Below are 141,819 nucleotides of genomic sequence, written 5' to 3'. Positions count from 1 at the left end.
GGCAGAACCCATTTCATAACGCTCATTGCTCAGGGCTGAGAGAAAGCAGCACTGCCTGCAGGGCTGGGGCATCACAGAGCACACAGAACAGGGGAGCACGGACCCATCAGAGCCCCTGTCACCACCAAGGCCACCAGCAGAGCTGGGCTGCTTCCTCTCCAGGGCTGGAGCACTGCCACAGAGCCAGTGGCAGGTTCAGGCTCCTGGCATTGAGGTTGCCAAGGAAGCAAAGTCACAGCGTCTCCTCCACGACATCTGCATTGTCTCATAAGGCATCAAATGTGTCAAGGACATTCCTCCCCTGGGCCATCGTCTAGATTGGTGGCATGTTTGACTTGCATGCTAGTGAAGGTGAGAAGCTCTGTGCTGTGAGCTCAGTGCCACAGCAGTGAAGAATGATTTTGCTCTTGGGTTTGAGTTTTACAATGTCAGAAAGGCCCACACTTTGTGTCTGAGCACAGACCTCTACATCCTCCTTCGTGTGCCTAAAGGATTGTCAGCCTCAGGCTGTGAATTCAGGCCAGGGGGTTTGGCAGGGCCCTGCAGCAGCCTTCCATAACACCTTGCTCTCAGCCCATCTTCCTCAGCTGCATGGCTCCAGGGAGGTGATGGGGGCACAGTACCTGCCTGCAGCATGGTGCCAACAATTCTAAAGTTATCCCTTTTTTACCTGATTATCCTCCTGTCCTTCCCTGGCCACCCTTCTACAGCAGAGGCTGTAGTGGGACTGTGGATGCACAGGTTTATCCAGGGACTGTGAAATCAGAGGGATGAAAGGGAGCAGCTCCCACAGCTCCCGACAGGTGAGGAAGGGGGCAATGAGTCAGGCAGGAGCACTGATCCACGTCCTGCACAGTGAAGCTGCTGTACAGCACATCAGGGGCTTTTTGGAGAGAGAGGCCAAGCCCTGGCTGGCAGAGTTACATCCAGACAGTAGCAGTGATGAATGGATGTGATTCGTGTAGCAAATGTGCTCCCGTGATGGAAATCACTTTGCTGGAGGATTGATGATGCTCAGCATGGGTCAGTTCATCTCTCCCAGTTCCCTGTCCTAGATCCTGCCAGACACAGAGACCACAGCTCACCCTCCACCAGCCCCGAGCATGGCTCATGCTGTAGGAGTGACTCCAGGCATCTGCAGGGGATTGGCTTTTTGGATGGAAGATTTTCCAGATCCATTTTTTGGGAGCTTGGGCAGCACAGCTGAAAACAGCTTTGCAGCCCCAACTGAAAGCTGCCCAGGGCTGCAGGGCGCATGCAGAGACACAGGCTATGCAGTCTGGGGAAGACAAGCAGATTTTGAGGGATCAAAGTGGTCTAAAAGAGGGGGTTTCTCACTTTGGCCTGCAAATAAGAGTGGAAGTTGCAATAAGGCAAATCTTTGCTGGGAAACAGTAGTAGGAATGAAAGCTGGAGACTTCTGTGCTACCAAGTGAGAAGGTGTTTGGGACCCCAGGGATCAGATGTTCCTTTTAAAATATTTCATCCTGCATCAGGCTGCACTCAAGAAATGGTGTGAGAACAGTGGTATCACCTGGGGATGGGACTGCAGCTCCCCAGGAGTAAATGGTTAAACCCAAGCAATTTTGTAACTTTCTTTTCCCAGTTTCAGGACCATCTTAGAGAACCTCTGGGGATAACAGAAGGAATTTTTCCTGCTCATTGGAAGCACCATTGCCATGTGATGCAGGCCAGCTGGGGAGAACTGTGGAGCTGCATGTGGTGGAAGAACAATGCCAGCCTGCCTCTGGGATTGGGGCTGCTGCAGCTTTCTCTCCTGTTGTATTTCAAGAAGGTTTTAGTAACTCTTGGGACATCTTAAAACAGATTGTCTGATTCTTGGCAGTATATTTTGAGTGCCCAATTAGTTTCATGGCACAGAAGCATTTGTGGACCATGATGTTTCTATGTCAACATGTGCTTGAGGAGGTTTGTTTTTTTTTTTTCACCAGAAGTGGCAGGTGTTAGAATCCAGTTCAGAGCTCTCTCCACATCATTATTTTTAGAAAAGGATTTTTTTTAATAAGACATGTTGATATGTTTTCTCTATATGGGATTAAAAGCACTTCAGGCTCATGCACGGAATTTTGCTATATAAATCTGTGGGAGTGCAGATTTCCTCCACTCTTGTCCACTCTTGTTATATTGCCTTTGTGAAATGGGAATAATAAACCTTGTCTGCCTCCTGAAGGGGCAGAGAATTAACTCTTTGAAGTTTGTAAGACCATATAAATGCCTTCCTATTATTGAACTTACTGCTGCTCGGGGCTTTTAAACAGCTGCCACATTTCACTTCAGAGGAGGTCGCCTTGAACTGGTAGGGGAAGTGAACACAGTATATCAGGGTGTTATGCTGAAAAAAAAACTTTGGGATCTGTTAGATTGAAAGGCCCTATATAAATATGAGTTATGTGTAGAAATAGACTTTATAACCCTATCATTCTCCTCTGGTGTACCTCTTAATCTACAGGTTTCACTATCTTTTATGAACACTTAACAAGACCTATATTAAGCTCCAAGCCTCTTCAGAGCACATATTTTACACAGAGTCAATGCAGAGGGGACAGACCCATTTTTTTGCCCAGCTTACACAGCAGGTCAGTGACAGACCCGCCTGGCCTGCTCTGGTAATTAGTAATTCATAATGACCTGCTGCACAGAAAATGCTGAGAGAAATAAAGGAGCTTCAGGAAAAGATGGCCCCTAACGCTGTCATGTTTTGAAAGATTCACGGCCTTTTCCTCTCCTTTCAGCTTTTCTAGGAATAGCTGAAGACTGATGGTCTTGTTTAACAAAGGTAGGCTCCTGTTAAGTGGTTTTGGATTACAGGCTCAAGGGCCAGTCCCTGAGCCTGGTGTCCCTGTGTTTGATCTGCATACACCCATTCCCATTCTGTTCAAGAATGCTGGGACAAAATAATAAGTAAAAGCTTGTGATCCTCCCAATTAATGCTGTTCTGGAGACACAATGGGGAAACTGAGGCAATTCCAGACCGTTCTGTATTGCGAGTGCCAGAGTTTGGATTGATAGAAGATGTAGGAGAATGACACGTAAGCATTTATTGAAGAAAGATGCATGAGGATTTCACTGCTCTTATTTATTTTATAATATGCATTTCTTGCTTTATGTCTTCAAAGTACTCAATGAGCGTTAGCTAATTAATCTTTCTAATGTGGCCTGTAAAACTGGTAAATATTATTCTTGTTCTAGAGCCAGAGAAGTGGAAACAAGAAGGCACAGTGGCTCCACTGAGCTCACCCAGAAAATTGGTGTTAAGGGCAGAAGTGAAGGCTCCTGACTGTTGATTGCTGTCATCATCTGTGCTGCCATGGGTGTGCCTGTGTAGCACCTTTTCCAGAGGAAATAACAGCACAGGCCTCATTTGTCAGCATTGAGATGTGTTGAGGTGCAGCATGAATTCTGACTGCCAGCCCTGTCAGCCACTTTCGCTTCACCAAGCATGGGCTTGCTAGAACATGGTCCCACTGTGCATTAGATGCTCAGCACCCTGTGCTCAGTTGCATTTACAGGTGCTATGTGAGTTAGAAATTAAATACTGGGAGACAGCCCCTTCTTTTACAGCCACTTTATTTATAGCTGCCAAGTAAATCGGTTTTAGAAAAGGCATCTGAATTTAGGATGTTTCTTTCCACCAAACCATGGAAATTCCCAGGCAGGTGAACTGTGAAGCATGAGGGTACCCTGGATGTGAAACATAAACCAGTTTCCTATACCTGTTCTCAGTTTGAGCTAAAGTTTCCCTATTAAAAATAAACAGCCAGCACTATGGATGGAAATTATTTGCCTTTTTTTGGGTAGCATAAGTCTTACCCCCCCAAAAAAAAAAAAAAGCTAATCCTAAGAGCTTCATACCATTTCTCCCAGTTTGATGATCAAAGGTGCTTTTTGCTCTTTCTGCTGCCCCTGTTGTTTGACACGGGGAAGATTCAGCAAACAGGGAGCCCAGGCAGCGGGGCAGGGGAGAGGATTAAACTGCAGGAACGAGGCACAGACGGTACCTGGAGGTGACACATTCTGTACTGAACATTTCATTAGCTCCCACGAGGCTGACGCCTGTTCATTAGCCACAGACATCCCAGCCCAATTGCCCATGCAGCTCTGCAAGGGATCCCATCACTTTATCCCAGCGGTGCCGCATACAAAGCAGGAGGCTCCAGATTTCCAGCCAGCTTCCTCAGTAGGAGATGTAATTAGGGACCCTGCTCCATCAATATTTCACCACATCTGCTCCCGATCTTGCTGTGGGATGTTTCTCTGTAGCTCGTGTGCTGCTTAAACTTATCTCCTTGACAACTCTTTAGTTTAAACAAAGATTATTTTGGAACAGGAGCTGTCACAAAACCCGGCAGCTCCGGGAAGTTTTCTTGTTAAAATATGTTGGCTCGGCAGCACCATCTTCCGTCCTGCCCTTCAAACAGCCCGGGATGTCACCCTGCGAGCGGGAGCGTGTGCCTCGGCTAGCTGGGGGCGAGGAACTCTTTGAATGAGTTCATGTTTTCCGTGCTGGGATCGGAGCCATAAAGCAGCGATGGCACAGCAGATGGGAAGCCCGAGTCCAGCTCTGCAGGGACCGGCCAGCCCTGGAATCCACAGGCAGATCTCTCCCAGTGAATACTTTCCCGGTGAGGCACTCTGGTGGTTGTTCTCCTGCTCGGGAGATTTACCAAGGGCTTCGAGGGAGCAGAGCTCGGTGCTGGCACAATCTGCCTCGCAGCTCGCCCAGCCACGCTTCCCCTGGATTTTCGCTGCTGGGTTTGCCCGGCTTTGAGGTCATGACATTGTTTTTGCCAGAGAAGTTGCTTGATGGTTGCTCGTTGCTTGTGAATGCCAGGTCCCACTCAGCAAAGCCCAGGGAGATCCAGGGACAGGAGAGGACTCAAAGGAGCCAAGGCAGACAGTGAAGAATCACCAGAAATCGGGAATTACAGAAAGAGCTGCTCCTTGTCCCATTCCTGCGCAGCACATTGGGATTCAGGCAGAGATTTGTGGCATGAAGGTTAAATTAGGAGGGCAGCTACAGTCATTTCTCATATGTTCCAGCTGGCTGCTGTCTCCTCTCAGCATCCTGCACACATACTCCAGGCTGGCAGCTCACTTTACCTCCAAAACCAGCTCTGCTTCTTCATCCCACCACTCAGGCAACACCCATGTATATCTCTATGGTGTGTACAGGAGAAGGAGAGACAATATCTCTATTTACCTTTTACTTTAGGGTATTGTTGCAGGCCCTAAGTAATTAATATCTGAGCCGCTCAGATCCTCGTGTGACAATCATCACACAAGAGAAAAGCATTCTTATGAAAAACACAACAAAGCCCTTAAATCACACAGCAGCTCCCTTGTAAGAGACACTCTGTGGCAGGATTGTGCAGCACAGCAATCAGTCTCGCTTTCATATACAGATCAGGGGAATGTAAGAAATACTTGGAGAGGAGCCACAGCTTTCACAGCAGCTGCTGCTACGTTTTTGTCAGATTAAGTTCATTTCAATTATAGAAAGGCTTGTGATCACCTGCTAGGAGGAGGGTTTCAGCCATTCAGGAGGCTGAGGGTGTGTATACAGCTATATTTAAATGGCAAATGTGCAGCACACTCTGGTACCATCCCATTTGCAGAGCACTCTGCAATCCCCTAATTAAGTGTTTAACTATAGATTCCTTCTTCCTTTACAGTGTGATATGAGTGGATTTTTAAAGTGGATTTAAAGGAAGTGAGGAGAGGGACTAAAATGGACATCATGCTGTGCATCCCTTTGTGCTGCTGCATTGCCCAGGCTATGACAGGACAGGGCTAACCACCATTGCTTTTGGTGCTGCTGCAACCCTTCACTTCTTATAAGGCAGCCATGGAATGTTCTGTCTCAGTCTAAGCCCACAGACACAGAGCAAACACTCAAAATGACAAAATTTTGCACAGACATTGATAGACAAGATGCTGAGAAACCCATGTGGAAGCCTGGAGGGAGAAGAGGAGGGGATTGGAAGCTAGGACAGAAAATGGATATACAAGAAGTGGTCTCTGGTGAGAGGATATGCAGTTTGACACAGCCCTTCTGCCAACCACTGACCCCAAAGGGCTCTTCCACAATGTAAGTGGGCTAAAGCAGCCAGAGCCTCATGGGTGCAGTGTGAAAGGGAAGAGGCTTACAGGGATTGTTCCAGGCTAAAGTGTGTTTTGCACAGTCCTTCCAGCCTGTACCATTTTCCTCCTTACTCCAAACCAGGTGCAGCCACAGACCTCTGCAGCTCCTGAAGTTTAATCACATTAAGACTTTGCCCTTCTGGGCCCTTATGTGTAGGAGGTTTGCAGAGTTAGCAGCAGATGGTCCCACAAGAAATTCTGGTATCCCTGTGTGACTGCAGAAGGCAGCAGAGAGGGAGAGGGGCACCCATTCACCTCCCACTCCCCATCAGGTGGCTCTGAGGGATGTCACCTTGCAGAGCTGGCCAGCAAGGTCACCACGGATGCTCCCCCTTCTTACTGTGTCTGTCTTGTCATCATCAGACCCCATGATCACCGTGAAAGTATCAAAAAAGGGACAGGAAGAAAGAGGCCAAAGGATTTGACCACTCAGGCAGAAGGCAAACCTTTCAGAGTGACAACAACTGTGGGAAGTGACTTCTGGTGAGGAGGTCTGGCACCTCACAGCACTGCTGGCAGGCAAGTCATAGCTCCATTTGACTTGAGAAGTAATGTGGTTTGATTGTCCTTTCAAAAATAAATTAGGAAATGGCTAATACCAATTTTTAACAAGTGTCAGAACAACAGGAACTTCCTAGCATTTTCCAAAATGATGCCAGAAGGTTGCTCTCAAAGGAATTAATTTTGTCTAATTAAATATCTTCACAGAGCTCTCCAAGTATCAAACCACAACATCAACATACAGCACTCTGCAGAGTAATTGGAGTTAAACATGGAATTGGCATCCTGTGCTGAAGTGTCAACAGATGGAGCGGGTGGTCATGATGGAGGAGTGGGATGACAAACCTCCCTTTCCACTTCTGCCCCAAGTGACACACTCCATCCCCCATCTCAGCTCACCCATCTGTTGAATCCATGGAAAACCTCCTACAGCACGGATTTACCCAGAGGGCAGGCTAGCTATGGTCACGGAGCAGGCCTTGAGGGGGCTGAGAGCTTTGGATTATTTGGATGAGGTTCAGATGAGTGGGGGTAGAAGCCCTGGTGGTATCTGGGGGATTGCATCTCACTCTGCACTACAGCAGTGGGACCCTCACTGTTTGCACCCCCTGAGCATTCAGACCTGCTCAAGGACTCTCAAATCTCTGTGTTTTGTTGTACATTGCAGCAGAGACAGCCCCGAGGCTTGAGCTGCATCCTGGAGGCAGAGGGCTGCTGCCAGCTTTGTCCTGGAGCACCCTCTTCTTGGATTGCTGATTCACACCAAAAATCAACCAATTTTTCTTCCAGCCTAATTCAGTTACTGTCACTGGCTCCTTCTTTTCCTTATTAATGTCCCTAGGAAGTGAAAACTTTGTGTTACAAAGAGCTTTGTTGCTACCCCCAAGTTGCTGTTCTGAACTCCTCCTCTTTATCGAGGAGTATTTACAGCCATGGCCATGTTTTGGCAGGCACAAGGGGTTTCTGACACTTGGAAAAGAGAGCTCTTTAAAATGTTCCATTCGTCAACACCTCCTGTTTTATAAAAACAGGATTATTAATTAAAAAACAGGTCAAATGAAAAGAAAAAAAAGTGAGAAATAGCAAGGTCTTCAGAGGAGTATAAATAGCCAGTCGAGATTGCTGGTGCAGCCTGGTATAACACAGCCATTCCATGCAGGCTTAATTATTTCTCCAGATGCTCTGAAATCCCACTCGCTTTTCTACCTGTTACGAGCATGTACCCTATATATAGGAGACATTTGTACACAGTGCAAACTCTGGATGAGATTGGACGTGGATGCTCCTGGAAAATCCTCCCTGCATCAGCTGCAGTTTGCAGTGCAAACCTGGTGCCTCAGCACTGCACGGGGTCACCTGCCTGCAGACAGGAGCATCTCACCTGCTTAAAACTGTCAGATTACTGATCCCTTGCAGCAGACAATATGATTATTCCAGGGTATTTTGGCTTTTTTGTGAAGTAACAGGCTCTCAGATAAATTGTTTGCATGTTGGATGATTTCTGTTGACAAGGATAGCCTTTCTGCAGTAGGAAAAAAAATCACAAAAATGACCTTTTCTCTTGTAAATAATACAGAAGGTGAACAAAATTATCAGTGCTGTGTGTCTATGTCCATTTAAATGTTTCTATTTATGGCATCTCCCATTGCCACGGGCCTGATCCCTGTAAATGGTGGGTAATAGAATGTCTCCCATGGGTGGACAGGGGCTAAAGAGAATTTTCAGCAGGAGAGGGAGCTCTCTCTGCACCGACTGCTGGGGAACCAACGCTTGCTGCAGGCATTAAAAATGCCAGGGAAAAGCTGTGCTCACCATTTTGTCCTTGTGTTCTTTCATATGCTTGCAGGAATTTCACAGGCTGTTTAACTGCAGTGATTTGGGGTTATATATCTAGTGACACTCTATAAATCTAATAGTAAAATGAGCTTCTATGTGGGGTGTGCTTTCATTTGGTCCAAGAAGAAATAACACACCCGCTTAAACACAACAGCTTTTGGAGGAGCTTGGCATCCTTTGAGGGAGAGCACACTTGTTACATCCCATAGGGAGCTGCAGGTGGGAAAATTTCCTTTATTTCAAGAAGTTTACAGAATGCTGAAAGCTGTGCAAGATAGAGCCACGGTGATACCGAATTTCCTATTTAAAAAATTTGATCAGATGAAAGTATTGTTGTCCTTCTGAGGGAGGGGGAAGGGGAAGGGGAAGGGGAAGGGGAAGGGGAAGGGGAAGGGGAAGGGGAAGGGGAAGGGGAAGGGGAAGGGGATATGCGTGCCACCTGGCATCCCTCTCTGCTGGCCAGGGAGGTAGGAATTAGATAAATAGCTCGATAGATAGCTGGATAGATATCTGGAGAGAGAGAGAGAGAGAGAGAGAGAGAGAGATGGATGGATAGATAGACAGACAGATAGATAGATAGAGAGAGAGAGAGAGAGATGGATAGATAGATAGATAGATAGATAGATAGATAGATAGATAGATAGATAGATACATGGATAGATAGATAGATAGATAGATAGATAGATAGATAGATAGATAGATAGATAGATAGATAGATAGATGGATGGGTAGATGGATAGATGGATAGATGGATGGATAGGTGGATAGGTGGATAGGTGGATAGGTGGATGGATAGAGGGATAGATGGATAGAGGGATAGATGGATAGAGGGATAGATGGATAGATAGATAGATAGATAGATAGATAGATAGATAGATAGATAGATAGATAGATAGATAGATAGATAGATAGATAGATAGATAGATAGATAGATAGATAGATAGATAGATAGACAGACAGACCCTTCCGCCCTTGAGCTCTCTGGGGCCGGAGCTCGCAGACACAGCTCCCGGGCTGGCCCGGCCCCTGTCCGGTCCCGGGCTCCGGCGGTCCCGGGGCGAGCGGGGTGTTCGGTTCCGCTGCCCGGCCCGGCCCGGTGCCGCCGCGCGGGGGCAGCAGCCGCCGGTTCCAGCGGGACCGCGGCGAGAGCGGCGCCGCATCCCGGGAATGCCGCGCCTCCCGCGGAGCTGCCCCTGCTCTGAATCGCGGAATCGCCGATGGTTTGCCTTGCAAGGAAGCTGTCATGGGCTGGGACACCTTCAGCTACACCAGGTTGTTCAAAACCCCATCCAACCTGGCCTTTAATGTTTCCAGGGATGGGGCACGCACCACCTCTACGGGCAACCTGTGCCAGTTTCTCCACACTCGTTATAAAAAAAAACAAAACCCTTCCTTATATCTTATGTAAATCGACCTTCCTATGGTTGGAAACAATTCCCCCTCGTCCTACCCCGGCAGGCCCTGCTAAAGGCTGGTTCCCATCTTTCTTGTGAGCCTCTCTAGGTGCTGGAAGGGGCTCTAAAGTCTCCCTGAAGCCTCCTCCGGGCTGAACATCCCCAGCTCTCTCTCCTGTCACCAGAGCAGAAGTACTTCAGCCCTGTCAGCATCTCTGCCGCCTCCTGTGGACTTGCCCCAACCGCTCCATGTCCTTCCTGAGCTGGAGGCTCTGCAGATGGGGTTTCACCAGAGAGGAAGAGAGGGGCAGAATCCCCTCCTGCCCTGCTGCTCAAGCTCCTCTGGATGCAGATCAGGATATCTCTGGCTTTATGGGCTGCCAGCACAAGTGGCTGGGTCATGTCCAGCCTCTCATGTCCAGTCTCACACCCAGCAGCATCCCCAAGCCCTTCTCGGCAGAGCTGCTCTCCATAAATCCCAGAGAGGAGCATTTTTATCCTCCCCCCAATGTGCTCCGTGAGGACCCTTGGCTGTGCTTTGCTGGGAATGGGCGTGGGTGTGAGTGGGATTTAGCTCCAGTCACTGATAAGGGCAATGCCATGCAACTGGCAGAGTGTTAAAGTGGATTAGGGTTTCATTTAGGGTCATTAGAGTGGATTAGGGTTTGATTTAGGGGTGTTAAAATTGATTAGGGCTTGATATAGCAGGCCCGAGATTTAAGGACTTCATGCTGCTCCTGCTGGGTGGTAAAATAGGGCTCTCCTACCTTTGTCCTCTGGGATCCCAAAAAGGATCTGTGGGAGCTTAGTTATAATTTCTCTCATATTTTTCCTTTATTTCATCCTGAATATTTAATTTGAATATCTGATGTAGTTCAAGTCTCCTGGCTGTTAACACACTGAATAAGGCAGATTTTAGTAGCACTTTCATTACTTTATTTTTCTTGTGGACTTTTTTTTTTTTTTTTTTTTTTTTTTTCAGTAGTAAAGCCTCATTTCCAATTTACTGCTGTGGTCAAAGCAGTACATGGCAAAGATGTGTTTCCTCTTCACACTTGGTGTTGGTTTTGGCTGGGTTTCAGGTCTGACCCCTCCCTGTATACCACATGTTAATGTCCTGTTGTGGTTGGTGCAGGGCAGAATACATCACCAGACAAGCAGATCTTATTTTTTTTCCTTTTTAAGGAGAAAATCCTTGAAAAAAATCCTTATCCTTGGCTCAGAACAGGAGGGATTTGAGTCTACTTGATTTGATTAAGAAAACATTTTTCATTTTCTGTTGTTCCTTCTCTGTTGGGATATTCTCAAACACCAGGAAATTGCACAATCCAAATGACTGCTTAACTCAAAATTGCAACAACTTGGAATTGCAACAGCCTTTGGAGTGAGCTCATGCCTGACTGCTGAAACAGAATATTCACTGATAAAATATTTATGTGTTTAAAGAAGAAAGCCGACAATACATACCTTAAAGCCATGACTTAAATTTCAATCTCATAAACAGATGGGGAAAACCATAGGGTTTGTTTTGTTTCTCAGCGTAGCAGAGCCATATTTACCTCTTAGCTTTGGGCACAAAGTTCATGGCAGAGAAATGGCATTTCAGGATTGATTTAATCTTTCTGTATTTCATAGTTACTTCCCTGAGGCACACAGAGGGCCTCAGCATTTCACAGTGAAAACAGAGCTGAGTTGTGGACCTGCCTGTGCAAATCTCCCCAGCCAGCAGATAAAGGTTTAGGGGCTGGAGCAGTCCAAGACACAGCTAGAAGAAGGAAAGGGGGCCAGTTCTTTAATGGAAACTCTGACTGAAGCTGGAACAGCTGGGATGAAAACTGATGCAACTCTCCCAGGAGGTCACTGGTCTCATTAGGTACATATTTAACAGGAATAAATTCCAGCGCTGAGCCAAACCACAGCATCAGAGGTGAAATCAAAGTCCCCAGGGAAACCCAGTGTCCTCTGAGCACTACTTTAATCTCTTACCCACCTTTGGTATTGACATACATTTCTCCACAAAAAGGTTTTTGTTTACTTGGGATAATGTATCATTCTTCCCTGGGGAGCTGGAATTTTAGCTAGGTGCAAGTCATAGCAAAGCTTTGCCAAATGCCCTGTGCACTGCAGCAGGTGGCACAGGGAAAACTGCAGTTCCTGGTTGGAAAAGGACAAGCCGTGGTGCTGGCAGTCACCAGCACAGCCATGCTGACAGCAGGGTAAGACTGGGGTACCCATGTCTGACCCAGCCTGCTGGGGGCCTGAGGTGGAGCACAGCAGCCAAAATACCATTTTCCTCTTTCAAGTGTTCTCAGGGATGCCAGTCTGGCATCATGTGTGTCCTGCAGTGGCATGTGCACCCATTAGCATATTCCTACAGAATTAATCATACAAATGGGACGTGATTCTCCATGAGCAGGAAGTAAAGCCTCATTTCCTGTAAATCTGTGTCCTGTATTACTAGGCTCCACTGTGAAAAGCATCCCTCCCACAGCAAGCAGAGTGTGTGGTGTGATGACACGCACACTAATGAGCAGGCTGAAAGGCCCCAGAGCAGGATAGCAGATGGCCACACTCACAGGCTTCCCACCCCGACTGTCTGGAGGTCAAGTGGGAGAAGGAGGTTTTAGGAGACACACAAACTTCTCTTTAGTTCTAAACCCCATCTTTCAGGGGCAGCTGGGTGTGGCATTGGAGTTTAAAGTGTTTTAGCAGGCGCTGTCAGCACAGCATTCCCTTCCTGGGCAAGCAGGATGGCAGGGCTGGGCTGGAGTGGCTGTTGTCCCACCTGACTCCACAAAACCTCTACCTCTTGCATCTCCCAAGCATCCTCAGCAAGTCTGGAGCTGCAGATGTTGTCACACCAGAACAAGCTCCTGTGTGCTGGAGCCTGACCTGTTTCCAGGCTTTGCCTTTTCTGGGGTAACACAGGAATACATGCTGAGCTTAGAAAATGTGTAAATATTGAAACCAGAAGTGAGGTAACTTCTTTGTAAGAGTGATAGAGTTGGTAGGCTTCCTCTTAAAGGTCGTCTTCCTGCAGTTCCTCTGCCATCTCTGGTGGCAGTGCAGACAAGGCCATGGACTCTTTTCACCTGCTGATTTCATGGCGCAGATGCTGTGTGCTGCGTGCTGGATTCAGAGAGACAAACTTCCCCAAGTCCTCGGTGCTGCTGGCTACAAGCATCTTGCACTCCTCTGTCTCAGTCCCCTATCTCTACTCTGTGTGTGCTGGCTCTTGTGCTTGTGGAACTGATCCAGCTGAAAAGTCAAGAAAAAAGGAAAAGGATGGAGTTTGATCCTGGATGAATCCATCAGTCTGGCTGACGGTATGGCCACTCGATAGCAAGTGTCTCCACTAGAGAAGGGGCTGCTTTGTCCTTGAGCAGCAGCTGATCTAGAAGCCAGTTATTGAAAAACATGATTATGAGCACTCCTGCCTCCCCCTTTAGCCCCATCTGCTGTGTCCCAATCTAGGAGTGCCCCTGCTCTGCTGTTGGGTGGTTTCGGCCAGGGCTGAGCTGGCTGGAAGCTCCTGGTGAGTCGTCAGCTAAATTAATTCCTGTCCCGTCACCCTGGGTGGCTGTGTGTCACCAAGGGTGGTGAGAAGGACATCCGTCTCTTTCCTTAACACTACAATGGATTTGTGCCCAATTAAAATTACTATTAACTGTGGCCTTCATTAGTAGGACTGACAATGGAAACTTTTAATGAAGTGTTTGGCTTTCAAAGAGGCGGAGGAGGGAAAGGATCACTTCTCCATTTACCACGGATAAATTACAAAAAAAAAAAAACCAACCTAAAATAAATTCCCCATGAGTAATTTAAGTGCAATACAGCTGGATTTTAAAATTCATGATTTAGGCGTGGGAGGGAGAAAATAAATTTTAAATCCCTGCTTTCTCCGCCCAGCCAGATACGTTTAGCAAGGATCAGGTTAAAGTGGTGACTGCTTTTCTTGTTGGCTGGAGTGTTTCTGCCAGAACTGGATTTTTATGTCCCACTTATAAGGGGGCTGGAGCAGGGGAAAGTGCTGTAATGGAAGTGCTGACATCACTTCAGCACAGGGCAGCCCTGCTAATGGTGCTCACAGAGCTGGAGGAGCTCACTTGGCAGCTCATACACGGCTAAGCCTGACAGAAAGGCTCTTCGAAAATAACTTACTACTCCAAAAATAAACTCAAGAAGTCCAACCTTCTTTACACTGAACGGGTGGCAAAATTGCTCTCAGCTTTATGGGAGTCCCAGGACATTGTCCAGGGCTTCCCCAGGCAGCGCTGCTTTGGATAGGGTTAATAGCTTGAGGTGTGGTGGGAACTGTTGGGTGTGATTTGATAACACTCTGCATCTAAAATAGGAGGCAGGAAAAAACAGCTAAGCTGGAATAGCCCGGGCCTTGCTGAGGGTGGAGGCCAAGTAGGGTGCAAGGGTAAAGGTGTCTTATCTATGCTGTGTCCTTCTGTCCCCAAAGAGAGCTGCTGGCCACCAAAGGTCCTCCCAGCCCCACAGCCCACCCATCCAGGACTGTCCCAGGCTGCTGTGGTTCCACTCTTGGCTTCCTCATATATTTTTCCTGACTGTGATCCCTTTTGTTGGTGTGGAGTGTAAATCTGTTCTCAGGGAGGAGGAACAAAGGCTGGGTGCTTTAATGAAGCCCACTGTGGGCTGTGAGGAGTTTCTGGTGCTGTGGGCTTCGGGGAGTTTCTGGTGATGTTTTCAGAGGAGCTGCCTTTCTCTTTCCTCCCGTTGGAATGCACGTTGTGCCACAAACCACAGGGCAGAGCAAACCCACTGCAGGTGTGGGCAGGAACCACCCTGCTCCACACAGCACAGACCCAGGAGAGCTGGGCTACAGAAAAAAAAGCTGCTGTTTAACACCATGTGAAAGTGCTTCAGCTGGGGACATCATCATTTATCTGATTTTTCAGGAAAGCAAGTCCAAAACTGACTTTAAAGCAGTCAGCTGTTTGCAGAGGGGAGATCTGTGCAAAAATCAGGAAGTTCTCAGGGTTGCTGAAGAAGAAACACTCATTCAAACCACAGAATCTAAAGGGAAATTTAAGGGAGCCTGGGCCTTTTAACAATAAATTGTTCTTTTTACATAATGAGTGTTTAGCAGGGATGTGACACTTCACCAGCAGCACTCAGAGCACTGGGAATGCAAGGGATGTTCAGGAGATGGGAGAGCACTGGGGCTACCACAAGAGCTGGGAAAATGAATTGAAAATGTGTATTTCAAGCAACCGTCTATAGTTTGGAAAAGTGATGAGGTTACTTGAAAAGCAGGCTGTGAAGAGATGTTTTAAACTCAAACCATGTTAAGGTGAAGAGCCCCAAGGCAGGGTTGTGCTTAGCAAGGCCACGGCACGGTGCAGCACATTGTTCACTGCCTTGTCCTCCCTTTCTGTGGAAAATGTGTTTATTTAGTGGTGGCCAGTGCTGAGTTTACCCACTGTGCTGTGACAACAGTGTCCACTGTATGGAAACCCAGGCTGAATTAGCAAACCTAACAAAGCTGGGGCATCTTTGCATTCTCTCCCTTGTCTGTGTTGACTGAGATGAAACCCCTTTTGCTTTCTTTGTTTCAGAGCACAGCCTTGGAAATGCAGCCGAAAATTCCCTCAGTTCCCTCCAGCCAAGTAGAGGCTGCCACAGGGGCAGGTCCATGCCTGCCCACGGGTCCTCTATGCCTCTGTGCAAGATGTCTTTATGTAACCCCAGCCCCCGAGCAAGATTAGCTTTCACCGAAGCACAGGTTTGCAGCTATTCCAGGGAGGCTCTGCAGGAAGCCTTGTGTGCTGCTGGAGGGTTTTATTTCACTTCTCTGTACAGCTTGTAAAAAGCTTCTTGGAAACCAGATCTTTGCATTTTACTTTGAGTTCACTTATCTGCCAAAAGCTGTTTCAAGTTACTCTTTCCGAACCATATTAAATTAATCCTTAGGTAAGAAGGAAACAGCAACAAGTACTGTGCATCTTTGTTGAGAACTCACCGCTTCTAATTACGTTTCCCTCTTATAAGGTTTAATATCTAGGACTACAAAATGAGGTCAACCTCTATTAAACATAATGACTTTCCCTGTGGAGCTTGCAATGAAAACAGCTTCACAACAAAGGTTTCTATTTAAGAGAGAGGAAGTTTCTATTACAAAGTAGTTCCCTAACTTGGTGTAGGGGCTTTGTTTTCATTTGCTGGCTACAACAGAGTGAAAAAAGATTTGGGTTGAGGCTTTAACCAGTGCTTATCTGAGAAAAAACAGGCGAGTTAACACATGAAGATAGGGAAGAACAAAAGCGCTGTTGCTGCTGCAGGAGCTGACCTAGCACCAGTCTGGCATGCAGCATTTGTGATCCTGAGCCTCACCAGGGCCACCAGGAGCTGCATGCAGTGAGCAAAAAGGTAAAAGCAAGAGCAGCAGGTCTGTGTTTCTCTTTTTGCTGCAGGCTGGATACAGCTCCCCATAGGTATCCCAAGAACAGGCAGTGTGGTCTGCTCCTGCGGGAGACAAAATGAAACTTGTAAGGGATACAGCAGCTACTTTTGAAGAGTGGGAAGAGCATCGTTTGGTGCTGTGCTGTCCTGCTGAGCAGCTCCTGTGTGCTCCGGGGGCAGATCCTGCCCTGCCCAGCCAGTAAGTCCGCACAGCTCTGATTTTCAGAGGTGCAGTGGCTCGAACTGGCTGTTTGGTGCTCCTGTAGCCATTTGTGAGGCTTTTTTTCTCGGTATTGAAAACTAGGTAAGCACAGCACTGTCTTATTAACTAAATTCTTTTTTACACCAGAAATTGAGGCAAACATGGCCATATTTTTTTTTTTTAATTGCTGTTATCCTGATAGCAGCTTAATCCAGTGCCAAAGTTTGTTATTTCTTTAAGGGTATTTTTTTTCTTCTTCCTGCAGCCTTGCAGGCAGGAATGTGCCAGGCAGTTGTTAAAACACTGCTCCTGCCAAGCGCAGGAGGGTTATTTTGGCATCATCCCGAACGAGCCGCGCCGCGCTAAGGAGAACATCTCGAGAACGGCAGCCCGCGGTTGTTCAGCTCCGGCCGATCCGCTCCCCCTTCCCTCGCAGCTCAGCTCGCTGCTTTCCGCTCCCGATCCCCGCAGCCGCCTGGAATAGCCCGCAAAGGAGATTTCATTGTATTAATGCCCCGGCGCGGTGACGCACTGCAGGAAACGCGGGCTGACCCTGAGGCGCGCTGGGAAGCGGGACGCGGAGCAGCCTTCTCCGCCAGCGGCGGTGCTCGCCCTTTAAGAAAAAGCCTGCAGTAATTTTCCATTAGCCTGCACGGTGCTGTCTACGTGGCAAGAATTGTTTGTGGAGGCTGGAGCATCGCGGGTGAGGCGCAAGCCCCAATCCGGCTGCGTTGCCTGGCTACGGGCTCGGCATGCCGGCGGCACGCCAGGCTCCTGGGAAGCACCTTTGTTCCCGAGAAGGGATTTGAGTTGTGTTTTCATGCCCAAAGCTGGGCACAAATGCTGCTTTTCTCAAGCAGCCTGGCAGAACTGGGCTTTGCAAACGGCACGAGCCGGCCAAAATGCACAGTAGTAATAATAATAATAATAATAATAATAATAATAATAAGCATGGAGTCCATCTCTTGTGGTGGTTTCTCTTCCTTTGCACAAGGAAATGTCTTGTAATGAGCTCGTGATGTTTGTTTGCTGTTGCTCTGATCATAACAGTCACTTAATCAAGGTGGAAGCACTGTCAGCAAAGTCCTCTCCCGCTCTTGTTCTTTCCATCTAATAAACCAGATGGATCACTGTTGTTCTGCAACTTGATGAGCAGGTTATTATGTGTTTTTTAATGTAAGCTCTGGAGTCCTGACAGGAGAGTAGTCTGAAATGCCTAAAATATTTCAAATGCCGCCAGCAGAACCTGCAGCAGCAGGAGGAACAGGTCTGTGTGCTGTCCCTGCTTGCTGGGGCTTAGCTTTAAGCATGGCAGCAGCCTCAGTGCAACAGGCGTTTCCATGATGTCTGAGCATGGCTTCAACTCCAGGATACCTTATTTCACCTGTGTGAGGCTTGATACTCGTAATTAACAAGAGTTCTGTGTTCCTGCTAGCAAACCTGTGTTCCAAGGTCTCTCCCAGCATCAGGAGACAAACTACATTGGTAGATGTCACACAAACAAGTGTGCCATCCCACAAGTCCCCCCCAGTTAAGTAATGCTGCTGCTTGCCTTCTGCAGCAGCTCCAGGAACCCTCAGCAGCTGCTCCCCAGGAGGAATGAATGAAGATGACTTTGGTGTGTCTGTCTACCACTGGAAACCTGAGAATTAAAATATTTGGTATAAAGTGGAGCATGCTGAGCATCAGCCTTAATTCTGCTTCATGGAGTATGTAGCCAGAGGGGAATTTTGTGCTAGCATTCTGCATCCTGCATTGCACAGATGAACAAACCTCACCCAACAGAGCCCTGGCTCAGCTGCACAGGGGACCACCTACACAGCCCCACTCCTTGGGGAGCTCCACTTGGATTATGGCTTTGAGGCATCTCTCCTGGGCACAGGCAAAGCCCTCCCTGCAGCTCTGTCACCCTGACATGTGTGTCTCCTAACCACAACCTCTCTGAGGCTTACAGTTGAGATGTTGGTTTCCTGCAGTTTCTCTTGCAAATCAGCAATGTTCTCTGCTTTCTGAGCTCTGTTTTGGTCGTGTTTCCTCACACCCAGCCTTTCTACCACCTCCTCTTCATCCCTGCTGCTGAGGGCTCTGTTGCTACCACCCAGCAGCTCAGTTGATGCCCCAACCATCTGGGGACCTGCACAACGTTCCCCACTCCAGGAGAGGCACGCAGGAAGGGTGGAGCAGGCCATGTTCAGCAGCTTGGCTGCATGCCATCCATCACCTGGAATATGCTTGTCCTTCATTAGTGAAGTGTCCCTTGTCTGATGGGAATGACTGAGCAGACATTTGGGAGGGTGAGTTTCCACATCCCTAGGTCAAATTTTACCATGCAGGTAACTTGATGGTTAGAAACAGCACCTTATTCATGTTACACACTGCTTGGCTCTCTGCTCAGTGAACTTTTGGACTTGTTTTATCTGTCCTTGGATTGGTTTTTATTTGTTTGTTTGGATTTTAAAAGTAAACTACTGCCTCTTAGTATTAAAAAACATATCTAAGAAAAGATGGGTTTCGCTTTTAAAACTAGTTGTTAGTAGTAGCCCTTTTCCTTTTCAGTTTCCAGAAGTGACAAGCAGTACTTGGGAATTCTTTATTTTTTTTTAAGAAGGCTTATAAACACAGAGCTTTGCAAAAGAAAATCATCTGCCCTGTCTGCTATAACACACCACCACAGCCACCTTTGCTTGGGATTTGCTCCACACAGGAAAATGTGGAGGATCCTGACTGCCAGAGGAGGGTTTGTCTCCTTTGTTTGTGCAGTTAGGAATGAGGTTGAGTCACTGCCTTCTTTGAGGAATGAAACCTTCCATCCCAACCCCTTATGCCTTTGTTTGCTTTTAGAACTGCAGTGCTGTTGAAGGTAATTCACGCTCCTGTGGCTTCTCTGGGGCTCAGGTTTAACATCTGGTTTCACGTTTTGTATTCCCTTCTTAAAAGCACAGAAAGGGGACTACAACTTACCACGTGTGGTCCAAAATCCAGAGGATCCTGAAGACCTTGGGAGATCAGAGCAGGCAAACACCCAGCCGGTCCCCAGTGAGCAAGGCTGGTTTTCAGCACCACCAATGCAGCAGGATGTGGCTCTTGAACAGCAACGTCCCTAATTAAAAGAAGCAATTTTCAATGACAAAATTAGAACAGTCTTTGAGGTCATTTTGTTTCAGGAAGGCAAGAAAAGCAGAGAAAGAAAAAATGTGCTAGAAAGACATAAAACCCAGAGCACAGTTTTCTAACTTTTCTAGCTTTTAGCGATTTAAGCTTAGGGACCTGTGGCCATTTTGTGAATAAATTATCTGATTTCAAAGGTTTTTAAATGCCTTAAATGATATTCCTACTTTAGAAAATGAAGTACTTACTTTATGGAAATGCTTAAGTATCAGTTTCAGTTCTTTCTTTTATGTTTTGCAGATAAAAAAAAATATAAAAGATTTCATACATAATTGTGCCATTTTCCTTGACTGCAATTCGACATCTAAACCTGATCTTTTTTCTATATATAATAGATGGTTTCATTCTTGGGTTGTTTTTTCTTTTGGAGGTTTTTGGGTTTTTTTGGTTTTTTTTTACACTGTAAGTCTGCAAGTTATTCCCAAAAGCCTAGTATTTATATTTATTCCATAGCAAGCATGTGACTAGTGTGACTGCATAATTATATCAAAATGAATTTGAATTCCTTTTGTTGCAAAATGTTCCAGGGCTACAGATACGTTTTGAATGCGTAATAAGCTCCGGGTATTGAGATTACAAGAGAAACTATCTGCAAAATCCTACGGATTAAGGTCATGCATGAGATATTTAATTCTCCCTCCTGTGAGGTTTGATTGCAAGATAGTGTGCTCCCACTGACTTCTTAAAATGAGACAGCTTGAAAAATTGAGTAGATTCTGTCAAATTTGCTTCGCTGCTAGTGGAACTGGAGGTGTTGAAGAAATGAGGAACTGTGAGGAAAGGAAGAAGCAGAGACCAGGAGGGTCAAAATCCCTGCTGGTTCACAGCTTGGAAGTGAGGAAAGACACCAAGATGACTCTTTTTTTCTGCCACAATTTGATCTACTATAGAATTCTCTTTACAAGAAGGGGCAGCTCTTCCCTCTGTTGCTGTGACTGCAGCAGTGTCTCAAGGCTGCGGTGAACCAAGGTTCTGTTGTGTCAGGCCAAAGGATGTGTCCTTGAGGGTAAAGGATGCAAAGTGCGGATAGGAGAAATGCCAGGAGCAGAATGAAGGGCATGGGGGAAGCACCTCGGTCCTGTGGAAATTCAGTAGTATCTTTTCCCCTACCCCAAATGTATGTGTGTTCAGTCAATACACCACAGAGACTTGATGGAAAGTAAAACTGGGTAAAACTCTCTGGGAGACAGCCAGTCCCCAAGACCATTGCTCTCCTCCACATTTGCCAGGACGTGGATTCAGTGAATTCTTTTTTTTTATAGGGGTGGCTATTCTGTTGTTTTTGCAAATTTTTTTTGTTTGTTTTTTTGTTTTTCTCTCCATAAACTACTGAAAATCATCTGATGGTAATAACTTCTAATAACTGATTATGCCATACAAATGGGGAGTATCCTTACAGAGAACAAACCACCATGGATTTAAGTTAAATATGGATCAGCTGCATGGAGTCCCTCTCCAAAAAAGGTATGGGTGGATGCAACTATTTCACCCTGTTGCAGACATGATTAGTCACTCGTGTCCTTCAAGCCGTCTGTAACTAGGGCACCGCTGCTGCCTCTCTGCCAGTCCCAAGGGACCTGGGTGGTGTTTGTGCAAACGCGATTGGGCTGAGGAAGGGGTGGAGAAATGCAGCTCTCAGCCCGGGATATATTTAGTGAATGCAGCTGTGGGAGGCAGCACGAACAAGAGAGCTTTTGTATTGCCTGTGCTCTGACAGCTCACATGCCTAAGTAGTCTGCTAGTTTCTTACCCATATGTTTCCTCCTCTGGTCCCCAATGTTTTTAATTGAATGTAAAGTTATACTTTAGTCAGACTCCTTCCTAGAGCTTAAAAGTGAGATGTGTTAGAGTGTCAGCCTTGGTACAGCACTTCAGACAGGGCAACCTGCAACTTTCACAGGCACTGGACTTTCTCCATGGCAACTAGGAAAATTTGACTTCATCTTTTAGGGAAGGTAGTGATGTTTGAATATGCTTTTCATGTGCACTGCAGAGCTTGCTTGGGGTGGGAGCAGACCTGCAGTGCTGCTGCAGCCCCTCCCAGGCAAGCAAAATCTGCTTCTTGTCAGGGCTGCTGAGCTGGGGTGCAGAGCCTGCTTTTGGCACCCTGGGCGCTTCACTGAGCTGTACAAACTCCTGGCATCCCTGGGAGTCTGATCCAATATTCGCTGGTACGTCATGGGATAAAAAAGGGGGACAAAAATAGGTTTACTGACCCGCTGGGTCAAGCGGGAGCAGGTTACGGTTGCTGTGCATTAGGACTAATTTGTCTGTGCTCTCTGGCAATGTTCAGACTTGCCCCCAGAGAAAAAGATTGAGGCTGAGAATTCCTTGTGCGTCTTCTTCCCTGGCTTCTTCAGTGGCACACAAAAAGCGACGAACTGGCCTGCCTCAGGCTTTAAAGGAACTTTTTTTTTGGTCTTGTTCTGATGTGGTTAAGGGGTTGAAATAACAAGACTGTTGCAGGTAGTGCTGTCTGGATGATGGAGACATCACATTTAAGAGAGAGACACTTTGTCATTGCTTTCCTAGAGCTTGTCCCACCTTACGGTGTTTTTCCACCCACAGCAGCATTGCTGGGAGATGTTGCAGTGACACTCCATTCTTTGGCAGAGCAGCACTCTGACCCTTCCCAGCCTGCCATGGACAGCATGGATTTGCTGTTCCTGTGGCAGGGACGTGATATCCGTATCGGAAATGCACCTCCTGTGGGTGGCTTTTATCGTTCCACCACAGGCCAGCACTGATCCTGAAACACTTCCAGCTTCTATTAAAACTGTTTAGTGTATGTGTGCAGGATGTAGCTGTAAGCTGTGATATAAGGGAGTTTTAGTGGTCAGTTTGTCTATCAAAAGTATTCATTATTAAATTTCAGGGGGAAAAAATGCATCTATGAAAAAATCTGTACGAACACGATGCCCTGGGAGCACACACCGTCTTTTCTGTCTCGAATCCCGTGGACTGTGTGGCTGGGACTGGCTTTGTTTCTGCAGTTAAATGGTTAACTGGAGCACTAATTGGCTCTGAGCGCTCCAGCCCTTTGCTACAGATTATTGGCATGCTGGTAGGAGCAGCTCCCTTCCTTCCCTTCCCCCTTCATTATAAAAACATGTACTGTAGAGAAACCAAATACCACATGGCGTCCTGCGCCGAGCCCATCACCGCTCCCGCTCCGTGTTCAGCACAAAAAGTCCTTTTATATTTGGGAAGCGGAGGGAGAAAATTCTGGAAAGGCAAGATCGTGGCGATAGCGGCTGAATCGGCACATTTATGTACAGGGTGCAGGGGCTGGAGCCCACAGCCCCACACACCCACGCCTGCGTGGGGAGCAGTCCCGGGGGGCTCCCAAAGCGGAGGGGAAAGGCCGGTTTATGAAGGAGAACTCTTCCCTGTCAGGTTTTGGCTTTGCGGAGGGCTCTCGGGAGGTACCGACAGGCTGGATGTGAGGAGAGAAAAATAAAAGCTTTGCGGGGAAAAACAAACAAACAAAAAAGAAGTTGCATTTGTGTTTTGCCGAGGAGCCGTGGGCGTTTTAAGGCAGCTGTCTGCAGAGGCAGGCGCCATTTCGTGAGGCGGCATTAATGCAGCAGGAGGAGACATGTTGTGTTCGTGCCGTTTGGATTTCAAGGTTTTTCTCCTTGGTTTGAAGCAAGAGGCTTACTCATTCTGCCTTCCCTCTTGTTCAGTCTAAAGGCTTTCATTTTTTTAAACTTGAAGGAAAAATGTAATGACAAGCAGGGAAAACCAGGGAAAAGGGGAAAAGTTCTCCTGAGGGTATCACAGTGTGCGAGCAAAATCAAGTCTCTCTCCAGGAGATAAAAAAATCTTAGGGGTGTACATGGTTCCAAAAATGCCACGAAGGGTGTAGGGAGGATAAGCAGGATGACAGCGTGGCTTGTACACCCAGCCCAGGTGTGCAGGGAAAATGTGGTGTGTTTTAAATAGAGGATTTTTTTTTCTGCTACAGAAAAAGGTCTGACTGGTCTGTGCACACACGAAACCGGCCTTTTGTGATTTACACGAGCTGACTTGACTTCCAGGTGTTAAGATACTAGTTTTGATCTGAAAGCCCAGACTATTGCTAGTGCTGCAGAGCTGCTCTTTTTGATCAAAGGAGGAAATAGGGATCGTGGCAGGAGTGAGCTCAGGTTGGTGCCCTTCAGTGCAGAACTCCAGGAGAAAGCTTCAGCATTTTCATTAAGGGCCTTTGGTGTGGGAGTTGACTTTTTACCACTCTGGGACCTTTCACTTGCAAAATGCATTATAAGGCTCATTTGTTTAACAAGTCTCTGGGAGCTGGAAGAAGGAGAATTAATGCTGGCATTTGGGAATACAACTGATAGTGCTGCATTTGATTTTGGTTTCATGTCATTATTTTCTGGTTTCAGAGTCAGGAAAAGCTGCTCATTTATTTTTCATGTAGCTATATTTTTTTTCCTGGCTTCTTAAGGAGACAGAGCTCATGAAATTGTGCTGTTAAAGGCCTGGATCTTTTGATCTGATGTTCAGTTTCTGAACAAATTTCTGTTCTAGAGGTTCTGCACTTGGGGGAAGGCTGCACGTTATAGAGAGGAATCAGTACATCTGCTAAAGGAAGAACTACAAAATGAGTGCAGAGGGTCTCTGTTCCCTTTCCTTGCTGACCCATCAGTGAGCATCTCGTTGCCAGCTGACCTGTCTGTAACGTAGCTCAGAAATGTTGCAGCCTCTGTGGGAATATGATGTGGGATTGGGAATGCTGCAGCAGTGCAGCACACTTGGGTGTTGGGCTGCTGATTCCCAGGAAGGCAACCGTCATTATTTCAGCTGCTCACAAAAGACTTGAAAACTTCCAGCCACAGTATTCAAATCCCAACTAGGTTTGCAGGGAGTATTAGTCATATTTAAGACTCCTCCATGTTATGTGCAGCTGCATTTTGCAAGGTCTTTGATCTCCTCTCTCTGGGTCTAAAGGTTCCTTTTCAAGCTTGTCACCTGCAAAGATTTCTTCGAGATGGTGATTTCTTTATTACAGAAAAGTCTCTTTGCCACCTCACGACCATTATTTTCTTGACTGCCCTTTTTTACTCTGCTAAGGTTATGTTCCGTCTTGCAGTTCAGACATAACCTGGGTGCAGTGCACTGATCACCAGCAATAAATGTAGTGAAGAGCTCTAGTGTGACATTCGTGCATATCCTTGGTTTGTCTAAGACTGTGCATTATAATGATAATATAAAGCATAAAATAGTTTCCATATATAAAAATCACTTTTCCAGCACCTATGTATGTGCCTTTTGGAACCTATTAATTAGGTTATGTTTTTTCCTACACTTAATTCCACATTATTAACAGGATTTAAGTAGACTTCAATATTCCATTTTTGTTTACAATTTTCATTCTGTTCAGAGTGTATATATATATATGTATATACAAGAAGATAATCCTTTATTAATCTTTTGAGCAGAACAGTTTTCGTTTGTGCAGCAAAAGTCCTGTGCCTGAATGTTCATTATCAGCACCTGATATGCTAGCCTGGAGCACAATAGCCTAATAATTGGAGTTTAAGCAGGGAAAAAAAAGCTAGTTATTAAAGTCACAGTGTTTCATTTTTGTGCATGTTACAATTGTAAATTATTCAAGCATTTGCCTTTAGCTCCTACACGTACGAACTTATTCTCCCCACACACTTCTTTTCCCTGAAGTGCTCTAAGGTTTCCTTTGTCTTACACCCTAGGTTAGAGTAGTCAAATGTACTGTTTTAATACCAGTAGCATGTGTGGCTTGTTACAAGAAAATCTGAGATAGTTTCTCAGTTAAAAGCATTTTATTTTGACCTATTTGCATCTACTTCTGTCTAACATTTGGTCTCTTCATAGTCAATATTCTATTTTATGGAAAGGTTTTAAAGGCATACTGAAGGAGAAGAATAAGAGGTGAAATACCTAACACAATTTATATTCTTTCTTCTGCCATTATTAACAAAAAATATGAAAGAAAAAGAAGTGTTGGGGAAAATTAAAGGAATGGTGATGCAATTATATCTGTATTTGCGAAGCTACAACTTACTCTTGCTTGCTCTTACTCTTGAAATTTAGACCTCTGCTTTAGGTTTTCTTTCCCTTCTACAGTCTGGATTAGTTAATTTCAGTTGCATTTTCCAAGTACTACCATACATGTTCATCCCTAGATTCACTTCATGTGCTTCCAAATCCTTAGGACAACATTTGGTTTAGACACCAAGAAAACACTGGAGTGGTTCCACAAGCCTAAATGTAATCACTTAGCTCTGAATTAAAGGCATAGGCACACAACTTAAGTCTCAAGTGTTTGGAGTAAGAAGAAGAGATCAAAATCTCAGCTTTTGTCATTAAAGGAAGTATTTCTACACTTATAACACATTTGTAGAGAGAGGTGATAGATTCTGGTTAGATGCATGGTTAAATCTTGAAGAAAATAAATCTTGTTTTGGGCACATAGAACCTTGTTAGGATCTTCCTCTGGGTGAAATGGCAATGAAGGTGGTAGTCAGATTTTTCAGGTGATCAAGCACAGTGCATGTCTCAGCCAAGATGTCTTGTGTTTGCTCTGCTACTTTAATTGCACAAAAAGCCATTGACCTAATTTTGTGACAGTTTTGTTCCAACAGTGTTTTCTAGGGCTGCTGATGTTTAGTCACAGTTCACCACCTAATACAAAACTTCGACTATTAAAAATAAGTGCACTGTGAATGGTTTTAAGCTGAGACAGGATTTTCACTCTTAAGGGCTTTGTCAGAGGGGGAGTATTTGTTTCAGCATGAAAATGTCTTGTCTGCAACAGTTAAAGCTGGTAATTCTGGAGTGTGCCTGACGTGCCCAGAGCTGCTCTAGTCCCTGGGCTGATGAGTTGGGTAAAGCTCTGGCAGGAACCAGTTTATAATGAATTGACTGTAAGAAGAAAATATAAAAGCTCATGGGAAATATCAGCCTGACACAGGAGCTGTTTCTATTCAGGTGACATTCTAATCCAAGTGTGTCTGTGCATCGCTACAGCAAAAATTGATTGGACTCCACATCTAGCAAGTATTGACAAATATGAAGAAGTTTGTTTTGAGCTACTACATAAGGGGTCTTTTATATATGTGGTGCATTACAACAGGGTGATTCAGTGCTTTGTCAGACTGTCTGTGAAATAAAAAAAAGTATATGCTTGTAAGATTTCAGAAAAAAAAGGTACAGTTTCTTTTCCCTGCATGTGGCAATTTACTGAATAATGCATCATTTTGTCAACTTTTATATAGCAATCAATAAATGCCCTACAGTGCTACCTGGACACTGGAGACGAGAATGAAGATCGTTATGGAAACAGGCTTGAAACTTGCTTGTAATAAAAATCCTAGTTCTATATTTGTGGGTTTGGAGGCCTGGCCTGTTTTTCTTTTCATTCTAGAGTAGCTATAATTTATCTTGTTCAATCTGAGTGAAATTCCTCATGTTTGCAAGGCCGGTATGAAACCCTTTACCTCCAAAACTCCAAGGAGATTTACCAAGAAAATATAGTTGTTGTTATAATCACTATCATAACTTTCCAAAGCCTTCACTAGGACTCAAATGGAGAGTGAGGAAAAATAAAAATTGGAGCTTATAGTTGGAAATACTTTTTTTTTGTCCTCGATTTTGATGTGTAAACACATATTTTTACTAAGCCTGTTTTCCCTTTGCTGATCATATTCCTCAAACACTTAAGCAATCAAGCTTTACTGGCTTTTGTTTACAGGAAATAAATTTCAAGGATGGTCAGGTAAAAGCCTTTGGAAAATGAGCTTTAAATCTGCATAAGGAAGTAATCATGCTAGAATTTCAAATTATCTAAACTTACACAAAAAAAAAAGCCACTGTCTGTATCTTCTAAAAATATAATTTTGCAGCTACATTTAAAATACAGATATTCTAAAGATTTGTGTTAAAAGTTATAAAATGCTTCATGTAACAATTCCATAACATATTGGAAAATGGGAGAACAGTATCTCTTTTGAAATATAAGATGGGATTAGGCTCCCTTAATGGTGCTGATGTTTTGGGGTCTTTTTTTTTGAACAAACTCTTGATAAAACAATGACCAAAACACTCCCTCTGCAGACTCCATTTCCAGCAGCAATGGTGAGATAGAGAACACTGCTTGTAGCTTCTACTTTTTAAAGTGATTTTAAACCCTGTCACCATGTCTAATCCTTGTATGGTTGCAGTCCTGCAAGTTTCCAGGCAGGGAACTTGATCAGTGCAGAGCAGTTCAGTTCAAGTGTGTGAGCAAGGTCACAGCACCTGCCCTGGTGTGCTCTACCTCTGGCATTACAGTCCCTGGGAAGGAGCACATTAGTTTCTTCTTTGCTTTCAAAGGTGATGTCAGCAGTAAGCAAAGTTGCATCATGATTTTTTCATGTAAGGAGATATGTAATACCTTGTTAACGCTTTTATAAATTCCAGTGTCTAAGCAGAGACAGGTAAAATGGTCAGTATTTTTCTACCATGTCCCAGTCCTCTTATAAAGGTTTTCCAAGCCAAGCAGAATAGTTTGTTACGTAAAAGGTGACCTTGAGAAAAGAGAACATTGCATACAAGAAGCAGGGGCTAAAAAGGGGGTTGAAGAAACAGATTTGTTGTTCCAAGCTCCGTTGGTTTACTTTAAGAAGCAATTAAACATATTATTATCCAATCAGCCACGTTAAAGTTTGAGACAGTCTAGTTTTAAACTGTCATAAGATTTCACCAAAATAAGGATTACTGTTTCTTTCTGACTTCCCTTATACTTCTAAGGCTGCCATTTAAGGCAATATATGTGTGTTAGACATTGGCCAAATACAGCATAAATACCTTGACCGAGATGGTCCTTATTCTTACATCCAGTTCAGGTGACAATAAGGGTTAGTTTGGAGATGATCTGTAATAGAAACAAAGAGCTTCAAACCTCCTTAAAAAGAGTGGATTTGATTTCCCAAGAAAAATGTGTGTATATTCCCTAGTGGAGTTAATATAAAGCTTAATAATTAATCCTCTCAGTAGAAAATAGTTGCTGGTCTGTTATTTGCTTTATTGTATACAGGAACTCATGCAAAACTGAAACAGCGAGGTGTGTCCTTGTTAAGGAGCTTTTAGATCTAAAATGTGAGCTCAGGCCACAAGATCACGTGTACAGCAACAGTACTGACTCTTTGATACATTGTGACCACCAAGTTAAAAATTTGCTTAGGAGAGACCATTAAATCCCACAAAATATGCTGAATCTATTTCTGACTTCCATTTTGTCTTTAGATTTTTTATTAATAACTTACTTTTCTTTGAAAGCAGGAATCTTGCTTAAAATTGCTTAATTTTGAATATATTGAAAAAAACACTGAGGTTTGGCTTAGACTGAAAGATATTTTTCTTTACCATATGTTTATAACACTGATAAGAATTTGTTTCTACCTATTCATGGTAAAAAATCTTTTCCTTGCTGCTCACAAGGTTCATCATTCTATATATGAGCCCTATAAAAATGCCAGCAAACCCCCCATATTAATATAATCTCAGTTTTTTGTGTTAAAGCCCAGGAATAAAAAGGGCCTAGGTAAAAGTTCTCTTTATGTGTGTCAATGTGTTTGCAATTATTCATTACAGGCTGGAGCAAAAGTCTGGATTTCGGTTCCAGTTCCAGTCTTGGAGCAGAATGAACAGCACCAGTTTGTTGCTAGAACTGAGTTTTATCCTTGCTGCTGCTGGGTTTATTGCTTATCTTGTGACAGTAGCAAAAAGCTTTAGCTGAGATCAGGATACCATAATCATCTTCATCAGTCACACAGGGAATGTGGTTCCATGCTTAGAAGGTGACTTTGTATCTACCTGAGCAGTTACTGTGATTTTAATAGTGAATTACTGAAGCAGGAAACAGAAGGGGGGGCAGGGAAGCAGATTGTTCGATCTACATGTTCCAGGTTACATACAAAATCTGAACATAAAGCTCCTGCTTGATTCAGGACAAAGTGACAACTTCTATAAACACCCAGTTCACAGGAAGTGAAATGCCTCCCACAAACAGCTCACTGTGCTCAAAGGGCATTCTATATCCAGTTTGCACAGTCTCTGTCCAAGTAATCCAAACTATTCTGTTTGGCCTAAGGCCTAGGAAACTGGCATTGATTTCTTCTGAAAAGTGAGATTTTTGGTTGAAGAAAAGTTTGGTGACATCTCTCAGTCTTGTTCAGACTCCTGTTTTCTACTTCAAAGGCACCTACAATACTTCACCATTTTGTCCAATATTTGCCTTTCCATTATATTTGTGTCTCCAAAGATCTGTGAGCTATGCTGTATAACAAAGAGTAAACTGCTTCACCAACCTTTTGGTGTTCTCTGGTACAGAGAGCAGTTTGGGACACGTGGGGAAGGGACACTGCCCTGTGGGATCGCAGTGTGCCTTTGCATGTTGTCCCTAAGGGATAATAACATGGGGCTGCGGGAAGGACGAAAGGTCCTAGAAGAAAATAAGAGTACCAAAAAGTCAGGTTCTGTGCCTCCATCTGAAATTCCAGCCACAGATGCAATCTCAGAAAATAGTTCCCAAATTAGTAATGGAAACATTAACTTGTGTCATTATTTTCAGACGTGTGGTTCATAAAACATGGCTGAAGTGCTTGGTCTAATGATACACAAAGGAAGAGAGTGTGTCATCTGAAAGAGAAGGAATGAACTTTACAGAGAGAATTGCAGTGCAGAAATGCTGAATTTAAGAGGAAAATCATGGGGTAGCTACAGAGGCAATAGGAATGAGAATTTTGTTCTGTTTCATTAGGAAGAAGAATGCAAACAGCCTGTTCCTGGTAAGGAACAGCAACACTGTGTGAGGGGAGCTATGGCTCTGCAGACAGTGACTGTACTTGTGTTCACTTCCATGCAACTCATTCAGGGGCAAGGAATGGAGGAGATCATGGATACATGTGTAAGGTTTTTTGGAGCTGCTTCAGGTCTTGGTGCCCAGGAAGCAAAAGAGCAGTGCTGCACATATTTAATGAAGATATTAGACTTTGAGTAATTTTTTGGTGACACATAGCAGCAGTAGAGTGAGGGACTTCCAAAAACATTTGTCTATAAATGTACATAGGGGTTTTTTGTTTTTGGGGGGTTTTTTTGTTTGATTGGTTTTTTTTTTGTTTTGTTTTGTTTTGTGTTTTTTTTTTGTTTTGTTTTGTTTTTTTATTGTTTGTTTTTTTTTGTTTGTTTTTTTTGTTTTTTTGTTTTTTTTGTTTTTTTGTTTTCTAAGAGGAACAGTCTATTACACTAGACAGTCTGGTATAGTTAGAGAAAATCAGATAACAGTCTGAGCACACAGTTTAGATCTTGTTCAGGTACAATCTTAAGCTCTCCTGGTTAGAATCACACTACTCTTACAAGGCACAATTATGTCTAGAATCCCTGATCTCTTTTCTCCCTGTCGTGTTGTTATTGCAAGTGGCCACACATATGTTCTTAGAGAAATGTATTTGTGTTTTGGGAAGAAACAAGAGAAAGGCTGGAAATTGTACATGGAATTTCTAATCTTGGTCCTTGCTGTGAAGTTTCACCATGCAGGATCAGCTGAAAATGCTGACATAAGGAGAAGTGCTGTTGCTGCACCCTGCTTTCATCTGGATCCTGCCTCATCCTTCCCCCTGTTTCACTGCTGGTGGTTTTCCAAGGAGAATAGCATCTGGGTTCTGTACATACAGGCACCTTTAGATACAGTTATAAGTGAGCAGTTCCAAGGAGAGCAAGAGGATTGGCCTGTGCAAGATTCTAAATGGGAATGAAGTTGCAGAACAGGCTTTCTGCTATCCATAGTCTCTGTAGACCAGAACTTCAACAATTCTTCTTGTGAGAGGGAAAAGAAGGGCCCCTTTTCAGTGAGAAGCTGCATCAGCTCTTTTGGACCACCACTGACTCCCTGACTGGAGGTTCCTGTGCTGTGGTACCTTTATGTGGGTCACCACCATCCCTTCTGTGAAGATGTAACACCTTATCCCACTGTCTACAAGTTGTAGATATCCCCTGCTATCCTATACACGAGGTCAGCTTTTCTCAGTATTTTGAAAGGAAATAGATCTCTTGGCTCAAAATCATAGGGATTGATTCTTTTCAGCTAGTCACTTCCTTGTGGTTTTTCCAGGACTTAGCTCAGGAGAAAGCTGCCAAAGTCCAACTGCGTGATCTCAAATGCCACACTGGATCCTGAGGCCTTCCATAATCATATTGTTAGTTTAATTGTATCATAATTACCCAGGTTCATTAATATGAAAAAGGAAGACTTAGACAATTTCTTTCTGCTTTTAATGGAGTCACCTGGGCAAATGAAAGAAGGGGAAAGGTGCTCGTATCATTCAAAATGACTGCTGAAGTGTATAAATATTAGTTCTGTCATGTTTGCTGTGTGTGCTTCTTGCAGAGGAGCACCATAACTGGGGCTGGGGACAGGATTCATGGCAGTGACCAGGAGTATGAGGTTTCCATCTTGCTGATATCTGAAGTGGTTTCCATGGCTGTAGTCAAAATAAGAGACAGTGCCCTGGTAGGCTGGCACACCAGACAGCTTCTGTGGTGCTGGCTAAAAAAAGCAGGATATCTAGTTTTATTTGTGCGTCTGTGCTGTTTCTCAGCAGCAGTAACGGGGGATTGATGTGGCAGACAGGCAGGTGACTGCCTTGTGCTGGCTCTCTGCTCCAGCCGGGCTCGGGGGCTGAGGGTGCACAACAGAGGTGTGCATCCCATCAGAATAGAGAGGTTCGTGGCCCCACTCCTCCCTGGGGACCCTGGCGGGTGAGCTGTCCCTGTGCTTATGTCAAGGGCTGATAACAGAGGTGGTGTTTGTGGAATGGCGGCAGACGGGGCCGTGAGATGCGGGCTGACAGCAGCCAACTCAGGAGGCTGAACCCTGCTATGTGTCAGTGCGGGCAGGCGGAGGTATGAGGAGATGTCTGGAGTCTGGCAGAGCTCGGGCCGAGCGGGGTCAGAGCTGCGCTGGGGCAGGACAGGTGGGATGGCCCGGCCAGGTGGGGCTGCGAGGGGGCGGTGGCCGCCCCTGCTCCCGCTCCCGCCTCCCCCTGAGGGGCGGCTGCTGCGGCCGGCGCGCGAGGAGGCGGCGGGAGCCAATGGGGGGCGGCTGAGGCTGGCAGCGCGGGCCAATGGGAGGCCGCGGCGGCGGAGCGCGCGGGGCCCGGGCGGGGGGAGGCCAATAGGGAGCGGCGCGCGGCGCGCGCGCAGCCCAGGGAGGGGAGGGGCGGGGCGCGCGCGCGGTGCCGCCCCTTCCCCGCCGCAGTGAGGAGCGACCGGGCGGCCATGTTGTGCGGGGGGAGGGGAGCAAGGAGTTGAGAGGAGACGGCGGAGGCTCCCTCACACACACGGCACAAGATGGCCGGGGAGCAGCCGCGGCTCCCGCCCGTCTCCCGGCGCTGTCCCCGCCGCTCGCACCGGGGACGCCCGGCGAGCGCCCTCGGTTCCGCTCCCGGGCGCCAAATCGGGCCCGGCGCTCTGTGGGCTCCGGGACTTCGCAGGGCGGGGAGCTGGGCTGCCGAGCGGGGCTGCCGACGGTCGGGCAGCAATGGCGCCGGGCTGCGGAGCGCTGCCCGTGCCGCTCCCTCGCCGGGCGGGCGCGGGGCCGCCCTTGACCGCGGGCAGGGAGAGCCGGGAGCAGCGCCCCGTCCTCGGGGCCCCGAGTGTCTGTCAGCGAGCTGCTCTTCGCCGGGTAAGTGCCGGAGTCTCCGGGCTCCTCATTGTCCTTTGTCCTTGGGAGGAAAAACAAAATGTCCTTGGAGCCGGGAGGGGGAGGGGGCGCTGCCTCCCCCTGCCCCCCGCTTCCCCCCCCCGTCGGTCGTTGAGGGGACCTGCGGGTACCTTCGGGGACCCCCACCCGTGCCCGAGACCGGGCTGGGCTGAGGGGGAGCGGCGGGACAAGGGGAGCCCCGGTGACCCGGGGCGGCTGCGGGCGCTCCCTTCTCTCTCCTGCAGCACCCGACGGGTTCCGCCCGCCCGGTCCCCGATGCAGCCCCGGGGGGAGCAGTGGCGGGTTTTGGCTCCCCTGTGCAGCACCGAGCACAGGGGGGGCTGCGGACCGGTTCCCCCAGCGCAGCCTGCAAGGGGGGTATCTGCAAACCAGTTCGGAACTCCAATGCAGCAGTGCAGGGAGGGGGAGAGGTGAAGGCTGTAAGACGGCATCACCGAAATGTTTAGCCCCGTGTCTGTGTAGAAGAGCGTTTCTTGCCCGTCGCTGGTCGCATGGGGATATGTTTTCGTAGTTTCTAAGAACAAAGACGCCATGTCCTTTTCTCTTAAAAATAAAACTTGGAGTGTATTTTTTTTTTTTGAGGGGTGTTGGCTTTTAACTCTTTGTAAACCAGTAAGAGAGAAACAGGCTGCGGATGAGACAGATTGGTACTTTATGAAACAATAGAGAGAAATCGACTTCACTGGAGAAACAGCAATTCAGGTGCAGAAGTTTAAAAGAAAACTCTCACGAATTACGTGCAAATTTGATTTTGCAATTAAAACGGCAACGTAGAAACTTAAAAGCTTGAGAAAAACAAAGCTCGATCATGCCAACTCTACAGTTTAAAGTTGGCAAAATACTACAGTTGTGATTTAGACGACACTACAAAAAGAGAGTTACTTAAATACGAATTACACAATAAAGAAACGGATGAGTTTGTGTCTGACATGGAAAGCTTTTAAAAAACATTTAATGGGTATCAGGTTTGTTTTTATTATTCAGTTTATAGGTTTTTCAGAGACCTGACTGTTACTTCTCTTTATGAAACATTTTAGTCGTCGTTTCGGTGTTCTGATAATTTAGAAGTTGTACAACACCTATTGCAAGACTTCTAAAAATGCAACTTTAAATGCAATGGCTGACGTTTGTTTTGGGTTGGCTCGCGTTCAGCAATTACCAATTTAAGGGTAAAATTCCAATTCTTAATGTATAAAATATCTCTGTGGCAGAGCAAGAGGTAAATACTAAAAATTGAGGTTATAATTGAAGGTTGCGTATAGCCGTATTTGTTGGATTTTAATGGTGTACGCTTGTTCAAGGTTATAAAACTCTGTGCAGATTTTAAATACTGCAGTTGGAGGTAAATCTACATTTTTCCGTACTTCCTCTGCAAATAATCTGTCATTGCACCAATCGAAGTTACCCTTTTTTGGAAATAGAAATACAAGTTTCAGAAAGCGTTGGACTCCTGTCACCTTTATGCAGAGTGTTCGGTGTCTTTATTTTAGATTTGGATTATGGTGGTTTTATAACCTCAGCAACAGTTCTGCAGCGCAGATCAGGTTCTGGCATACACACTTTGCCCTAAAGAAAGTTCTAGCTTTAGGTGGGTGTCTGCTGGATTTGTCTGAAGTATATTAGAGGATAATTTTTAAATACTTTTGACTGGTTTCTTTCAACAGTTGAAAATAAAATAGCAGGTAATTGTCCAGAAAATAAATTACTTGTAATTCATAATGTACATATTTAATAGTTCTACGGCGTTTGTTTTATATTTAGGGTGTAGGGGTTTGAGTTTATGCATCTTTTAATCCTGAATTAAAATGTTTTTCAAAATCGTGTACTTACAGAATGATTCTATACTTCTAGAGTGTGAAGTAGTGCTGGTGATAAATATAATTGCTGTAAAATAAAATGTTATGGCTTTGGTTTGTTAAAGGCAAGAAAAGTTGGCTAGAGGTAGTGCAAATATGGTGTTCCTTGTGTTAAAAGAGCATAGTTGGAGATCTTATTAAAGGTTAAAGAAGCTGAAGGCTTTAAAACTGTATTCTAAAGGGCAAAGAGATGAAGTAACTTAGGACTTCAAATTCAGAGAAGCTGATGACAGAAGCCATTTTAAAATAACCTTGCCATCAGTAGAGGTTTTATTTAATTTTGCGTAGCCTACTTCTAAAGAGTTTAATGTGAAAAAAAGGTAAAAGGGCTGAGGGATATTGTGTGATAAATTACTCAATAAAAAAATTTTTAAATTAGCATTTTAGCTTTAAGTCTCTCAAAATTAAAGTAAGGGCAGACAGAAGAGCAGACTGCAGTTATTCATGAAAAACACAAATCATGCGTGTTGTATGTCAGTCACTCATCTCCAGTAGGTTTTTCTTCAGCCAGGAATGTGCAGCCACTCATACTTGTATTTTTAGAGTTCAGTTTGAAAGATAGTTACTGTGATCATAAGTTTTTCCCGACTTAATAATTATCTAAAGACTCACAGATTTCAGGCATATGACTTATGCTGTTTTTCTAAAGCAAAATACTGAAAATTTCCATACTTTGTTTTTTCAGGTAGAATTTTATGAACAGAACCTTATTTCCTGACTGGCTTCCAGAGGATTCGTTCATGCCTTATTTTTTCTTAGGTAAGATCGTTATACCTTGTGCTAATACTTAGTTCATTTCCTTGTTATTTTTGTGAAACTGGAATTTGCCTTTTTGCTACTGTGCAGATGGGATAAAAAAATCTCATTTTTATATGGAAGGGACACATTTTATAAATTGTCTGCACTTCTAAAAAGCTTTACTTTGCAATTACAGGTAGACTGCCTTCAGATAATATGTTTATGTGCTGCTTGAGTATAAATTTCAGTTTACTAAGGCTATTTGATAAGTGGATTGTTTATTTTTATAATATTTGGATACAAATGTATATGCATTGTGTTTGGTGAAAAAGGACAGTATTTGCATATAAACTGAAGTTCTGTGTGTCCCGTTTTACCAGTGAAAACCTGCATTAAACTTTGAAAATCATTTAGTTTTTTTCTTAAGGAGTTTGTACCATTAATGTTTGGGGAAATCGTAGAATTTTTATATCAAAGTAGTAGCCCAAGACTTCAGGGATTCTTAAAGAAGGACATTTTGGGGCCTGTTTCTTGGTTTTGGGGACTCGGAGGCTAATGCTTAACAATAGAATATTGGTTTTGTACTGTTGGTAAAACTTTCATTTGTTCAAAGATATTTCCTGTACGTGTTTTTAGAAAGTTTGTCATTGTAGAATGTTTGGACTTCAAGAGCTTATCTGTACCTTGTTTTCAGACAAACCTGGTTTTGTTGTTTTTTTCCTTTAAGGGCTATCACTGGATATTGTTTTTCCCAAGATTCAGATGACTAGCTGGGCAAAAGACCTTGAGCAAAATTCTGTACTGTGTGTGCCAGGTATGTTACACTGTGTTGTGGGGTTTTGTTTCTTTTGTGTTTTTTGTTCTTCATTTATCCTGGAAACAATTTTTATTTTTTTCAAAATAAACATTAAACATTTAAGTTCCAGTATTTTACCTTGTTGAATTTATTTTCTTTCGAGGTTAGTTCATTTGGGAATTGTTAGTATGTACGTACTACAGTAACGTTAATGTCTCCTGTACCTTTGAAGACTTTCATGGTCGCTCACAAGTACAACCTTTTAGCAATCTGCAGTGCCCATGTTGACATGCGGTGAAGCCAAAGGATTGTCATCTCCTAAAGGATATTGTCCAATCAAACTTCAGGAATGCTTTTTTTCTTAGTTCAAGGTATTGATTCGTTAGCAAGGGACACGCATTAGCTGTTTCTTTTCAAGAAATTGTTTATACAATAAACTTAAAAATTCTGGTTTTGGTGTAAGTTTCATTCAAAAAGCCTAAAGTGGTACCCAGTTGTTACGAGGTATCTTGCTCTCCTCCTTGCAGTGTAAGTAAAGCAGCTTTTTAATGTTTATTTTTTAATTTTACACTTCAGATTCTGCATTTAGGATCAGAGTAACATGTTGCTTTTGAGCTTTCACCACTCTCATTGAAAGTGGGGGATCCTGTTTGCCTGTCTTAACTGGTTCCTTTTCACAGCTTCCCAGTGCTCATGTACTTCAGTGTATCCTCAGGACCTCAGCGCGTAAAGCATCTTCTTGAGGATGCACGTATCAGGATTCCCAAAAACACTTTTGATGATTTGCTTTCTAAAGTTGCATAATTCATCCTGATAACCAAAGAATCCAGTTGTGAACCCCCACCTAAGTGCAGCTGGGGTTTTTTTACCAGGCTTGGATGAAGCCTCAGTCTGTTCATAGAAAAGAGATTGTACAGTTTTCCATGTGCTTTACAAAATGTCTCTTCAGGTTATAATAAACTTTTATCTGCAGTGAGTCACTGTTGATGTGCAAGGTAGAGTTCAAATTATATTTATAGATATTGGACATGTGCCACCATCATGGATGTCCTGCAGCAAACACAGCTAACGACCAAGGTGATATGACAGTATGTTCCTGCAACTTCATCGTGTGACTGTGTGATGGGAACTGTGAGAACTAGAACTTCGTGTCAGAAATGATCTCATATCTTAGGAACAACAGGGCATATCTAAAATCCCACATAAGTTTTCAATTCAGAGGGTCAAAAATCACAGATGCTGCAGAGTCTATTACGATGAGGGCAAGACCAGCCTGGGTCACACAAGTCTGATAATAGTGGTGGGATTGAACCTGTCAGACTTGATTTATATTCCTGATACTAAATTCTGAAGTGTCTGAATCTGCAAGTTGTAGCCGACCTGCTCTTTAAAAAAATGTAGAAATGTAAAAATTAAAAAACACAGTGCTCAAGAGCAGATCTTGGCTGACCTGAGCATTTTATGATAACTATGAAATTGAGCACTTTGATCTTAACAGTCTTGCATCTTTCCAGTATTGTCCTGATGCTGATTGTGCTGAATAGACATTACAATAAAAGCAGCTTTAACTGCCCCTTTTGTGAGCTCTTCGGAGCTGCCTTTTCTTGGCAGAACAACTTGTTTTCATCTAACAGTGGCTTCACCTCTAGTTCAAGTAGACCTCAGTGGGTTGGATGCACACTACTGGCACTTGAGGGAAGTTCCAAGTTCATGCTTATGCTGCAGTGTGCTTGTGAGAGTTGAGAGGGGTCAGGAGAATCTCTCAGTTTGAGTGCAGACCTCTTCAGCAGAGGAAGCTGCTCCTCTGTGGGGATACAAACCCCTGTTAAGTGTTCTCATAGATAGGTTTTGGTAGCATTGACAGCATACATGGAAGAGCATTGGTGTGGTGATAGACATCATCTTTGCCAAAACACTTTGTTAATTAAATAATGAACACAGGAGAAAGATGTGATATTGGGTGATAGCTTTTGGATGTCTGATCTCCCCTCTTGCTGTAGAAGGAGATGCACTGTGTGATGGGTAGTGCCAATCTTTGGGGGAAGGAGCCATTGACCCATGATGCCGGGCGTGGTTTGTGTGGCATAGGCTGTACTGCACTTCATGGGTCTGTAATTTTAAAACAAAAATAGGCCCTAGCTATTAGATTACCTAAAAAAGTAAATTCATATTCATTTTTAAGTAGAGGATTTTTTTAATCACCCAGGCTACAACAATTACAGTAAGTAGTCTGATTAAAAGATTGTGACATTAGATACAGGAAATACAGCTGTTAACATGAAAGGTTAATTTTTTCAGCCAAGACTTGTATTTCCAAGCTCTGTTTTCTGGCTCATGGCATAAACCTGCAGCTTTGGTGATTTATTCTGTAGTTTAAGAGTGAATGTGTTTTGGATGTTAAAATTAAAAACTCAGAATACAGGGATGTATTCTATAATAGTGAAAAAATAACTCATGTGAACGAAATGTAATATATTATCAACATCCTCGTGTTGTTTTTACAAAACTCATTGTTTGGTTCACCCACTCTCTTCCATGAAGAGAAGTGTCTACTACTGTGTGATGCCACTCGGACAAACAAAAGATTCCTTTTGCTCAAGTGTGGTGAGGTCAGAGAAAACTCTGGTGGAGTCTTCATAACGTTGTCATTAGAGGAAGGTGCTTTGTAGTAACAGCCATATTAAATACCCTTATTAAAGTTTCTGTCAGACTACCACAGCTGTGTGCTTGCTCTAGAACTAAAGAAAACAACAACCAACTTGAAAGCAATGATGGATGTGTAGCTGTGCCATGAATTATTAAAAATGGCTGAGAGCTGGAAACTGAGAGTCTTCCAGTCATTAATTTTACCTGTCTTCATGTATTAGATTGGCGTTTCTAAGTGGCCTTTTTTGAGTGAAATGATTCAAAGGGCCCGAGTGTAACTCTTGTTGCCTTGGTTCATTTCTCGTGCCTTGGATGACTGGTGGATGCCCAATGGCTGATCAGAGTCCAGCAGCCATCTTGTGTTTCTTCTGAAATGGTGGATGGGCACTTCGCAGAAGTTCTGTGCTTCCATTTCATTGCAGCTGCTTTTGCACATTCAAATACATTTTTAAACCTCTAAATTTCACACGCATTAGGATATTCTATGTGCTTCTGCCAGTCTACTGCTATTTTTTTGTCATTTCCCCTTTTAAAGGCTTTTTCCATAGTAAGAGTTTCAAGTAAATTACATCAACAAAGAAATTACAACCTGTTCATCCCGTCTTTCTTTCTACACATCTGAGTGGCTGTCAAATGGAAAGGATTTAGAGTATTGCACGTTGTGCTGTCACTAGATAGGTTCATTAATTTTTATGTATTTGAGGCTATATTTCAATGTAAGGAGATTCTTAGAGATTACAAGAGATGTGATTTGTTTGTATGTCAGGAGGATAAACTTGAATGTCTTATTTCATGTAGTTGAAATTTACAGTAAAAAAGGGGGTTCATGAGTTGTTTTAGGTCTGTAATCTTGTTACTTTTGCTTAAGGTAACTGTGAATAAGAATTTAATGATACAGCATTTTTCAAAGTCAGATTTCCACATTTGGACCTTGCCTATACATGAGTAACTTTGAGACAGAGTGGATAATTTGTTCCACATAAATGTGTTACATAATGGCCCTGCATCTAGCTGATACCTCGTCTCAATAAAAAGAGCTTTTTATTTTCTATTGTGAAGGGCACGTCAGTTTGCTTAAGCATGCTTCCACTTGATGCGTGACTGATCTTTTTCAAAAACTTAAAAGAATATATTATTTGTTGTTTTTTCTCAATGCATTTGTGGACTGGGTCTGAATTTCTTGAGTTGTTTGCAAGTTCTTTAATAACAGGTCCCTTAGTGATACTTCAGTTTATTAAAATAAAAATAACTTGTGTAGCACATGCTGTGAGCTGGTAATGCTTGGGTGTTGTTTGTTTTGTTGGGGGTTTTTTTGTATGAGTGTTTTTGTAATGAAAGCGCATGCTTGGTCTTGCAGACCTTAAGGTCTAGATTTCTTCTATTTTTTAATTTATTTTAATTCAAGTGTTTTAATATCCCATTTTCCCTACAGATTTGTTGAGGAATTGATTTACTCACTGTAAGCAAAATAGCTGCTCTTGGTTGAAGCACTGGTAAGTTGTTATTCCTAATAACATTTACTTTTTAGCTTTAAAAAAACCCCAGCAAGCACACATGGCTATAAGGTTTAAGTAGTGAAGGCTTTGGCTGAGTACATTCTGCAGTTCCTCAGTGTGTGGCCATGTGTGCATGTGCGTTTCAGAAAAGCTCTGGGGAAGTGAGCAGTGCTTGGATAGTGCTCTCTCCCAGTCTGGCTGCAGAACAGCTTTCACATCTGATTGTAGTTCTGATGGCTTGCGTGATTGGACTCCAGATTTCACTGAGAACTTCTATATTGTAGTTTTGCTTGTTCAGAAGGGTTTTTGGTATGTAGATGTCTGTCTCCAGAGAGGTACTACACACCATTTGGATAACAAATGGTATGAGAAGTGTAGCAGGAAGAACTTGGCGTACAAGCATCTTGTGTTGTCCTTATGCTTCTCAGGATCATTGGGAGCCTTTGAGCAGGCAGTTACTGTCTCCTGTTCTGCAATTGTTCTGTTTCTGTTCTTCATTCATAATGCTCTAGCTTTGCACAAAATTATAAATGCCAGTACAATTTCCTGTAATTTTTTTTAAATTAAACTCCTAGATGATAGACTTGAAATCATTCCTCATATAGTCAAAACAAAAAATTGGCAGGCTTGAGTAGGTAAATTAATTCAGTTCTGTACTGGATGAATATCGGGACAGAATTCTTTCCCATTTCCTTAACTAAAAGGAACTTGGTCTTGACCTTTTGTCGTCTCTGGCACATTGTGACTTTCTTGGGAGTTGCCTGTAGAAAGACACAAGTCCTTTTTTCTTCCTCTCTGCTTAAAATTCAGACTCCTTGATTCTGCATATTTAATTGGGGCATCCACTGCATTTTGTGTACACAGATTAACTTCTTTTTGTGGGAAGCTCTATTCCTGCAGCACTGTGCTTTGGAATATATGCTTTTCTTTAGGCGACAGTTTCTTTTAGTCTGACATGCTTACCTAAGTGAGCAAGGCCTTCCTTAGGCTTCACATATGTTGGGAAAATGTTCCAAAATGCAAATGCACTCATTTTACTGGCCAGATGACAGTGAATTTTAGCTGTCCCGTGGCTGTGTTTGTTAACAGAGCCATCCAGCAGCCACTGCCTTCTGCATTGCCTCAGGTGCTGGGAGAGAAGCTGGTTTTGGACTCCAGAGTGCTGGGCTTCTCTTCCACTCCATGATGTGGAGACTAATGTCGAGCCCTTCTGAAAAGGATTATGTGAGGGTAAGGTGCAAACCTTGCCAGGATGTGTTAGTCTGGCCTGCTGCTGCTTCTGGGTCCATTTCATTTTGGACCAATTTTATCGCTTGAGTTTTCAGTCCTGAAGCAAAAGTTGAAAAAGATTACCAAAGACTTCATGGATTTCGAGGAATTAAGTTTTTAATGTGTGTACACAAACTTAGTTTTGATAAGTATTTAATCTCTTCTACTACTGTGATTTGTAAGTTTTACTACTTTTCTTTCAGAAGTCTTAAGCTGTTTTTCCCACTGCAGGTGTGTGGAACAGCATATTTCTTGGTATGTTTCTTCTCCAGCTATTCCTCCAAGCTCTTCCTATGCTATCCATTGATGCCTTCCTAGCCTAAATCACCTGCTAGAATCTCTAAACATGTGACTTATGTGCCATTTTAATATTAATCTTCATGTGAATCCTACATCTTTCTGTGTGTTTTTGTTTTTTTGTTGGGTTATAAATTGGCTATTGTCAGATCTGGCTCTTTGAGTAGAACTTGGGCTTTTCATTTACACGCTGAATAATTCTTCCATCTTTTTCTGGTTTACAGTCCTTACATAAGGAAGAGGTGAATGTGAAACCCTTAAATTACTTAATTGAAATAGTTGTCTATGAAAGAAGCTGCTTCAAAAAGCAGTTGTGAAAGCATTCAAATGGGTGGATCTTGAAAGATTTGGTGTTGCATTCTCTGGTTAACATGGTGTTTATTTGAAGCACCGATTTTTAACTCTCTTTTTTAAGAGAAGAGAGAAAATACTCAAAACCACCAGGGGATTTATTAAAGTTGGCATACTTTGATTAATGCAATAAAATTTAGTGTTTAAAAATAATCACAAAAGAGTGCATTTGTGAATAAAGCCACATCTTATCTGGAATTAACCTTGAAATCTGACAAACAGCCTTTCTTACCTAAGAATACCCAAACCTACATGGGTTGTGCTTTTACTGCTCTGCTTAAGGAATGTCTAATGGTGATAAAAGCAGATTTAGGGCTGTCCAGAGCACTTAGTTCCTGCTAAAGATGGTAGAGAATAACATAATGGTCTTAGCTGCCAATTAAGAACACTTCTTTCCTCTGGTGTAAAAGTTGCCAGGGATGTCGTTGAGAATAAAACTTTGCTTTAATGAACTTAGGAGTGTAAAACTTGAGGTTTGGTTTGCTCAGAACCTCATTCTGTCCATTCAGTTCCCTCTGTTGAAGTGAATTCCCTTTCCCAAGTAGGTCACTTTGTTTAAAAGTTTAAGCCTCAGATTTTGTTCTGGAATAGTTTGTAAATGTATTGGTGTCTTATCTATCCATAGATGTTGTACGTGTTGGGCTTCAGTCTCACATGTTAGGGAATGCAGGATTACAGTGGACCTGAAATGGCTGAAGCCATGGGTTTGGCCATAAGGAATGCCTCTTACTGCTGTATTCTTTTAATACAGCAACAAATAATTGCAAAAACTGAAAATAAAAACTTAGTAAACTCAGATGTTTTGTAATTGTTGCCTTGAATCTTTAGGCAGATTGGGAATGGATGGCATGGAGTGTCAACATGTTACCAGTGGCTTGAAGGAAATTTTGTCAGTATTACGGCACTACCCAAGTGTCTGATTTATGTGACCAAAATACAGTGCTTGGAAACGAAACCAAGAACTAGTAAATAACAAAAGCTTGAATAATGGGTGGATGCCTAATTCATTTTACAGAAGGAATGGTAGACTCATGTCATCTAGAAAAAAAAATGGGATTTTCAGTATCTACCTCAAGTGCAGGAACACTGCATATTTCTTCATGGAGGAGTGTATTTTTGTAACATTATTCAAATGTATTAGTAAAATGTGCCTTAATTCATAAGTAAACAAATACTGTGAAATCTTTTAAACCAAATGTAAATTTCACAAGTGTAGAGGCTGCTATTAATATTTTGGCTATTCCTGTGGCATCTTTTTGATGTATAATAACTTGGAGAACAAGAATGTGTTCTTAATTATAATACCTCATCAGTTCTGTTTACTGCTAATTATTTTACCAGATTTAGAGAAGAGGGTAAGATGAACGTCATGAGGTTACTTGCAAAGTTCTTGGTCCAACCCAACGTAGGTGAACCTAGCAGGGAAATAGCCCTGAAATTGCTTTTGGCAGGTCCTGTGAGTGTCTGAGGCAGAGGGCTGACCCAAGTGGAAAGAGCGTTTGAAGGGTGACTCATATATGTAACTAAATTACCTTTTTTAGAGGTGGGGAAAGTTGATGTCAGTAATTGGATTTCTATATGTTAAGCTTATTAAAAATAACTAAAAATTATTTTGATGGTCTTATTTATGGGGTTTCCACTTTATGCATATTAGTACTTCTGAGTGTTTGATTGTGACAATAATGGACAACTTTGTGGTGGTTCTTTTCATGTTTTGATACTTCAGTCCAGGCATTACCATGAAAAAATACTCAAAATTTTAATTTATCTTCAAATGCCTAAATAGATTTGAAATGAGTTTAGTGGGAGCTGGGGAAAAAAAACCCCAAACCTAAAGCAGCCTCAAAACAGCTTAGTGTGAGGGAAAAACACCTTTGGAGATATTTAATACATTGTCTTAACTGAAGATGAGTTGACTGTTTGAAATTGAGCATTTCTTTAAACTTGAAAGTTGTCTTTCTGAAAACGTGGATGTCCTGGGGTTGAATACTCGTGCAGCTATGCACGTTTCACAGTGCAAAGTGAAATTACCAGATCCCATATTCCACTTCTATGTGCAGTACTTACACATTGTATTTTAAACAAGGAATTCTATAGAACAGCATAAAACAGGACACACGCGTACTTGAGAAAGTCAGACTGGGGCTTGTTGCACTGCTTCCAGTGCTCTTTGCTTTGCTGTAACTGATTATTTTGAGATGAGACTGGGGAAGCTGGGATGCTGAAGCAGAGACCACTAGATGGCCCCACTGGTTTTTGTGGGTAATTTTGGCATCCCTTGTCAGAATCTGCCCAGGGTTATCAGGGGAGCAGAGTGGTGGTGAAGTTGGCTTTCAGACTAAAATGAGATTAAACCTATACATATTCAGAAATAATAAATTGATGTTGGGGTGCAGATACTCAAAATCATGAAGACCTTTTAAAACCCTTTTTGCATGTCAGCCCTATGGTCAGCATTGGTTTCAAAATGATGTTCTTAACACTTAGTAACTTCCTGTACCTAAGTTTTGCATGTGAGGAGGAGCAAAGTTTTACTTGAAGTAAATTGAGCTTATATTTCTTGGAAGAAGATAGGAAGATGGGAACATTGGGTTTGTATTTATCCATGTGGAATATTGTTTGCTCTGTTTGGTTTGTCACTCACCTGTGGGCATGATTGCTGTTCCATGATGAGTACAGTTGGAATATGGCTCAGGAGCCTTGCTGAAGGCAGCTAGTGTGACTTGTGACCATTTTCATCTCATTTCTGATGTGTCCTTCCCCACCAGTAACTAAACCAGTCATGCCATTTGCTTGTGTGTTTGCTGTTGCACTGTACATCTTTCATGAGCTGGAAAACTGGGTTAAGATGGTGGAATGTCTTGTATCCAGTCACCATCTGTCTATAAGAAACCAGTTATCATTGGTTTTGATGCACCTGTGTCTTTGAAGAAAGGAGCTTGAGCAGCACTTAAAAATTTTGGCTTGTTACAAGAACCTTGGTGTTCTACTAAGCAGTGGCAGCTTCAGGGGATGGGCCAATGAAAATGGTTGCAAGAGCAAATTTCTTAGATTTCCCACCACAGATTTTTCTAGTGGTTTAACACTGTGAAGAAATTTCAGATGGAATTCAGGGATCCTGAAAGGATTCTTGGACTTCTAATAATTTCTCCCATTTTTTAATATTTTGATTAAACTTTCTATTTTTGATTCTTTACTTGATTATTTGACATTATCGCTGATAAAAGTAGATATTGTGGACTGTGTAGCATGGAATGAAGCATCAGTTACATGTTTAAATTATCTTCAAGGTACAGTAGTTGAATGTCTTAGTTTAAAAGCAATGATGTGTATTCCAACAGCATTTTTCTTCTAATTTTTCATAAAGAATCCATTCAGATGAAGAGTGTCAAAAGGAGTCTACGAGTGAGACACCAGGATGGCAGTTCCACTGGGGATTGAGAGGTTGAGGAGTGGACTAAGGCATGAGTGCTGGGATGTCTGTCCAAGGAAAGGATGTTAAAACGTGGACTCTCATGTTATTGAACCAGAGAAGATCTGGGTTGTGATCATCCCATCAAAATGGACTTTGCATTTGAATTAATCAGTGACTGTCCAATGATGGTCTGTCTGAGGACTGGGTGGCTAAATTTTTTTTGGGTTGTGTTTGCATGACAAATTAATTTGGTAAAAGATCTGTTGCTACCCCTTTAGAGAAAATGTAATTTATAAAGTGACTTAAAATAAAAGGTTTTGATTTATTTCACACTTTGTGTTTGTCCTTTCTGGTTGAATATCTTTTATTGTGTTGATATTGAAGTGGGTTACATTTTTGGTTGTTATTAAACTGAGAAATACTTCAGCTAAGTACTGACGGCAAGGTAAAATTTGTGCTATACTTGATATTAAATGTGGTTTTCATTTGCAAATTATGTTCACTTTGCCATGACTTCCAATGATTTTTTATTCACTGGCTTGTTCATTCAGGTGCTTAATAGGGGTTTTCAGTACTTGGCCTATTGTCAGGGCACTGCTGCTGAACTTTGAAGTTTTTTTAAGATGGAATTGATACCAATTGAAGGCTGAGAAAATAAGACAATAAAGGAGTACTTGAATGTTTTGTGTAAGTTTTTTAGGTATGTTCTTGGGTTGTGTGTGGGTACAGAAACTTTTCAACAGATTTCCTGGACTACAGACTTCCTGAACAGTCTCTTTGGTCTTAAAATTGTTCCGTGCAAGTGTCCAGTCTGCTTCACTGCTCTTGCATGTAGCCTTAGTGTCACGATACTGTGCCATGTGTTTAGTGAGAAAAAAACTGAGTTATTTTTGATATTGCTATAGATGACATATTAACCTTTGCAAATGAATTTTAAAATGGTTCTAACATTCGAAGTCATGATTTCCTTACAAGTTTCTAGTGGGTCTAATAATTTAACTGTAGGCATTTCTTTTCTGTGTTTCACCTGAAACTCAAAGTTGTCTTTGTTTGATGTTGGTGGGCTATGATGATAAATCTGGTGCTGAGATAATATTGAAATTATCTTTGAAAACCCAAACAAAATCCTGTTCATTGTGTGTGTTGAACCATTTGCCTTGCTCAGACCTATTTGGAAATACCCATTTTTGCCATGATGAGCTGCTCATACCTGTTCCATCCAGCCATTTTGGTGGTAAATGCTTGCCCTAGTTTGGTTTTGCCGTGTGTTTTTTTTATGGTGGAATTGAATACTGGGACCAACCTGAAGGATTTCTCATTCAAATGAGTGGATTTCCTTAGTGTTTCAAAAAAAATGCTTGGAATGGTCTTGCATTGTGGTTTAGCTCTTGCAGTCGAGGTGCAAGGAGTCTTCTGTGGATAACTGGTGAAGTGGAACTCTTTTAAATGGCTTGTGGCATTGGAGAGTTCCTGATGAAAACCCCTTTGGAAAGAGGATAGATGGTTGTAGGAGATAATGGCAGGTGTGTGGAGAAGTTTAAGGGGATGGTGTTGGTTCTACTGGTTGAAGCCAATGGTTTTGGGCTGTTGGGATGCTGTGCCATGGATGTTCCCATAGAACCCCAAACTAGCCCATTGCCCCTTTGTCCTCCAGTGGTCCCCCAGTGGCTGATGGCTCTGTCTTGCGGTGCTTATGAATATGCAGGATGTCCTTGTGCTTTAAGGGGTTGATTTTGGTCGTGAAAGACAACTGGTAGTCAGAATCAAGCGGTCAGGGGATCACCTGGATCACCTCCATTCCCTTGGTGATAAATCCTCTCAGTTCCAGGATGTTGTGTTGAAGGTGTCCAGTGATTGATTTGCAGTTCTGCAGCTTGGCTATTGTGCAGCTTTAAAATTAATTTGTTGTGTTAAAATCTGTTAATGACCATGAATGGGTTAAGAAAGTGCATTAGAAATAAGCAATTTGATGGTGTTGGAGTGACTTGACCGTAGTGCCTTGGTGTGTAGCTGATGGAAATGGTTTGGCTGTTGGATTGGAGTTGTTGGGGAAACCACTAGGGAGGCGCTGTGGAGCTGCAGGGCAATCTCAGCCCTCTGGGGTTGGCTTGGGAGCGGGTGATGCTCCTGTCCCCCCCTGCCAGTGCCAGCACTGGGGGGCAAAGGGGAGAGCTGTTGTCTGGGAATTCTGCCACCGAACTGGGGGGAAGCTGCCCCTTGGGTGGGGTGAGCCCCAGGGTGGGCTATTGCTGCCTGCATGGCTGTGAGCTCCACTGCCATGCCTTCAAAATGGCTTGTAACAGCACCACTTCCTGTCCAGGGAGGAAGTAATTTTAGCCCAGGCACTGAAATATTTAGCAAATCTTTAAAACAAAAGGCACAAATTCCATTTCTTTCTGGCTTCCAAAGGGTGCCTGAGCCACATGGGGTTAAGGTGCCCCTTGAGCTGGGGTAGTTGGAAGGAGCCAGGGCTGTGGGGTAGCAGGCACCCTTTAGGTGGAGGCTCTCTCTTTTTTTGGTAGAAATGAAGGGGTGGGTCTATGGTACATCACCTGAGTTGTGGGGTAAATGTAGAGAGTGTCAATCAAAGGCAGAGCTCAGAGCTGGGAAGGAGCTCTAGATGGCGGCTGTGCCTTAGAGAGAGCGCGCTCAGCTCCGTGCCTTCCCCAACACTTTACGCAACTTTCCCTAACTTTCAGGCAGCCTCAGGGGGCCCCCACAGCCCCTTGCCTCTCCTAGGCACTAATCGGGGGCCGAGCGGACCTTTTTCGGGCAGAAAAGCAGCTTTTGAGGGCTCCCTTTTCGTGCCTTGCTGGAAAGAAGAAGCCGTGGAGAGAGCCCAGGTCGTTGTTTTTCCAGCTTAGAAGCCATGGCGTACCTCCATTTTTGTGCGCTCTCCTAATGAGCTTTTTCCCCCGGACATTTTTGTACTAATTACCGCTTCTTTTGCTTTATCGGCAGCATATTTTTGGGATTAGAATATATATTTTTCTTTCATTTTCTGAAATTTGTATTTTATCGGTATAATTCTAAATATTTTGGATCTAATGTTTTTCCACTACCCGAAACTAATATCGACTTGGTCCTGGCGGCAGTGCATGGATCAGGTAGGTGAGCAATTAATAATAATAATTTTTAGATTTCTGCCGTTTTGACTACTTTGATTTTCGACCGATTTGTGCTGTATTGGGATGACGCAATAAGATACAGAGATTATTTGCATCCAGTGTTACTTTAGGAAAGTTTGCAGGATGCTCCTCTCCTGTGTTTATTCTCGGATTTTTCTTGTAAAAATGATTATTTGTTTTAAATCTCCGGTTTGCCGTGTTGATCAGTGCTGTGTATTGTTATAACAATATCATTGCAGCGTCAGGACTTTGTTCCTGATAATGAAAGCCAGTGAAACGAACTGGGACCTTACCTTTCTTTCAACTTTTGACAGTAAATACCTGGGCACAGGACTTCAAAGCAAACAGACACCCCTGACCCCCTTTTAATATTTAAGAATAAAAAGATGATGAGAAATAAGGACAAAAGCCAAGGAGAGGAGGGTTCAGTCCACAGCAATGCATCGAGGTATGACCTATCAACTTTCTTTTTTTTTTTTTTTTGTAAAACCTGTGAATACCCTGTTTACTTTGACAGCCTTGGGTTACTGTCAGTGCTTAATAGAAAACATTTTACTGATTTTGCTTCCTTTTTAAGGAATGACCTTGAGATTGTTAGCATGCCACACCCTAATTTTTTTTGGTAGCAATTTCTGAAACTTGTGTTGTGACTTAAGGGCCCATGTCCTAGGCAAAAGGTACTGTACCTTTATTCAGGGCAGCCCTTGCCCCTGTATGATGTTTTTCCAGCTTTTGAATTTCAGTTTTCAGGTTTTTTGTGTTGTGAAAAATGACCTTGTCGGTTTAGCCATTGCTGCATTGCACCATTTTACATACAAGGCAAATTTTTCTTTGAAGAATCTCAGAAGTCTAAACTTTAACTGAGGGCCATACAGAAGCCTGGTGTAGTAGTAAATTATAGTAAATAGGCACAAGAAAAAGTTACATGAATGAAAAAAAGCTTATTTTAAAATATAAACTGGAAAGTGCCGGTTTGTCGGATACCTCTTACTTCAGATTTTATTTGAGCTTGTAGAACTTTGATTCTGTGGAGGTATTTTAGAATATTTTTATACAATTTAACCAGACAATGCCCTGCTGGTGATGGCATTTTGTATCAAAAAATATACACTGGGACTGTGTTAACAAGAGGCACCAAATGATTTGCTTGTTTTGTTTAACGTATTTTTGCTCAGAATATTTTTATTTACTTTTGTCAAGTAATGAGATTCTTTACAGATTTTTAGAAACTTAACCTTGATGTGGGAAGGTATGAAATACTGAAAATGTTTGTTTGCTGGGGATGCAGAAGTACAATTACCAAATTGCTCATTTTGTATTTAAAAGGTTGTCTCTTCTAAAAATTGGAAATCACACTATATGCATTTTGGGTTTTAGTTTGTAAATATTACTGAGTTTTGCATTTTGTTAATTTCAGTTGAATCTTGGCCTGTTTCTTTTTCTCTGGTGTTGTCTTCCTGCATTTTTAATCAACATTAATAAAAAAGAACTCTGAACTGTCTGTTGTATCACATGTGCTCTATGTGATGTTCAGGTGTTTGAATAGTATTCTTGATGTCCAGTATTTAACCTTCCTTAAGCACACAAACTTGAAATAGTGTGGGAATATATATATATTATCAAGTTACTGTAACCTTCTAGTAGAAACTTGGATGGTGTTATGGGTGTATTAAAAATGCAGTCATATTTTAAATTCTAAAGTAAATATGGGTAAGATTGTTTAATTTGAAATTATTAGCAACTAAATTAGCCTCAGGGATTGTTGAGGCACTTAAACAGCTTTTTTAATAATGCAGTTTAAAAACACATCAGATTTTCATACTGTGCATTCTTTACTGTAAATGCTGCACACAAAATATTATGTAAAAAGTCACTGTTTATAAAAACTTTTTCAGTTTATGTAAATTTTTATGCTTTTTTGAAGTGGAGATTATCAACAAGAGCAGCAATAGACATAATTTGTTGAGGAAATTGAAAGTATTTTATCAGTGTTGAAAAGGAATAGGAGCGAAAATCTGACCCATGCAGCAGGAGCCCCAAAGGGGTTTTTTCCCTAGGGGTATGAGATTTGCGTAGTATCTCGTGTGCTTTTGGGGTTTTTATTAAAAGGTTATTTATCATAATTGATCCACTTACATTTAACACCTGTTGTGTGAGGTTACCCTTCTCCCCCTTCACACCTTTTTTTTCTCAAAATAAACCTGCTGTGTGTGAAACCAACACACCTGAAGTGTGGGAACAATCGAGCACAGGCTATTTGCAAGTGAACCCTGTTGAGCTTATTTGTGAACTGTGAGTCAGCTCAATGTCATAAAATGGGTTTTACTTCCTGAGGTTGACCTGAAGGAGGGGAAATGATTTCTAAGAAGTAAAGCCACCCCTTTGCTGTATTGTAACCCAGAATTGCACCAGTGTCTACACTTGACATGCTGCTGAGACCAGCTTGGCATCTGTGGAAGTACCTGAGTGTGGAAGTTGCACAGTCCCGGTGGGACCCCTGGGTGGTGGAGGAGGTGGATATGGCCAGTCCCATTCACGTGGGCTGGAGAAGGGTGTTGAAGGGGAAGAAAATACAGTTCTTGCACACCACACTGTAGTGCCCTAACTGAGGAATTGACTCCCACTTTTCCAGTTCTAAGGAAGTACAAAGGCCTATGTGGAATAAACAAAAATGCCTGAGAGTGGTCCCAAAGCAGATCATTATTCTTTGGGAGAGAGGTGTTGTTAACCCTTTTCAGTTTGTAAGCTGAGGGTTGTACTCCTTCCTTTCCAGGTGCCCAGCAACACCTGTCCTTTGTGCTTTGTCAGTAAATGGAACTTGGAGCTGAGTGATTTCATGCAACTTTGCCCAACAGGGTAAAAGTTGCTCTGGGTCTGCTGCAGTTCCTTCTGACCCCCACCTGTGTGCCTGGGAATTTGCATGAGTAATTGAACACAACCTGCTGTATTTTCTAGCGTCTTCTGTGCTGCATGTCTGAAAGGCAGGTGGTGTGAAGGTACATCCATGGTCGGCCCTCCTGGGAAGTGCAGAGGCTGGAGGCAGGCTAGGCCCCCGGTGAAAGCCCAGGAGCGATTTTGCAGGGATAGCAAGTAACAGGCGTGGGAGATGTAATTTCCTTTCCCTTGGCCTCTATCTTGTTACTGTTACTCTCCCACCTCTGAAGTACCCGGCGTGGGAACGGTTTGAGCTGCAGACCCTGCAAGGCTGGACAAGCCCTTGAGTCTGTATCCAGCTCTGGGCTTCTTCAGCATTAAAACATCATTTTTTGGGGGCAGAAATAGGTTGCGGTGGGTTAGCTCCCAGGCCATTTTCTGTGCAGAGCTGGAGCTCCGAGGTCTGAAATGGCGTTTTTTTGCTCAGCAGCCACCTCCCAGCGCAGGGCTTTGCGCAGCACAACACCCTCGCCTGACGTGGCAGCCATTTTATGGAGATGTCGGTACACACGAACCAGCATTTGGCGGAGGGCGGGGGAGAGGAGGAAAACGATCGCGTTGAGCACAAAGTGTCCCCGGTGCGTGGCGCTGGGACAGGGGGCAGCCCGTTGTGTCTGGGGCCGCGGCGGGGCCGGGCGGGCGGCGGCGGCGGGCGCTGTCACAAAATGGCTGTTGTGTTCTTTGTGCCGCACCGCTCGGGCGCCGCGGGAAGCGGCCGCGGGGTTCAAAGGCCGCCCTGCGCCGGCCGCGCCGCCATTGGCTGCGCGCGCCGCGCGGGCCCCCGGGAGCGGCAGCGGCACCAGCGCGCCGGGAGCGGGCGCGGCCGCTGCCTCCCCCCGCTTCCGCTCATCTGCCGGGCGTGGGCTCGCACCGCTTTCATTTTGAGGGGTTTGCATTTTAATAGTGCCAGCTATTTTGAGAAGTCACTTGAAAAGAAGCAGGGCTATTTTTTGCTGCGGATTTTTTTGCCTTTTTTTTTTTTTTTTTTTTTTAACTTCAAAAGGAATTGTAGAATGTCATAGCATTCCCGGAACATCTGTATATTTTCTTTGTTTTTTCGTTCTTCCTTTTTTCTTTCAAGGAGAGGTGCAGCTTTCAGTATCCTTAAATCACCAAAATTCGCCGTTCCCTTTCAGTGTGCATTTTGCAATTGATTTTCTTTTAGCTGAGCAGAAACATTGAATACATTTGTTAAAATGTCTTAAACTGTGGGATTCAAGTTTTTATCGTGGTGATGAGTTATTTTTTAGCATTTGTGGCCATGTGCGTGTGCCGTGGCTTTCAGTTTCATTTGCACGCCTGCATTCTTCAATAAGGAGTTTTTTCTCCCTCCCTTTTTAAGCTTTAACCCTTTGTGAAACTGTCCGGAGCCCTTTTTGCAAAGGAAAAATGCTTGATCAGTTCGGGACACAAAAGGAATAATGTGCGAGGAATTCAGATGAATGGTGATGTAATCTGTGTGCAGCACAAAGGAGATTGTTCTTGTTTTGCTTTGTTACTTCTGTTTCACATTACCCTCGTGAAGGAAGTGTCTCATCTAATTACGCATGCACAATCCCGAGGCTTTCAACTCCTCTGTTCCCTGTTTAGTGATTGCTGCCAGAGATGGATACAGTATATACAGTGCTATAAAAAGGGCTCACCAACTGCAAGAAGCTACATTTAGCTGTAATTCATTGTCTTCTGGATTGTTCTTTTTTTAGTGAAACATCTTAAGCTAATTAAACAAATTTTATAGGTTCTCCAAAATGCATGACTTCTGCTGAATAAAAATTGGAAAATGGGAATAAAGAGCTCACCTGGGTAATTCTGTAACCCAGTTTCTGTGGCACAGCCCGTGCTTGGACAGGGGCGTTGCCATGGCTGAGTGCACGTGTGTGCAGACGTGTTCCCAACTCCATGGGTGCCTTCACCAATGGAAGGTGACGTGGCTCAGATCACAGATTGGAGCCTGTTCCCCTTTCTGCCGGGTTGATGTTTCACCTGCTGCACTCTGAGGGCAACAGTTGCCCTTATCTGCACCTTCCCCCACTTCCTCCAGGCTGGAGCCCAGCTCGGTGGTGGCATTTCCAAGAATGCAGATCCCGGCTGTGCCTCGGGACAACGCTGGGCCTGCTGTAACCACACTTCTGCATTCAAACACTTCCACTGGGAGCTTTGACAGGAGAGAGGAGAGCCAGGGAGGCACCGATGTTTCATTTTAATGTCTCCAATTTGGTGTAGGGATAAACCAATTCCTTGTCTTTGTTTTCATGTTTCACCCCTCAGAAAGTTGCTCATAGAATTAATTAGCAGGTTACTGAGCTGCCAAACTTGCCTCTGAGGAATTTTTATACTGGGATATCTCTTAATTCAGGTTTATCAGTGCTGATTTTGAGGAGCAGTGAGGGTACTAGTGGCAGATGCAGACTGGCCTTGAGGTGAAGTATCTGAGACAGTGAGCAGGAGTCTAGGGACTGAACTGAAGTTTCCAGTGCCATGGACTGGCTGGTTTTGAACTCAAGACAGTCCCAGTAAACCTGCTTTGGGTGGGATTGGCATCTTACGCTGTAATTGCATCTCCTGATAGTAACCTGGAGGTGTGTGTATCCACTGTATGTTGTTGCACACAACGGTCCCAGCAGGAATTGCAATGTTAAATTAGGCTGCTAAATTCTGGAGATGGAAAAGGTTTCTAAATCTCTCCTTGCCCCTAGCTGAAATCCAGCTCAGGAAGGAGGTGATAATGGCTGGAGAAAGCTGTTCTGCTTTATCTCTCCTCTCCTTCAAGGAAAAGAAATACAAACAGCACAGCATTGTGGGAGGAAATGGCCTAGATTACCATTATTAGACAGAAGCAGCCTTCTAGCAAAGGATGTGCTGTTTTACTGACATGGTGTCTGTCTTCAATCTTTCTGGTGTGCTTTTATTAAAGACATGTCCTGAAATGCATGTGAAGATGCTCTTTCGGTAGGTGCTGGTGAGTGTGTAAAGCCCACCTTCACATCCCGGAGAGGAGCCTTGAAATGAAAGAAAAGCCCAGAGGAAAAGTTTACCCCTAGTGACTTGCAGTGAAGCTTTTGTAAGTCTGTCACACTTATAATGCCTCCTTTTCTTAGAGGGAGTATCTTTTGGGTATAATGAGCCAAATCTTGCTGAGTCTTTCCAAATGTGCAGCAGTTTATTTTATATTACAGCTTGTGTAGCACTGCTGCTAAAATATAATTTTCAATCTACACCTTCCTTTATATTTTCCTGTGGGCTGAGATCATCTACTCTGTACTGCATGTGCTTTTCTGACCTTGACTAATAAGGGTTAAAAATTAAAAAGTTTTTAACGGTGATCTCAGATTCCTTTCTGGTATTGTGCTGGAAGTGCTGGCATGGCGTTTGATCTTGGCGGGACTCAAGGCAGTGTGTCTGCCAAGCTCCACAGATGGGATAGGATGGGATGTTTAACACTTCATTGCTCACCAACCTTTACCCCAGCTATGAACAAGGGTGTTGCAATGTCAAGAATCCACTGACTCCAGAACACCCGACTTCTTAGGAAAAAGCTGTTTTGCAACTATTTGTTTCTTGCAACTGTTATTGTTAGGTAATTGTTAGGTATGGATGACTTAATAAAATTACTAATACGTTAATTATAGGAGTCGTTTGCATCTCTCTGATGGCAAGGAATCTCTGCTTCACTACAGAGTCACCAGCTGAGATTTGAATGCCATGTGCTGTCTGTAAAATTTAGGCTTAGTGATGAGCCTTAGATCTCTTGGTTAAAAACAGCTTTTAACAGTCACTTGGAATAATCCCCTCAGGCCAGATCAGGCTCCCTTTTTCTGAACTGCAGGTTATATGGAACCATAAAGGACTTTCTGCACCATCAGGTTCCTGTTAATGGACTTTGGGTCCTAAATTTCCATATACACTGCGTGTCTTTTATTTGAGAGGTTTTAAAGGAAGTTTACAAAAGGAAAAGGGAGAAAAGGCATCCACTTTTTCTGTACTAATTGTGTGTGCACGCTCCAGCCCCTCTCGTGCATTCCCATGTCCTTTGCCAATGGGATGCACTGTGCGCAGAGTCCCCTTTGTGCTGCCACTGAGCTTCAGCCGGGCTGTCCCCGGCAGCACATGGCCCAGCGGTGGCTGGAATCGGAACGGCGGAGGGCACAGGGACAGCCCTGCCCGCTATCTCAGGAAGGTGTGAACCCCCAGGCTCCTGCTCCTTTCCTTGGCTAGGCGTGAGGAGGGGCAGGGAGCTGCCAGCAGCCAGCCCGGGTCCTCCCGCTGATGGGGGATGTGGAGCCCGGAAACGCTTCGCTGCCTCCCGGGGAGGGAGAGATGGGCCCTTTCAAACCCTGAGAACTCCAATTGTTCTTCCCTTTCTGTGCAGGGAAAGGGAAGGATGCTGCCTTGGAGATTATCAATGGCACTCCTTAATCAACCAGACAGGTTTTGACTCCTTTTGTCCTTCTGCTGTTTTGTTTTTTTTTTTTCCTTTTTTTTTCTCTTTTCCCATTAAACATCCCAAGCATTTTCAGCCTCTGGCTTAAAGATCAGTGAGAGAGCCAGCTCTTTCCATCATTAATGAATTGCTCCTTTTGCTTGCTTATGCAAGCACAACATAGTGTCTTTGTAGTGGAGGAAAAAACCCCACCAGCTTCTGGAAAGTCTGTATCATTTGGGATAGCCCAATGTGCTTTGCTGAGCTGCAGGAGAGCAGTGAGGGATATATTTAGCTCTGCCTTTGGCATTTGAGAGTCCTGTGCTGGGGTGAGTATCAAAGGCCAGAATAGGCTGGATAGCCTCACAGCCTAGTTGAGGTGGGTATTTTGGAGACACACATCTTGGGTGCGTAATCCCTTAGCTGGTACAGCAGCACCATGGCCCAGCTGTGCCTAGTGCTGTATAAATGTAATTAACACCCAACCCTGCAAGCCAAGTTTGCAGGCACAGGTGGGAGAAGGGTGGATTCTCCATGAGAACTTTTCATATCCCTGTTTAAGGGGAAGTAAAAAAAAAAAGTTGCTGATCATAAAGTGAGGTTAGGGAAATATTTTTATGTTTCTTTGAAGAACATGGAAGGGATAGCCCTGTCACCATGGGAGTTTGCTGTGCCCCTCTAAAGCTGCCCTGGATTTGGACAAATCATATTTTGAGTATTCAGAATTAAACAAGTTTGAGACCCACACCTAAACAGTATGAGGAGCCTGGTTGTGTTTAGGATATTTTAGTTTAAGTTCTTGCTTGGAGACAGTGTAAAAGTTACCATGGAGAGTAGAGGAACAGGAATATTCTTCCTTTCCTTCCCCCCATTTCTACTTTTCCCTGCAGGAAATAAACTGGGAAAAGCTCTTTCACTGAATGACCCTTCTCAAGGCTTCTCACTCAGAAAATCTTTGCCTTGGGAGACAGGCAAGCACCAATCACTTTTTAGTAGACTTTCAGAATGAAATCAAGGGAACTGAAAAAGCTAGGAATGAATTTATTTATCTTCAGTGTCACAATCTGTCCTTCGCTTGACACTCCATGTGCTGTGTCTGTATCGCCTTGTCTATGATTACTGTGGTATTCTCCCAGTCCTCTGTGGTACCCGTATTATCTTCTCTTTATCCAGTGATCTATGGCTAGAATCCATCTTGTGTTCCTCTCCCTGGCTTGTTTAGCTTAAAGGTTAAATTTAGTTTAGTGCCTTTTTACAGCTACTCTGTGACTTGAGTGCACATATCAACATTGACAGTGCTTGTTTGTATTTGCAATATATGTAGACATTTCATATATGTTAATATAGAAACATAGAATGGTTTGGGTTGGATGGGACCTCAAAGATGATCTCATTCCAACCTCCCTGCCATAGGCAGGGACACCTTCCCCTAGACCAGCTTGCTCAGAGCCTCATCCAACCTGCCTCAAATGCTTCCAGGGAATGGGGCATTCACAACCTGCTCCAGTGCCTCAGTAAGCTCAGAGTAAGGAATTTTCTTCCAAATATTTAATCTAAACCTACTTCCTTTCAGTGTGAAGCCATTCCCCTGTGTCCTGTCACTATATGTTCTTGTAAATAGTTTCCCTTCATAATAGGGAACATTACATTTGTAGATCAGATATGTAAAGGAAATGTTTAACAGCAGCACAGTCCTCATCTCAGTCGGTTTGTTTGCCCTTTCTGTAGTTTGTTACCGTGCTTGTGTGTCCCACAGTTTGTGCAGATCACTTTAGGAAGACAGACATGTTTAAATAGTTTTAAGTTGGTGGCCTGCACTGGCTTTGCTGCTCTGTGCTTTGGAGTAAATCTCAGGTTGGTTCTGCTGGTGGATGGGAGTGGCTTGGAGCAGTTGGCAGCCTGAACTGAAGAGCTGTGGAGGCCCAGGAGCTCCTCTCAGGCAGAGTTGGCTCTGCCAGACACCCCTGGTCTGGACTCTGCCATGGTCTTGCTGAGGCCAGTGGGGCTGTGGGGACAGGGCATGGAGTTGGGCTGGTCCAGCAGCTGCCTCCATCCCTGGGCTTCTCACCCCCTTCCCAGGATCTATTAGATTGGAAAAGATCCCTGAGATCATTAAGTCCACGCTGGTTTTGCCTTGTCACCTCTGCAACTCGTCTGCACTGCCAAGTGCAGTGTATTTCCATTGTTCCTGGTTACTGTAAAGGCTTGGTCCTGGCTGGGCTTAAGCCCAGTGACCTGCTGTTTCTCTGGGCTATCCAGATGTGTTACCAGGAAGCCTGGCAAGTCCAGCCAGTGCTGGGAACATGCAGGGTGAGGAGGGATGGGAGCGGGGAGGGGCTGTGTCCCAGCCACCTGCCCGGGGCATTTTGGTGTCAGTGAGCCAGGGATGCACACCTGGATGTGAGTTACCCACAGCACTGGTGATGCTGTGGCCAACGATGCACAGGAGTTAAACGTAATGGCTCCTGCTGTCAGCCAGCCCCTGATGTTGTCCAGCCATGGGACAATCTGCCAAGGTCCTTCCCCAGCCTTCACAGGGTAGTTCTGCTGGTGCCGAATCCCTGCAGAGCTTGCGAAGCCCAGTGGAAAGTTGCTGGATTCAAACTTGTTTAGATTCAAAATATTCATAACCGTTCTTAAAGCTGGGAGGAGCTTTGCTTGTGGGAGGGTCTTGGGTTATTAATCCTCCTTTATTCCTCTGCCTGAATTCAAGTTCTGTCCCTCAGAAGCCACATTTCAAACACTGGGGCAGAATGGTCCCAGTTAGAGCCATTCCCCGGTCAGTTCTTGGTTTCACAAATGCATATTGGGGTTATTTTTTCAGCTGTCTTGCACCTTCTGGACGTATATCTACTGTTTGTTCTTACTAAAAGCTTATAAAATGATTTGCTGTTTGCAAAGATGATTCCCTATAAAATGAAGTCATACGTGAAATATTAAATGTGAAGTCTGGAGGCTTCAGGCACATGGTAATTGCCTTTTAAATTCAGATGCCTCACTGTAAAGGGTCTTATCGCTGCCTTTCAGCTACTTATTTCTTGGAAGGAACATGTCCTTCCTGGTAAGGAATGATTTAGTTTTGCTCCCCCTCAAGTCAGCAGCAGGCTCTTAATTAAAACAGACTTACAGCCTAAAGTATTTCTTAGAAACCAGAGGAATGTATTTGGCTGAGTCTTTGCAGCTCTCAAATTTTTTTAGGGGTTTCTCACTTCAAGGAAGCTACCAATGGTCATCTGTTGCTTTCTTTTGGTGTTCATGTTTATTTTGGTCTTTTTGGAGGAGGGTGGTTTGGTTGAATTGTGATTTTTGCGACAAGGAATTATATCTTATCCCTCACTTACAGTTTAATTGAAAGCAGGTCTTGTTTGGATGCTTACTCAAGGGCATTAAACCAGGACAAATTCCAAAAATAACTTCTGAAAAGAGGACTTAAGTCTCCAGGTATATACAGTGTTAGGCCTTATTTGACATCTAATGTTGCTAATACATTATATTCTGTTGGCAGGTAGAAATTCTTCCTGATTATCCCAGTGACAGTTAGAAAGGATTATTTTATGAAAATAGGCCTTTCAGTTTTTTTATCTGACCAACATAGAAAAGAAGACAAACATATATTTTGCCTCGATAACAGGTTGTTTATTAAAGAAAGAGTTATTTGCAACAGCCTTCAAAAGGACATAACCACTTCTCATCTGTGTTTCTTTCCTTAGTAGCGGAAGCAGATGTGCAGGCAAATACCTGCACATACAGATGTGTATGTCACCAGAGAAGTCTCTCTCTTTTCAGATGACACAGTTCAAAGCCTGGAAAAAAGAACTACAGTGTTCAGATAATGTTGCGGATAAAGCACATGAATTATGGCTATTGTTGTGCAGAGAGCCTGTGTCCCTGTGTCCTTGAAATAAAGCTTAGGGCTTTGAGGAACAAAGAGCTCCAGAGCGGGAGGAGGACACTAATTACTGTTCTGCCTCTAAACAAATACTGTCAGAGCTGTCTCGCCTCTGTCTTGCTTGGGCTGTTAAAATTCCTTCCAGCTATTGCTCAGAAATCTGATTGAAAGAAAAACTGTCTTCCTCTTCCATGTGTCCCTGTGGGACAGGGGACGCCGACATGCCTCAAGGAGAGCCTGATGTTGCCACTTAACTGTTGTGACAGCAGAGGTCTGGATGCCTCCAGACCCCGTTCCTTTGTGGAGGCCCAGCAGGATGGTGTCCTGCTGAGCCCTGCCCATGGACACACCTGTCCCCAGAGCTGCTGCAGTGCCATTCCCGGGAGCAGTGTGGCACCACCATGGGTTATGGCTGTGGCACCATCACACCTCATGTGTGAGGCACCACCATGGATCAGGGGTGTGGGCCCACAGGTCACGGCCATGGCGCCATCACAGGTCATGGCTGTGGCAGTGGAGGGCTTGGTGGACAAGGGGGGACTGTTGCAGAGCCCGCAGAACAAGGGGTGTAGTGGGACACCGTGCATGGGGCTGTGCCTTTGGTTCTCGTGGGTAACTTTCATCCATGGACAGCGACAGGCAGGAGGGACTGGGCAGCCGTGGTTCAGCTTGAATTTCCAGTCCTGCTTTGCAGGACACAATGTGATAACCCGGTTGCCTGAAACTCAGGCTGGGACAGTGAAACAGCAGCCACGGGTGATGGCTTCCCCCGCTCCTTCTGGAAGGGGCTCCGTTTGTGTCCCCTCAGTCTCGGAGGGCCGCGGTTCCCCTTCCCCGGGGCAGTGCCGGGGGTCCATCCCGGGGGTCCATGGCAGGGATCGGGCACAGCCCCGCGCTCGCAAGATGGCGGCGGAGGGGCGGCCGCGAAATGGCGGCGGCGGCGCCTGAGGGCGCGCGGGTGCTGCCCCCTGCCCGCTCCCGGGCCCACATCCCGGACCCCGGGGTTTGTCCTGCGGGAGCGGGGCGGGCCGCGGCTCCAGCCGGCATCCCCACACGGTAATCCCTGTGCGGGCGGATGGAAATGTACACGTACGCATGCTTTGGCTTTTTTGCTCCGGGTTGGTGTGGGGTGGTTTTTTTTTTTTTTTTTTTTTTTTGGTTTTTTGTTTGTTTGTTTGTTTTGTTGTTGTTATGTGGTTTTTGTTTTCTTTTTCTTTCCTCTTTGTATTATTTCTTGCTTGAATCGTGAAATCTTAACAAAGCCCTTGATGTGCATTGTTACTTTTGTACAAAAGTAGGAAAAAAATAAAAATCTGTTTCATCCCTCAGCAAAGTTCTCCTGACTCTTCTTTCATAGTGTTCTACTTAAGTGGATCCTTAAATATCACAAACACATCCAGCTGGCAGTGGAATGCTGACTGGGAAAGGGGTGTTCCTTGTTCCAAAAGTTTGTAGCATCATTGTCACTGTGTTTTTGTTTGTGGCAGTGGGATTTGAATGCTGCCTTGCCAGCACGTGTGTGATAAGGTGTACTGAGATTTCAGTTTGTTTTTTTGGATCTTAAAATTAAAAATACCTATCTTGGGAGTGATTGGGTAAAGGTGTTTTAATAGTTTGGCCATCCAAAATAGTTTGGCCTCTTGTTTTGTTGAGGAGCCTTTACTAAAGAAAATACTCTGTGTGTTAACCCACTTTTATATAAAGATACTGGAAAAAAAAAAGGGAACTACACCTACTTAGTGTTCTGCTCTCCCATTATTGGATTGAGAAATGCAGTCTGAACAGCGCTGGTGTAATCCTTTAAAGAGGAGCTGCCCCAGCTACAAGCCCATTTGAGCTCCTTTCTTCTCCCCTATTGCTGAATTCATTATTTTTGCAAAAAACATTATATTTAACATCATTAATGGTGTTATGGGTATAGTGTTTGATACTGACCTCTTCCAGAAAGTGGATATTGGATTTATTTTGAACCACTGGCCACACTAGGATGCAGTGGAGAGCTGTGCTTATCTGTATTATAGCAGGATGGTCTGTGGATGCTGCAACTCCTACTGTACCTTACTCTTCTTCACTCCAAGGCAGCCAGATCCTCCCAATAGTACCTGTGCTGCTGGTATTGCTGATGCTTCTCTTCACCTACCACCACTGCTTTGGTTCTGGATGAGCAGGAGATCCTGGACAAGGATTTTTTGGGGCTGCACTCTCACCCGTGTTCATTGCCAGTCCTGGGAAGGAATTGCCTCTGCTGCAGAATGCCAGTGTGGGGTGTTTGGGCCTGCAGTGTCCACACTTGCATTCAGGCTTTTCCAAGCCTGTTGTGGCTCGGATATGTCTCAGGTTTGCTCGCTTCATATTTCACAGCTGTGTCAGTGCAGTTAAAATGTAACCTCTTCTTTCTCTACCATTAGTCACTCGGCATCCGAAGAAGCCTCTGGCTCTGACTCTGCAAGCCAGTCTGAAAGTGAGCAGGGCAGCGAGTCAAACAGCAGCTCCGAGTCCTCTGAGAGTCAGTCTGAATCTGAAAGTGAATCAACGGGTTCCAAATCCCAGCAGACCCCTCCTGAAACCAAAGAAAAACCAGCCTCTAAGAAGGAAAGGATAGCAGATGTTAAAAAGGTATTACCCCTGCTGCTCTGCACAGACACGTTACTCCTGTACCCACCACAGAAGGTCGGACAGCAGGACCTCAGTGAAGTTGTGCCCAACTTCTTGGCCACTTTGCATGTGGACCAAACAGCCTCTGACCTGCAGTGTCCCCAGAGGCTGGTCTGTGTGTTGGAGCCCTGCTGGTGTCACCCCTGGGAGCAGGAGCTGCTGTGTTTGTGGAACAACCCCTGGGGCACCCAGCAGAGAGTTACTGGGCTGACTGGTGTCAGTGAGGGGCAGCTGCCTGTCATCAGCACATGATCCTGTCATTTCATCCTCTCCTTTGTCTTTCCACTCCTCTCTCCTGGCTCTCCCTCAGAAGTATTAAACCTCCCCATGTGATAAATAATCACGAAGAAGGTTTATCTAGGGTTTGAATTTTGAACCACTTTAGATTTTTTTACACCACATTTCCTCTCAAAAAGCATAGCAAAAAAACAAAGAGGAAGAATGAGAAAGCTATTTAACTTCCATTATTTATTAAGTCCAGAACAGTGCTTCTTTATTGTGGTTTTTTTTCTCCCCTGCAGCTTCCCATCTCCTCCCTAGCAATACCCCTCAGATAGGCAGGTTTTCCCTCCACTTGCTGTCCAGCAGGAAAGGGGATTGTGGTGTTACTGCTTATGGTATCCTCTGCACCCCCCAGGGCAGAAGCTGCACCTCAGGTACCTGCTTTACCTGAGGGATGGAGGCACCTGAGTAACACAGGGCAGTGTGAGGTGAGAAAGAGGAACCCAAATACCATTTGGAGACAGGAACTCAGTGAACTGAGTTCGCATGGAAGGACAAAATTCTGGTTAGGTCAGCCTGTTTGTTTGTGGTGTGTAACCATTCTGTTGTTCTTGGCCATGGGTTGCACTGGGCACAGCTTACTCCTAAGAGTGAGTGTTATGGAGAGAGGTGCCAGGTGTGTGAAGGATAAGGAGGAAGGACAGTGCTTCCAGCCTGTGCTCCCCACGGACCTGCCAGGGAGAAGTGAAGGATTTTATTACCAACTTCTCCCTCTCACAAAGCCCCAGGCTGCTGGCTTAGGCTGTGGCTAAATCCTCCAGTGTTCAGACTGGCAAGGGAGAATGAGCTGATAAGGCAGTTGTGGTAACACCATATTAAAATTTGAGGTTTATTGTCGATAAGTGAGCACCAAAGGAAGTCTTCTCTTCCTCTGAAGGATTCTAAAAGCATGTCTCTAGCAATAAATCTTAACATTATTCTGTGAGGAAGCACATCCATACATAGGGTAATAATTAGCATGGATGAAACATGAAAAGGTCAGGACACCCTCTAATAAGAAAGCCTCTCCCTTCCTTAATTTCTCTGTTAATGGGTGTCTTCCTTAGCTAGGTGTAACCTAGGCATGTTGATACCTCTTCCCCTTGAATAACCAATGCAATTAATTATTATAATATTGTTTATTTGGTATTTGTTTAGATACACCCATGAAGGCGAGGTTAATCTGTTTTAGGTGCTATTAAGATTTGTCATGGAAGTTGCTCCAACATTCAAAACCCATGCCATTTAATAGATGAAAAGACAAGTTCTTCAAATGGTTTGGAGAGCATTAAATTTGAGGGTTTACTCTTTCGTGAAAAGGTACCTCAGTACTTGCATGCCCAACAGATACACGCTGTCACAGTCTGTCCCTTATCCCATTACTCCTTTAACAGAGGCAGAAAAATTGCTGAGCTGCAGCCTTGTATCCATCATGCTCTCAATCCCAATCACTGCTGCATCTGGCAGCGTATTTCGATTTCACTTTCCTGCCATTGGCTTGCAGAGATATTTGAGGATTGGAGGGAGAGAGAATCAGAAGGAAATGAATAGCTGTGGAGAACTAAGAGCTCTGCTGAAGGAGAGAGGAATTGCTGGTGTAGGAATTTGAGGGGCATGGTGGTGGTTTGTGTCGGCCCTGTAAATCTTGTGTCCTGTGTCACCAACACAACTCTGCATTCATTCCCCTCAGGGCATCCCACTTCTGTGTCCCCTTCTCCTGCCCATCCACAAGAACTATTGCATGCTCTTATACACAGTGTGTTGAACTGGTGAGGGCCTCATTTTACAGCAAAGAGCACAGCTGTTCCCAGCTGTCACCTCTGCACATCCATGTGTCCTGCACTGCCAAACCACATTCCCATCAGTGCATTCAGGACAGGAATCAGCAGCCACTGCCTTGCCTTGCCAAAGGTCAGGGTGTCTTGTTCCATTTGCCATCCAGACTGGGCCACACAATTCACCTTTGAAGCTGCAGCTGGCAGTGTCTCCAGCAGCTGGTGGGGCATTCCACCAGGAAAGGAATTGTGCTGGAAGCTGTTAGTGACAGAGGATTGCCCTGTTGAGTTGATAGGTCTGTTCATTCCACGCCCAAGGTGTTGCTCGCATTCCTTTGGCACCAGTGCTGCAGAGGGCTTGTTACCTCAACACTCTGTCCTTCAGCCTGAGTGAGCTGGACAGTGATTTGTGCCTCAGTGAAAAGATGGACCACTGTAAAGCTAACACTGAGAAGAACACATGCTGCTTTAGAGAGGTGCCAAATATCCCAGAAAAATAATAATATTTTTCAGCCAGTTTTTTAAACTGTCCATCCACTGGTTGCTAATTACCCATAATGGTTTTTTGTTGATTTTTTTAAGCCACCATCAAACTTTTCTAAAATGTCAGAAATAATTGGGGTGAAGCAGGCCTTCTGATGGTCTGTTTATTTTGCAGATGTGGGAAGAATATCCTGATGTTTATGGGGTTAGGAGGTCAAACCGAAGCAGACAAGAACCGTCACGATTTAATATAAAAGATGAGGTAAGGAAAAAAAAAAGGATGAGGGATTACTGAACATATAAAACCAACCAAACCCAAAGAGGAAAGGGATGTCTCAACTGCATTGCCTTGTAAACACTGATCCCAGCTTGGTGCATGGATGTTGGAGCTGCAACACAGTTGCAGTCCCAGTTCTGCAGCTGGATCCCTGGCCTGAGACCTCTGGAGTGAGCGGGACACTGCGTGAGCTGAGATTTGCATGCACTGATCTGATTCCTGGAATGGGGTGTAATGCAAGTCATGCTCTGCTGTAGCAACATCCTGGAGAGGAGTCTGTGTAATAAAAAAACCCAGAACAAAACCAAAATACAACACAAATCCAACCAGGAATAAAGGAAAAGTTCCCAGAAACACCTCATAGCAACAACACAATCACTGTTGCCCATCCTGGAATGGATCCCACTAATAAATGCATTTGTGTGTGTGCAGCTTTATGACCTATCACTTTTCTTTGGTTGAATATTGGGGAGTCTTTTATGCTTCAGCTGAAGGAGACAGTGGTCAGAGCCTGGCAGCCAAACCTTCTAATTCTTCCTGTTTCAGAACACTGTTGGGGTTTTTTTTCTGAAGATGTAGAAATTAGGTGCCACCTTCATTTGCATCTGACAGGTTTTCTGCATGGAGCATTTCATCTGCAGGTCTTCAGGAAGGTCCAGTAGCTATAGCAGAGGGGAAAGAGAACCAGAGAGAGGCAGCTGTGGAGAGCTTGGGACTTGGGGCTGGGAATCTGAAGATATGCAGCAGACTTTGAGCAGAGCAGGAGCCCAGTGGTGCTTTCTGACTCGGGCTGTTTGTGCTTTGCCACCACGATGTGCATTTGGATGCTCTAGGGGTCACACGCAGGTCTCCAGCTCCTTGCTCTGGTGCGTTACTGCTGAGCCTTGGTGACACCCCAGTGCCACCAGCTGCCCCCAGACTCCTGTGCTGGCTGTCCCGCAGAGCAGAGGTCAGGAAGGGGCTCGGGGTGCACCATTGACGGAGCTTTTGTTTTCCTTTTCAAGTTGGCAGAGGCTGGGCTGGCCGGCCGCCCCTCTGTGCGATGCCGCGGCATGCACTGTGCCGGCTACCTCACACCCACCCCAGAGCTCCGCTGCACACCCCCCTGCCCTCTTAGGGGCCCAGGTAAGTCCCTTCTTTTTTTGTTTTACAATATTACGTGGTTTTGCAAATGTTGTTTTCTTTTTCAATATCTTTATTTCCTACTATTTAAGGTTAAAAAAAAAATCTGAGATGCAAAAACTTTTGCTATACCACAAAATATTGTAAAAAACAAAAAACTCCAAAGGTCCTCCAAATGACCCCTACTGCAACTTCTGTGGAACAGCTGAAATTAAAAAAATTGGAGCACCCTCTCACCCCCCTCTCCCCAAAGCAACACTGACTGGTCCCCACAGGGCAACTCCCATCTGCAGCGGAGTCCGATGGAGGATGTGACCTGTCAGGAGCACAATGCTGGGGCCTCGCAGAGAGCAGGAGGAGATGGAAAGTCTTCCTTTTGGAAGATGCCAAGTGAGAGGAAATAGCATAGCTCAAGCCTGCGTGGTGCTGAGCACTCCATGCTGCTGCTGGAGGGGGCAGAAACCCAAGGCACGTCTGAAGGTGATTTTTACCTTCACAGGGTTAGTCCTGTCACCAGTGACCTGCACCTCTCGCTTGCTGCTTGGGACTTCCAGCACAGAATCTGGGGGCTTGTAATTGCCTTCTTCCCTAATGCTTCTCTGCAGATTAGCAAAGAACATCGTGCAGGCAGTGTAGCAGGCTCAGAGACCAGAGCAAGGATGAGCCATCCCAGCTCCCTGTGCTGGCCCGTGACTCACCTGCGTGGGGGAGATGGCGCAGAGGTGGAGGTGATTCAGGTTTTGGAGCCCTGCTCAATCACTGTGTCCTCTGAGAGCTGCACTCTGGTAGGGTTATTTGTGTGTTAGAAATGGTTACCTTCTGGGGATTTCTGGACTCGTGTAGGTGTCCAAGGTGCCATCAGGGAGGGTGATAACTCGTGATCAATACCCAGTCATGAGCTGAGCCTTCGGGGAAGCGAAAGTGCAGCTTTGCATAGGAGCACAGATCTGCTCAGAGGCCCACAGCTGTCTCCAGGAACAAGAGAACGTGTGAGTTTTTTAGTAAAAACACTACTTTCCCTAGACATTTTCTTTGCATTTAATATATCAGTTTCAGGTTTCAGCCAGGGGATGTGAGACGTGCAGAACCAGGTGCCTTTCAGAGTATTTAAACTGAAAGTAGGGAGATTTAGGTTAGATATATAAGGGAAATTCTTCCCTGTGAGGGTAGTGAGAGCGTGGCACAGGGTGTCCAGAGAAGCTGTGGCTGTCCCATCCCTGGAAGTGTCCAAGGCCAGGTTGGATGGGGCTCTGAGCAACCAGGTCTAGTGGAATGTGTCCCTGCCCATGGCAGGGGGTTGGAACTGAATGATCTTCAAGGTCCTTTCCAACCCAAACCATTTTATCATTCCATCATTCTGTGATTCTGGGGCAGTTGAGAAATAAATGTGCTCCGACCAGACACAATCTTTTTACTATAAAAAGTATAGTTTCAGATTGAAATTGGTGACAAACGTCAGTGTATTTTTCTGTCAGAGAGAGGCCAAAAGTCACGCACCAGTGCGTTCTAAAAATACAGCTGGTTTTCTTACTGGAAAAAAAACCCTGTGCATTTGCATTTTGGTCAATGCTTTGCCTCATGTATTTGCTGAAAATTCAAACTCTACTGGTCTCACAGGGAAAGAGAAGTTCAGCAGACATGAAACTATCCTGGTGAACTGAGATTCTCCATCTTTTCTACAGTACTAGAGTTTGGCCTCTGTTAAGCCTGAAATGAGCAAGTCTTCATTTTGACTTTATTATGAAATAGTTTTGACTCTGTTTAAGCAAGTCATTATCTCTCCTAATGTGAGCTCCAGAGGCTCTTCTGGACCTCCTCTCCAGTGGCCTGGAATCTCCATTTCTCCTGGCCTGGGCTAGTGGCAAGGACACTAGTGGATAATCTATAGGAGCAGAACTTTGAATTGCTCTGTGTTGCTCTGCTTGGTGCTACATGTGCAGCATCACTGTGTTTGTTCAGTGCAATTAATTAGTAAAATTGTGTGCACTTTATGTGGTGGGAGAGGGAAGGAATTTATGCAAGGAGTCAGTGAGGCATGGAGAGGGAAGGCTGATCCCTTCAGCTGGTGATGAGGAAATTGTAAGAGGCAAGATCCTAGTCCAGCTGGAAGCAGTGGTGCAGGAGTAAGGGGCACATTTTAATAAGGGGGAGCCTTGGCCACAACAGCAGCACCCCAGAGGGCAGCCTGAGCCCAGCACTGGCACTTGGGCTCTGGAGCAAGCAGAATGACCCCAGCATCTCGTGCTTGGCTCCCAAAAATCCCACTGGGACTGGACTTTGCCAGTCTAGCTTGTGTCATTCGGGGAGGTGACATTATTAAAATTCAAGTTGCATGTGATTTCCCAACCAGTCTGTTCTGATGGTGGTGGTGGGCAGACAGGGCCTGAGGTGCACGCCCTGGACCTGGCATACTCTGCCTCTCTGGCTGTCCTCTCTGCTTCCTTAAACAAGGAACTTCCCACCAGGAGGGAGTGAGGAGAGGCTGAGGAGCTGCAGCACAGCGCTTCCCAGCACTCCATACTGCCATGGGGAGGATGTGGGAGCACAAGGCAGGCAGATGACTCAGGCTGGGGACTGGCTCTGTCAGAGGAGATAGGGCTGGGCTTGACATGCACTCAAAACAGACAATGATGTCTTTAAAAAATGTAAGAGAAGGTGGCTGAGCTGCAGTCACAAGTTACATTTTTCAAAGTGGAAGAGGGGAAGAAAAGTTGATTCATTTTGAGGTTATCATCAGCTCTGTAGAGACAGAGACAGAGGGAGAGAGTGCAGGCATTAGGAAAATGGACACTAGAAATTTGGAAAATGGGATTTTGGCACAGAAGTGGAGTTAATTTCAAAGAGCTAAAGGTTGTATTTGGTTTTCTCCCAATGTGATCTTTGACGCAGAGCAGAAGAGAAATCCACCCCTCTTTACTCGGGGCTTGCCAAAAGACAGCAAAAGTAAATGTGCACTGAGGGGCAGCTGTTAAAATCATGCCCAATTGGAATGGAAAAGCTTCAGAAAGTGGATAAGAGATTAAAATAGAGAAAAGGAAAACTGAGGACTTTTAAATTTTGTGTGTCAAAACTGAAATCTGTGGAATGCTTGGCTTGTGTTGCAAGGGTGGGTAGGGCTTTCCATGGTGTTTGCCAGGCACTTGCTTCATGGTTGGTAAATGAGACAGGGATTTCATGCAGGGCTGTGAAACAGGTGGATGGACACGTTTGTGTGAGATATGGTGTAAAAGGTGTTATTGTGCCACATGCAAACCTGACACCAAATGCAGGAAGGCTCATGGTCAGACATGGCATCCAGTATTTTAGTGTTTTTTAGTGGATACACTGATGCAAGTGAGACAGAAGTTTCTGTGGGTGGAAGGAAAGCTGGAAAATGGGAAAGAAGGATGCATGTTGCAGCTCACACCATTTCACAGGGTCCCTGTGTGCACAGCTGTGTGAGCTCTGTCCAGGAGGGCAGCAGGGGTGTCAGGGGATGCAAACTGTGGTACCCATGATGATGGACAGACAGTTCCTGGAGCCAAAGCTCAATACTGTGGCAAAAAGCAGCTAGAAGCAGATTTCCAGTAAGTGTGTGGAGCAAGTAATCTTGGAGTCTACTTCTGTCATTTTAATACTTCTTTAGAAATCTCACATGGGTTTCTTCAGTTTTGTCCCTGCCTATTTGTGTTTTCTGGGGGAGGCTAAAGAGAAGTGATGTTATCTGCGGGGTGATCTGTTTTCATGGTTGACTAGTTTTTATGAAAATGGGGTTGTGTACAACCAGCATAAAGAGATTATTTTAGCTATCTTGGTCTGTGGGAATTCGTGACGCCCACTTTTAAAATGATACAGCAAGTAGTTAGAATAGCTCTAGATATATTTAGCCAGAGAAACTTCACTGGTGGAGACTGCAGGACTAGGAGGAAGGAAAGTAACAGGCCACAGCTTTGACCCAGTAAGGTCCTTGGTGACTTTTGCTGTGGGAGAAAAAACCCAGCAGCAAGACAAGGATATTTTAGATGAGAATATTGCCTTCTTATGACAATATTTTTATTTCATTCCTTGTAGGAAGTTTGTGCAATGAAGGCAGAGATCATAATGCATTTGTTGGGATAAATTCAGCCATGAGTTGGCAATCCCTGGGGTGTTGCACACACTGCAGGTCTGCCTGGCTGCTGCTGCCATGGTGTCTGTTGGGCACTGGAGATGGGTGCTGAGGGGTGGATGGGTCCTGAGCTCAGGGACTTCAAGATAGGTGATGTTGTAGAGCACTCCAGGCTTCCTGCAGAGTTTTCTTCTTCACACTGAGAGCAGAGCAGCAGGACTGAGCAGCTGAGGTGGCTGCTCTGCACCAAAGTGTCCTTCAGACTGCAGGGAAAGGACCCTGGCCTATACCACGAGCATGTGTTTCACTTGCATCTTCAGGAGCCAGTCCACAGTGAAGCCTACAACTTGATTTTCTTTCTTTTCAATTAAAGGCAAGTAGCGAATCTGAAAACGAGAGCCCAAAAAGAAGACGCCAGAAGCAGTTGAAAAGAAAGTAAGTTTCTAAGGAAAGGGTTTTGAGTGGTGATGCTTTGGTTTATTGCTCAGAACAGTAGTGCATTGAATTGTTTCATAGGAGTTGTCAACATGGTGAGCTTGTAAAATAAGTACTTTAATAATACTTTGGATTACTAAAAGTGAAGTATGAATATGAATCTATAGATGGATGCAATTTTCCAGCTTTTGTTTGTATTTTCCTGCTGTGCCTGTGATGGAGTCTGAATGAGTCAAATTCACTTTCTGTTGTGAAAGTCTTTCACTTTTCCATCAAATTACTGATTTTCCTTCAGAGATACTTAAAACAGTTTAATCCCTTCTCCTCCCACCTTTTTGATTAACTGAGAATAAAATGCAGAATTATTATCCTTTTTTATCTTTTATAACCCTCTTTTAAAACTAAAGAACTTACATAAAGAATGCTTTGAATGTCTAAGCACCATAACTTGAGTTCACTTACAGTCATATTTTGCTGCCCATCTAAGAAGTATCTTCTAGTTTTTCCAAACAGTAAAGTGAGGTAGGGAACTGTGAGCTACCTGATGGAGAACATCTAAACAGAGCCACACAATTGTGCTTGCTTTCTTCTGCATCTTCTCTTTTAATTCTTCATTTAGTTGTACCCATCAGTGCAGGAGGGAAGGTGATAAAGCACAGGGAGGACTGTGGTAGAATGGACCTCTCCTGGGCAAGGGCAGTGATCCTTGTGGACCCTCCATGTCCTCTTGGAGAGAGGGGGCTCCTCCAGAAGACATTTTGGAGCTGCAGTTTAGTTCCTAGTTGTTCCCAGAGAACGTGCTTCCTTCCACTAATGGTACAATGTGACTTGGCTTCACGCTTGGAGACTTGAATTGGCAGGAGAATTTCGCTGGCAGGAGACTCATTCCATTTTCTGGGCTCCAAGGAGCTCCTGTAACTGTGCATGTTGTGGCTCATGCTCTGTGACAGTGAGAACTTCTCTTCAGATCCTTGCAGCCCATCTCAAAAATGCAGAAGTAGAGAAAAAAAAATCATCAGTCAAAGCCCTTGCCCACCCAGGTTTGAGCAGTACAGCTCTGCCACCAGCACGTGGTGAGAGCTGCTCTCACTCAAGGCAGTCCTGCCACTGTGTGGACACAAGCCCAGGTGACTGAGACCCACCTCCTAAAAGCAGAAAATCACAACACAACATCCCCCCTGCACTGCACTGAACAGCCAAGGATACAGTTTTGAACTTTTTCCCTGTAATTATGGCCCTGATGGTTTGTTCAGCCAAGTATTTGTGTGGAAATATCATTGCCCTTCATGACCTACATTTCTGACTGCAGAATTAAATGGAAAAGAGAGGTCTCTGCTGGAGAAGAAGATGAAGATGGAGGGGAGCAAGGCACCAGTGGAGAGAGTGAGCCTGAACCCAAGAAAGTTAAAGCAAGAAGACCTGTCCAAAGGAGGTAAGGAATGGTTGGTTCAGTCTCTTTTCCTGACTGTGCTGTGTGGAGAGGAGATCCCTATTTGTCACTAATGAATGTGTATTTTTCCTGCAATATTACCTTTGTTTATGATCTAGTAAACCCAGGGCCTAGTTACTCCCTCATCCCCCCATCTCATGAGCACCAGTGAGCACTAGAGTGGTTTCCATGATAGTTAGAGCAGATTAAATCCCTTAGGAGTCTAATATTTGAGATCTGTGCTTCCTTAAAGACTTACTAAAATGGATATTTACATAAACCATGCTGTATTATGTCTTTATTAACTCTTATTTTAGAACAGTGGCCAAAACTGGTGTTAAAAAGCCCCACAAAATCCAGCGTGGGAAGAGGAAGAAACCAGACTCATCTGAAGATGACGATGACGATGAAGACGATGAGACCCCTAAGAGACAAACTCGGCGAAGAGCAGCCAAAAATGTCAGGTGTGAAGAAGTGTGGGGTTGCCTGGGGATGAGAGCTGGTTGGGGAAGGGGGCACTGGAGGCCCTGAGTCCCTGTGTGGTCCTGCAGAGACCCTGCTCTGCCCTGCAAGGACCTGTGGCTGAGATGGGGCTCTTTTGACAGGTTCCTGCTGGGCACATCAGGGTTTACCTCATTTGCCATCTGTGAAGGAGGGAATGTTTACCAGTCCCTCTTAAAGGAACGTGAGGAGGTTTGCGTAACATTTCTAAAACACTCTCAGATGAGATTAATAATTGCAAATAATAGGTGAAAATGAGCAGCTGTGCTGGACTGGACCAATTGTCTGAGAGTGGCTGAGAGGTAGTGTCTTGGGACAGTGTGTTGAGACAGGGTGGAGGTAAAGCTTTATCCATTCCCCAGTGTACCTTCTCACCTTTCTGGCAGTCCCAATAAGGGTTTTGCAAAGAGCCATGCAAATTATATTTTGTGGTGGTTAAACATTCATCAAAGACCAGAAGTGCAGTTCCTAGGGCAGTGTAGGCACCCCTGCAGCCTTTTGATGCTCTGCAACCTCCACAGAATAATCTTTCCCTCAGTAGTGGAGAATTTCTCTGTTATGGCCTTGCTTCTGCTGCAGGGATTGTTCCACCTTATGAATCACCTGATGTTGGCCATGGTCAGAAAAACTATATGGGCAAGACAGAGGATTAGTCTGATAAAATATAACTTTAAGTATCCTGGGGAAAAATACTGAATGGATGACTTAAGACATGTGTGTGCTGTACATGCACTGAATCACAGGATAAATAGTGCAGAACGTGCTCCAGTCTGAGCCATTCTTTGTGTTGGTGGGCTGGGAAGAGTCAAAGGTTTTATATCAGTGTGGTTTTGATCTTATTCAGCTACAAAGAGGATGATGATTTTGAGACGGATTCTGATGACCTGATAGAGATGACTGGGGAAGGAGCTGATGAACAACAAGACAACAGTGAAACTATTGAGAAAGTCTTGGACATCAGGCTTGGAAAAAAGGGAGGTGCGTGTCTCTGGAAGAAGCCTTTATTTCTGATGGCAATCGCGCGCTCACGGTTTCTCTTGAGCTGGTGCAATGCTTTTGCAACTTTAAAGTGGGGCCAAGGGTTGTTTCAGTGCTTTTCATCTTTCCCTCTATGCCTTTTATTTACGTCTTGTAATATGTAATAGCTTTTGTAACATATAATACTGACAATCCTAAAATCTCTGTAGTTTATGTGCTCGGCAGCTTTATTTAGCCTGCACACATTTTAAAGATGCAGCCATTGTTCTGCAATTCCTGCTTTTCTGTCCTTTGAAATATAAAACAGATCTAGGAGAGTCAGTTTTCATAGCCTCACTGACAAAGCCATAATGAAAATAAAGCCAATGTTTTGTTCTCAAAGCCTTACAAAAGTGTTTTTGTAAAACTGAATGATTGTGAACACTTTCAAGAGGCCTTTGAATTATACTTAAAGAAAAGCTACTTATGACAGACTTAAAAAGATTTTGTTGTATGGAAAACTTTTGTGTGCCTGCCTTATAGGGTTGCAGAACCTTTTGGATGTTCTTTGTTCTCCCACAAAAGATGTATTAGAAGAGTGAGTTTCTGCTGTAATGCAGTTCATATCCAATGGTTGATAAGGAGGGTACCAAATGCAGTTTCTGGTTTCTCCTGCAGCCATTGGAGCTTCCACCACGGTGTATGTGACCGAGGCCAACGGCAACCCCAGCGCCGACTTCGACCCCGAGAAGGATGAGGGGGAAGTTCAGTACCTGATCAAATGGAAAGGCTGGTCATACATCCACAGCACGTGGGAGAGCGAGGAGTCCTTGCAGCAGCAGAAAGTGAAGGGCCTGAAAAAGCTAGAAAACTTCAAGAAAAAAGAGGAGGAGATCAAGCAATGGTAGGCTTCACTTCAAGCAGTGATTTGGTCTTGGGCAAATTGTTTTTAGCCAGAGGTTTGAGGAGTCATGAGTGAAAATGTTTGATTTCTTCATACAAAGTGTGTTTCATGTGCAGCTTGGTCTCTCTCTGCCTGCTGAGGAACATCCCCCCACACACAGAAATGGTATCTGTGGTGTGGATGGTTGGAAAATGGAGAGGACAAGGCATGAAATCCACACTATTGCCTCTTCCTAGGCTTAAGAGTTGGGAAGGCTGATGACAAATGAATGGTGCACAGACTCACCTGGCCCAGGAGGTGTTTGTGAGGGCTTATTAACCCTTGTTAATTATGGGCTTCTCTGTGAGCAAGTTTTTGGATCAGTTTATGTCCAGCTTCTCCAGGAACTATAAGGGGAGCTACAATGTCTTTCCAAAGTGCTAAAGCTGGAGTAGCAGCTTCCATCTCTATTTGGTTCCTGTTTTGAGACTGATTCTTGCATCAAAATAAGGCAGCATTTAACAGGGAGACAATCTGAACATCTATGACATTTGCTTCTCAGCAATAATTTATAATTTTAGGAAAATTAAGAAACATGTCATGTAATAGTAGTTTGCCCCTGTGACTTGTCTGACAGAACCATATAGGAAAGTAGATTTTCTATATGCAACATCCATGAGCACTGTGGCAAAGGCATTATAGTGTTTTCTTGGTTTTCTTTTGAATTATTTTGCATCTAGGCTGGGCAAGGTATCACCTGAAGATGTAGAATATTTCAACTGCCAACAAGAACTGGCTTCAGAGCTGAACAAACAGTATCAAATAGTGGAGAGGGTAATTGGTAAGTGGAGCCAAGACTTAGGTAAGGGGATGAAGTAGGAATGGGAACTTTATTCCATGTGACAGAAAATGAGTGTGCAGCTCTCTCTTCTTCCCTGTCCCCCAGTATCCCTGAAGAAAACCCCACGGTGTTTAGTGTATTTCATTCTGTAAAATTTAGGAATTTGCACAGTAGAAATCCAGGTTTACATATCTGTGTTTTCAAGCAATACAAATCAGTTACTCTCCTTGCCTGGAGTATGGGATGACACACTAGTTTCCAACGGGTTGCTGAAATTGTTGCTACTGAAGTTCTTTGTCTTCAGCCCTTTGGATGCAAGATGTTTGTTTCCAAAGCAGCAGCATAGGCCTGGCTTTTGTGAGGTCCACTTTCCGTGGTGTGATTGAGGATGTGCTTAGGCTGCAAGGCAGCTCGGGGGTGAGATTTTCATGATTAATTAATAAAAATAAAACCAGAACTTACTGAGCACTTTGGTAATGTCACAGTCATGTCAGTCAGAAGTCCCAGCACCCAGTTGCTTTGGGAATTGGCTTGGAGAGCTGTTTAACCTATTTCCAATACAATTCCTGTAAAAACGTGGGTGTGAGGCAGTGATTCCCTGCCCTGCTCCCTCTGCTGGCTGCCAGCATTCCAACCCTCCTTTCCCTTCTCTCTCCAAACACAGCTGTGAAGACCAGCAAGTCTGCCACAGGACATTCAGATTTCCCAGGTAAAGAACATTTTTTTGATGTCTCTACGCTTTTCCCATGAGCCAAGACCTGTCTTGTGGCTGCCTGGGCAGTTCAGCTGTGAACCGTGCCTGTGCTGCTCAGCCATGGGTGCTGAGGTTTGGGCTTTTTTGCATATTTTACAGCAAACAGTCGCAAAACATCCTCGAATGACCCCGAATACCTGTGTAAGTGGATGGGGCTGCCCTATGCCGAGTGCAGCTGGGAAGATGAGGCTCTGATCAGCAAGAAATTTCAGCACTGCATTGACAGCTTCAACAGCCGTAACAACTCCAAGACCATTCCCACCCGGGACTGCAAGGTTTGCTGGCTTCTCTTCTCTCCTTTGCTGGGTTCCTCCAGGCTGGGGGAAGATGCAAGCAGTGGGAACATGAAATTTTGTCAGGATAAATGTCAGAGAACATTTTCCCATCCTCCCACCTGCGTTTGAAGGGTTGTTTGCTGCTCGTATTGTGCTTCAAGCAGAGACGTGAACCCCTTTGAGTTTCATTTACTCTGTGCACAGTGAGAACGTTATGTCCCCCTGGGGAGTGGGAGGCTTAATTAATCCTTGCAAAGTGCTTCCTCCTCAGAAGGAGCTGCAGCAGTTTTAATATCACTTGGATGAAAAAACAGCACACCTGGGAAAAGAGGAAGCCTGCAAGATGCTGATACAGTGAAGGAGAGGGACAGAAATAATGGGAGAAAAACCAAAAGAGGACAAAGAAGGGAGTGGAGCTTGCTAGAACTCCTGTGTATTTTGTGCAGCTTAATACACTCCTGGGGGACTCAGAGCTCTGACCATAAACCAGAGGGCAGCAGGCAAATCACAAGAAATGCAGACACAAGCACTGGCTAGGAAACTGTGGATGGACATGAGCCAGTGAAGAGATGTGCGCTCTTTGCTGAATTCACAGATTTCATTGCTGAATTTTCAGCCTTTCAGCCACTGAGAGTTCTGTCTTTCTCTCCAGTGGACTTATGGCAGTATCTCTTTCAGGTGTTGAAGCAGAGGCCGAGGTTTGTTGCCTTGAAGAAGCAGCCCTCGTACATTGGTGGGGAGAACCTGGAGCTGCGGGATTACCAGCTGGAGGGCCTCAACTGGCTGGCTCACTCCTGGTGCAAGTATGTACAGAGGCTGGGATGTTCATTCTATGGCTTTTGTGTCCCTGAAGGATTTGGCACTCCTCCTTGTCAAGTGAGGTGTTTTCCTGCCCTCCTTCTGCAGCTTGGAGGATTTCAAATGTTATCATTGGAGACGCTGCAAGCAGGAACTACCTAGAGCATGAACTTAAGAAACCTTGTGTGAAAACAAAAAGCATTTTCCCTGTCTGGGCCTGTTCACATGATGAATTTGGCTGCTGTGTGAGCCTGGTACACATCAGCCCTAGATTTCCATTGACTTAATGGGAAAAAATGGTTTCTGGCTCAGTGCGCTTATATACTCATTGAAGTCTTTGAGAGATGTCCTTCTAAAATTAGGCCACTGATTCTCCTCTGCCTTGGCCTGTTTTCCTCCAGTTTGGAGTGATCATAGTTAAGTTTTGTACATTATTGTGCCATGTTCAGTCTGGCTGTCCCTGGGATCCACTTGGAAGTGTTCCAGTAACTGTTTTTGCACTGCCCCTCTCTGTCCCTGTTGTGGATTGCTGTTTATGTGGAGCACAGTAAATGAGTAGCAGCAGAAACACACGCTCAGACAGCATTTTTGTTTGTTCTCCTCTTTCTCAGGAACAACAGCGTGATCCTGGCTGATGAAATGGGACTGGGCAAGACAATTCAGACAATATCATTCCTGTCATACCTGTTCCACCAGCACCAGCTGTACGGCCCTTTCCTGGTGGTGGTGCCCCTGTCCACCCTCACCTCCTGGCAGAGGGAGTTTGAAGTGTGGGCGCCCGAGATAAACGTGGTGGTTTACATTGGAGACCTCATGAGCAGGAACATGGTGTGTAATCAGAGAGCAAAGGGTGAGGGCTCAGGGAGAAGCACTGGGTGCAAAGCAGCAGCCTGTGTGTGATGTGTGTGACAGTCAGCTGGAGAGGCTGGTGGATAGTGCTGGCAGCACTGCAGACAGCTGGAGCTGGGGTAGCAGAGTGTGTGGGTGTAACTCCCTGCTGCAGGGAATTTGCTGCTTTATTTTGCCTCTTGGAGTGAGTGCAGTACTGGCTTCTCTTAGAGTCTGGAAGCCAGTACTGGTCTGGACTGAAACATGCAGTGAGAAGTCCAGCAGTGTAAAAGTGCTTGTCTCCAGTGTTTGGAACTGTTCAGACAACCACTAGTTGTTGGAACTAGTGGTGTCTGCAGTGAGGTGATGTGTTCATTAATGTCACAACAACACATAACCTTATTTTATTACCTGTGCAAGAGCAGTTGAACCATGTGTGCTCTAAAACAAATTGTTCCTTGGGCACCTTGAGCTCATCAAATGGCGCATTGGGACAACAGGGGTTTGGACTTGGCTGGAGTCTCTGGCTTACAGCTACACTAAAATAACAATTGTTAACTCTTTCCTTTTGATAACATGTGTTCAAGTTAGCTTTTGTCTCCCCTCACAGATCCGTGAGTATGAGTGGATCCATTCTCAGTCCAAAAGATTGAAATTCAATGCACTTATCACAACGTATGAGATCCTCCTGAAGGATAAGGTGAGTAATGGTCCAAGAATGTTTTTGCTTAGACTTTCTCTCATTTTCAAAGGGGAGAGCCAGTTCTCAGCTAGTGGGTTTCACCTCTACCCTCTGTGGTGATGGAGAACTACAGCCACTATTTGCTTTTCCTTCCCAGTAATGCAAGCAAATGTGGGAATGTGGGACACATTTTACAATGTCTTAACTCTTGTACTGCACAGTTGTGCAATTCTTTTTACATATAAGACATCAGGCAGGTCCAGCAACCTGGATTTTAACTGGTTTAATTTAGGCTTCTAAAGAGGACAAAACATTACACTGAACCTCTGGCCACAGTGTTAACAGTATTTGTATTTGTACATCTACAGGAAATCTGTCTGCTTAGGAAATATTATCACCTCTGTTACTGAGTCCTAGCAGAAAACAAAAAGCTTAAAAAAAGAAAACAATATATAATCAAAACTCTTGGATTACCTGAACTTTTTAGGCTTGTTCATCTGCTCTCCTCTTCTTGCTCCGGTGAGACTCAGGCCCTCAAGGGCATGGAGAAAAGGGGGAATAAAAACTTGGGGAAGGACTGTGTTTTCTGTGTAAAGCAAAGGAGGATTAGGATAGGTGTACTTGCTGCAGGATTACTGAGGTACAGCAGGAATGTTGTACAGCATGGCTGATTTTCACCTTTTCCTTTCTGGGAGGGCACCCTGGTCCCCAAATTTTGTTGGCAAGAAAATTCTGTGAGGGTGCAGCCGCAGGGCTGGGTCAGGACACCCTGGATAGCACACACAGCAGGGCTTCCTGGCCTTGGAGAGAGTCACATCTGCAAGGTGGTGGGGCCTGTGTGACCCAGCCATCTCCTCAGTGCCTGTGTTTTTGCCTTCTCTTCCTGCAGACTGTTTTGGGAAGCATTAACTGGGCCTTTCTAGGCGTGGATGAAGCCCATCGGTTGAAAAATGATGACTCCTTGCTGTACAAAACATTGATTGATTTCAAGTCCAACCACAGGCTGCTGATCACTGGCACCCCGCTCCAAAACTCACTCAAGGAGCTCTGGTCCCTGCTGCACTTCATCATGCCAGAGAAGTGAGTCTCCTTTCAGGCCTTCGAAGAAATGTCTCTGTCCATTCTTGTGTGTTAAATAAGCTCAAAAGACTGCAGAATGGCAGAAATCCCTGAATTAAACTCAGTGGTGTGACAGCAATGCTAGGAGAGCAGACATTAGTGGGGAAAATGAAAGGTTAAGTAACTAACACAAGGAGTATTTCTGGCAGCAAACTGAATGGGGAAACCTGATACATGCCTCTCAAGTCTGTCTGCTGTCTTCCAGCCATCTCTAAGCAGCTAAACTTGTTTTAAGCAATCATTTCAGCCATTTCTGAGGTTTCCAGTACAGTGTGGTTCAGGCACTTCTGCCAACCATTTCATGGCAGCTCTAGGGGTGCTGTCTGGCTGATTGAGTGTCCACAGGGTAACAAATGTTTTATTTAAAAATCTTTAAAATAAGATGAGCTATGGGCATCTCTAAGGCTAAGGCAGGCATGCCCCAAAGCTCACTGAAATTATGTTTGACTGCAAGAAGAGCTGTCCCCCAAATTCTTTTTGTTGGATCACAGAAAGAGTGAAGGAGAGGCTTGAGGTTTCCCAAGTGGAGGAGAGCGGATCTCCACATTTCAAAGGAGCTGTCAGAGGAAGCAACAGTCCCAAAAGAGCCTTCAGAGCAGGGTAAAACAGTCCAGTTGTCAAAGCCGTGCCTGGGAGAGGCACCGAGGAAAGTTCAGAAACTGCAGCCAGGTAAATGCCAACAGAGTTAAATAGTGGGAAACTTGGGATTTTGGGTCATGGGAGTCAGTGTGGAGCTCAACTACAAGATGTTAGGAAGATATCTAAGCCCAGAGATCTTCTAGTTTTGCCACCAATCTGTTCAGGTAACCAGAGCAGAGGGAATCTATTATCTTCCACTGTGTTTCCACTAAACTGCTGGTCTCCTGTCTTGTGGTGCAGCAGGAGTGTATCCAATAGATGCTGTTTGGTGCCATAAGACAAGAGCTCTTCTGACTCTTCCCCTTCTTCTCCTTTCTGTTGCCAGGTTTGAGTTCTGGGAGGATTTTGAGGAGGATCACGGGAAAGGTAGAGAGAATGGCTACCAGAGCCTTCATAAAGTCCTGGAGCCGTTTCTCCTGCGCAGAGTAAAGAAGGATGTGGAGAAATCTTTGCCAGCCAAAGTGGAGCAGATCCTCCGGGTGGAGATGTCTGCTCTGCAGAAGCAGTATTACAAGTGAGTCACTGAATAAGTTACTGGGAGTGCCAGAAGAAATGGGCACATCTTTCTGTGGGCCTTGGCAATGTGTTCCAGTGTTGTGTGCATACTGTGGCCCTCAGAGTGCAATGTGACACCATCACCTGTAGGACTGGGAGCTTCCCAGTGGGAATGTGAGGTAGGGTAGTTGATATCTTTCCTTCTGGAAGATGTTTTTGTAGGGTGATACAGTTCAACATAACCTCAAGCCAGAGGTTATGTCTTTCTTGGGGGAGTGACAATATGCAAAATGTTGGGATGTTGTTCAATATTAAACTGTGATAATATCAATAGGAAAGTCACGTCAGGGTTTTTAGAGAGGAAAGAGCATCCTGTAAGAGAAGTGAGGAGAGATGGAGGGAGGGAAATAGGCTGATGCCTGAATGAGCTGTTCCCGGAGGTTTTGTTCCTCCAAGACTCCGCTCTGCACTGAGCAATGATCTGGACTTTAATTTTCCTGCCTGCAGGTGGATTTTGACAAGAAACTACAAAGCTCTTTCAAAGGGAACAAGGGGAAGCACATCTGGTTTTCTGAATATTGTGATGGAATTGAAAAAGTGCTGCAACCATTGCTACCTTATCAAGCCTCCCGAGGAAAATGAGAGAGAGAATGGCCTTGAGACCCTGCAGGTGAGTGGTGTCCTTAGTCACCACCTTTTTTCCATAAATTTCATTCTTTTGTGCTCCAAACAAAATAATATCTGGGGGAGCTTTAGCTTCTGTGGCTTATTCTTTAAAAATAGTTCACACAGCTAAGCTGTTTGAACCTGCAGCCCTCCACTTCCACTGCAGGCAACATTTTATGGCCTTCTAGAGCAGGAGTTGTGGGCAGTGTAAGATCTGTCTTGTGTGATTCATTGTGTGTGTGGGCTCTGCTGTGTAAATCCAGATGATTAGATTAGAGAAGTACAAGAGATGAATGACCTCAAAAGGAGCAGGTCTGTGTGGGATGTACATAAGGGTAAGATTGGAAATGATGGTTATTTCTTCAGTCTTTGATCAGGAGCAGTGGAAAGCTGATTCTCCTGGACAAGCTGCTGACCAGGCTGCGGGAGAGAGGCAACAGAGTGCTGATCTTCTCCCAGATGGTGAGGATGCTGGACATCTTGGCAGAGTACCTGACTATCAAACACTACCCTTTTCAGGTAAGCAACATCAGCATGGGAAACAGCGGGGTCCTCTTGAAAGTGTGGGAAAGCAAGGGAAAAAGTGGAGGAAGCTTGAGCAATGGGAGGCACTGAGTTCCCCAGAGGTTGGGGATTACAGGTGCTGGGATTACAGGTGGCACTCACTGGAAGGAACTGGGATGTCCCTTCATTTCAGTGTGGCCCCATCTCTGCAAAACTCCTCTGACAGGCCCCTGCTTTGGTCTGTGTCATGTGATAAAGCCTGAGGACAGTGAGCACAGAGAGCCTGGCTGTGAGGCTGTAACGGGAGCTGCGGTGTCACCCGCTGTGTGCCTGCTCCCCGAGCATCCCCCAGCCCTTGTGACACGGCTGAGGCAGCGCAGTTATTTTTAATTGGCGGCTATTTTTAACAATTAAACACTGCAGGCAGCAAAGGGGGCTGTAGGGCTGGCAGCACTCGGGTGCAGCAGTCCCTCAGGGCTCCTTTCCCTTCTCTTTTCTCATGGTTGTTGATTTTTGCAGCGCTTGGACGGCTCGATCAAGGGGGAGATCCGAAAGCAGGCGCTGGATCACTTCAACGCCGACGGCTCCGAGGTACCGCAGGCCTGGGCAGAGGGTTTGTGGCTGAGCCACAGGTTGTGTCTGACCAGAGGGGATTAGTTCAGTTCAGTTCCTTTAGCAGCACCCCAGGTACTTTTAAAGACACGGATATGGCAGGTTTTGCAACCAGCCTTATTGCTTATTTTAAATCTCTCATGTCCAAGGAACAGGGCTGCAAGTCTCATTTCCAGAAAGTCCTGAAGAGGCTGGGAAGAGCCAAAATTTAGCAGTTCTCTCCCTATTGGTCTGGAGAATGAGATGGTTGCTGAGTGATTCCAGTCTGAAGCTGGTTTTGAATATGAAATAGGGGATTTTAAATGTTGGCAGGCAGTGGAGTCTGGTGCTGGAGGTGAAAGTCTCCAGTGTAATAGGAGAGGGCATCTGAAACCTCTCATCTGGGCTTGCTGACTCACAGTGACTGGTGCAAGACACTTGGTTTTGTGTCAGTCAGTCCAGCTGTGAGAAATACCTTTCCTCACTCCAGAAGCCTGGGCTGGAGCGGAATTCTTGGCTCACACAGGAATTGTGAGAGATTGTGGTTGTAGGAAAGTTAACAAAAGGAAGTGTGAGGGGGAAGGAGTGAGTATGCCCATAGAATCTGCCCTTTTCTTTTTCCTGAAGACATCTATGGGGACTCAGGCATCTTGGCTCTAACCTGGCACAGTCTGTTCATTCCTGATCTCACTCCTGACAGGATTCAGGCAACAAAAAGCAAGTGTTTGCCCGCTGCCTTTGTAGGAGTCTGGTGGGCAACATGGCCTGACCTTCAAAAGTGACTCCAAGGTGCCCTTGCCTTGAGCTGCTTGTGTTGCCCTCCCATATTAATTCGTGTCTGGAGTAGCACAGCCTTCACCTGGGCCAGCACTGCCTCACCCTGGGTCTGGGCTTAAAGACTGCTGCTGCCCAGCCTGCATGAACAGGGTTTTTGGGAAGGAGATCATTTTTCTGCTTTAAGAATCATGAGTGCAACAGAGGCTTCTCTCCATCTCCTTTTACAGCTTTTGAGTCACCATTGCTATTTTATGCCCACAGTTACAAGCTAGTTAACTCATGGATGCTTTTTATTTTTTTCCTTCCCAGGACTTCTGTTTCTTGTTGTCAACACGAGCTGGAGGGCTGGGAATTAATTTGGCCTCTGCTGACACTGTTGTTATCTTTGACTCGGACTGGAACCCCCAAAATGATCTTCAGGCTCAGGCCCGAGCTCATCGGATTGGACAAAAGAAGCAGGTCAGCAGAGCTGCCTGGGTTGTTTTCACTGTGGCTTCAGTGTGAGCATCTAAGCATCCTCTCACCTCACCAAGGCTGCTGTAAACATGGGCTTTTTGTCCCAGTCCTTGCTCCAGAGAGGGGTGCCTAAGGGACTCTCATTTCAAAAGTAGGAGACAAAACCCAGCCCAGATTTGCCAAGTCTTTCTGTTGGTTTTGAACAATAACCCATGGCATTGCACTTCTCAGCTTAGTCCTAGTGGAGTCTGTTCTTTCTTGCCCTGAAAATCTTAAAAAGTAGAACATTCACCTTCAGTAGGGGTTATTAGATATGTGAAAAGCTAGCTTGGTGCTAGGTTGAATTTAGAGTGATTGTTTCAGAAGATTTTTACTCTGTGCTTAGGCACACTACAGGATCTGTGTTAACCATCCTGATTTTAACTGGCTCTCCTGAGATACAGAGAGAATGTGCTCATTTTTCTCCTGAAAAAGCACGTGAAGAGACAATGTCAGCAGCCCAGTGAAAACAGCTGAGGGATGCATTGCAGTATCAGCAGAGCCTGTCCAGGAAATAGCTGTGTTCTCTTTTTGCCTCTCAGGTGAATATTTACCGCCTGGTCACAAAGGGGACAGTGGAGGAGGAGATCATTGAGAGAGCCAAGAAGAAAATGGTGCTGGATCATTTGGTTATCCAGCGTATGGACACCACTGGCCGGACTGTTCTGGACAACAACTCTGGGAGATCCAAGTATGTGACTGTGTCAGGAGGCAGAAGTGTCTGGAACACTGGGCATAGCCAGCTTCACCTGCTGGCATTTCCCAGTATTTATTTGACAGGGTACAGGGCAGAAGGCTAATAAATAATGGCAGCTTCCAATGATTTGGCTTCTGCTGCCATTAATTTGGACACATAGGATAAAGATGATCAGAAATTTAAACCTAGTTTTAGGGCATTACTTGTTTTCGTTTCTGTCTTCCACCCAGAGATCATCCTGGTCTGAGGGAACCTGGCTGTGGAACAGCTGCATTTTGGCAGTGACCTCAGATTATCTTCATTTCCCCCAGCAGATGGAGGTGGTTCCCATTGCAGTCTTTGTCTGTGCTAGAGCAGGAAAGAGATTAATAACAAAGCTTTTTATAGTGCTGGGTAGAAAACTTACTCCTTGCTTCAGCTAGGAAAAACACTGGTATGGTTTTGTGCTGTAGCAGTTCTGACTGAACAGCTCAAAACACCTTTTCCTTCTCTTGTTTTTGCAGCTCAAATCCCTTCAACAAAGAGGAGCTGACAGCTATTTTGAAGTTTGGAGCTGAAGATCTTTTCAAGGAGCTTGAAGGGGAAGAGTCAGAGCCTCAGGTAGTTTGAAACTGAAATCACACAGCAGTTTGTAGTGCTCTGCAGGTCTGCAAGAGGGACTGTGTGTGGTTTTTCCTGCTTTGTTCTTGCCCTGTGCATGAGAGCAGGTTGGTGAATAGGACATGTGGGAGTCTGGAGAAGCTGAAAGCAGCATCTGGGATGGGGGATTAGGGGTTGAGGAGAGCCTTGTTGTTGGGGATTAAATAGTAATGGTCACCAAGGAAGTCCCCTGCCTCCTGAGGATTATTAGCTAGTGACAGCACAGCCTGCTGAAGGCTCCTCTCCCTGCCTCTTCAGAGCACTGGCTCAGCATCCTTTTTTGGTGGTTCTGAGCAAGGCAAGAGTCAGCACAGTGCAGTGAACACGTCACTCTCTCCTGCCTCAGTGCAACATCGCTTGACAGTTCAGCATTGAGTGTTTTGACCAATTCTCTGAATGGCCCAAGCAGCAGAGCTTCCCCCCAGGGAACACAGCCTACAGTTCATACATCTCACAGCCTGGAAATTTTCCCCACTGTTCAGCCTTGACGGTCCTTTCCTTCTGTCACCTTATTTGTACTTCCTTGTACCACTTGAGATAATTTATCCCTGCCCTCTGGGATGACACCCTGCAGATATTTGCACTTTATTTAGCTCATATCAGCACACGAGCCTGTTCTCAAAGCCTCTTACTCCCCGCTGTGCCCGGCACCCTCCGCTTTATCCCTCCTTCTCCCTGGCTGGCAGGAGATGGACATCGATGAGATCCTGCGCCTGGCCGAAACACGGGAGAATGAGGTGTCCACCAGTGCCACCGACGAGCTGCTCTCCCAGTTCAAGGTATGGGACCCCCAGGCCCTGCAGTGGGCTGTGGGAACGTGGCTCCCCACACCCTGCCGTGGTGCTGAGGTCAGTAACAGGCAGGAACACCTCGGAGAGATCACTGAATCACAGGCTGGTTCGGGTTGGAAGGGGACTTAAGGATCATCCAGTTCCAACGCCCCTCATGGAGGTATTAATTTAATTTCAAGAAAGTGGTTTTGAAGGCTGTGAATAAAAAGGGAGAATTTACCAAATTTGGAAACAAACCCAATAATTTACAAATACTCAGCAGTACTTCTTAAACTGCACGTACTTCCTCAAAAGCTGTTAGTCCAAAGACATGGCAAGGAGCCAGGAATGTAGTGACATAGGGATCAATTATGAAGTAGTTATGGAAGTGTTGGCAGAATTCCTATGGAGGAGAAGTTGAGGCTTAGCAGACAGCTCTGGGGTGTTCCTGCCAGGGGAGGGAATTGCTAAAGCTTCTCCTTTGCTTGTAAAAGGTTGCCAACTTTGCAACCATGGAGGAGGAAGAGACAGAGCTGGATGAGCGGTCCCAGAAGGACTGGGATGATATCATTCCAGAAGAGCAGAGGAAAAAGGTGGAGGAGGAAGAAAGGCAGAAAGAACTGGAGGAAATCTACATGCTGCCTCGAATCCGGAGCTCAACTAAAAAGGTACAGCCTATCTTGAGGGGATGAGAGGCTGGAGGAGAGAGCTGGCAAAGAGAATGCTCAGGGGAAGCCTCCTTGCCATCTGAGCATCTTTCCCTCCTCCAGAGTTGGTTGGGAATAAGGCACAGAGGTAGCACAGTGACCTCTTGTTGGCACTGAGCATTGGACCAATGGTTTGGGATGCAGTGTGAGGGCCAGGACTGGAATTGGTGCGACTCATCTCACCTTAGCAGTCAAAATAAAAAGAGTCTGTAGTGACCACAAAGCAAAGTATCCAATTGTATTGGGTTTTGCTGCAGGTTTTGCCATTTTTTGGCTGTCCCTTTTCCTTGGGGTCTATAGCTCCCTGGGTGACTCTTGGCTAAATCTGGATCCTGAGGAGCAAAAGAGATAGTGTCTTCCCAAGTTCTTCTCTAGCTAATGGGATCTACCCCAATTCAGAAGAACACTGACTGTGCAAGGATGCTCTGCTGGGACATGGGACTTTAAGGGGCTAGAACTGTTCTCTGGAGTGAGCTGGGGAAAAACATTGACGTGAAAAACACAGAGAAGGATAATTCATGTTGAATGAATCCAGATTAATTTCTGAGGTATCTTGGTTTTCAAAATAATATAAGGGACAGTGGCACAAACCTGTGGAAAAAATATTTTAGCATCTCTTAGTAGATCAAAATACAATTGTGAGACTGGTGGCTGTAAAAGGAGGATGACCAGCACAGCCTCAGCCAGCTGGGAACTGCAAGGGTGTGCAGCCTCTCTGGGCTGGTCACACGGGCTCCTGCATCCTCTGGAATGGACGCTCAGGGTGTTTTACAGTCCAGTAAATAGTGCCAGTGCACAGAGGGACAGAAAGGTTGTTAGCTGATTAGATTAGCATTGTTAACTGTACTGCTGTTCCTCTGGTACATGCAGGCTCAGACAAATGACAGTGAATCTGATGCAGAGACCAAGAGAAGGCTTCAGAGATCGTCTGGATCAGAGAGCGAGACTGACGACACCGACGACGAGAAGAGACCGAAGCGCAGGGGACGCCCTCGGAGTGTTAGAAAAGACACTGTGGAAGGATTTACTGATGCTGAAATCAGGAGGTCAGTGCTGGCCACAAGAGACAGTTCAGAAAACAAATATAGAAATCCCATGCAGGTGGAGAAAATCCCAGATTAATCCAGGACGTGCATACCTGTGAGCATGTCAGTGGCTAGGCAGAGCTGGTTCACTGGCACAGCTTCTGCACCTTTATATAATTCAGTTTGATCCCAGCTGATGACCTGAACATTCAGGTCACTGTAAAATGGACTGGATTGTCTTTAGTCAGGCTACAGTGAAGCTGGTACCTTCCTAAAATTAATCCATGCTGTAACTGCCCTTTGTGGGCCAAGTGGATTGAGCTAATGCCGTATAACATGTGAGGTCTTAGGTGCCATGAGCTGCAGAGCTGGACAAGCCAAGGGCTCTGGCCTTCCTGACATTTTTCTGGCAGTCATCCTGCTGATTTAAGCTCTCAGTGAAAGGCAGGCTCTGGCAAAATGACCTCATGAGAACCACTGGTCCTGTTGATCCCAGTGGTTGTGTGTCAGTCTCTGATGTCAGCTGGGGACTGAATTTCAGAACATTGTTTTCTTCTCCTGTCTTCTAGTTCTTGAGTCTTTCCCAGAGATCTTTGTCTTACAGCTCTACCCAGATGTTCAACCAAAGACAGAAAAGAGGAGGTTATGAGTTTTCCTTAACTCTTGCTATCTCTGAGCTGGTGTATTTTTAAGGAGGAGATATCAGAGTTTTTTGGCTGTGATAGCTGCCCCATAACCATCTTGAAACCATAGAGCAGGAAGGACATGTTACAATATGCAATATTAAAGCCATTTATGTTATTGTGATGTACCAGAAAGAGGCTGAAAGAATACAAAATAAACAAAAAAAAGAAGATAAAAAATGAATTAATTTAAAAAATAACCTGTAGTTGTAGCCATTGTGTCTACTCCCAGCTCAAGGCAATGTTTGATTGCAGCAGCTCTTGCCCTAAAGTTGTGTTAGCCACAGCAGGGATTTTCACAATAAAAATAAGACATGAAAATAAATAGCAAACCTCGTCTGCAAACCTCTGTGATGGATTGAACCACATTTGGCTCTTCTGTGATGGGTTGCTACATTTACAGCCCAAGCTTTAAAATTACTAATGACATTGATTTAATGCCTCTTTTCTTCCTGGAAAAGTGAAGTTAATAATTACAAACATGGTGTAAGGCAGTGCTTTCTTCTATTTTTTTTTTTTTTGCCCTACAGTTACCACGCTCCTCTTTTTTTTTCCCCTCATCTGTCAAACACTCAACTCTCATAATAATGTTGTATTCTTCTTCAGCCAAGGTCACAAAACTCTTTGTGGGGGCTAATGGATGAGGCTTCCCAGTGCTGAGGGATGCTGAGCTGATCAGTGGGGAATGCAAGGATGATAATGTGACAGGCTGTAATTAATATATTCAAGCATATTTGTGGTATTGGACCTACTTTTTATGACAGTTAGTTTAAGGTTTTTTGTTTTTTATTTTTTCTCCTTAGGTTTATCAAGGCTTACAAGAAGTTTGGATTGCCTCTTGAACGGTGAGTCCCAAGCTGGCGCTGCTGCAGAGGGGAATCAAGGATGCACATTGTGCTTGTGAGCACAGCCAGGCACACATTGCTCTGGGTGTTTGACACAGCCCCCACAGACAGCACAAGCCTTCCTGCCCTCCTATCAGACCCCAAGCACTGCTGGACACTCCCTGGTGTCTCTGTTGATTCATCAGTAACTGATGAATGCTGGCTAAAAACCAGCTGGAGCAGTTGTGGCACTGGGCTGTGACACAGCAGTGTCCTGCTGGCACAGTCCAGCCTTGGGGCATTCCCACTCTGCCCAGAAAGGAGAGGGAGCAGCTGTCAGAACAGCAAATACTGCCCAAAACACTGGCCAGGCTTCTCTCTGCACGTTAGCCTCAGGACTGAATTTGGAGCATCCTTCCCTCCTCTATCCCTCCTGAAGGGAAACAAAGAGAGCCACCATCGAATGTGGGGCTGCAGAGACCTGGCCCTGTGCTGGCTCTGGAAAGGTGTCAGGGCTGAGACAGAGTTCCCTGAATGTGTTGTAGGAGAAATTCAGTGCTTTTTCAGCTGGTTCTACTCTTCTGGTATGAAACACAAGGCTTGCGTGTGAATCTTATGTTACTGACTTCAGGCAGGCAAAAGGGACAGCAGATGGCAGCTTTGGACCATCAAATGGAATTAATGTGGAACTGGAAAAGCCCGAGGGAATACAGGACAGTCACAGAGGGTCCCTGTTGTCCCCAAGACAGACAGTTCTCACCTTTGCTTTGCTACTAAAAAATCCAAAGGATTGGATCAGTTTTTCTGCATCTGCACTGCAGCTGTTAGACCAAAATAAAGGACAAAACCTGGGTTGTTTCCTGCACAAACTCAACTCGTGCATGTTTCATACATTCATATTTGTACAGCTCTGAGCTGTGAAACAATTGACTAGGAAGGGATTGAGAGAAGATGTGCTGTGTCAAACACAGAACTGTCCCTGTCTCCCAGGCTGGAGTGCATTGCCAGGGATGCTGAGCTGGTGGATAAATCTGTGGCCGACTTGAAGCGTTTGGGGGAGCTCATCCACAACAGCTGTGTGTCAGCAATGCAGGAATATGAGGAGCAGCTGAAGGAAAATCCAGCAGAAGGTAGGCAAGGGAGTTGTGTGCTGCTGTTAGAGTGATTTGGGGAGTGTTCCATGGAGCTTGTGAGGAAACCATTCCCATGCTGGACAGGGAGGCCACATTGTGACTTAGAAACAATGAACAAGAACACACTTAAACCACCCCATCTCTGCCAGGCAGCTCTCACCCACAGAGAGGAGCCCCTAAGCTTTCTGCTCAGATTGGATAGTACCACATGGGTCTGTCTGCTTTTGGTGGACATGAGTTTTTGTGGGGAGAGGCCAGCTTATTGAATGGTGGGCCACAAAACAAAGCAGATCTTATTTTATTTCTGCTTCTGGTTCTGGAAATCTAGCTGGTGCTGTGTACTCCATGGTAAAGCTGGATCTACAGTCAGCAATTCCTGGAGCTGGAATCACCACCCACTCTCTGTCTGGCTGTTCTTTGCTGTTTGCTTGGACATACAGAGTCAGGGATGGATTTCCTCCTGGGTCTCTGCCTGTTGCAGCTGACCAAGACTGCAGAATCAACAGCTCCAGCATACTTAGAAGTATTTTTAAGAAAATGATACTGGGAAGTGTTTAAATTGCAGATTTAAGTGAGTTAGTGGAAAAAAACCTTACATTTTGGACCTTATGTTTAAATAAGAGGTTGCAGGCAAGGTCTTGATCACTGTGAAGCCATTTTACAGAGACACTTCCTTCTGTAAGAGTTCTCTGAATTGCTGTGTTTTATTGCTGAGCAGGGAAAGGACCTGGAAAGAGACGAGGTCCTACCATCAAGATTTCTGGTGTCCAAGTCAATGTGAAATCCATCATCCAGCATGAAGAGGAGTTTGAAATGCTGCACAAATCCATTCCCTCGGACCCAGAGGAAAGGAAGAAGTGAGTTTGGCTAAGTAGGCAATGCAGAAAGAGGCTCAGGGAATTTGGATTTTGTAGTGGAAAGAGAATAGCCTGGATGTGTGGATTTGCTTTATCCTCCACAACATTAAAAGTAGCTCGTGTTTGAAATGCCTTTAGGTACCGCCTGACGTGCCGTGTCAAAGCTGCTCATTTTGATGTAGACTGGGGAGTGGAGGAGGATTCTCGCTTGTTAGTGGGAATTTACGAGCATGGTTATGGAAACTGGGAGCTAATTAAAACAGATCCGGAGTTGAAGTTATCTGATAAGGTAGGTTGCTTTGCTTGGTGCTTCCATTGGGACCATTGCAGTGCTCATAGCAAACATGCCTCATTTACTCCAGAAACACATGCTTATGTTTGTAACTATTCCAAAAATCATGATAAATAATAATGAGGAAAGCAGTGACCTTCATGGAATGTTGCATGCTCGATGGAAAGCAGAGTTGTGTCATTTGGTGGGCAGTTGCAGGTGAACCACACTGAAATGATGCAGGCAGAAAATGGCAGTGCTGACATGTGTGGTCCCATGCACAGGATGGAAGAGGCTGTGACTTGATGTATCCTTGAGCATCTCACAAGAAGCTGAGTGTGAATTTCTGAGTGGAAATAATTTTTCACAGATTTGACAGTGCTTATGTCAAAGCTGGTCTGTGTTAGCTTTGAGGGTATGGTTACAGGACTGGGAATGGCAGCACAGCCAGCTGGAAAGCCTCCATCTAGTTCCTCAGTCATCCCCACAAGAACAGTTTACAGGCACCATGTTGAAATGATCTGGGTTAAAAATAATCCACCATCCATTGAGTCAGTGTGGTGGAAAGAGTGTGGAAACTGCAGCACAGGGCTGAGGAGCACTGGGAGTCTCCACAGCAACTTTGCTGCCACATGCAGCATTTCTGTGACGTCCCTGCTGGTGCTTCTAGCAGAGATCAGGCTCTGCCTGAGAGCCCTCCATGTATGGAGCTCAGAAAGGCACTTTGCAATGGGAACAGCTGCCTGAGCCACGCCACCCATTTTCCAGTGAAGTATGAAGCAAACCTAGCTGGCAAGCTGAGATATTTCCTCCACAAAGTGTCACCTTTCAGCCTTGTTTTCCACTAAAAATTGTGCATCTGTGCCCCTGCTGTAGTGATGTCTCAGGTTACCAGAGTGACTGGGCTGCTGTGACCAAGCTGGCACAAACAAATCTGATGTGTCAAGGCAAGTGGACTCAGTTTTGCAACTTGAGGTCCAAAATATAGCTTGTAAAGGATTTTTTTCTTCAAGAGAACTTAGCAAGCTTGCAAGGCTTAGCAAGCCTTGGGGTCCTTTAACTTCTGCAGGATTCCAAGGGGAGGGATGCTTGTTAGGAGCTTTGCCTTTGGCCAGATAGGGACAGTGAGAGGGGGAAGGAAGGCTTGAGCCTTCTTGTTCCCCCAGAAAGTGCAGCATCTGCTGCCCTTTGCTGGGCCTGGAAGGGCTGCTGCTAATGTGTGTCAAGCTTTGTGCATATGGGCATATGTTGTTTTTTTTCTGCTTTATCAAAGATCCTACCTGTTGAGACAGATAAGAAACCTCAGGGAAAACAGCTCCAGACTCGAGTTGATTATCTACTGAAGCTGCTGAAAAAAGATCTGGACAAGAAAGAAAACATGAAAGATGGGGAAGAGGTGAGATGTGGCTGCTTGATTCTGGGGGTTTTAGGGAGGAATGCTTGGCTGATGACAGGAGATCCCCTGTGTTCCCAGGTCACCAGACATCATTTATGTGAAGGAATATGGACTTGTCTGTTGTCTGATTGCATTGTGAGATTTCTCATTTAAATGATAAAAATTAGTAAGGGGAAGGTTATTACTGCACTTACTGAAGGACTTGGGCTCATCAGGCTTCCTGCCAGCCTGCAGGACCTGCAGCTGTTTGCACAATGTTCAGGAGATGGGAAATGTCCCCAGTAAGTAGCTGTAGCTATTTGCTTTCCCTGACTTGTATGTTTTCACCAGGGCAAGCTAAAGAAGAGGAAACCACGAGTAAAGAAAGAGAACAAGGCCCCCAAAGTCAAAGATGAGCATGGGAACGAACTCTCCTCTCCTCGGCACTCAGACAACCAGTCAGAAGAAGGTGAAGTCAAGGTGAGTCAGCCTGGGTGAACTGTGGCTTGTCCAGGTTTCCTTGGGCTGTGCTTTAGTGCCCAGCCTCACCTTGGGAAGCATTCCCAGCAAAGTCCTCAGGAGTCAAAGACACTAAGAGTGAATTCCCACAGGACTGGCAAACTCACAAACCCACATGAACAGCTGTTGGTGGGTAGGAAGGACCTTTCCCACCTATTCTTTTAGGTCAGTGCTTTAAGGGATTTGGGGCATCCCAGAATGGCTACAAACATCCACATATTGACTCAGGGGAAAGGTTGTCTCAGGACAAAGCCTGTTGCCCTTATAAAGGAGAGAAAGAAGAATTGTTTCCCGCTCCTTTTGGGCACGTCAGCCCATGGTGAAGCTGGAGTTTACCAAGGTCATGCTGTTGCTTAGAAAACGTTCAGTCTTTGAGTGGTTTGGCTTGTAGTCTGAGGCTTTTTGTTCGTGTGCTGATCAGTATCTACCTCAGGGGCTGAATGTTCTGGAGTGCAGCTGGCACAGGAGAGCAGGGCTGCTCTGCAGCTTGCCAGCTTGTCACAGAGTGGGGCTGGTCTGGTTTTCGTACCATTTTGTCACATTTGGGGGGATGGCAGCTGCTTGAGCAGAGCTCGATGTCTGCTTAAAGAGGTGTGAGCGTAAATCTGGATGGACCTCAAAAGTTGCCTGTGTTTTAAGGATGTTTTATGGAAGAAAATGTGCATGGGGTGAGGGACTCCAACTTTGTGCTGTGACTGATGTTCTAGGAGGATGGCTTGGACAAGAGCCCAGTGAAAAAGAAACAGAAGAAGAAAGAGAACAAAGAGAACAAGGAAAAACAGACATCCTCTAAGAAAGAAAAGGAAAGCGATAAAGAGAAAAAGAAGACAAAAGACAAGAAAGAGAAGGTATGTGGTACTTTCAGGAGCAGCTTGATAGGGAAGTCCCTGAGCAGGACAATTGGGATTCATTAAAGGCCCTGTGTGAAGAGACATCAGTGAAGCACCTTGGGGTAAGGGGGTATCCCTTTTTCAGCCCTTCTGAATTGCCATAGAAAGTAGAAAAGGTGATATGACCTAAAGCTTCATGGAATGTGACCAAAACGGAAGAGATTTTGTCAGACTGCCTTTAAAGTACAGCTGTCTCTGTGACAGGGATATGGCCACAGAGCTGATGTTAAGGAAGAACAGAGAAAGAGCCTGGAGCACTCAGATCAAAGTTCTGTCCAGCTGTGATTTATCACAGGGGTGGCAGTTCCTTGTCTGTATTCCCCTTTAATTTAAACTCACCCAAATGACCCAAGTGTCCAACCATCAAGAGTGTAAGTTGTCATTGTCACTGCTCAGGACTCGACAGAATGAGTGTTTCAACATCACTGGTATGCTGGAGACTCAAATGTCTCTTGAATTTTGGGAACAACTGCCCTGAGGCTGGGTACAAATTGGAAGGGGGGTAAAAGCTTCCATAATAATGACCTGAAGTACCTGTCCAAGGAACAGGTATGTACTGCATGCCCAGTGTGTTTTGACACTGAGGTCATAAGTGCAAACTAAGAAGTTTTGTTGCCTATGTAGGGGAAAGTTTGCTTTCCAGTGATTTTTTGGTATGGCTTTGACTGCAAATAAGTCATATAGGTAAAAATAGTACCTGAACAGGCCATGATTTGAGAACTAGTTATGTCACAGAAAGTTGCAGATCCCTGTAGACATGAGGCTACCCTGAGCTCTGTCCTTTGCAAGGGAGAGACACTGTTTTAACCTCTCTTCCATGTCTCCAACATTGGCTTCTCTCTATGAGTGTGAATATCATATTCATGTCCAAACTGTTGGCTCTGATTTTTCCCTGCTCCCTCAGGGATGATGTAAAGCTAAACAGAGCCATTGCAGCTCAACAGTTGGAGATTTTGGGAGGAAAGCTGTAGGAACTGTGCCCAGGTTTAGCAACTGCCAGTAACAATAGTGTGGAGGCTGTTAGTTGGGTCACTGGGGATCCTCCATCCTGGCTCATTGTGTGATGTGTGTAATTTGTCCTTGTAAAGCCCAAAGGTGGCGAGGCCAAATCTGGAAATAAAGGGAAGAGATCGCAAGGTCCCGTCCACATCACTGCAGGGAGCGAGCCCATCCCCATTGGAGAAGATGAGGATGATGATCTGGACCAAGAAACGTTCAGCATAGTGAGTATTTCCCTCGGCAAATGGGAGGGCAGTGCCGAGAGCCCAGCGAGGCAGCCGAGGTTTGCTCAGTTGACATCCAAGGATGTGTTTTAGGTGTTGTGCCCCACAGGGGTTTCCTCTGGCTGATCTGAGAGCAGGGCAGGACAACCCTGGACAAGAGCTGCCCACCTGTAGCCTGTCAGCAGGGCATGCACAAGGGCTCTGCTTCAGCTGGTGACTTCCCACTGCTCAGCTGGCAGCCCTGGGTTACAGAAGACCTTGCAGCCTTACATTCCCTCTCCTGTAGAAGCCAAGGAGCCACTGAAGCTCTTTCAGACAAGGAAATGCAGGAGAGTTTTGAGGGTGACCTTGTAGGAGGTGTGGAGCTGTGTAAATGCTCTCACAGCAAACATGCCCACAAGGTTCATTGTAAACATTGCGTTTTAGTAAAAGTTATCATGGCAGATTCTCCTTGGCTGAAATACTACTGCTTAAAAGCATTTCTCTCAATGCAAATCTCTGTATTTGCTGCAGGTCCTGTGGGGGTTTTTTGTCTTTTTCTTTAACTTTCTTTCTGTGATGCTCAAAAGATCCAGGCAGGCAGTCAAAAAACCTGTCTGATTTCTTATCTGTGCTCAGTGTTGATGTGCCCAGGCTGAAAAACATGGTGCTCTCATCTCATGTCTGCCAGTTTTGGTAAAAGCAAACATTAAAGTGACCAAAGATGGGATTGGACAGGATTGAGTTGATCAGTCTTGCAGTTGGGGTGACTGGTTCAGTGTGTGGAGGCTTGGATACACTTCCCTGCGATCTGTGCAGGGGCAGACCATGAGTGGTTTGCTTGCAAAACAAATTTTCCCCCCTAAAAGGCAGGGGCACTGGAGGGTGGCGAGACTCTTGTCTTTTGCTGATTATTGTCTGCAGCTTGTCTAAAAATTTGCTATTTTATAGCTGATTTCTCCTTGCTTAATGGCCAGATAAAGCTAAACGAGGCTTCTTTTCGATTTACAGGGCAATGATGTAGAGCCATCTGCCAAATTAATCACTTTCTCCTCTCTATTGCTCTTTCAAGTGCAAGGAAAGGATGAGACCAGTCAAAAAAGCACTGAAGCAACTTGATAAGCCTGATAAGGGACTGACAGTTCAAGAGCAGCTGGAGCACACACGCAACTGCCTCCTGAAAATCGGTGATCGCATCTCTGAGTGCCTTAAAGCCTACACTGACCAGGATCACATCAAGCTGTGGAGAAGGTGAGGGATCATTTTGTTTTCCTTAGCTGGTCTAGGATGTTTTGAAATGGTAGTTCAGAGGCTGCTGGGTTTTTTGCGGATGGATGTGCTATTTGACTCTTACTTAATCTGTGAAATCTTATATTTTCTGATCCACTCAGTCTACAGAATCACAGAATCATGGAATGGTTTGGGTTGGGATGGACCTTAAAAATCACCCAGTTCCAACCCCCTACCATGGGCAGGGACACAGTTCACTAGACTAAGTTGCTCAGAGCTCCATTCAGCCTGAACCTTGAACATTTCCAGGGATGGTCTTCCATGACCAATCCCAGGCAAGTGTTTTGTCTTCAAGTTGTCCTGGTCTCATTAAAACTGATTTCAAAGCTAAATCACATAAACCACTGCAAACCTCTTTATTTTACTTTGAAGAATGTGGTTCCAGCCCTCCTGATCATCCTGTCCTGAGGTGAGACTGTTTTCCAGAGAGGGTAGAATGAATTTGATGTTAATTTGGAAGCTGTTGGCAGTTAAACTGCTACTGTAGCACTTAACAGAAAATGTTCATATCCTTCTAGGAACCTATGGATATTTGTGTCAAAATTCACAGAATTTGATGCCAGAAAACTACACAAACTCTACAAGATGGCTCATAAGAAAAGATCACAGGAAGAGGAGGTGAGAGCTGAAGTGCTTTCCCTTTGATTTCTGTTCTTAAAAGTTGCTGCACTGGTAGTGCCAATTCTTCCTGCCTCTTACCATGGGTGTTCTTCATTGTTGTTGGCAGTGTGTGATTTTCCTCAACATCTAAACAATCTGATTGCATTTGCCTTCTTTTTCATGTGGCATTTCTGGTCACTTTGTCCTGGCTGTTCTGACCAAGCAAAAGCATTGTTTGGTGTGGCATGTGATGTTCAGCTGCCCTGTGGAGTGAAAAGCCTGGGCATGCTGCCCTGTAGAGATCAGGTGTAAGAGCAGAGCTGCCAAACTCTGCCTGTCCACCACGTTTGTGCTGTTCTTGAGCACAGAGTTGGCTCACCAAGTCCTCAAAGAGGCAGGAAAATCCAGAGCCTGTATTTTGCTCACAGTTGCTCACGGTCCAGATCTTTTGGTGGGAGAGCAGCTGAGCTGTATCCCTGTGTTCCACCTTGCAGGAGCAGAAGAAGAAGGAGGACATGTCCAGCATGAAGAAGCCGTTCCGCCCGGAGCCGTCGGGCTCCAGCCGCGATTCCGTGATGTCCCAGTCTCACGTGCCTCACAATCCTCACTCCCAGAAGATGCACATGCCCCCTGCCCACACCCAGCAGCAGATGCACGGCCACCCACGGGACAACTACGGCCACCCAAACAAGAGACATTTCAGCAACACAGGTGAGCGCTGGCAAGGCAGGAGAAACCTTCCCTTCTGACCTAGTGCTCCTGGACACAAATCCTTCTGGGACTTGTGAGTGGTCAGGTTAAAGGTGATGGGCTAGAACTTACACTACCACTGTAGTTACTGCTGGGCTAGAAAACATGGTGATGTAGTGAGGAAAAGAATGTAAGGATGGGACAGGATGAGATTTGCGAGGATAAAGAAATAGTGATGAAGAAATTCAAAGAATAATATGAGTTCAGGGAGGAGAAAGTTAAAGGGGCGTCAATAGATATTATTTCTTAGAGAATTAAGGGAATAAACGAAAGCATGAAATAGACTCAGAGGTGCTCTTTGCTCCTGGCAGACCGAGGAGACTGGCAGAGGGATCGGAAGTTCAACTACGGCGGCAACAGCAACCAGATGTGGGGCGGGGAGCGGCACCACCAGTACGAGCAGCACTGGTACAAGGACCACCACTACGGGGAGCGGCGGTCGCGGGGGGACCCCCACCGCAGCTCCGGCAACTACAGACCAAACAACCTGTCCCGCAAGAGGCCCTACGAGCAGTACAACAGCGACCGGGACCACCGCGGCCACCGCGACTACTACGACAGGTGAGCGCCTCCCCTCACCCGGGGGAGTTTGTCACCATGGCTGACTGTGGGCCTGATGTTTTTTAGTCTGAATGATTTTAGCCCGCTAGCAGCTGCTTGCTAACTCTCTTCCCAAGGGAAAATTTCTCGAGAAGGCTTCTTCTCAAAACAGTCTTGGCAAAACAAATATCCTTTCCCCAAACAGTCTTTCTCCAGGTGGTGTTTTGCCTTTCTGGTTCTCAGAGAATAACATTTTGGCTGTTTCTCTAGTTTAACCAGTGGGATTGGGGAGGTGTCATTCCTGTTCACCAATCATGTTACAACTTTAATTAGACAATTAAAGCCTTTTTTGTGCCTTTTGCCTTCTGAAATATTTGGAGTCTCATCTTTTGTTCGTGTCCTGTAGCGACAGCTGACCGCAGAGGCTGGGCTTGGGTTGCTGATCTCTGTCCGTTTTTCCCTCCACAGGCACCACCACGATTCCAAACGCCGACGGTCCGACGACTTCAGGCCTCAGAACTACCACCAGCAGGATTTCCGGAGGATGTCTGACCACAGGCCGCCCATGGGATACCATGGCCAGGGACCTTCGGACCACTACCGGTCCTTCCACACAGACAAACTGGGAGATTACAAACAGCCCCTCCCTCCAGCCCACCCTGCCGTGTCGGACCCTCGCTCGCCCCCCTCTCAGAAATCTCCCCACGATTCCAAGTCACCTCTTGATCACAGGTCACCTCTGGATAGGTCATTGGAACAGAAAAACAATCCAGATTATAACTGGAACATTCGGAAAGCGTAAGGTGACTGAGAGGGGGAGGCGCACGTCTGAAATACTGGGACTGACGCGACGGTGGCTGCTTTCTCCAAGCCAGCAACGAGAAACTCTGAACATGCTGCTATCATCTGGCTGGGTCAAGGAGGATTTTGGGGGAGTGGGTGGAGGAAGATTTTCCCTAGTTCTTGATTCTGGTTTAGATTCCCATTTCCGTTCCCCTTTTTTACCATTGAACTGTTCTGTCACGGAACCAGCCTTGCTGCCTCATTCTTTGTTTTGTTTTTGTTTTCCTCAGTCCAATGGACCCAAGGGAGTTTTCCCCAGCCAGTGTTTCCTCAGAAGGAGAAGGTAGATCGATGCTGTTTACGATGGTGCAGAAGGCTGTGTGCCTGCTCTGACTTGATGTTATGTGACAGATGCTGCTTTGGGGTTGGGGATAAACTGGTTGGGCTGGGATTTGTGTGTCACCAGCATGGGGCAGTGGGGGGATATATTCAAGGAGGGACAGGAAAGTCCCTCAGCAGCCAAACTTGGTTGGAAGAGGGACTTGATGTCCCTGCAGAATGACTCCAAGGGAGCTGGACCCATGCTGGTGACAATCCGTCACTTTCCTGGCCATGTTATCATTTCCATGTCTTTATTCATTTCAAGAAACTGGCTCTGCTTTGATTGCTCTTGTGTTCCCTGCAACAGAAGAGGTGAAGGGATCTTTCTCCCTTCTCCAGAGCTGGAACTGGCAAATCTTAACTCTGGGGGTAAGCAGGAGCTGGGTTATGGGAAAAAGAGGCCCACATCCTTAGCAAAGGCTTAGTTCACTTCTAGCCAGCAGGAAAGAAATCGGGGTGAGAACAGTATTTCCCAGTGGTCAGGGCTCAGGAATTTGTAACAAAAGCTCTTCTCTTCCAGCATGGGCAGCCTGGGTGGTCCAGGAAGTAACAGGTTGGTTAGGAGGTGCAAGATCAAAAGATGGCTCTGGGGATCCTGGAACTCCTAATCTTCCTGCCACGAAAGTCTCTGGTCTTTGGGCAAATCACTTCTCTCTGTGCTTCACAAAGCAGTGATCACAAACCTTTACTGTAACTGAAGGATAACAGATGGTAGAACAAAGTGAAATAGGAATCCAGTGGAGTGATCACTGCTCAGGGAATGGTCACCTTCCTGCCACCTTTCCAGCAGTCAGCAGTGACTCTGAATTGCTAAAAGTATCTGCACTTACAGACCTTTTGTTTGTCTAAATTGGAAATGAACCTGAGGATTTAGCACCTCAGTGAGCAGGGAGAAAATGAGGAATTCAGGACTGATCCATAAAGATCCTTGGAGCAAATGTCTTAGAGCCCAGCATGGCAGAGGGAAAAGAGGAATATGCAAACCAGCATTTGGCCTGGACACTGGTGTGGTGAGAGGGGTTGGTTGTGCACATACTGCTGGCCACAAGCACCTTGGGTGATTATTTTTTTCAGGCTGGGGTTCCCTGTAGACCACAAAGCTCTCCCAAGAGCCAGGCTGCCCTAGCATGGTGTATGGGGCTGTATCACCACCCAGAGCTCAGTATTAAAGACCAGGCTGTTCCAGGCTCCTTGGTGGGGCACAGAAGCTGGGCCTCCTGTTAAGATGCCAGTATTTGACCCTAATAAGCTGTGATGTCCCTTCCCCAAAAGACTGAGGACAGATGGGTGTTCAGGGCTGGCTTCCTGACTCCAGCCAGTGCCTTGGAAGGCGCATGCAAACTGACACTAATACTCCTCCATGCAGTGTATCCCTGGAAATCTGCTGCCATCACTCCTCCTGATCCCGCTGCTCTAACGGGACACACGGGAAGTGTTTGTACCCCTTTTGTTTTCATGTTGCAAGATTTCCACCAAATTCAGGGCAGTTTTGTTTCCTTAGGGGCACTTGCTGCCCTGATAAAGTGTTACACTTGTGTTTACCTGTGCAGGGCGAGGTGAAGGCAAGTCTTCCACAGTCCCCTTGGAGGGTGGGAGGTGTGGAGGGAGCACCTTTCCATGGCGTTTCCCACTAAGCTGTGATTGCAGGCTGTGGTATTCAGCAAAGAGGTCCTTTCTTTTCAGAGGTATTAGCTTAAAATGTGAAAATGGAAGCAGCCTTGGAGGGGCAAAGGGAATTGCTCTTTTTGTCACGGTGGGAAGTTTGTGCCATACTCATGTAGCTAAGGCAATACTGGCCAACCAGTGTTAGGGTTGGTGCAGGAAAACTTTGGATCCCAGCAAGAGGCATTTTCTGTATGGAAATGTGGGGGTTTCTGCTTATCCCGGGTTGGTTGGGATTTCCTTCTTGTGCAACAGCAAAAGCTTTACCCATATCCACTGGAGAGCTGTCCCCATTGTCACTTTAGCCCGATGTTGAAGTCACATCACGTCCACTCATGGTGGGTGGGTCTTTGCTGGGTTTGGCTTTAGTGAAGCTGGAGGAGATTTGGGAGAAAGTCTTCCCTGAGTATGCACACACATTTATGCATTGATGTCCCCTCAGCATAGGGACCATAACCAAACACAATCCAATAAACAATAACAACCAATCCATAAACCAAACATGGGGACGTGAGTGGGATCAGAGGGGACACATCCACAGCCATAAACTCCCCTGTGGTGTTTGTGTCAGGATCAGGTACAGCTCTTCCTTCTGAACCAGCTGTGGGATTCCCTCCAGCCTCTTCACAGGCAAAAGCAGTAACTTGCTCTGGGGTTCAATTAAAAAAAAAAAAAAAAAAGAAAAAAAGAAAAAAGAGTTTTTCAGCTTGACCTCTTTGGAAATGGTGTAAAGTTATGAGTTCACATGGTGGAAATCCTGCAGACCAAAACCTGCTGTGGGGACTGGCAATGTGGTCCCAACCAAAACGGACACAGAACCGAGTGCTGAAGTCCTTGTGTGAATGGTTTGTGATCCACACAAAAATATTATTCTGCTTTCACCCGTTTCCTCCCCACCTCTGCCTCCCCTCTGGGGAGAGAAGGACTCTTACTGTAAAAAGACAGACTTTTAAACCTCTTGACTAAAACAGTAATTAATATTAATTTATATTTGTGAAAGAAATGCCACTGTCCTAGTGATTTCTGATGTAAATATGTTGTTTATATAGTATGTATGAAATTTTCCTACATTGTAAAACTGCTGTACTTTTGATTCTTGTATATTAAAAAGTGTTACTGAGATTTTCAGAAGGGCCTCAGTGTGGTGTCTCTGGGGGTTCCCGTGGCAGGTCTGGGGGCTGGTTTGGAATGACAGGGCCCTTGCCACAGGCAAGCCACCACGGATATTTGCACTGTGCAGGAATAAGCATGTTCTGCTTGGCTGTTTTTACAGTTTCACACCACAGCTTGTGGTGATAGAGACTTGGAAGCCTCTTCAGATGGGAATTTCCAGCTGATCAGAAGGAGCTGTACACTCTCTAACCCAGCTCCACCAGGATTTCACTGGGATGATACTGATGATTATGTGTTTATCCCACCTCCACATTTTATGGATCTCTGAGGATGTGTAAACTTCATTTTTTCCTTTGCTGAGAATTCCCCTTTCTCTAGAAGTGTTGCTCCTGCTGCATGGGTGAGTTCTCCTGTGTCCCCAGCCCCTCGTGGGCAGGATGTGCCTCTCCCCAGGTGGGATGTGATGGCATCCAGTGCCTGCTTTGGTCTTTACCCTCCACTGCGCACACTGAGGCCCACACGGCGAGACACAGAGCAGGGATTGGAGCCATTTCTCCCAAGTTATAAAAGCTCATTGTGAAAAGCACTTTTCACACCTGCAGCCACTGGGTCCAGCCCTTCCCAGTCTCTCTGCTGCTGAGCCAAGTTTCAGCCAAGAGTGAAATTTCACAGCTGAGTTATATGCTCCTGAAAAATGGATTTCCTAATGGAAAGAATGACTGGCTGTTAGCCATGGGGCTCAGCAGGGAGAGGGGCTCAGCTGCAGGGAGGCACAGGGGCTGCAGGCAGCTGGGTGTTACGTGCCTGGGTCAATCTACCTGAGGCCAGTGACTTTTTAGTTTATTTTTTTAATTTTAGCAGGCAGGTAAGGATGTGGGCACCCTGATGCCAGGTGTCTCCCCAGTACAGCTCAGCCTGGCATCTCCCTGCACTCCCATGTCCACAGCACCACACTGAGAACAGTTCAGTCCTAAAGCCTCAAAATTGATGAGGAAACGACCCCTTCTCACCTGTCCATGGCAGGCAGGTGTGGTCAGCCCCACAGGAAGGTGTCATCCCTAAGGACATGGCCCATGCAAGCCGTGTGCTGGCACAGCGAGCAGGACCCCCAGCCCTGCCTTGCACCCAGCCCAGTGAGGGGCCAGGGCTGTGCTTACAGGGGGGCAGAGCCTCTAGAGGGCAGCCGGTTCCCAGCAAAAAGCCAGATTTTGGTGAACATCTGCAGTTGAGGCTGCTCTGGTCCTGGCTCACCCCGAGCACTCAGATGAGAAGCTCAGAGCGCAAGACAGTGGCCAAAGGCCAGGGGATGGGCAGGCACAGCCAAGGTGGGGCTGGAAAAAAACCACCCCAGGCCCCAGGTGGTGGCACCTGAGCTGTTGCCCATTGGAGAGTGATAGGATGGGACCCTGCATCCCCCAGGGGCTGCCCCCTCACCAGCCCTGACCCTCTCCCAGGTGCCACAGGGCCACCACCACGACCCATGTCCCTGCACAGCCTGTTCCTTCCCCACTTACCCCCTGGGGATGCTTTGCTGCCTTGTGTGGGAATGGGGACGGGGCATCCTTGTGCCTCGGGGGTCACCATTCCCTGCCATCAGCACTTTGTGCCCCTGGAACATGCAGGAGCTGCTGCTCTGTCCCTGGCTGGGCAGCAGGGGACCATCAGTGACCTCCTGGCAGAACAGTCAGTGAGGGAGACCCCTGGGCCCTGCAGTCTGGGCACTCTGTACATGAGTTTTCAGGTTTAGCCATTTCATTTGGCTAAACCTGAGCTCTGGTGCAAGGAGTGGCAGAGGGAGTGCATTTGGCTCTTTACAAATGCTGCCATTTCTCTGGGTTTTAAAGGAGGGGAAATGTCAATCACATCTCTGGTGCTGGGCATCATTGCATGGGTTCATCCAAATAATGTGTTTTGAGTTGGTGTGGGTGTCCCATCTCCCCTCAGCATCTCCCTGTCCCCAGCTGCTGTGACAATGAGTCCTTACAGGTTTCAAAACCGGAAAATTTTACAGAAAAAAAACCAAAAATGCAATTTTGTTTTTCCTCATTAGAGGGCAGCAACAAACCCAGCTGGGACAGGAGAGCTTCCCAACAAAAGGGAGAGCATGGAAAGGAGGAATTACCATTACCGGGGCGTACACTCCGATCTGCTGGGGTGAGCAGGGGAAGGGTGGTGGTGCCCACCTGGACTCCACTGCTGCACATCTCCTTTCCCAGCGAGGCAAGGCTCTAATGGTTTATTATCTGTATTTCCCTCTGCCATCCCCTTTTAAATTTTCTCATTTGGCTGTAGATAAATCGAACTCCAGAGTGAAATTCTCAGGACAATTCAGGACACCAATGAGCTCTCAGAGGGTCCTTCAGGTGGAAGAAAGCTGCTTTGGAGTGAGTGCAGAAATGGGGCAACACTTGCATCCTGAGTGGGGAACAGCACCAGGCAACACATAGGAAACAAACCGAGACCCACTCATTTATTGTCAAAAAAACCTCAAACTTTACTTGCGTTTCTCTCAATAAATAATTTACAGTATTTACAGGTGGTGACACTCCCGTGGGCCTCAGCACAGGGAGGAGGTGGGGGGGCCTTTTCAGAATGCCCCCCTTTTGCCTATTTTTTGTTTCGTTTGTTTCCAAGTATCGGGTCCTTCTTGGCCACGCTTCACCTTTAACCAGAACTGGGTCAAACACAACCAAAATAAAGTGCTTCACTGTTTGCTTCTAAAATAGGGATACCCCGACCAGCTCGCACCACCGGCCACCACTGGAGCCCCACCTGGACAGAGGGAATAACCAGACTTTCCTTGGATGGAAACTGTCCCTAAACCACAGCGTGTCACACCTTGGGGTGATTGTTTTATAGGAAGGGGATGTCTTAAGGGAATTCTTGACCTGTTGGCACGCTGTGGCTGGGCCAGCTCAGGCAGCTTCCAAGCAGCACTGTGTGCCCAGAGGGAGGCTGCACACAGTTGCATTTAGCTGTGGGGTAAACCTCCTCTTTGCCCAGAGACAGATTTTGGCTTTTAAAAGGTGTCTTTTGAACTTCTAGGGGAAGATTAAAATTTGTTTTCTCTATAACAAAGGAAACAGAAAGCTCAAATCAGCCTGGCTGAGCATTAGTGCATTGGGAAATAAAACTGTCCAGTGCCATGGTCCAGTGGCTGCTCCCCTCAGCATCTCCAAACTGTGATATCCTTATTTCAAAATCTCCCTAAACAGAGTATCTGGGGCATCAGCAAACAAAGCAAGGAGCAAAGTAGTAAACACATCTTTTTGTTTTTCTTTCCTTAAACATTTAAAAACCAATTACATCTTTTCATCTGTACAGTCACACGAGATCAATGCCAGGGCTCTATATATTAAAGAGACAATATAAATTACATCAATTGACACAAGTTTGCATTTCTCTGCTGCTTTACAAATGGAGCTCTAGAGCTGTAAGGACACAATGAATAGTCACGTTCAGTATTTACACCAGGCTGCCTCTTGGCACCAGTTCAGAGGGCCAAACCAAGCCTGTTCCCACCTCTTTTGGTGCTAGCTTGTCTCATCACGCCCAGAGACCTCCCTTTTGAGAGCAGGAGGTGCCCCCAAGTGTGAGGTGTTCTGGGGCTCGTTTCTGGGAGCTTCCCCCTGAGGAAAGGTGGGGGAACCCCACCAGGAGGTCCTGAAGGCGCAGACCAAAGGTGGTCTTGATGTTTGTTCAGTGAGCGATGGGGTGAACCATAGAGGAACACGGAGTGGAGGAGATGGGCAGCACAATGTGGTGGGGGAAGGAGATCATTGATGGTTTCGAGGCAGGGAACAGACATCTGGAGGCAGCTGGGGGGTTCTCTGCTGCATCCCATCTCCTGGCTGAATTCTGACATTGCCCCCTTTCTGATTCAAGCCCAAGAGGGCCTAAGGTGCAACTGGTCTGCAATGGGGTTGCAAGTTGCAGCCCCAGGACGGGGAGCAGAGCAGAGACCTAGCAGCAAAAAAAAAAGAGCACCACGCTCCTGCTCCATCCCAGGGCTGGGCCAGGCTGAGCCACAGGCAGGGAGGGGCTAGAGGGAGGTGCAGGTGGGGTCTCCCACTGAGCAGCCACCCTGCTGCCTGTTTCAGGGGACCAGAGAGCAAATGGTGGGAGGAACTCATCCAATGCTGGGCAGTTGCAGAAACTGCTTGAATACTGGCCAGGTTTCTCCCGTTGCTATCAAGAGTCCACGGTGGGTCCAGGCAGAGACAAGGGAGACAGGAGTAAAACTACTGAGTGAATCAGCCAGGTGAACTGGCTAAAATAGGGGACGCCTTTGAACCTCAAAAAATGCAGGCTAAGGCTTGAGGAACGTGTCCTCCTTCCACCCAGAAGGTGCCTGGCACCACCAGCCAAGCAAGTGTGGGATCACTGCCCACCATTTCGGCTCCCTGCACCACCTTCTGCAAGAACAGGGCTGTGGGCAGAACAGGACGTGCTGAAAAGCAGAGCCCAGCCCTGGTGAGCAGGACACCCTGCCCTGCAGTGCTGGCCAGGCTTGGTCCTGTCTCAGTGCTCCGTGCCCTCCTCGTGGGCTCTGCTCTCTGAAGACAAAGCCCATTCACACACACCAGTGTGACAGTCACCACGTGCACGGCTGGGACAGGAGGAGTACTACAAGGAGAGTAGCTACAAGGGTCCCCCAACACCCACTCGACTGGGAGCAGGAGGATGGAGAAGCGAGGAAGGTCCAGACAAGGTACAGTCCAGCAAAAACTCCTGACTGGTCCCACTGGCAGCATATTCTTCCCAGGCAAGAGCTGAGAAGGTGGAGGACTTGCACCAAGAGAGAGACTGAGGTCTGAGGACAACCCATGTGGCTCTGATGTCCAACCTCATGTTTTCCAACATCTGCATCTCATCCCTGGTTGCCTCCTGCTCCCCTTTCCCTTCTCTCCACGGTGTGAAGGAGCAAACCTCTATAACAAGCACAACCAACACAAACACAGCAGTGCTACCCAGAGGGTGGGATGTGTTCCCGTGGGAGCCGTGTTGCCCGGGGTCAGGACCCGTGTCCTTTCATAGAGGTGCAGCTTGTCTTTGTTAGAGTGAAGCATCTTCACGTCCTCAAAGGCATAGTAAGCAGCCAGCATGAAGTTGACATCCCCCGTGGTGAGGAGGTCAAAGACACAGGACTGGAAGTAGAGGTCCTCCACGGGCAGCTTTTCCCTGCACTTGGCCGTGGCCGTTTCGTAGGTGAAGGCCTCGGGGGGGGCCTGCAGGCTGGGCCCCTTCCTCCGGGCACGGCCCTCGGTGGCCTGGGCCGAGCGGATGGTCTGGAAGTCAATCTGCTGGTTGAGTGGACAACCACGGAGGCACAGGTAGAGGCCCTGACTGTCCCGGTCCTCCACGGCGTTGACCACCTCCTCCGGCATGCGCACGGCGAAGGTGAGGTAGCGGCCCACCTGCCTCACCACGATGGTGGTGCCGATGTACTTGGCCTGGATCTCGATGTGCTGGCCCGACACCTTCTCCGTGATCTTCAGGCTGTTGGCTCCGTGCTTGTCCCCTCCGTTCTTGGAGCCGTCCACAAAGGCGGCGGGCAGCTCGTCCATCTCTGCCTGGTACACTTTCTGATCCACACACTCCTGGAAGCTCTTGAAGATGATGGTGAGCTGTGGGGGAGGAAAGGAGCATGGTTACAGCCAGTGATGACCACCCGAGAGCACAGGGTCACCACCAGCAGTGGGGTGGGAGGTGGAGGAGCTGAATGCTCAGTCCACACAGGAGTGTGACCTTCAGCTCATGGGTAGGTCCTTCATGCTAAGAAGTGGCCCCCATTTTTAGCCCCCCCAGACATCGTGATCCTGCTCCAGCAAAAGGGTGAGGACACTGTATAGAGATCCAACACCCAGAGGCCTGACTGAATGCACCACCTGGATCTGCCTGTTATCTCCAGGCCCAGCACAGCAGCTTCCTTGCAGCTGGAGCTGGGTGGAGTATCCCTGCTCACAGGCCTGTGGCAGCATGCCCGTGCACGCAGCACTGCCTTGCCTCCAGGGCTGGCAGATGGCAGCAGGGATGAGCCCTGACTCCCTTGGAGGCGGTGGAGCTTCTCCTCAGACTCCCATGACATTTACATCCCAAGGGCTGGACCAATTTGTTTCCCTAACCAACTGCAGACCAACAGGATTTCTCCCATGGGTCCTCTAACATGTCCTGCTCTGTCTCAGCCCCACAGGCACACACATGTTCAGCCTGTTCCAGGGGGTGGCCCTTCTAGGGGTGACTTCATGGTGGCCTTGGCAGTGCTGGGTTAATGGCTGGACTCCATCTTAAGAGGTTTTTTCCAAGTTTAATGATTCTGATTCAAACATAGCCCAACATGCCTCTTTGCCCCAGCTGGGCTCAAACACAGGCCCCTTGCCAGAGGAAGGACCTCACAGTGCTTGCTGGCCTGGCTTTTGGAGGGAAGACTTGGGGAGGAAAATTAGTAGAATTTGCATGTACAAACAGTACAAACCTACGTCTCCTCTTTCAGCTCCTGCAGAGCTGCTCTTGCACCTTTCTGCCCATGAGGGAGAAATGGCAAAGGGGACCTCCTGCCAGGTGGGCCCCATGAAGGGGGAGACTGAGACCTGGGCAGAGTGGGACAGGGCTGGAGAAGAGAGCAGAGAGCACAAAGAGCCCCAAGGATTGAGCACTCCCATCCTTTGTACCAGCACAGTGCCCACAGCAGTGCTTCCCACAGCTCACACTGCAGATCTCATGACTAATCCCTCTTCACCACAAGCCTGTGAGGCAGATAAGGAGAGAAAAGGCTCAATTAAGATGGTGATCCTGCCATCCCAGCAGGTCCTGGGATCCTTAAGGACCACTTTCCTCAAGCCAGACTTCCTTGCAAGCTTCAGCACGTTTTGGTATCCTTAAGTGGGTAAGGATTTTAGAGCATCATTAAGTATCTTCTAGGAGTCTATCAGGGACAGGTCAGAACCTCACTGCCAGCTCCAGCTCAGGATAAAGGGGTGACATCCAGAGCAGAGAAGCAGCCCCTGTCCTGCACGTCCTTCTCTCCCCACACACAGGGACAAGCAGAACTCCCAGACATGGTGGGACAGGACATTTTCCAAAAGCACGTGGATTCCTCCTGCTGAGCCCATCTTTTTCTCTGGCACAAAAAGCACCCTGTTAGCTTCAGAGCTGGTGCACCAGGGGCAGCACACCAGCTCCTCAGCTCCAGGTCCCTCCTGAAGCTGGGCCTGTGACACGCAAGTCCTGCTGTATCACAGGAGCACATTTTCACTTGGGTTTTCAGTGTTTGCCTTGTGCCTTCAGGATGTTTATTTAGTTTGTCAAAGCACCTCCAGAACAGACTGTTCCCCACAAAATGTCTTGACTTGGCTGCAAACCACAGAGACAATTACAAGCCTGGGTAGAGGGGAAGGCAGTGTGAGGAGCTCAGCACCCTCCAGGCTTTTCCTGCAAGCTGGAGCCTCCCTGGAGGGCAGTCCTAGGTTTGCTTGGGCCTTGGGGGTCCCCCAAGAGGTGCCAGCATCATTTCTGATCTGGCTGTTCACAGCAATCTGGAGTCCCAAGGTGGGAGCCCCTTTGCAGTAACTGGTTTGGCCATGAAGGCCCTCTGAGGTGAAGCATATCAGCCTGCTCACCATGATGGGGCTGGATGTGCTCAACAAGAAACCACATTTCAGTGAAGGCTGGGGACAAAAGAAGGATGGACATCTGATATTGAAGGCCAAACACTCAAATTCGGAGTAGCGCATGCTCTGTATTACCCTCCCCAAGGAGATGTGGAAACAGGGGAAGACACAAAGGAAAGAAAGGCTGTTCTGAAGCCTCTCTGCCCTTGCCCACCTCTGTCCAGGGGGACAAGGCTCACCTTGCTGGTGGCGGTGGCCGAGGAGCCAGGCAGCACCGGCGTGTTGGTGACCTGCACGTTCAGGTAGTTATTGTCTATGAGCGGCCAAGCCCCCTGCACCTTGCAGGTCTGGAAAGTGTCCGTGAAAGTCCTGAGGTGGGGGTCCCCGAAGAGCCCGCAGTGGGTGTAGTTGGGGGCGGCCGAGTGCTTGTGGAAGCTCTTCTCGTAGTGGCAGATCTCGGGGCTGTCGGAGCGCTCCTGGCTGTCCCCGGGGGGCAGTGTCCGGAGGCGGGGCTGGGACGTGGGGCCATCCTTGGAGCAGTTGTGCTGCACCATGAGATCGTCTATGCCATGCACGGCCGAGTGGTAGGCCAGGTCTCCCCTGCAGGTGCGGGCGGTGCGGCGCGTGCAGTGCGCGTAGGCCCGCAGCGCCGTGCAGAACTCCGGCGCCTCCTCCGCGCCCGCGTGGTGCGAGCCCGACGTGGCCGCCCAGAACTCAGAGTTGCACTTGAGGATCTTGCATGGAGATGTCACTGCGGGAGGGGAGGAGAGGACAAGGGGGTCAGTGCTGGCTTGCCCGCGGGTGGGGGGCACAACTCTGCCCCCATCCAGAGGCCGCGTCCCCCTCCCGCTGCCCAAACTCATGACGCCGGCCCGGCCGCGTGACGGGGCCTCGCTCACCAGACGTGACCCTCTCACATGACCCAACCCTCATGCATCAAAGCCAAAGAAACCACCAGGATCTGCCCCGATTGAAGCCAAAAAGGGAAAGAGCATCCAGCCTTTAGATGAATGATCATGGGGGGAAACCATGGTGTGGAAGAATGGGACATATTCATAAGCAGTGATGAGGGAGGATCATTAATGCTGCGGGGAGATGCAACAGGGGTTTTAATGCCCTTTTAGGGTTTGACATTCTAAGCTCTGTGCTGTGTGAGTTACTGGGTGCTGTGTCCAGATTGGTCCTCCTTCATGGGCTTGGGAAAACCGAGCAGCACCACAACCACTGTGCCCAGGCTGGAGCAGGAGCGGTGCCGTGACCCACCCTGCAGCACAGCCAGGGGCCATCCACCATCCCCAGCGCCGCAGCAGCGATGGGTGCAGCACTTGTCCCTGCGCCTCCGGAAAGAAGCAGGAGCCAAAAAACCTCTTTCCTGACGTCTGTGCGGCTCTGCCCAGCCCTGGGAGCCCGTTCCCCACCACAGCTGAGAGGGAACAAAAGGTGGAGGAAAAAAACCGGCACAGCGGGTGCAGGGATGCCAGGGAGCTCCCGCCTCCCCTTCCCACCCGCCCAGGCAGAGGCAAAGCCAGAGGCTGCAGAGCCTTTGCCGGGCTCAGCCACAGCCCTGGTGCTTCCTGGCAAGGTGGAGGAAGGCAAAGAAAATTCAGATCCTGTTTCTTCCCCCCACACACAACGTCTGCTCCCTGGGGCAGTGCGGCTTCCCTGGAGCAGACTTGAAAGCAGCTGTGCAAAAAGCACATGGCCATTGCTGAATGTCGCAGACGCTGCTCTGCCCCTGCCAATTTGGAGTCTTGCTGGGTGAACCCAGGCTCACACTACTTAAAATTCATGGCATTTTCCTTCCTCTCCTCTTAATCGACCCCCTCGGAGCGCTTGGAAACAGGATGGGTTCAGGCAGAAAAGGCAGCAGGAGGAGGAGAAGACAAGCCCCACCATTTCCAGATGCTTTCATGGTGCCTTTTGCAGGCAAACCCATATATTCCTGTCTCGGGACTTGTTTAGAAGGAGCCTGGCAGTGCATCTGTGCCAAAAGTATCTCAGATTTGTTTAGAAAGTTACAAAACCCTGTATTGTTTCAGGGAAAACAGTATGTTTGAGTTTTAAACATCACAGTGCTAGAAACCTAAACAGTTGGTGCTGGAAAATCAGAAAGGGAGACTTAAGACTATAAAACACTTGAACAGTTCGGCTGTGAGAAACAAGCCTGTCTCCTCTCTGTTTCCAAGAAGACTGAAGTGCAAATAGGAAATGGTCACAGGTTCCTCACAGTTTTAAAATTCATATTTAATAAACTCAGATGCTAGCAACAGCACCAAGAACCTGGGAGCTGTTTGGTCTTGGCAGCATCCCACTTAAACCTGCAAGAAGAAGCTCTGTGGAAAGCTTTTAACTCATCATTGACTAGAGGTGACTCAACAAGGTTCTGACCTGGGACATGGCTCGTGTTTCTGCTAAGTCTTCTGCATGTATGGGTCCAATTTAAAGATATTTATTGTTTCACATCCCTCTCTTATTCATCCCAGGAGTGTGGTTTTCCAGGACTGTCATAATGGAAGGCAGGAGTCAAAACAGCAAGCAGGAGTGTGACCAGTGCCACCACCGCTGGTTATCCCAAACCCTTGTGGCATTAGGCAATTAAAGTCATTGCTCTCCTAGTTGTTATGCTAATGCACAGCTTGAGGATGCCCTGGGGTTTGTGTGGCAGAAGGTGCTGTCACTGCAGCCCGACCTGCCCGCACAGCCCCAGGAGAAGCTGGAGGACACATCCCTGGACAGGGAGCCTGGCAGGAGCCACACACCCACAGCTCACTCAGGCATCAGGATGCACCACTCAAAGCATCCCACCCAGTGAGCAGCTTGCAGAGTCCTGGCTGCAGCACTTTGCCTGCTCCAGCCTTTCAGCTGCTGCTTAGAGAGGATTTTGTTTTAGTAGGAATAAACCCACAGCCGCTTGCTCTGTGAGGGCTGGCTTCACTCACTTGGATGAGGAGATGCACTCGAGCTGTGGCTGCCTAGGCACAGAGAGGGCTCTGCTAAACAGCCCCCAACACCCAGTGCTGGACACATCCTGGTGCTGAGCACCCCTCACTGCTGCCCTGCCCGGGGTCACACATGACTTTATAAGGCACGGAATTAAAAAATCCCAACCGAGGGGAGGGCAGGGAAGCCCATCTCCTTCCTCCCTGTGCCTGAAGGGGGAGCGTTCTGCTCTGAGATGTTATCGCTCCACTGTTGGCACCCATCCCCTTCTCGCTGTTTCTCTCAGGGCCCCATATAAGGCCAGATCTCCAAAGGCAGGTGCCCCAGCTGGGCCGTGTGTGAGCCCGGCCCTCCCCATGGACATTTCCCCAGCCACCCTCATGGCAAACCCTCATGCTGCTGGGGAGGGAGCACAGCTGACAAAGGCCATGGAGGAGAGCAAACAGACCCTTACTCCTCCCTCCTGAGCAGCCCTGCCTCGTCCCCTCTGGCAGAAGCTTTGGCACAGTGGTGCAGGCTCATTTGTACCCTGGCCAAGAAACGATGTTTATTCAATTTCGCATAATCTATTTTCCATCGACTCACAATGGTTCTGTTTTTCAACCGCAGATGACTTAGCATGGAAACAAATCCCTCTCCAGCAGGAACCCAGCATGGCTCTCCCGGGATCCGTGAGACATCCCCAGGTCTGGGTGATTTCTCATCCATGGCAAAGCAGCCTTCATCTCACAGACAGGTGACTTCAACCCCTCCAAGCCACCTCCCAACCCTCCCCATGATCTTCTTTCAAGGCCTTGGTGCCACTCAAACCAGAGAACAAAATTTCCTTTGTTATCTTGAAACCGACGGTTTCAGAAAGTAAAGCCAGAAAAATATCAGAAAACCACCTGGACTGGGCCAGCCCCCTCCCATATCCCCCATTAGTTCAGGGACACTTCCCGTGAGGACTCCAGAGGTCTGTGCCGACTGAAAAGCCACCCCGTTCCCGGGGCGAGCTGTTTCAGGAGTTTATCACCTTTACAAAACACGGGTCTTGGTTCTAAGTGGATTTTATCTGACTTCATTGTAAGGACATAAAAAGAACCAGCGATTTTCTCCAAAGCAGTAAAAGGTCCGTTAGTAACGAGTGTGTTCCCCACAAAGATATTTACACACTGCAATCAAGTCCCTTGTCAGTCCTCCAGATAAGCTAAACGGGTTGCACTTTAAAGTTCTCGCTGGAAGGTGTTTGCCCAGCCCCACCATCAGATCTCCCTCCAGCAGCCTCGTTTCCTGCACAACCTGTCACCCCGACAGGACATGGGGATATAGGACACGGAGATAAAGGACACGCTCACAACTCTCCCGAGGTCAGCCCTTTAACCAGGACATTGTACTGAACTTTTCCTGATCTCCTGGTTTGGAAAGCCCTGGTCCTCCATTCAACACCATCCCATGGACCACCAAACACACACTCAGGGTTCTGGGGGGTCCCACCACTCCGCCCTCATCATCAGTACACTACATTACTTGATGTCAAATTAAGTGTTCCAACATATGCACACACCTAACTTGAACAGCATTTAATTATTAGTGCCCCACTATTCTCCCTTCAGTTGGTGTCAAGTAACCTGAATTTCATTTACCCAAATTAGGCTCCTTCAGAAAACTGAGAGCACAAAACCAACATTTCATCTATTCTCCTGTAATTCCTGTAACAAAGAGATTTACTGGAAATTAATTTCTGTAAGCAAAAGCCAATTTTTTTTAAACTCTTGAATGTACATTCACCAGACCTGTTAATTTTAAAGTGTTCACTGCTAAGCAATGTTTTTTAATATCCTCTTGGTTCCTAACGGGCTGGAAAGTATTTCATCACCCACATGTGATGCAAATACATCATCTTGCGTTTTTCCAAATACATGGATTGAAGTGTAGATGTGCAAGCCTCACACATGCAGTAAAGGGCCTTTTTGGAGAACACAGTAAAACGTAATTACCGTTGGCCTCAGATCTGAGCACCCAGACTTAGGCTCCTAAACACATATTTATTTAAGTAATCTAAATAAACATATTTATGCTGACACCTCAATAGGAAAGGCACGATTCTCCAAGGTGCTAAATACCAGCAACATCTGCCAGCTTCAAGGAGATGTGGGCTACTCCACTCACAGGCAGACAGCAGTCACCACCAGCACGAAAATGACCCCAAATGAGTTTAAAAAAAAAATCACATTGCTCCTTAAAAACACAGCACAAGTGATTGCTTCCAGCAAGGTTTCAGGAGTCCCAAGCAAAAACTGAAGGAATGAACAGTGTGCTTTGTATCCAGCCCCTCACGCTGTTCCTGTCCCAGGGGGTGTCTCCATGAGCCATCCCTCATGATGGCCATGCTGGACACACATCTTGATGCCCATGAGGGTCGTGAGGTTAGATATAAAGAAGGATTTTTTTTTCTTTTTTACAATTAGGGTGCTGAGACACTTGCACAGGCTGCCCAGAGAGGCGGTGGGTGCCCCATGCCCGGAGGCATTCAAGAGATCCCTGCCCACGGAAGGGGGGTTGGACGGGGTGACCTTTGAAGGCCCCCTCCAACCCCAATCATTCTGTGATTCTATTTTATGACACGGATCAGCCGGCGCCTTGTCACACCAGGGAGAGAAAGGAGCAGCCCTGATGGATGGGATGTCACGGGCAGGGACAGCGCTCCCGCAGCCCCGCGGGCACCGTGGGGCGAGCGAGACCCAAGGGCCACCTGACCCAAGCCTGGTGAAAGGATTTGTGCGGGGAGGCAGCGCCGGGCTCCTCCAGCGACCTCCTTTGAACTGTTAATCAAGCACAATCTTGCAGAATAATAGCCTGGTTATTATTGCCTTGTTTGCATAACAAAGAGGCCCAATAAAACTGATTTGACTGTGCTCAGAGGGGGTGTGAAAGATCAGCCCTGAGAAAAGAGCTGCAGGAATGCAGCAAACTGCTCCAAAGCCTCAACCCAGGAAGAAAGACAATGCAATTTGCCATCAAGAAAAGCCCAATAGACCAATAAATTACCCATGTGCAAAGGGATTAGATCAGGTTTCAGTTGCACTGAAGTGGGGGGAGGACCGGGAGGAGCGAACTGCAGGAGAAAAATAAACCTGACTCTCTTAAAGAGCTGGGGCTCGGATTTTGCAAGGGTGTGCGTAGGGAGGTCGGCTTGGAGGGGCCACCTTCCACGCTGGGGCCGGGGTTATGTGCTCATTTCTACCGACAAAAGCAGCAGATGCATTAAACCCAGGCAAAGGCCCTACTTTGTGTACGATAGAGTGATCCTAGATGTACCCCAGAGCACACCTCAAACTATGCAGCTTCCTTTAACCCAGTCCTTGTCTTGCTCGAGAGGATGCTGAGGGAAGGACAAACCACCTCCTTAAGTCAGAAGAGGGATGCAGAAGGGTTTTTCTCCTTTCAGCCCGTGTCAATCGCTAAAGCATCCGGAGGACCTGCCATGGCCAACTCCTTTCTGTCCTCAGCGCCGAGTTCACAGCCCCCCATCTCTCCTCTGCAGGCACGGCAGAGACACGGCGCAAGTACAGGCAGGAAAGCAGCAGAGTCAGTGTGTTCACCAGCGGCAGCACAGACTGCTGCACGCTGCCGAGGGAGCCCTGGATGGCTCCTGTCACTTAGTCAGCTCCTCTGGCTCCAGACTCGGCTCACGGCTGAGCCGGAATGCTCCGCGCCAGCCAGGGCAGCTCTCCCAGCCCCCCGCCAGCGCTGCTCCTCCAGGCTCACCTCGGCACCATGTGCGGGGAGATGGGTGAGCAGACACCATCGGAGAGGGCACCAGCTGCCAGCCAGGGCCCTGCTGCTCTGAGAACTACCAGCAAACCCTGGGGAGCTCAGTGGGCATGATGGGCTGAGAGAGAGAACCAGCACACAGACAAAGCAGCAACGGAGTCACAGATTTTGTTCTTGAATCTTCCTCCTGGGATTCGGGCCTCAGCGCTGCCTTTGCTGCAGCTGTTGAGCTTTTGCCCTCTCAGAGGAAGCGGTGCCAGTGGGTGGTTCAGCAGATGCAGGTTTTACTCCTCCACGAGCCGGTGGATGGAGGATGAGCAGGGAGGAAGCAATAGGGCAGCTCTCTCCCTCTGACTCTTTATCTGCAGAAGGGCACTAACAAAGCCGGCTCTCCAGCACAGTGTGCTGCAGGCTGGGAAGCTGCTCTGGAGCTGCACACCTGACTTTCCCCATTGGGAGTGCACCCGGACACTTTTAACAACAGTTCCCAAGAGCTGGCAAATCTCCTGAGGCAAACGGTCCAGGTTAGAGATGAGGACACTGAAGGATGTTAAGGCTTTCACCCAAGATGAGCGCCTTGGGAAGAGAGGTGAATTTGCACTCTCATGCCCTGAATGAAGCATCACCCTCACCTTCCTCCTCAGCCACAACCACCCGTGTCCCCATCCCTTTGAAGCAGCGGTCCTCGGATAAGGTCACCTCTGCCAGCCACCCCCACTGCCGAGTGTTTCAGGTTTCCAGCAGACATCACTCTCCCCACGCCAAAGCTGTTTTCCCAGGGTGCCTTTGAAGGCAGCGCTGCCACCCACCAGTGCCCGGGGGCCCCCCAGGTGTGGCAGCGGGTCCCTCGCCCTCCTCCCCCTCGCCCGGGCCGCGGCAGGGCTGGCAGGGAAACGCTTTCTGCTCACAGGTGTGGATTCCCTCTAGGAATAATCATCCCCACTGTGCTCTTGTGAAATTTCAACCCTTCAAACGCAGAGGTAAATGAGATACAAAACGAGGAGATGGAGAAAAGCCCGGAGCACATAAATCTGGATGAGGCAAATTTATACAATTAGATGTCTGCCAAAAAATTGCGGCATCTCAATCGGAGGCGTTGGCTTGCACAGGGTGTGGGGTGGCAGCTGCCCGGCTGGAAGGCAGCAGCCCCACAAGGCCATCGAGACACTGACTGATGCCAGAGTCCCACCTGGGGATGGAGGGGACCTTGTGGATCCCTTCCTGCAGGCTGGGCTCCCACCCAGCACCAGACTCCCTCCCCATCGCTCATACCTCATGGAAGCCACATATTTGTTCATCTTTCACAGCCACAGACCTTCAGAGGTTTATTTTTAAATGGTGTCTCTCCTGGGACTCAGGTTTTAATTTGAAGAGGAAAAAGTAACTTTCTAACTGGAACCCACTCCCCCAGTTCCACTGCTCCCCCATATGTATCCTAGAACAGTGATGCTTTCTCATCGCTGTGGGCTGGCAAAGGTTGGAGTCATGTCCTGCCACATGCCCTTGTCATCTCAGAAAGGGCCAGCTGGATTGTGTCACACAGCAAGAGAAAAAGGTAGCTTGTCCAAAACCCAAAATGCCATAGATCATTACTAAGGCTTTGGGGACCAAAATCAACAGCTGTCCAGGAAGGAGAGGAAACCAAGGGAGGAGAAAATTCTTTGGCCTCAAGTGAAGCTTGCTCTCTGCCTGACCCATAAAAACCTGTATGTCAGGGACAGCTCTGGGAACTGAACAGCCAAACACTTCTGGATGCTCACGCAGTGCAAAGTGGGACTCGACACTCTTCTGAAGGACCTGCTGTCCCTGCAGCTGTGGGGACATGAGGCCCTGGCCACCCCACACACCACGGCCAGGCTGTCAGACAGAGCGGCTCAGTCTGCGCCTACCAGGGCTGTGTGTGTGTCGGAGCCAGCTTGTTCTCCGCAGTGAGAGCCCGATGACTTCATCAAGGGGATGGCATCTGGTTTTGCAGTTGGCTATAATTCAATTCTCCCCCTTGCTGCAGGAATTTCAGCTGGTGGAGCAGTGATTTACTCAGCCGGGCTGCACTTGAGTGCAAAGCAATCTTGAGGCTACAATCGAACGCACTGTTATTTTGAGAGCTCATGGACAAGGGAATAAATATCCTCTCTTCTTTTCATCCCAGTAGCTGCCAAGTGCAGGCTACAGAGCTTTTTAAAGGCATTTAGGAGCTCTCCTCTAACAAGTGCACTCTGGATGCTGTGCATGGTCAGGCAGCACCCTGCCTCCACAGCTCATCTGTGGCATCAGGAAGGGATTTGCCAGAAAAACCAGAAAATGGGCAGGGCAATCCCTCACCTGCCCCACCTCAGCTGAATCTTCAAACAACCCCTATCCTCCCCAAAACTCTCCCCCATCACCCCAGCACACATCGCTCCTGGATTCCAGCAGCCCTGAGCTCACTACAGCACTGTTCAAACCACCTGGGACCCTGAGGCTCTTCTGGTCCTGGGCTCCTGCACTATCCCTTACTCCAAGGTTGGTGCCTGCTCCAACAGGAAAAGCAAATCAAACCAAATCAAACTCATCCAGATGGATCAAAACCCCTCATCTTTGACCTTTTTTGCTGTCTCACCAATGCTTATCCCTTGGGAGCAGTAGGGTTTGGCTGTGGGATCCCCTGAAGCACTGATGGGCTGAGGAGGGGCTTGCTTGGGCCACACACTGCCATGCCAGAGCCTACGGATGCTTTATGGGATGTGCCCATCAGGGAGCCAGAAGAGAGACCACAAAACTCATTGTCACTGGGGCCGCAGCCTGGCTCTCCAGAGACAGCAGGTCAGTGCAGAGCCCCAGAAGAGCCCCCAGGTCAGGAAGTTTTTATGGTTGCCCAGCCCTGTGAGCACTTTCATGTGCACATCCGACTCAGCACAGCTGTCCAGGCCACAGAGAAAGAAACCTCAGCTGTTCCCATGAAAAAGCCCAAGTCACTCTTAACACTGCCTTGTCTCCAGTAACCAAGGGCCAGGAATTCCACCATTTTCTGTGGAAAAAAGCAACATATCCACCCCATCTATATTAAAAACAAGGCGCCTCCTTCCAGCCCTGCAACGTGCCTTGCTGGCAACGGCACAGAACTGTTCCAAGTACAAGACCAGCTTCTAGCTTGCAAAAAAACAAGGAAGCCAAAATATTTCCAGGTTTACGTTTGAATCCCTCCCTTCTCCTCTGCCCTGACAACATCCCGCACAGGCGCGTTCCTCCCCAGCCTCCACCTTCCCCTCCATGGCTCCCTGTTCATAGCACTGTGGGGGTTATTTTAGCCTCTAAGCACCCCCAATCTCAATTTGGCTTAATGCTGCCATCACCTCCCTGCTTCTGAGACAAAAGCAATTTATTGACTACTCTGATACACCTCCAATAGGGTTGGATCCTTGTCTGGATCTGGAATCCACTGCGCTGCCTGGATGGACCAAGAGCAGAAAACTCCAAATTTTTATGGAGCCAGGGGAGTACTACAGCCAAAACAGCCAAGCTGGAAACAAACAGGGAAAGAAGCTGGAAACAAACAGGGAAAGCCAAAGCAAACCTGAGCCTGCCGCACCTGGGGCAAAAAACACCCAGGGCCAGATTTTGGAAGTACAAAAGGATTTGCAAGAATACTAAGCACAGCCTGTACTGGGAGGCACAGGCTTGGTTGACCCAGGAGATCAGGGTCTCAGCTGGGAGAGCACCCATGAGCATCCAACATTGGGACTTGGCACAAGCTCCAAGGAGAATTTCTGCCAAGGAAACTGTGAGCAGTGGCCTGCTCTGCCCAGACCTCATTCCCCAGCTGCCCCACGGTCATCCTGACCCACGGCCAGAGGAATCAGCCCAAGGGCATTGGACGGTGGGGGCTGCCCAGGAGGCAGCAGGGCGAAGCCACCAGTGTGAGAGCGGCACAAGCAGGAATCCAGAGCGGGCTGTGAGCGTAGGGGGGTTAAGCAAATAAATAAATAGGGCAGGACTCGGTGAGGCACTGATCTGACACGCCGAGCACCCGCTTGGGCAGCCTCCAGCGGCCCTGCTCACCTGGGGCTCCCAGGAAGGGTGCAAAGCCTCCTTGGTGCTGGGAACCTGCTGGCAACCCACAAATTCCCAGGAAGAATAGGGAAAAAGGGGGCAAAAGGATATGGCAGGGAATAAACCCCCCTTTTTTTCCTACCTTCCCACCCACAAAGCTTTCAACAAAGCCCCCAGCCTGCTCCCAGCCCAGGGCCCGGGGAGCCCCGTCTCCGCCTGCGCCCCGCTCCCGCGGGCTCTGGATCGCCTCGTTCTGCCAGTTCTTTGCACCTTATTTGACTGCTGAAGGGAGAATCAAACAAAGCAGCCAGCCAGATCTCCTATCAAGTTCTTTCTTGCACCGTAAATCTCACAGCCTCGACGCTTTGCAACTCAACCGCTCCGAAAAGGGCGTTAAGCAACACATATGGGAGCAGCTCCAGAGTTTCCAGAAAAAAACCCCATTGGGTTCAGCTCCAGCCTGCTGGGAGGTTTCTTGGGAAAAGTGGGGTCCAGAGAGACACCTCGGTGCTAAGGGCAGCACAGAAAAGGTTTTCCTGGAAGAGGGCGAAGAGGGCAAAGATGGGAGGAAGGGCGTAAAGCAGTTATTTATTTATTTCCTGCATGTGTGTGCAAGACTACTTCACCTACGGTTATGCAAAAGAAAGGCAGAAGCGATTTAAAAATTAATAAATTAAAATGTTTAAAAAAGGAAAGTTTTGCTAAACTGAAAAGAGAGACAGGGAGATTTAAGCCTTAGAGCTTTTCTTTCTCTCTCCTGCTTTCTCTCCATTTTTTCCCCCCTTGCAAGTGAAAAAAAAAAAAAAAAAAAGAGGTAAAGAAACTGGAGAGTTTTGGAAGGAACAAATCCGCCTCTGTGGACTGGGTTTCCCCTCCCCCAACAAAAACAAGCACTCAGGGCTTGAAGGAATTTGCAGGCAGAGATCTGCCAAAAACATTGTGAAAAACTATGGGGGATTCATTGGAAACAGATGGCGTTTTCAGCTGTAATTCTGAAATTCTCCCCTTTTCTGACACAATACAAACATCGGGGCCGGGGGCGGCGGGGGGGCCGAGCCCCGCGGCGGGTGCGAGCGGCCGGCCGGGGGTGCCGATGCTCGCGGGACCATTTGGTTGCCATCCCGCCCTCGGACAGCACAACAGCTCCGGGCCCAGCCAGGGCAAGGTTTCCAAGCGAACGAGGGTGCTGAGCCCCCCAGAGCCGCGGGGCGCTGAGGGAGAAGGGGCGGCCGCGCATCCCCCGCCCAGGTGCGCCCCGCGGCCGCGCTGCCCCCGCCGGGGCCGTGCGACCCCCGGACCCCGCAGCGACCCCAAATCGCACCGCGAACACCCCCCGAGCCCCTCGCTCCCTGCCTGTGCCCTCCGCGGGGCTCGCAGCGTGCACCCCACTGCTCTCACGGCAGAAATTGAGGGTGGGGGTGCTCATGTGCGGGTCCCCCCAGCGGGATCCCCCCTTCCTTTCACGGCAGCCGGGAAGGGGAGAACAAGGTAAGCTGGCGCTGTCAGGAACACCTCCCCGCTGCCTCCGCCGCTTTATTTCCACCATCTCCTTCCTTGTGGGATGAGGAGCGGGGAGACAAAGAAGATGAGGTCAAGGAAAAAACACCCACCGCGACTGCTTTGGGGATCGGGGAATTGGGGGTGCACGCACCAAAACTGAGCCCCACTTGCTTATTTTAAACATGTGGCAAACTGCTGCGAGGAGAGGGAGAGGGAAAGAGGCCCAGGGACAGGGGAACGGGGGCGGCGATCCAAGGGCTGCCAGAAACACAAGGAAAAAGTCTGCAAAATAAAGAGGCTGTTCCTTACCTGAAGGGAAGATGCAGAGAAAGACAGGGAGGATTTGGAAAAGTCCCAGGGCTGTGGATCCTGCCCCTCTCCCCATACCCATCCATCCAGCTCGAGCTTTAACCACTATCCTCTCCCTGGAAGAAGAGTTTAAAAGGGGGAAGAAAAAAAAAGGGAAAAAAAAAAAGGGAAGGGAAGAGAGGAAGAGGGGAGGAAAAAAGGGAAAAACAAATCAATCGAAAGAACTTAGGGGGAAAAAAATGAAATCAAAAGCCCCACATGGCTCCGCAGAGCGCGGCAGGCACAGGCGGCCCCAGCTCCGGGCTCGGCACTGAAAGATTACACAGACTTTTTCTCCTTCTTCTCCTCCTCCTCCTCTCCGTCCCCTCCCATTACAACCCAGCCCCAGCCATCAATCATCCCAGTGCCGCCATCCTCCCGTGCGCCTCCTCCTCCCGGCGCGCCCGCCTCCCCGGCCATGCTGCGGGAAGGGGCGGGAGCGGCCGGGCCATGGGAGCCGGGAAAGAGAGCTGGGGAAAAGAGCCGGGAAAAAGAGCCGCGGAGAGCCGGGCCAGGGGGCTGGAGCTGTGCATGGAGCCACCAAGCTCTCCCGTGACCCGGAGGAAGGGGGTGGCGGTGGTTTCAAGCAGGATGGGCAGCGGGAAGGGCTCTTGGTGTCTCTGCCCGCCGTCGCTCATCGCAGCTCGGGGGCGGTTTGGGAGAGCGGCTTCCTCCCATCCATTGGGGCTCAACACCCACTGTGCCCTCCCTGCCCCTCTCCCATGGGCCTGCCAAGAGCGCTTTGGGTCCCCCAGAAATTAAGCGATTTGGGGTAAAGGGGCTGTCGTCCAGCAGAGGAGGGAAACTGAGGCAGGGAGGCTTTAGGCAGCTGGTATGGGGTAGGGGTAGTGACAGTGACAGTGAGGTTCTCCTCTCCCCCGCCCCCAGCACATGGAGCTCCTCCACGACTTCCCAGCCCTGGCATCATGGTAGGGGAGAGTTTCACAACAGTTCCAGGTCATTCACCCGCACCTGCACTGGCACTGGCAGTGGTGAAGTAACCCCAGGTGACTCAGAAACAGCGAGCCTCAGAGATCCTTATCATTCGACTGGCACTCCTTACGTACAGGGGCGGCTGTCAGGTACCCCAAATCCAGCTGCCAGCCCACCAAGGACTGATGGAGATGAATAAATACCTATACTCTCTCAGGGCCTCCACCCCGCCTCCTGTGCACCACCACCCACATCCAGAGCTGGATGTTCATCTGTCACTGGGGGAAAGTCTGGGACACCTGGTTGTCCCGGGGTGTCACTTTTAAGCCTCCCTTAGAGACCCTCTGGGCAGTCACAGGCAGACACCAACCCTGGGAGAGCCCTGCCTGCTCCCAGACCATCAGATGGAGCAGCAGCTTGGAGCACTCAGGCGTTTGCCTGCTGGGTTTCAAGATCCTGCTCTTTTCTTCCTGCTGCAATGGCACAGCGTGTTGAGATGAGCAGATTGGATCTGCATCCCCACCATCCCAGGGGTCTGCGCCACCCATGAGAGGGCTAGGCCATGAGGAAAACATCCACTTAGCTTGGATCTCTTAAAAATTTCCCTTGAGGGATGTTTTAGCCACAGTGAACTAAGACCACTTCTAAATAAGGGTACCCACAGGTGTAGGCTTTAATAACTTCCCTGTTTTGGATCATTAGCTCTCCTTTGATGGTGTGTCCCCTTGCCATCCTGATGTTTCATCTCCTTTCTTTTGGGGTTCTTATACAAAAAAAAATGCTGGTTGTTTTACACCACCCTTCTCCTAACTCTGTGAGACCATGAGTCTTTCCTCCTGCAGGTTGGTATAGCCTGGGATACTCCTTGACATTTCTTCTAATCTTGGAAATCTCCTTTTCTACCTCATAAACATCCTTAAGGATGCTTTTTCGAGTGATTGTGGCTTAAAGTCTCTAACAAGAGTTTGTGATCTCCTCCCTGTCTCGGATTGAATCTGTGATCCAGTACAACAAATATCCCATAGAAGGAGGAAGAGGAGATGGGAATAAATGTCCAAGAAGCAAAAATATATTTTAACACCTATCTATTTCTCCACGAGGGGAGTGAGCCCCCATGCCTCCAAATGAAGGAGGAGCTTCTCTGGGGCTTTATCCAGGCTGCAACAGGAATTAAAACACTGCAGCTTTTCCATCTGGGACCCAGATGGGATCCAAAAATCCTGTGGCCTTGCCTGCCTAATGGAATATCTGCCTTGGTCCTGCTGGTCCCAGAGCTGCTCTCAGATGGTGTCCACTGAAGTCAGAGGCAGCTCTGTGTGCAGAGGAGCTGCCAGAGTGGGCAGAGCTGGGCAGGAGATGAAAGCTGGCAGGCCGGATCCAGACCTGTAGCAGAGGCAGTGTGGGAGGAACGCCGACTCGAAGCACCTCTTTGTGGGGGATGTCAAACAGGGGCAAATATGTCCAAACCCTGCCAGCTGCTCCTACCACCCAAGAAGAAATGCCTGCTGATGGGATGTGTAGGCAGCTGGAGCTGGAAGGGGCCTGGGGGGAGGAGAGAGAGGGTCTGCGAGCTGGGGAGAGCCCAGGAAAGGGGGGCAGGGAGATCCAGGGGACCTCAAATCCCTTCCTCTTGCTCCCACCCTCTCCTCTTGCAATGTGACTTTTGCTTCTATTTCAAAATGAAAAACATAATTTCTGCTGTTATCCTGACTGATGACATCTAACACGATCTGTTTAACTAAAAAAAAAAAAAACCCATCTGAATGACGAACTTTTAAAACCCAGCTGTTAAATAGCTGCTGTGAGGCTGCTTTGATGGTTTGACCTAAAGCACCACTCTGGTATTGCCGTTTTGGGGCAGGCTGACACATTGCTACGATAGCCTGGAATCCAGTCTGAGGCATTACAGTTAAAATAAGACCCTTGATGGAAATTCTGCCTTTGGTGTAGGGAAAACTCTGCTGCCATAAAGCAACGGTCGGATGCCCCTGGCTCCAGTTTGTAAAAATTTCTCCTTGATTTTGCTCCGTTGCATCATGCATTGCAAATGGGATTGCTGTTCTTGGCACCGATCAAAGCAGCGGATTTCGCTGGAGAAAACAACAGATGTGTCCAAACTGTAACTTGAGGGAGAAAAAGGCCCCAAATAAGGTGTGTTTCTGAAGTCCTGCTCCTCCTTACACGTTTTTGAAATAACCTTCACCTTTCTGAAGCTGAATCAAAGATCTGGACTTGAAATTGCCTACTGAATCAGAGGCTGTGTGAAATTCAGATCTCTGCCCTGCTTAATGGGGATATCTAGGCTTGGAAATGTGGAGCGACTGCATTTCCCCCAACTTCTTTCCTTCTCAAAGCCCATCCAGGACTCCTGTTCAGGCAGCCTGATGCAAACAGAATGTGGGAAACCACCCACCACTGAAATGCAGCCGCTGCAGCGGCTCAGCTCCAGGCACAGGCACCTCTGTGGTCATCTGCACGTGGATTGCTGTGTTTGGTGTCACTGAGGACGGGGGACACAGCCTTCTCTGAGGTATTTGCAGGATGCTGGAGGAGTCACAGTTCCCGTGGGACGCTCAGCTGGGATGGCTGGGCTGAGCTTTCCTTTCTGTGCCCTGTGTGGCTTTTCTCACACCGTGCGTGGCTTCAGTGGGGCTGAGTGAATGTGGCTGATTTGAACCCAGAGGTTTGCAGATGAGGGCTCCCCTTACAGCCTTCCTAATGCAATCGTTCACTACCTGTAATTATATGGCTAAAATAGTAAACATGGGTATTTCTGAGGGCTGAAACTAGTGATTAGAGGCATGGATGTCGGGCTCCTGGTCTGCTCCTGACTCTCCCATGAACTTTCTGTGTGGCCACTTTTCACACCGCTATCTCCACACTGTGCCTTTGCCTGCTCTGCCTCAGGACACGGTGTTCAATTCTTGGCCTGTCTGGGATAAGCCATAATCATTCCAGCAGGAAGCTAATCCTGAAATGCTCTGCAGGGATATGTGTGTGTTTGAGGTGGGCAGAAAAAAGCAAGATGCTCCTTAAAGGAGGAAGAAAGGAAGCTTGGAGTAGAAACCCCCAAGTTGTTGTCTGGAGAGGTTTGACAGCTGATCCCAAAATGTTTATGGAAATAAAGGCAAACGCTTGTGCTCTGAACAGTTACCTTACTAAAGAAAAAAATTCTGAAGAAGAAACAAAACACCCCCAAACATCTTTATGCAGTAACAGCCACCTCTGATGTCTGCGATTAATTTTAAAGACCTTCCTTTTACTCATCATTCCATTTTTTATCATTTTGTCATTTCCCTGGCCGGCCAAGCAGACGCTGTCTCTCAGCTGTGCACCCAAAGCTGACAAATATGCATCTAAATCCCCTTTCCTACCAATGTCTCCTTGCAGTTACAGCAGGAAAATGTCCCCCTAAGATCTCCTCAGTGCCCTGCACTGAACTTTGCATCAGCTGGACAGGGCAGGCAGAGGGAATGGCACAGAGCTGGGCTTTGAAGAGCGACCCATGCCTGCATAGCAAAGTGTAGAGAGGAGTTTGTTGGTTTATCTAAATCCTCCTTCCCACAGCTGGCCCTCTGAACATCAGCCTCAGCAAGCTGGCTGTGTAAAAAGAGGCCAGTTGTGAAAGGTGTTAAAAAATACAGCTTTGTGCCACCAGGAAATGAAATGTAAGAACTCTTTGTTGACCTGCATCCTTGCATCTGCAGATTAACTGATTATCAGCAGCCCCCACTGAAGTCACAGTGGGTAACCTCTCCTCAAATTGCCTGCTCCAAGCCCATAGCCATAAAAATCACCTCTAAATGCTGAAAAACATCCAGGCTGCACTAGGGGAAGGGAAGATGGGCTGGTGGAAAACTTTCAGTCTCACCCATGACAGAAAGCAAAATAAACAGGGATATTTTAAAGCAAGTAGAGTTCAACACATAAACTTTTTTTTTTTTTTTTTTTTTTTTTTTTACTTGTAATATTAATTTGTGTCTCTCCCTTTCCCTTGCTTGCAAAGCACCTGGCAGGGGTTGAGGCCCTATTCCTACATATGGGAGCTTGTAACCATCCCTGTTCAACAGTGTTTGGAGGGCTGGCTGGAAATCTGTATATTTAATTCTCTGCAGGGAGCTGGTCTTCCTGAGCCAGTCTCCTCTTTGGGGTAGACATCAAGCAATATCTCTGCAGTGTATCTTCTTCACATCTGGGCTCCCCTCTAAGCAAAAATAGGAGATGGGCTGGGAGGTTCCCAAGAGCAAGTTCAAATGGCCAAATGTCAGCTCAGCAGAGAAAATGGATAAGTCTGAACTGCCAAAAAATAATCATAATCATAGAATCACAGAATGGTTGGAATTGGAAGGGGCCTTAAAGATCATCTGGTTCTGATCCCCCTGCCATGGGCAGGAACTCCAGAAGAACTGCAGAGAGCTGTGTGTTTATCAGCAGAGACAGAAGCCAGGCTGTGTGATGGGACAGTCTTTCTCTGCTGCTTTTAAAAGCTCCTGACATCTCGAGAAGGTGCAAACATAGCTCACTAATTCCCCTCCTCTGACTGACAGGTCAGCTAAGGACATCTCCTCGATCCTATTTAAAAGTGGGAGATGGCATCGAGTGTTTGCATCTACATCTGAGCAAGGGGTGTTTGAAGGATCCTCTGGAAAAAGCTCTGTGAAACACAATCACCTTTGCCAGGCCTCCTTCTGTCAATTTGTGGCAGCAGTGGCCAGAAATACAACCCAACACAGGATGCTTTTCCTGTGTTCTCAGCTGTGGAACACTGGGTGACAGTGTCCTCAGCTAATTTAAAACTTTGTCCTGAATATCAGAGAAAGTGACATTCCTTCTTATGGGAGGAAAAAAAACCCTAAACCAAAGAACTTTAATGCAGCACTTCTGTGGGTATTTTGGCAAATGAAAATGGGAGTTTTTGTGGAGGGGGAGCATCTTGGAGTTGGCACCACAAGTCTGACTGGGTGTGCCTGGTGGGAGCTGGGCTGGGTTAGGTTTGGGCTGGGATTAAGGCTGTGACTGGGGCTGAAACTGGGACTAAGGCAGGGTTGGAGCTGAGCTGGGACTGGGGTGAACTGGGCTGGTACTGGGCTGGACTGGGATTGGGCTGGGCCAGGGCTGCGGCCCCACTGGGTGGTGCTGTTATCCCTGCGCCGCCTGCGAAAGTATCCAGTTTATAAAATAAATGCAATCCAACGCCGCCTTAAACCACATGACATAACAGCAGCTTGCGAGCTCCCATTAAAATCTCAATTTGGGGAAATTGATTCTACCTCTGAGCAATTGCGATGCAATTACTCCAACAGGCAGCAATCAAGAATCACATCAAAACAACACCAAACTTTCATCTCCTGCCTCGCAACCACCACCACAACAAAAAGCACCTGTCTTGCAAACGCAGCCCGGTTTCCATAAATATATGTAATTTTTAGGAAGGGCAACGTGCTTGTCCCAGAGTGGAAGCTTGGACAGGGGCTGCTCTGGCTGGTGCATCTGAACTGTCCTGTCTGGCGGCTGTAATCTCTCCCCCCGTCTCCTGGAGGAGGTTTTGGGCTATTTACGGGCTCAGGACATCAGGAACGAAGTCGCTCCCCCTGCCCTGCCACGCTCCAGCTGCCCATCCTCTCCCTGGGCTCAGACGTGCCCATCCCAGCTGTGCCCCACATCTGTCCAGCTGTCACCTCCGCCTTCCTCCCCTCGGAGCTCGTAACCCCCGAGCACTTTGCAGCCAGGGCAGTCCAGGGAAAGCTCTGTGTCCCCCTCCCGTGTGGTAACCGCGATCGGCCCCCGGGATGAGCTATGCAAGGGAAAGGGGGAAATATTGGGGAGGATGTTTACAGTTCTCATCAGTGCTCTGCAAGGAATTACTCGATTGATTTAGCGCAGCAGGGAGCAGCTTCAGTGGCAACCATCAGAAGGGAGGATAAATGAATAACCTCATGCACGCCAGCTAGCGCCGAGCCGGGCAGGGAGCGCTGGGCACGGGAAGAGGGAAGAATCAAGATTCCTTATAAAAAAGCCGGGGAGGGGGAGCCAGGAGGGGACAGGGAGCCTCAACAGGTCCGGAGGAGGAAGGGCCATGCAGGGAGTAGGGGGACATGCGGCCGGGGGGACCCAGCCCCGGCCCCGCTTACCTTGGCGGCCGCATCAGCCTCTCCAGCCCCGCGGGGGTCAGTGCAGGCAGCGGCGGCTTTTTTAATATTTGTTTTTTTCCAGGAGGGTTAAATAAAACAAAAATAAAAAACTAAATAAAATAAAACCCAAACGAAATAAAACAGCAAAAGTCCCCGAGGGTCGAAGTGGGGGTGGCGGGGGGGTGGAGGCCGAGGGGCGCGGGCAGCCCCCCGCCCTGCGGGCAGCCCCGGCGGGGTGCAGCGGCCTCGCTCAGCGGGACGCGGGGAGCCGCATCGCCCTCCCGGAGCATGTGAGAGGCAGCAGAGGAGATAGAGCCAGATAGGGAGGTCCCCTCCCTCCTCCCTCCTTCCCTTCTCCCTCCTCCCTCCTTCCCTCCGCACACGCTGGGCAGCGTCGTTCGCAAGGAGCGGCGGAGGGAGGCAGGGAAGGAGGGAGGGAGAGAGGGGGCGCAGCCCCGGCCCCGCGGAGGGGGGACTGGGGGTCTCCGCTGCCACACCCCGACCCCCAGCACCCGCTCCGTGTGCAGGCAGACACGGCTGGGGGACGTGCAGGAGGATTTAAGGTTTTCCCGGAGAGGCGGGGATGCTCCACCTGCAGCAGGAGGGGATGAACGGGAAGTGGGGTTTGGGGGTACCCCCTCTCCAGCCCCTGGGGTATGTGTACGTGCCAAGAGCATCTTTACATTGATGGGGGATTGTGACAAAGACTGGGGGCGGGAGGAGGACCCTCAGCAGGACTGTGTGGTGGGGAAGGGATGGAGACCCCAGGCTGCCCTAAGAGCCCCTCAGTGTAGTTGCCCACCCCAGCTGCCCCAGCACCCAGCATTGCTGAGAGCTGGGCAGGGTGGCAGCTCACCCCAAATCTCCCCACCACTCCTGGGGTGAGCACCCATCTCCCAGAGAGGCCTGTGGGGGCTGGTTTTGGCAGGCATGGGTACCAGGGCGATGGGAAAGCTCTGGGTGCCAGGCTGTGCCAAGCAAAGTGTCAGACACACAATTAATTACTGCAGCCCCAGAGCCACAAACACTAAATATGCTGTCGCCGTAGCATGTGGATAATAGCAGCCCTTTGCAAAGTGTTTCTTTCTCCCCTTTCTCCTCTGTGTGCAAGAGACAGCGACTGCAGAGAGCAGCTCTCTACTGCTTGATTAAGTCAGCAGTGAAGACAAAATGTGCCTGAACAGCTCAGGCTTAAGGAGGGATTTGAGTGTGTGTAAGGTACAAATTAGAAAATGGATGTGATTTAATCACAACAAACCTAAACAGCCCTGGTACAGAAACCTGACCATCAAAGAGGGCTTTCTCTTAAATGTGGGCACAATGAGTGTACAGTCCTGACAAAGGAACAGCGTGTTTGGGAATGAGTTATTAAAGCAGGAACAGAGAGAAGACTGGGGAAAGCCTGATGTATACCAGATAAGTTATCAGTTATAGAAGGAACGGCTTCCTTCCGTAATAATTATTTGCAAATCAGTCCTCAGTTCTGGATACTGTGGTGTCTGGACACCACAGCAGAGACAGAGCAGCTTCTGTCAGGCTTGGGATGCTGCACAGACAGGAAACCAGGCACAGACCCTGCCTGGGAGAAGGTAAACGGCTGCTTTGGAGGAGCCCCAGTGAATGCAGCAGACAAAGAGGAGGGGGGAGAAGTGAAGGCAAGCCCAGGCCTTCCTGCAGGTGTGCACAGTGGGTTAGGCTCGAGTCCCAGGCTGTAAAATCCTGCACACTGGAGCGTTACTAATCCCAGCTCTCGGGGACTGTGCCCCTGCTGGCTGGGGGGGCACTGCCACCGCAGCCACGGCAGCTTTGGCTGTGCTGGAGAAGGGCTTCCCTGAGAAGACAAAGCACAAGACAGAAGAATGCTGATGCACGGGGCGCTGAGGTGCCTTGGTAACAGCAGCAGAGCATTTCAGCAGCAGCAAACTGGTGCTGAGCCCGGCTCTTGTGGGGAACCAGGAGCCCCGAAGAGGGGAGGCTGTGGCAAAGCACGGCTGCGTTCGTGGGAACTCTCAGAAGTCTCCGCTGGCCACTGCCCCAGCTCTTATCAGTGTGCCCGTTAGTCTTTGGCATCACAACAGGAGTTGGCACCTCCAGTTGCAGGTGCAAGGTGCGTGTCTCTGACCTTGCCACTTCCTCCATAAACACCCTGCGAGGTGCAGGGGCAACAACGGCCCTCCACGGGCTCCTTCTGCGAGACAGCAGCTCCCAGCCAGCAGGGCATTGCTGGGTCTGCAGGCCCTGGGCAAGGGAGGGACTCCATGGGGCGTGGATATTGTCCTAGCAGGGGAACTCCAAGAGTTCTGATGTAAATTGGGTCCCCATGTGTAAAGTATGGCCAGGTTAAAATTAGATCCAGCATATTCAGATTTCCCTTTTCTTTGATTGTCTGGTGAATCCCCAGGTTAGTGCCTGTGACCAGTTTCTTAGTCCTGGAGAGGAATTTGCCACTCTGCCTGTGCAGGGACCTTCCTGGCCACAAACCAAACCAAACAAATAGTGCCAGTAGAGTTTGTCCTTGTAGAAATGATTAAGACAACACAAATGAACAGGCAGTTAAAGGAGGAGCTTGGCCGTGGGAGAAGAGGAACAGTAGCATGAGAGCCATTATCAGGAGCAGGTGGCTGTCCTGAGAAGCAGGAGGGCTCAGGTGACCTGGGGAATATTGATGTGTTGGGACATACTGTAGAATCATAGAATGGTTTGGGCTGGAAGGGACTTTAAAGATCATCCAATTCCAGCCCCCCTGCCATGGGATATATGGCAGAGATCACAGCTCCCTGATACTGATGGAAATCATCTTCAAGGTTTGTGGGCACCACCAGGCTGACATGCAGGTGAACTGAGAGCATGAGACACATGAACTTTTCATCTGCCATTTCCATCCATGCATGAGGATTGCCTAAACCTATTATTTTGAAGGCATTTTCCATGCTGCAGCTATCTTCCCTGACCTCTAAAAGATCTGGCTGATCCTGATCTCAAGATGAAAGATTGCCACCTCACGGGCTGTGAACACCCGTCTGTGAGATTAGGCCCTGAATTATTAATACAATCAATGACTACCTCTTTTCATCCTGGAAGAGGCACAAAGGAAAGCTTCGGGGGCCCTGAAAGGGAGGGAGGATTCTCAAGCAAGGGGGAAGAAGTCACCAGTGGAAACTGGTTTTCTTTGGGTGGAAACCCCTCCCGTGTCTGTTTTATTTTGGAGGCAGGAACAATGGCACCATTCAGGAGGTGACAATCCAGCTGTGTTGGTAGGACTGATGGTGGCACTGGGAAACCTCCTGTGGGAACTGTGTCCCCAAGGGAGGGCATCCTTCCTTCCTGCCCCTTTCCTGCATTCAGTGCATCATGGGCTGCACTAAAATGGGGGCCCAGAGAGCCTGAACTGCAGGGCCAAAGCACGTGGAGCCATCAAGGAGAGGAGGGGAGCAAGGGATGTGTTCATCCTTCCAGTGCCACAACTCTACCAACACCTACACTCACAGGTGAGACCCGACCTGCAGGCAGGTGACAGAGCCTGTGTTTTCTGGGATGCGTGGTGGGGTTCTGTCACCATGGGAAGGATGTGGACATCACCAGGCTGGAGTGAGGGATGGAGTGCAAAGCCATGCTTTTGCTGCCTGGAGCACAATAACCTTTCATTTCCCCTCTTCCTTGTTGAAGTGTGGAGATGTCATGACCATGTACTGCATGTCTCTGTCTTGATCTTTACACGTTTCTTTGGCTTGAGCCTCACTGACCTATTTGGGACATTGTGGTGATATTGGTTCCTTTCTCCTTTCCCAGTTGCATTTGGGAGGAAGGTACCATGGCTCCATCCTCATCAAGACCCAGAGAAATCTCCCCAGTTCTGAGTCCCACATAGAAAATGAAGCCAGTTGGAAACCAAAAATAAAATACTATCTTCGCTCCATTCTTCAGGAGGCTAAAAGAATTTATTGTGCTATTGAAGCTATTCTTTCTGGGTAGATAATGTAAAGCATTGCTTCAGTGCTGGCCAAAATATCTGAGAAACATTTTTTCCCCCCTCCTTTTCATTAAAGTTCATATTAACATTGCAAATAAGATAAGAAAAGAAGTGTTCAGTTACAATTATGTAGCCCTTTGTGATCACAAACAGATTCTGTAATCCCTACTCAGGGGGTTTCAGAGCTGAATTTAGCTTATTTCAGAGTACAAAGTTGAGCTCAGCCAAGACTGCTCTCCCACTCCGTATGATCCTCATCTGTGCTCTGGTCACACAAGGGACCCGTGGCAAGCCAGGCTGCACAGCCAACATCTCACAGATGCATCAGCTGCCCTGGCTGGGGACCAAACCTCCTTTTTGCCTATGCAGCTATTTATTAATTTTCTTCTACCTATTAGTTTGAAACTGATGCTTGCTTCAAGCATCAAACCCTGGTACTGGTTCAGCTGCAGCTGCTGATGGGCTCGTTCCCAGAGATGTGAAGCTCTTCAGTGTGGCTGAAAGGGAGCATTTGTGGGCTCTGACCTCGTCAGTGCTGTCTGCTCCTAAGTAGGGCCATGGCTCATGGGCAAAGGCACGATCCTGAGCAGGTGGAAATATCCCTCCTCCCTCACCTGTGCTTCTAAACTGTCTGAGCTTAAAGTATTTGCAGCAGGCATGTGAGTCGTCCCTTGGGTTCAGCATGGCCATCCTGTGTTTAATTTAGGCATGAGTTGAAATACCTGACCGAGAGCCTTGGAGTGACATTTACAGTAGAGCAACCCCTGGCACTTAAAGGACTTAGTAGAGCAACGCAATCCTCAGTGAATGTGAAATTCAGTGCCAGGCTGTGCATGGATAAAGCTACAAAGAGATGTACAGGAGTCAAGTGTATCTGGACTTCTGGAAAGCAGCCCCAGCTGCTCATGGCTTCTGCTGTCATTCCTTGACTTCATGTCAAAAGATGGAAAGAGCAGAGCATGGAAGGTCAGTGGCAAGAGGATGCCCTCACAAAAATAGTCCTTTGCTGTGCTACAGAGCTCTACCTCCATTTCCAGGCAGCTGTTAGAGAAACATTTTCACGTCATTATGTCTCCTAGAGCGATCCACCAAGAGTAGCTTAGGGAGGCATTAGGGTTTTATGTGACTTTAGGTTGCAGTTTGCAAAAGTGCTTTGTTCCTAAAATGCTAATTAGGTTTGCTGCAGACACCGGTGCGTTAGAGGCAAGTCTGGCTAGAAGGTGAGTAAAAAGTCACCTGCCAGAGCTTAGGCCTCGCCAGATAATTCAGTTCCATCAGGGGACTCATGCAGGACACCACCAGAAGAGTCTCTGGTTCAGAGGGCTGCATCTGCAGAGTGAGTGGTGAGGTAAAATTCAATTGAAAAGTCCAGCTAAGGATTTTGGGGTTGTTGTGGGGAGATGGTGTTTACTTCAACATCAATCACTAGAAATAGAGACTAATGAAGTTCTGAGCTCCAAAAAGCAAAGGAGCAATGTGGAGGGTCTCAATTCCACCAAAACAGCGTGAAGACCATGGAGAAGCATTAAATAATTAACACAAATGTCTGAAGGCACCTTGGACCTTTCTGCCTGTTTCAGGCTGTGCATTGCAGGGAGGTTAGCCAAGCATCCCAAACCTTGTTCCCCGTGCAGGGCTGGTGTACCCCCTCTCCGGGAGCAGCCTCCCTCCCCTCACCATCACTGCCTGCTCCGCTCCAGCGCCTCCTCACCGGGGGAATACAAATTGGGCAGCCCTGGAGCATATGGAGGGGAAGAATGCTCAGCTGTGAATTTCGGGGATGGGTATTATACAAACCCAGCCACCAGCACGTCACCTTTTCAAAGGCTTCAAATCCGCTACAAATTGCTTCTGAATGACAATGGGAATTTCTCGCCCTTCACAAAGCCCCCCGTATTAGCATCTTTATTGGAATAAACTAGCTAATTTCTGCCGTGGAAGGGCTGGTCTGGAGAATCCGTAATTCTAATTAGATGGGTATTCATCAGCACCCCGATGCTTGCGGGGTGTCTGGTCCAGCGAGGCGCTGCCACCTGCCCAAGCGTGGATCAGACAAAGGGAAGGGGAGCTTCAGTCCCTGGGGCCAGCAGCAAAGCAGGACATTGCAGGGACCGAGGGGTCCTTGTAATCCTCAATTTGTTCTGTGTGCCATTTGTTAATTCCCAGGCACAGGGTGGGGAGCCTGCTCTTGCAGGAATAATGATAAATCTGTGCCCTTCACTATCCGTCAGATCCCTGTATGGCAAATAAACCTACAGCTAAGCCGGGCTGAGTGACTGGCCTGACTGAAACACTTCAGGAGTAGAAGGAGATTCAGTCTGTCTGTCTGTCCACCCTGAATAACTGTGCAACAGCTCGTCATTAAAATCAGCATTTATCTTGGAGAATGATTGTGGGGTTTCTCCAAACCAAGGGCTGGTGCCTTGCAGTTGGCAATGATACACAGACAAAATTTCTTCTTTGTTGCTACCAATAGATTCCATAAAGAGAAAGGAAAAAGAGAAAAGCAAAAATCTATAAATATAAATACCCCAAAATTAAACCTTGATGATTTTGCAGGGAAGCACTATGCATTGAAAATGTGAAGGCTTGAGAGAGCTTTTTCCTGGACACGTGCTCCCTGGAGCATTAATTAATTGGGCATTCACAGGGGCCTGGCTCATAGCCAGGATGTCCCAGGACTGTCTCCACAAAAAATCCTGATCTATAGCCCAGGTACCCCCGTGCTGTAGTAGCTTCAGTATTATCAAGAGGGAGAATGAGTGATGTGCCTTCCTGCCTGTAGCAGGTATCTTTAGTCTCTGATCTGTTTGGCCAGAAGTGGCTCAGATCAGTTGCATTTGGTGGCTCTCAGTGTCAGCAAGGCAATATTTTCCCTTTGTTTTTATGTGAAACTCTTGGATTTAACCCATGGGGCATAGCTGTTCAGGAGCATTGAAGTCTCCACGGTGTCATTTCTGGGGGACAGATCCTTCAGATTTTATTCTCTTACAAGGTCAGGCTTGGTGGAGGAATGCTGAAAATGTCTCATCTCTGTGCTGAATAAACACAGCCTGAGGGCAAAGCAGGGCTAGTTTTGACACTGTCTGTCTAATTGTCAGAACGGTGAAGCCCCCCAGATGTGCAACATCAGAGGCAAAGCTGGTGGCTCCAGAGTCCTTATGATGCTGTGCCTCTCCCAGTGTGCTGTGGAGCAGGCAAAGCAGCAAGCCCATGCCACTCTGCTGTCCCCATGCTTCCCCCATGGATAAATCTGTGCCCGTGGTGTGTCCTGAGAGCAGCTCACTGCCCCTCAGGCAGAGCACCAACCACCCAGTGTGCAAACCCATTCCTTTCTGTGCCTCCCACCTCTCCGAGGGTTAATGGAAACAGGAGATGGGCTGCCGAAATGCCAGTAAACAAGGCTCAGCTGCTGAGGGGGAGAAGGTCAAAGGACAAAAATGAGAACAAGTCTGTGCTCAGCCCGGCGGCTGCTGCTGCCACCTGCCCCGGCCCCGGGATGGAAATTGCTGCTTGACTCTCCCTTCCTGCTGTTGAAGGTGTCACCCTTCATCCAGCCTCTGTATTTCTATGGATTTGACAGAGGCTTTCTTCTCCCCCAGACCAGTGGCTGGGGGTCTTGTGGATTCAAATTGTCTCATTCTGGGTTTTTCTGAGATGGAGACACAAATGTGCAGAGCAGTGAGGTTTGCTTCCCATCACCCAGAAACTGCCAGGCCACCCCCTGCCTGATGCCACACCTTACCCAGGCAGATTGCAGAACCTGAACCACGGTGCTGCCTGCTTTGTGATCACGGGTGAGCCTTGCTGCAGACTGATTTATGCTGGAAAAAATTATATTTGAGAATATTTTCCCCAGGCACTGATAGGCAGCCACTGCTGGGGTGGGATGTGGGAGCCTTGATACAGGCTTTCCTATCCCTTGCTAGTGCTCCTAGCCCAAGTATCAGCCATCTTTCAGCAGTGCACTGGTGATGGGATTAACGTGCATTAGGAGGTTTTGTTCTCATCTCTCCCTGGGAGGATCAGATGCAGTGAAATATCTCATTTTGCTGGTTGCCTTTTGAAAAATGTGTGGTATGTGTTAATGTTAGAAAGGCAAGGTCAAAGGAACAGGACCGTAGGACACAGTGCTGGAAAAACCCTTTTAGGGCAAGGATTTTGGTCCATGTTATTGTAGCCCTGCTTGCACTGTTTTAGAAGCAGTGCAGTTGTTTACCCCCAGCACATGTGCTGCAAGGCTGTTCCTGGGTCCCAACTGTTTTCTGTGAAGAAATGTGGAAGAAAAGCTGCGGATCTTGTGTCACTTGTCCTTCAACAAGCCCTGTGCCAACTCAGCACAAGCTCCATCTGCTGCACCTACGGGCATTATCCTGCCTTGGGAGGTTTCTGCTCTACCCAAGAAATACAAGTCATTGCTGATATTTATCCCAAAGTTTTTCATTGGCCATTTTGGCTAGAGGAATGTGAATTTGAGTTTCAGCAGTTTTGGGAGAAATCAGCCCTGAAAAGAGATTTTCTTCAGTTTGTAGAAAATACTGATGGCATGGTTTAGGACAGATGTTAAGAGTAACAAATCCAGCTGAAAGAGGCACCCATATGAGCAAGTTTAAACACCAAAAGGCATTTAGGCAGCATTGATACATTGCTGCTGGCATCAGGTACAGCTGTTAGCTGAGCCCTTTGATGGACAAAGTGTCAGTGACATCCCCACCACGTACCTCCTGCATGCTTGATCTGTGACCCATTTCTCTTGTGGGGCCAATGCCCCCAGCTTGACCTGCTCGAGTCAGAGTCATCTCAGCCTGAAACTGTTCCTCATGTGGAAGCAGAAGTGGTTGTAGATCAGCTGCTTAGGGATGATTTATACCTCTAGTGCAGAAGTATAGAAGTATACATCTGTGTTTCTAGGCACTTGTAGTTTTGTGGGTATGGTACCAAGAGCTCTGGAGAATTCCCTAATAATGGTGCCTTGCATATTGCTTTTCTTAGCTTCTCCCTCCTGCAGTTCATCCTCCTGCCTGGACTGCAGCAATGGGTAGGTGTCTGAAGAGGGTTGCACCTTCCTCCAAGCAGATGTGGCACAGAAACCACCAGAGGTGACCACTGAGTGCACCTGGGCCACACACCTGCCCTCAAGCCTTGAATGAGTCCCACACTGAATGGTACAAGTGGGAGGGTTATGAACCCTTTCAGGAAGCAGGTTTACAAAGACAGGAGTGTTTTCCCTACTGGAGTGAAATAAGTGGTAGCAGTGGCAGAAACATTGTTTTTGTGGTGAAGAAAACATTGTGTGGCCAATGCCAATACAGCATGACCAACTTCCTGGAAGGGTCTTTGAGCAATTTGTTTCCCTTTGGCTGTTGGCACCCTTCTCCATTCTGTTCCCTAGGGATTTTAGCTGAGCTGGTGTGTTTTCAAAAACCAGGTCTCCAAACCCAATGTAGCTGTTGAATCAGAGGTACATTTGCCAGAAATGCCTGGACTCAAACCTGACTGTGAGCTCTGTCCAAGCCATGCTGGACCAGAGCTGTTGGCCCATCAATGTCAGCAGCCATGGATGGAGTGGGTGAGGTGCTGGGGTGGTATTGGCTGATATTTTGGCTGCCAGGCTGGAGTGGGAAGGCACAGGATATGTTTTAGTAGGGATGAGTCTTCTCTCCTCAAGGCATGAGTGTTGCTGGCTCCAGCTCCCTCATGCTGAAAGTTTTAAAGGTTTGACTGCACATAGAATATTAGACTATCCTGAGTTGGAAAAGATCCACAAGGATCATTGAGTCCAACTCCTGGGACATAAAATACTTGACAGGCACCCTTGGACATGAGTATTGAACAGACCCTTCTCCAACATTTCTTATAAAAGGGACATACTTTGTGTGTCTTTTATGCTCTTCATCCCTACAGATCCCCAGCTACACCATGGGACCAAAATTACCTGGGGTGAACAGTTCTTGAGGGGATAATCTGGAACAACCCAGCAAACCACACAGTGCTTTAGGGGATGAAAAGGAGCTGGTGTTCTTGTGGGGGTGGAGTACCAAGTACCAAGGACCCAACCCCAAAACCTTCTGAAGGCATTTAAATGGCATTTATCACAATGCTGAGATTAGCAGCCATGACTCTGCTCGCAGAAGATTTCCATTTACAAAGTTAATAATGCACTGGTAGGAGGCAGAAGGAAACCAAAGGCTGACTTTTTCAACTGTTAATTATCAAGGTCCCACTGCATTTATGCTGGATTTTCCTGCTGTTGTGTTTTAATTTCATTACATTTGTGTTTGTTATGATAGAATCACAGGAGGATTTGAGTTGGAAGGGACCTTAGAGACCATCCAGTTCCAACCCCAGCACCATGGGCAGGGCCACCTTCCACTAGAACAGGTTGCTCAGGATATATTTGGGATGAGCATGGATAAGCATTGAGAGAATTCCTCAGGTAGAACATTTAAATTTTTTTCCTACTCTCAAACAGGCAGTTCATGCACTGCATGTTCATAGCAGCGTATTTCTGGAAGACAAGTAATTTTCTTCCCTTTAAAAGGACTTGGGGAAAAAGGACAATCATTTCCAGGCAGAAATTTTTCTGAGGAGGATATTTTTGTGCCTGGCTAAGGAGAGACATAAAAAGGTCACAGAAAATTAAAATCACATGCTCAGAACATTTTGGGGCAGGTGTTTTTCCTAAGCCAGAATTCAATATTTACAGGGTGTATCCCGGGATTTACATTCCTCCTAACATTTCACCTGTTGCAGTAGTACAACTGGAGGGCTCATGGTTTCATACCCCAGGCAGCCTGGTTTCTCTGGACCCAGCTCAACAGCAGTGCTTTGAAATTCTGCAATGCCTGCAGCTCATGCACTGCCTCCGACGAGCGCTCCGCTCCGGCCGCT

At 47.0% G+C, this 141,819-nt stretch overlaps 2 protein-coding genes across 9 annotated transcripts; one reads left to right on the top strand and one right to left on the bottom strand.

Moving 5' to 3' along the window:
- The first annotated feature begins 32,263 nt into the window (after nucleotides 1–32,263).
- On the top strand, nucleotides 32,264–103,729 carry CHD2 (chromodomain helicase DNA binding protein 2). Of its 8 annotated transcripts, none has more exons than XM_063412367.1 (43): nucleotides 33,259–33,397; nucleotides 35,978–36,051; nucleotides 36,758–36,844; nucleotides 40,905–40,965; nucleotides 46,253–49,407; nucleotides 49,743–49,876; nucleotides 63,080–63,287; nucleotides 66,021–66,107; nucleotides 71,705–71,766; nucleotides 73,076–73,198; nucleotides 73,513–73,659; nucleotides 74,541–74,674; nucleotides 75,332–75,557; nucleotides 76,277–76,377; nucleotides 77,042–77,086; nucleotides 77,231–77,406; nucleotides 78,085–78,209; nucleotides 78,816–79,032; nucleotides 79,643–79,732; nucleotides 80,604–80,794; nucleotides 81,798–81,986; nucleotides 82,475–82,637; nucleotides 83,000–83,152; nucleotides 83,657–83,728; nucleotides 84,815–84,964; nucleotides 85,543–85,691; nucleotides 86,201–86,297; nucleotides 87,023–87,115; nucleotides 87,601–87,774; nucleotides 88,684–88,859; nucleotides 90,325–90,366; nucleotides 91,336–91,475; nucleotides 92,197–92,335; nucleotides 92,474–92,624; nucleotides 93,880–94,002; nucleotides 94,333–94,461; nucleotides 95,208–95,348; nucleotides 96,479–96,613; nucleotides 97,665–97,843; nucleotides 98,401–98,500; nucleotides 98,977–99,193; nucleotides 99,544–99,793; nucleotides 100,241–103,729. In XM_063412367.1, exons 6-43 carry the CDS (start codon nucleotides 49,815–49,817, stop codon nucleotides 100,572–100,574), a joined length of 5,490 nt encoding a protein of 1,829 aa, XP_063268437.1. In that variant the 5' UTR covers nucleotides 33,259–33,397; nucleotides 35,978–36,051; nucleotides 36,758–36,844; nucleotides 40,905–40,965; nucleotides 46,253–49,407; nucleotides 49,743–49,814; the 3' UTR covers nucleotides 100,575–103,729. The 8 variants fall into 8 exon arrangements, with proteins under 8 accessions (XP_063268443.1, XP_063268441.1, XP_063268437.1 ...); XM_063412368.1 differs by having other exon boundaries at nucleotides 46,253–49,411; XM_063412373.1 differs by lacking the exon at nucleotides 33,259–33,397 and adding an exon at nucleotides 32,264–32,436 and having other exon boundaries at nucleotides 46,253–49,876.
- A 2,451-nt stretch (nucleotides 103,730–106,180) lies between these two features.
- RGMA (repulsive guidance molecule BMP co-receptor a) lies at nucleotides 106,181–131,117 on the bottom strand. Its single transcript, XM_063412176.1, has 4 exons — nucleotides 130,959–131,117; nucleotides 123,856–123,971; nucleotides 111,561–112,072; nucleotides 106,181–109,338 (listed from the first exon to the last, which is right to left on the bottom strand). The coding sequence occupies exons 1-4, from the start codon at nucleotides 130,970–130,972 to the stop codon at nucleotides 108,643–108,645; spliced, it is 1,338 nt and encodes a 445-aa protein (XP_063268246.1). The 5' UTR covers nucleotides 130,973–131,117; the 3' UTR covers nucleotides 106,181–108,642.
- Nucleotides 131,118–141,819: the final 10,702 nt, after the last annotated feature.

The sequence above is a fragment of the Prinia subflava genome, chromosome 15, assembly GCF_021018805.1.
Source record: "Prinia subflava isolate CZ2003 ecotype Zambia chromosome 15, Cam_Psub_1.2, whole genome shotgun sequence".
NCBI classification, from domain to species: domain Eukaryota; kingdom Metazoa; phylum Chordata; class Aves; order Passeriformes; family Cisticolidae; genus Prinia; species Prinia subflava.
This window is presented reverse-complemented; position numbering and strand designations above follow the sequence as displayed.

Coding starts and splice junctions, on each gene's coding strand:
- CHD2 (XM_063412373.1), top strand. CDS start 49,815: ATGATGAGAAATAAGGACAAAAGCCAAGGAGAGGAGGGTTCAGTCCAC. Junction 85,692..86,200: donor AACAACTCTGGGAGATCCAA/GTATGTGACTGT, acceptor TTGTTTTTGCAG/CTCAAATCCCTTCAACAAAG. Junction 94,462..95,207: donor CAGAAGAAGGTGAAGTCAAG/GTGAGTCAGCCT, acceptor CTGATGTTCTAG/GAGGATGGCTTGGACAAGAG.
- RGMA (XM_063412176.1), bottom strand. Junction 112,073..123,855: donor TCTCTGCATCTTCCCTTCAG/GTAAGGAACAGC, acceptor CCCCTCCCGCAG/TGACATCTCCATGCAAGATC. Junction 109,339..111,560: donor CGGCCACCGCCACCAGCAAG/GTGAGCCTTGTC, acceptor CCTCCCCCACAG/CTCACCATCATCTTCAAGAG.